We start from the raw sequence: 144,179 nt of genomic DNA on the forward strand, positions 1-144,179 counted from the left end.
TAACACAAGATAACAGCTGCCTGGTAGATGTAAGAACAGCACTTGATAGTAAAATCCAAGTCCCACTGCGACACATTTGGTTACATTGAGTAGGATAAATAACAGCCTGCCAGAAAGCAGTTTCATCATAAAGGTTGGCTCTTTCTGAAAGCACATGGCCAGGCAAAATGACCTGAGATGGCTGCCTACACACCAATAGTACTAATAAAAAAATACATTTGCTGGTTCAGGAATTCAATTTGATATTGTAGAGTGAATTATTTGCAGTGTAATTTAGAAACAAAAACTCCATCATAAAAATAATGACAAAATCCTTTTAAGGACTGGAGTCCAAAACTGCACTGCATACTCCAGGTGTCGCCTTACAAGGGACCTATAAAGAGGCACAATTATGTTTTCATCCCTTGAGTTTATGCCCTTTTATATGCAAGACAGAACTTTATTTGCTTTAGTGGCCACAGAATGACATTACATAGTAGTTACATAGTTCAATTGGGTTGAATAAAGACAAAGTCCATCAAGTTCAACCCCTCCAAATGAAAACCCAGCATCCATACACACACCCCTAAAACCTAAAAAACCCTGAAATTCGACTCTCGAAGTAAAATCTTTCGAATTCGAAAATAGCATTCGAAGGATTTTAGCACAAAGCTTTGATCGAACGATCAAATAAAAATCGTTCGATTGAACGATTCAAACAATTTTAAGCGATCGATCAAACGATTTTTATTCGACCTAAAAAACCTTAGAAAAGTGCTGGGGAAGGTCCCCATAGGATAACATTGCACCTTGGTAGGTTTAAAGTGGCGAAGTATGAAGTCGAAGTATTTTTTAAAGAGACAGTACTTTGATTATCGAATGGTCGAATAGTCTAACCATTTTTACTTTGAAACATTCGAATCATTCGATTCGATCGAATTCGATCAAATTTGACCAATTCGATGGTCGAAGTACCCCAAAAAAATACTTTGAAATTCGAATATTTTTCCATTCGAATTATTCACTCGAGCTTAGTAAATCTGCCCCATAGAAGTCTATGAGTGACAATTTTTTTTTTTCAAAGCAACCCAAATTTTGCAACAAAATATTGACATGTGGCAATTTTTTTCACCCATTAGAGTCTATAGGCGTCATTTCTCTGTAATGTCCTTTAATGAAATTGGAAACTTTTATGAATTGCAAGTGTCTTTTTACCAGAGAAAACAATTTCAAACTTGACAGTCTACCCTCATAATTCAAGTTGGCCATTCCTCTAACCACTTTAGTTGCCTGTCTCTACACTCCCTTCAGCTCATGTATATCCTTCTTAAGGACTAGAGCCCAAAATTGCACTGCATACTCCAGATGAGGCCTTACCAGGGACCAATATTCTCTCGAATTTTCTTCTCAGCTAAACTTGTGTGCACAGTTTTTAAAAACAGTGTCAGTTCAGATTTAATGCAAAATATTGTTTTTTCACACGAAATTCTTCTTACAAATAGTTGTGTGTGCTGGCCTCAAAATTTGTGTGTGTGCTCACCAGTGCACACCTTAGAGGGAACATTGCCAGGGACCTATAAAGTAGCAAAATTATGTTTTTGTCAAGGATTAGGTAGGGGGCGCTGAGGCAGGAGCTGTATGTGCCTAGGGAACACTTAAAAGCAAGGCAGTAACAGGTTGATGAGGGCGATGAATCAGACTGGAACAGGTGCAGAGCAGAACAGAATGGAGAGGGCGAAGATCAGGACTGGACTAGGCAGGATGAAGAGGGCGATGACTCAGGACAGGAACAGACTGGATGGAGCAGGAGTGGAACAGGAACAGACTGGATGGGACAGGACGGTGAAGGCGTAGATCAGATCAAACTGGGGTTAGAGTGCAGAAGGAGACTAGAGCAGAAAGAGTCTAGAGCAGAATAGCAAGAGGAGCAGATAGCAGGAGAGGACTGGAGTGAATAGCAGGAGAGGACTGGAGCAGATAGCAGGAGAGGACTGGAGTGGATAGCAGGAGAGGACTGGCGTGGATAGCAGGAGAGAACTGGAGCAGATAGCAGGAGAGGACTGGCGCGGATAGCAGGAGAGGACTGGAGCAGATAGCAGGAAAGGACTGGAGCGGATAGCAGGAGATGACTGGAAAAGGCAGGGCAAGATGAGGGGGGTACAAGGTACAAGGTACAAGGCAGGGACAGGAAGCAATAATCAGGAACAGGTGAGGCAAGGTCAGTACAAGGTCAAAGCAGGGAAAGGTTTGGAGTGAAAGCAGATCAAGATACAGAATAGCAAGGAAAGCAGGGCAGGGCAAGGTCGAACCAAGGTTAAAGGCAGGACTGGAGCAGAACCTGAAGGGAAAGGCAAGGCAGAATGGGGCAAGGTAAACAAGACAAAGTTCAGGACAAGGTAGGACAAGACAGGGAAGGGTTCAGACAAAATAAGCAAGGCAAGACAGGGAAGGACAAGGCAGATCTAGGCAAGGAAGAATCACAGGAAAAGGGCAAGAGCTGAAACAACCTAGCTAGCGGCGCTGCCACAGTACTAGGAAGGCCAATAATGCTCCGGCAAGGAGTGTTTGGCTGGCCTAAAATAGGGCAGAGTCAGCCCTAATTGGCTGACTGCAACCAATCAGTCTGCTGCTGGATAGGGGCTGCAGAGGCCAGGTAACATATAGTAAGAAACACTACAGGCTGCTCATCTGGCCAAATGGTTAAGGTATTGAGCTAAAAAACCCAAAGGTCCTAGGCTCGAATCTTAACAGAATCTAACAATTTTCATCCCTTGGGTTAATGCCTTTTTTATGCAAGATAGTACTTTATTTGCTTTAGTATCCACAGAATAACACCGCCTGGGATTAGATAACTTGTTATCTACAAAACCCCTAGCAGGGCCAGGCCGGTCAGGCGCCCTAGGCAACCAGCTGGCCACCCCCCCACGCACATGTGCACATGCAAGTGTGCCCAACAGCAACAAAGTGAGGAGACACAGAGGGGATGGAGGGGTGAGTGATGGAGGGGCGGGTGACATGAGGTAGGGGAGAATGATGGAGGGGTGGATGACAGAGGGAAACCTTCATTAGCTGGTTCCTCATGTGTGTAGACAGATTAAAAATAACAATTCAGAATCTCTGTTCAATCCCTTCCTGCTTCATTTTTTTTTACTATTTACATATTTATGTCTGGCTGACATCTTCATTTTTTAATAGCAACAACTTTTCTATAGATACTGCCTTAGTATAGATAGGGCCTTTGTAGCCTTTCCCTAAATCTGAGCCTGTGTTTGTGTCCTTTATTAATTTGTAGGTTTAGGTGATTCTGGTAAGTGTAGGAATTAGTATCCATAGTCTAGCGCAAAACTTGCACATCATTATGATGCACAAGTTAAGGAATAACAGAGGATGCGGGAGGCAATGGCTATGGACAGATCTCAGCTGCGCCCTTGAAGCTGTGCTGTGCACCCCATGCCACATTCCCCCATGCAGAAGTGATCCATGCATAATCACTATGGGACATGCTCTTGCACCCCTTAGTGCTCCTGCATGTCTTCTCAGGGGAATAGCAAAGAACACCTGTATTGTTTTGTCATTGCTTCCAATATTTACATTTCAAATAGCCTCAGTTACAATTAGTGATGGGCCAATCTGAGCCGTTTCACTTTGTCGAAAATTTGTGAAATGGCGAAATGTTGCCGAAATGCATTGACGTCTATGGGCAGCAGGTTTTTATTTTTGAAGCTTGACAATTTTTTCACCCATTGGAGTCTATGGGCTTCATTTTTGTGGCAAAACTTGGTGAAAAATTCCGCTCATCACTTTCTTCCTGATCTATAATGATTTAATATAGTCAGAGGCTCTACAAGCACTGAAAATACATTTCAAGAGGTAGTTCACTCTAACGTGATATAGACAGTTACTCTAAGACAATCTGAAATTAGTCACCTTTTTTTGTATAAAATATGTTTTTTTTTTGTTATACAACCCTCAACATGGGAATAATAACTTAATTATAAACCCCAGTCTCCAGGCAGAATGGATTATGAAGTGGTGAGTGTCTGAAATAAAAAGCAAGAAATAAAATAATAATACAAATGAACACTCACAGCAGGTATGGTTTTTAGTTGCCTGAGCTGTATTTTCAGTTGTGATCTGTAAATATGCAGGAAAGCTAATACAGGTATTGGATCCGTTATCCCAAAATCCATTATCCAGAAAGCTCCAAATTACGGAAAGTTCTTCTCCCATAGATTTTATTTTATTCTAATAATCCAACTTTTTAAAAATGATTTCCCTTTTCTCTGTAATAAAAAAACAGTGCCTTCTACTTGATCCCAACTAATATATAATTAATCCTTATTGGAAGCAAAACCAGCCTATTGGGTTTATTTAATGTTTAAATGATTTTCTAGTAGACTTAAGGTATGAAGATACAAATTATGGAAAGATCTGTTATCTGGAAACCATCAGGCCCCATACTAGTAATTTAAATCAAACAAAAATAATTAAGACCAAGTAAAAATTTGCTACACTAGTTCTACTTATAACATAATAAAAGTAAATCAAAAGGTGAAATTCCTATTTTAACGTATACTGAAATTCGTATATGGATGTGCACTAATGCTTTTTTGTAATCTCACTGCACACAGAGTACATGCTGTATCTGACAACTAAGGATCTAGACACCTGTTGTCCACATCATCACTCGAAGGCTAAACACAATGGGCTACAGTAACTTTGAAAACTTCCATAAGACAACTTTGTTATTTAACAAAGTCAATCAGACAATAGCAAATATGACTTAGTAAGAATGTAACACTAAAATTATGGAAAGAGACACAGAACAGAGGTGCTGGAGATTAAAATTTAGAACTTAATCCAACCTCAAATAATTTAACAGCAAATAATTTACGCATTAGAAGAAGTGGTTTCTGAACCTAAAATAAAAGAGGAGGTTTAGCACAGGGCACGTAGGCAAGATAGAGTATACTCTAAAATGACCTAAGGGAAAAACAAAACGTATTATTTGATTAACTCTTAAATGACAACCTTATTTTTAACTGATTGTTGCCCACAGAGGCCCTTCTGCCTCCAACTGAACCACATTTGTGCCTGTCCTCAAAATATACTGGGTCCTCTGTACAGCACTGTAACTGCAGGTTTACTCAATACAGTTGGTAGCCCGCATCTTTGACTATATCAATTCTGCCCTGATGCCCTGATGCCCTGATGGTGGAAACTGCCTGGTTGTATTTAAGAACAGCAGGATTGAGGCTGTAGAAACATCTTTTGAATTCAACATTGTTTAATATTATTTGAATTATTTGAATTTAATAAAAAATAGAAATAGAAATGCAATCAGAAGGGTCCACAGAGAGCTTTGGCCAAAAAGTCTACATACATAAAGACCCATAGACATGAACTATTGCTAACAACAATTAACTGGCAACTTGAGTGACACTTTTGGAGTGGTCTTACTCACTTGAGAGACCAAACCAGTAATGGCTTACAGACTAGAGTGATACGAAAACAAAGTCAAACACAGCCAATGGTCAGGACAGGTATCTATAGTCAAAGTACAGGCATATTCATTAAAAAAAAAAACACATTTATGAAGATGTCAACATGATACAACAGCTTCCATATAAGAGTAAATATTTATACCAGATGGGGTCTTCCTATTTAAAAGTAGTGAAATATCTATTTTCCTGTAAATAGTATATAACAGGAGATATTCATCCTGCTGCCTCCAGTTTTTAATAGCCGATGAGGCACACTTCCATGTATGGACCAAATGTTATAATCCTTTCTCCTCCAACACATATCAGGGGGCTTCTCTACTGCTATATGCCAACAACTACTGCCAACCCCCTTAGAAGAGGCCAGCAGAGGAGAAAACCTCCTGATATGCATGTACAGATTCTGTGAATACCTCTATACCTGAATACTTACTGTATCTGTGTTCTTTCTGTGCATGGAGGGGGAGAATACATGCTTTGAAAATTGATTCTTTTGTTAAACAACATTCCGACATGTTAAAATGGTAGAGTGTGTTAGGCTTAGAAGTTCCAAGTGAGAACTGGGGTTTAATTTGGAAACATGCTAAAGGCTGCGTCACATGTACCAAGCAAAAGGAGTATATTTATAAAATTCAAATGCACTGGTATCTCACTCCTGTGAGTCTACATACAACATTTCCCAAAGTCTCATGAGTTTGTTGGAGGTGAAGCCTCCTGTACCTTATATCTTCTGGTATTTCTTCCAAATTCATCCCCTTTGGGGTGTAATCCAAAATCTACTATTGCGTTTTATGCATGAGGATATACTGAAGGATATTCTCACTTTTTTTGTTAGGTAGGCCCATTACCAGACTTTGAATACAGGATCACTCTTCTCAATAATACGGTTCCAAAATTCTTAACAATTGGGGAAAAAATAGGAACTTCTTTCACTTATACAGTGATAACATTGGCAGATATTACTATATTGAGGTATTAAGGCCAACAGAACTCATGGTTACAACACTCATGTTGATGTTTATGGTTATTGTATAGGTTTTACATTTTTTTTTAAATCTATCACTCTTGCCTTTACTTTCAATTTGTTTTTAGAAAAGCAACTATATTTCCAGGCAAAGCTTAAAACACAAGACAAACCTGTTATATTGTGAATAATTGAAGGTTACTGAACTGAAGGTTTTGTTAAAAAACAACAAACCTGTACTGTGTTTTATCAGTAGACACAAAAAAAGAGTAGGGGTAATTTGGATGTGGTGGTTCAACCACAAAGGCCTAAAGTCTTGTTAACTATATACACTCAGGAGGGGTCCCCCCCAGAATCTAGTGGCTCCATAGAGTCCCTGGTCCCCTCACCGCCAACCACAAAAAGGGTGATGGGCCAACAGGCCTGGACCACCAGTCAGTCACTGATAGGTACCCTCACACCATCTGGTAGAAGTTTTGCTTGGTGGCGGCATATGAAATGTAGTACTGTGGGTGGGACTTTTCTGTCCAGCTACCCTCAGGCAAGTCAATATTAATGCTAAAGTACCATAACTCACCCCTCTTTCCGCTACCAGGCATGGCATTCTTTAAGGTGTGTGGCCCCCACCACCACATCATGGTCAGAGCCTTAACATATTCCTGGGCATATTATACTTTCTTACATACTGCTGCAGTGTCGGACTGGCCCATCAATATACCAGGAAAACTCCCGGTGGGCCCAGGTGTCAATGGGCCCTCATGCTTCTAAACATTTGGCTTTTTTCATGGCCATTTCCTATTTCTATGAGAGTAAAGAGGCTAAATAGATGGAACAATAGGTTAAAGCATGTAAAGCAAAGAGACTAGTAGAATAGAGCTTGAGTGAGGAGAGGAAGGAAGATAATACTTAGAGTGGGCCCCTGGTCTAAGGGTTTTTGGGTGGGCCCCTGTTCTAAGGTTTTTGATGGGCCCCTGGTGTCCCAGTCTGACTCTGTACTGCTGACAGTATTCTCCTCCTCTAATCAGAGGGTACAGGCCCCTCCCCAGCTTCCCATAAAACAAAGAATAACTTACAAACTCTTCCTCATAACCTAAATTCCACTGCATTCCATTCCTCTGCACCTCACTACATCTCCTCTCTTATCTATCTATATGTTCCTAGCCGACTCCTCCTTTCCTCTCAGATCCACCACTTGGTAGCACCCAACACTACTACTGCTGTTTGCCACCGTAAACCCTTCTGTTTTGCTACTTCTTATATCTGGAATGCTATTCCTGAATTCTCCTGAGAGAATCCTCCCACAGTGTCTTCAAAACTAAACTCAAAAGTTACCTCTTGGAGTACTCGCATAGCATCTGAACTGGGAAATGGCACTTTTATGGCAGTGTCACCCATTTTAAACTACAGCAGAACCGCCCTGAAGATCCCAGTATATGATATGTGCATGAAAAACCCCAGTCCCTAGCTCTCCTTTTTTTAGCAAACCCAATGTTTTCCCAATGTTAAAGAGCAAATATATTGCTTCCAATGAGGCAAGGAAAGCAGCATGAAAAAAACATGCGAGAGAGGATGATGAGGTGATGTAAAACTTTGAGGAGGGTCATGGGGCATGGGGATGGGGGATATCCTAGTGAGTGCTGATATGGAGTACAGGTAAATAATTAAATAAAATATAAATATATTTAATGCTGATGGCTTACTTTATCTCTATCGCCTGCTCTCCTCTACCTTTCTTACAAATCTAACCCAATAAAACAGGTTGTGCCTACATTGACATTTCCCATTTAGTTAATCTTGCTCAAGCTCAATAACTCAGCCAGTAGTTCATCCTACCTCTGCTCCCATACCAAGTTATATTAATTCATGTATCAACACACTAAACCACCAATATTTTCATATAATTATTAGCCTAGAAGATTTCAGTTGCAGCAGTGTTAGAAGAAGCATAAGAAAGAATCTTTCAGACTGTAATGTTTTCAATGCATGAAAGTACTTTATTTTTAGGAGGCAAATGTATAAATCATACAAATCAACAATGAATTTATTTGAAATTATTGTAATTATTTAAATTATTAATTTATTTTTCTATTTGATTAAAATACCTCCTTAAATGTTTAAATGTTTAGACTAAACGTTTCCATCTGGACATTTGGTGCCTGTACACTGGCACTCCTGCACATCAATGTACTTATAATCAAGTAATGTTCCATCAGGGCACAGCAGCTTCACTTTATTTGTTGTAGTCTGAACCTCTTGGCAACAAGAACAAGTATGGGACATAGCCTGTTCTTTAGCAGAGTATCTAGATAGAGGAAATACATTGAAGTTAAATATAAATTACTGTGCATGGTGGGTGGTAACTTACACAGAACTGTTTTCTTTCTAAATTCTAATTTTTTGTTTAGAAAACAGCTCATGAGATATTTGCAAAACCCATATGTATAAAAAAGAGTTCTGAATATAATTACTCTATTTAATATTAATTAGTTAAAATTAAATTAATAGTATTTCTAGAAAGCCTTGGCAACCAACATTTGCCTCAGCATCTTCCCCAATTAAGGGTCTTTTATACCTTTCTATGCTTTCACAAACGCATTGTAGCACCCTGTATAGGCTTTAAGAAAACCCAGGGAGCTGCTTTATGAATAATTATTTTTAAATTCCTTGTGAACATCAATTTTCAAAAATGCCTTGATTTTTTGATTGGATCTGTATCTGGGGAATCAAAACAAATGTATCCAGAAGAGCATGTTTCTTTGAATAGTTACTGGGGATTATTTACTAAAATCCAAATGTATCTTATTATTTAAATAAAAAAACCATGACCAAATCTCTTATTTATTATTGAAAAAAACTTTTAAATTAAATTGGGTAAAAATGGGATTTTTGCTTGAAAAGCCCAAAATTTGAGTTTTGCCCCAAAACGGCCAACCAGATAAATTCATATAATATAGTGAATAATCCCCAAAGTAAATGTAATAATTGGCACCCCGAATCAATCCTCAATTCTAAAGACAGTTTGATGTACTCATTAAAGTTTTTTTTTAGCATCTTTCAGGGATTATTCGCTAACACAGAATTCTGTACATGAACTGAAGTTACAATTATCTCACATTCAGAATTCTAAAAATATATATAGTGAATAAAGTACCCCCTCTTGTAAAATATAAGGATATTATAAGTTACCAAGGATTTTCATGACCATATAAAAACACGAGGCCGAAGGCCGAGTGTTTTTATACAGGTCATGGAACTCCGAGGTAACTTCTAATATCCTCATATTTTACAACTGGAGGTACTTTATTTATTATAATACACAAATTTTAGTGAGTCATGTGACAGAAATGACATCACTACTCACTGTTTATAACTGATGACATCACTACTCACCGTTTATAAGGATATAATTTACACGATATTCATGGCTTTTGTGTATTATATATAGATATATATATATATATAGAGAGAGTTGCATTTTAAGGAGAAAAATATGGTTCACAAAAGACAGATCAGTATAATTATTATGACCAGAAATAACAACTCCTCAAATTAACGTTAAGGACAGTAAGCAAATATAATAAACCTAACCATGTACAGTGACTTGTGAATGTAAAGAACACTTGCTCTTCAGCAAATAGGCTCAAAAATATCAGAAAGTTGGAGAGATGCAGGGCAGTTGAACATGTACAGTATGTATATAATTATCATAATCTTTATTTAATTTATGTAACAATTATTTTTATCTTACATTGAAGATGTTCCACATGATCCTTCACAGCGAGACATTCTGACCCTCGTCACAGATGTGCACCCTTGGTGGGTCAAGTAATCATCATATGCCTGTACCTTGCAGGAGCCAGTCTTTGGGACACCTGTAGTGCAGTTACATCCCAGTTATTTAAAGAAAGACTATTTTATAACATCCAACATCATTTAACATTCAATTTTGAAGTTTTTAATCTCCATGTAATTTAGTAAATGATTTTTAAATATACTTTCTTTTTTATAATTTACATAGTACAGGTATAGGATCCCTTATCCGGAAACCTGATATCCAGAAAGCTCCGAATTACGGAATGGCTGTCTCCCATAGACTCCATTCTATCTACCATATTTTTAAAAATAATTTATTTTTTCTCTGTAATAATAAAACATTAGCTTGTACTTGATCCCAACTAAGTTATAATTAATCCTTATTGGAAGCAAAACCAGCCTATTGGGTTTATTTAATGTTTAAATGAATTTCTAGTAGACTTAAGGCATGACGACCCAAATTACGGAAAGATCCATTATAATTAAACCCCAGGTCCTGAGCATTCTGGATAACAGGTCCCATATCTGTATATTCTTTTTTGTTAATTGACACCTGTTTTTTCTACAATAATTGTACAAATGATCTTGTATAAATGAAAACACACGGAAACATATACAATCATATACAATAAATACACATAACTTACATGTTTTACAGCATCCATTGGGTGAGAGTTGAATGGTTCCCTGTATTGGGGGGATATGTTAGTGTATTATAAAATAATATTTATCACATCCAATACGTTTCACAATAGAATAGTGAATTATAAGGAAGAGAAAACATCAGAAGCACAAACCAAGTAAGGGCCAGACAGAAACAGAGATTGTTAATACTAATTAAGTCTCTATTTACAAATATGTCTCATAATATTACAAGACTATGGTACTTGCCCTGGCTTTTGCTGCTGGGCCTCCTTTAACCAACCATATCAACCATAAAGAATTAATGTACTGGTGATGATGCTAAATGACTTCTCTTGAAATCTTGTTACAACAATCAAATTGCCCTGTTTAACATATTAGGCTGGTTCATTGCCACTAGTCCAAAATTCCCATATACATTTGTTGCCAGGCCATTGTAAAGGTGGCCATAGACGTACAGATAATATTGTACAAAACAGTTTTCGTATGATATTCGGTGCGTATATGGTGGGAAATGAGCTGACCAATATTGGCAGAAGACTTGGATATCAGTCGGTTCGTCGATCTTGCTGGATGGAAAGTTTTGATTGGGTGCCTTTGAAGGGACCCAAACATCGGCCATTGTTAGTGCTGAATCAACAGGTAGAATTCTATTGTTAGAATTCTATTGTTTCTATCTGCATATCTGATGAGTCAGCTCTACATGTGTGTATTGAAATGAATGATCTTTCTTGGAAAGATCTTTTCCAAGAAAGATCGCAATTGTTATGTCTATGGCCACCTTAAGCAGAAAACAACAGGGCAGGTCTGTAGACATCAGGGAGGGGACAAAATTATAAGTAGATCAAATCTTGAGCACTGCCTCGAACTGCAGGTAGCCTTAATACTTCACTGGGGGTCATTTATAAAGTTTGTGCAGCACATATTTATTTGCAAATGGTTGTGTTGTTTTTTTCCGGAACGCTAAAATATTGGTTTTTGCAAATTCCCATTGAGAATAAATTTTCGCAAATGGCTAGGAAATGAGAGAGGCGTTTGCGTGAGTGCGCCCACTGTTCGAGGTTGTTGTGCATGAGAATATCATTGACAGTACTTTAAATTTGCGAAACTGTTTTGCGAATATTTTCTCCACCACCAAAATTGTGGCGTAATTCAAATTCAGAGTGTGCACATAATATTCGCAATTTGAAATTTTGCCATATTTAAAAAGCTCTCATAGACATTCACAGTGTGAAAAAAAAATTCACAATTCTATTTGCACACACTTATTCAGCTTTATAAATATAACCATGTGCAGGGAAAATTTATTCACTGTGCGAACCAAACTGCCCTGCGCAAAGTTTATAAATGAGCCCCACTGTGTTTTCAAGAAATGGATAAACATTATAGTGTGACATAGTTTGCCTATGTTGTTTAGGTTCAGAGACTGCAAGAAAGATGACTACTGGACAGAGAAGCTGTTCAACTGGCACTAAAAGGTTAAGCAGGAATTTTCCATAAAACAAGTTGGTAAGTGTAACTTGCCATACTGGGTAAAGAATATATGTTTAATATAAGGCAGTACTATCAAATATAGGACTGCTGGCTAGTGATGGGCGAATTTGCGAAACGGCGCCGGTGTCTAGTTTTTGATGCCGGCGTCCGTTTTTATGATGCCGGCGAATCTTCACGCCCGTTTCGCGAATTTATTCTCCAGCGACGAATCGCGCAAATTCGCGCCTGTCAAATAAATTCGCCCATCACTACTGCTGGCAGCCCTACACATGATAAGTTGTCTTCTATAACCAACTACCTATATTAATTAGTTATGGTTTTTACAAAATACAATTATTCAAACTGTGGTATGATGTGATTATGTTTTAGGACTAGTGATCTGTTCTGGTTTGCCAAAAATATGCAAAGCACATTTTCCAAATTTCGCCCATCACTCATTATGGCACATGGCAAATATGGATTACTTACAAGCTCGCAATCGTCTTCATTTAATGCGGGGCAAGAGATTTGGGAGACAGTGGTGATGAACTGATCATTGATTAATGAGCATTTATACATCGTGCAGTTATCATTCATGGAGGGCAGAGCATCTCCAGGCTAAATTATAAGACAAAAAAAAAAGTAGGGTCATTTGCAAGTTTTTGTTCTACTGCTACATTTTAACTTGACATTGAAAACAAATAAAAAAAATTAATGCAAACATAAAACCCATCTAAATTAAATAAACGTTAGATCATTTTGCAACCAAAAAGAAAATGCTCTGTTTTATTGTTACTATGTATTGCTTTCTATTTATACTGTCTATTCATATTCCTGAGACTCTTTCAAAATACTGCCTGGTTGATAGGTTAAATTAAACCCTAGCAACCAGATAACTTTTTGTTCAGCTGTTCTAAACAGTTTAGAATATCAGCAGATAAGTAATTTAAAAACTGAATATTACTCTCTACATCATATTAAAAGTTAATTTAAAGGTGAACAACCATTTTAAATGTATGATTAGACTTACATTCATAAGCCGGTAGGAGCCATCATAATTCACCACACAGTTGGTTGGCTGACAGGTACCACAGCAGTCAGAGGGGGAATTTTTCTTTACCTCAAAACCCTGTTAAAGTAAACAGAACCAATTGATAAATGTGCACACTTTGCACATTCCTGTTATAGTGTTATTTTATTTTTGTTTCAGAGAGATTTGTTCCATTATGTCAGTACAGTACATTGGGTGAGGATGTAAAAGAAAGGGATTTCCCATGCCATTATACAAATATTCAAATGCTCATTGCACAATACTTACAGCTGGGCACTGTATGTTGCAGACAATTGGGTTGCAGGCAATTGTAAAATTGTTTCCTTGTTGTTCACAGACACAACTCTCACAGTTCTCTGAGTAAATATGAGATCCAGGCTGTGGGAACACAAAAAAAATATATAATATTTGGTGCACATATAAATTAATATTTTTAGGTCACAGCAGTGCAACATTGGATCTTACAACACCCATCATGGACCACATTACAATATTACAATTTAGCAAATTGGTATATTTGTCCTCAATTATGTGAATAAAATAATAAAAATTTAAATTATATTTTACTGCTTACGTGCCATATAGCATAGAAACTATGCTGCTTATACTCAAGTGCAATGAGCCCTAGCACTAGAGCTTTTACACTGGGCTGTACGTTTTATTGCATTTTGTGTTGTTAGATAACTAACAAATTGAACGGGTGTGTGCTTTTAAACATTGTTGTATATTCATGTATGTCACTTAACAGAGATTCTACTACAGCTACATGAAAGAGGTTATTTATTAAAGTCCAAATGCCAAAAACTTGAAAAATTCAAGATTTTTTAACTATAAAAATTTTTGGTGAAAAGTTTTTCAGAATTTATTACTCCACGATTTAAAAGTCTGAATAAAAAAGTACTCCTGTCGAGTTCATGTAGAAGTCAATGGTGGCAGTCCTGAAGATATCCTGATCTGCGCTGGGTTTTGTTTAATAATCCAAAAAATTTGTGGTTTTCTGACAATAATGAGAAAAAAATCTAAATTTTCTGATGTCAAATTGAAAAATTTGTACGATTCAATTTTTTTTCCAGATTTTATCGAGTTTTTTCCCCACACAGGAAATTTTCGGGAAAATGTATTGACACATAAAGGGGAAAAACCTGTGTGGATTTGGAGTATTTTTACAATAAATTATTTTGGGATTTTGATAAATAATCCCTGAGGTCCTTTGTAGTATTAAGGCTATACAAGGAAATTAATCTTACTCAATGTAGCTTACTCAATGTTTTATTTGTGCAAGGTAGAAAATTGGATTACCAGGGCACAGATAAACCCTCCTACTTAAAGTGATCCTGTTATTGGAAAACATGCTTTTCAAAACGCATCAGATAATAGTGATACTCCAGCAGAATTCTGCACTGAAATCCATTTCTCAAAAGAGCAAACAGATTTTTTTATATTCAATTTTGAAATCTGAAATGGGGCTAGACATTTTGTCAATTTCCCAGCTGCCCCCAGTCATGTGACTTGTGCCTGCACTTTAGGAGAGAAATGCTTTCTGGCAGGTTGCTGTTTTTCCTTCTCAATGTAACTGAATGTGTCTCAGTGGGACATGGGTTTTTACTATCTGGTTAACTTCCCATTGTTCTTTTGTTTGGCTGCTGGGGGGAAAAAAGAATGGGGTGATATCACTCTAACTTGCAGAACAGCAGTAAAGAGTGATTGAAGTTTATCAGAGCACAAGTCACATGACTTGGAGCAGCTGGGAAATTGACAATATGTCTAGCCCCATGTCAGATTTCAAAATTGAATATAAAAAAATCTGTTGCAGCAGAAGCCCTGCTAATTGCATTTATGTTGAACAAGTTGTATACTGCCACTTTAATATCTATAAGGTACATTGGATTCTGTATTGTGAAGGCTGGTTCTGTTATAAGGTGCAAAGACTCTGTTTGAGTGTTGTATTTGGTAGCTTTACTTGTACATACATTTGTACTAAAACTGGTTTGTCAAAAGCTATGATAGATTCTAATAACTTTTTAATTATTTTAATCACAATTTTTAATTACTTCTTAAAAATGCTGCTTACCAAGTATTCATTGTTTCCATGTACACAAACGTCTTTGGGGACTGGAAGAAAGACATGCAAAAATGCATCAGTTGTTTGATTTTACTTTTGTAATTTACATACAGTAGCTCATAATTTGGTGTCTCATTATTACAGTGGAATGAAAGTATGTTGGTTTTTTGCTTTTTATAGGACCAGACAGAAGAAAATGTCTTGTATTGACAAGTCATATATCAAACTCTTACATCAAGTTTCTTGATTTGTAAATTATGACTTTCTTGTATATTAAGGGGATCTTAAAGAGTTTACAACAATTCCTCCACATTCTTATCTCTGTAGTTTTTCTTACCTCTTTACCAGCTTCTGTTCTAGTACCCCCACAAACACATTTTTCTCCACCAATTTTCATTATTATTATTTCTCCTCCATTTTTTCTCAATCACAAATTCTCCACCATTTATTCCCAACATTTCTCCTCATATTCCCACTTTGCTTAACATTTTCTACCCACAGCAGACTCTATTTTCCCTTATACATGTTTCCTACTATTTTACCCAGTTCTCCCCAACCATCTTATTTTTGAACTTCACCCACTTCTCCTCATAATTTCTCTGCTTTCTCATCCACTTCTCTCAAGCAAAGTCCTGAAAATCCTCTGCTAAGGGATTTGCCTTAATTTTAGGACTAGAATGCTACACAGATCAGAATGTGACTGGTTGTTTAGAGTGCAAAACAGATTAAGTTTTGTGTTCTTTTTTCTTTTACTTATTGTATATTTAGTTGACTTAGTCACTTTCAATAACATACAAAACATACTTACCACAAATATAAGAAGCACAACAATGTCCTTCCTTGATGCCTCCCTTAAGTTTAAATCCAGGTCCACATTCAGGGAAGTTATTTTGGCAACGACTTGGGTCACATCCTTCAAAGAAGATTATAAAAATATCAGAACTGAATACTACCTACTTCCTTATCTTCCAATAAACCATCCACCCACCGACAAGATGCATTGTTAGAAATATTAGAATTGAAAGGCAAACTTTTAAATCCAAACCCCCGAGCTAACATTCATGCCCACTGCCCAATCAAACTGCCCAAATTTGCACAGCTTTAAACATCTGAGTGAATGATCTGTGACTTATTTTTCTTGGCCTTAACTGTTTTTTTGTGTTAGATGCCAAAGTTATTTAGTGATTTTTTGTCAGTGCAGATAACAGGATAATTAGTGGATTACATACTTACTGCATACAGTTTCTTCACAACACTTGTTTGTGGCACTGATTTGGGACACTTTGTAGAAGCCTTCACGATTACACTCTTCATTTCTTACATGATGGCATTGTTGTTTTTGGCAGGTTATTCCATGACCACCCTCCAAACACATGCAGGTCTGACAGTTATACTCAAAGGTTTCTCCATACTGCAGAGACAAAACACAGTTTTTAATATTTATAGCCCAGGCTATCAAAAAGGTAAAACTTTTTTTAATTTTCTGAACTCAGGTTGATTAAAATGAGCAAATTAAGTATTAATGTGTATAAGAAAGACCATAAAATACAGTATTTCACAGTTTTTCTGTCATCTGAGCACAATGACCACATGGAATGTTATTCAATTTAACAGCTAAACAGGAAGTCTGGCATCTTTATTTAAAATATGTGCTTTACCTGAACTGACTAATCATAAGCACTAGGTTTAAATTTAAAATGGTGGCTATAAAAACATACTTATTTTCTTATATATGAATCCAAAATACCTTGTGGGGAACATTGTCTGGCCCAACACATCCTGGAAGAAAAAAAGAAACATTTCAAAAGAATTAAGGAATATCCATGTGCACCAGGAGTCATAAAAATGTGTTTTATTTATAATTGGAAAGTGACACATGGCAAATTATCTACATAGAGCTATATGAGCACATACATAGCAAAAAAAAACAAAAAACAGTTTGAAACTTCTCAAAACTGCAGTATAATTAAGTAACATAGTAACATAGCAAGTCAGTTTGAAAAAGACACACGTCCATCACCTTTTAACTCTATTTTAACCTGCCTAACTGCTAGTTGATCCAGAGGAAGGCAAAAACCCCATCTGGTGACCAAAACTGTATGGCATATTTTAGATGGGGCCTTACCAGTGCTCTATACAGTGGAAGAATAACACCCTCCTCCCATGAATCAATTCCCCTTTTAATACAGCTCAAGATCACTATTTGGGACCTATGTTCATCTGTATGGACTACACAATATTGAAGTTCTCTGCCTCTGTATATTTTCTTTTGAAATCAGGTGCTCAGCAGTAAAATATCCCACCGGCCATGGGTTAGGGAATACACATGCAAAGTCCAAAGCACTGCGGCACACTGACAAGATGAATGTGTTTATATTCGTGATGTTTATTGGCTCCAACTTGAATTGGAGTAAGTAAGAATTGCCACCCAGTATGTATTTTACCAGCCTAGCTGATAATATTGCAGCTGAGGCCAGGGCCAGTATTACAAATGTTCCAGCAATATAATTGCCGGTAAATTTGTAGAACCTTCTTGTTCTGCCCCTGTTCCACCCCAATTCTTGCTTATATTTACCTTTTTCCTGCCGATCTACACCTTTGTTCTGCTTAAAAACATCATCTCCCTGCCAACTGATGTAATTGACCTGCCCATTGACATTATTAGTCCACCTTTTTCTCTACCCTGTATGTCATTGACCGGTATTCCACTGAACTAAAGGTGGTTACCCTATAAAAAGCTAATTTAAAGATCGAAGGATTTTGTAGCTCTGTTAGCAATACCAATACAGTCAAATACAGGACCCTGTTGTGGACGGAGCCCACCGATGCTCCTTAAATTGTTTATATGTATGATGCACAAATCGGGGAACAGGGAATGGGCACCTATATGCCTCCTTCCACCCCTTTAAATACAGCTCTGTCTAATAAAAGCAGGGTTTTATTAAATGGGGCATGCCTGCATCTTTTATTTATAGGGCAGGGCACAAAGTATAAAAACCACTGTAGATTATACCTGTTTTTTGGACTTTTCCCACAGAAACTGCACATAATAAATGACCCATACTGTTTACTGTTCATTGAGCCCAGGCTAGCCTGCCTGGATCAGTACATATACTCACCACAGTTGCTTACACAGGCATCGATTCCCATGCTAAATGGCATGCTACCTTTAGCACAGAAGCATCCTTCCACAACACGTTTATCATTTTTCAGTTCTAGAATATCTCTTGGCCTAGAAAAAGAGCAAAAGACCACACATACTCAGAAATGAAGCTGGATATTTTACCTTTAAAGACATTTGGGGAAGTAATTTTAAGTTTTTGCAGCGGTATGCATCATGACAATGAAGGGCACAAAATGGACTCCTCTTGCCCTTGCCCTAGTAATGGCATCATTAATGTAGAGAAGTATAAGTTTGGTATGAGTTTGTGTTAATTATGCCTTACAATAATACAGTTATTCTGTTTAAATCTTTCTGAAATGTGGTCAATATATCTATAAATTGCTCTCTATGAATATACTGTATACGGTATTATGTAATAAGGAAGTTCTATACTAAATTGTATTCATTAGCAATCATCTCTGGGCCTATATATATATATATATATATATATATATATATTCTACATTGCAGAATATAAAATATGACAATGTATTGTTATTTAACTTTCTTTTCAAACTAACAAGTATACTTAAAAACATCAGTATGATATGTTGTACTTTACTTATTTGTAATGGTGAGCTTATCCATATTCTATAATCCAGTGCAGCACATTATTGCAGGTATAAAAAGACAGTCAGTTAATTTAGATTTTTCTCTTCAGGAATGTTGTGTTCTGTGTGTCTGTGTGATGTGTTATTTTTGCTGCTATTGAATAGTTAGGAATATGTAAGAATTATTTGTTGTCTTTCTGAAAAATTCAGGTTTAACTTAACTAAAGCCTAACTAAAGAAGTAGTCTTGAAAAGTTGTACAATATGTTTTGGGCTTCTGTATCAGCCCAAAGCAACCACAATCCTTCAGTGCCTCCAAAGATGCCCCAGTAGCTCCCCATCTTCTTTTTGGCTGATACATGCATACTTATTACTGATCTTAGGGACTAACTCAAAATATACAGTACACAAAGAATATAAATGGCACAATATAAGGCTGATTAGTAGTACAGATAATCACTAAATACAGCACAGAAACCAGTGCAACTAGCATCAGAATGTAATAATCAGCCTACTGTATATTACAGGCTAATCTCATTTTCTGCTTGATAATTAGTGACGACCCCTAAGCTTAGCTTCTCAACAGCTGCCCAGAGCCCACTGAGCATGTGAGACACAGACACAAAGATTTTCTAAGATGGTGACCCCCTGTGACAAGTTTGAAGTCCTGGATCATTGCTGCTATTGAGAAGCTGAGAATTCAGGCTAATGCAATAAATTCAGTATATAAAACATCACATTTTTATTCATATTAATTTTAAGGGTATAGTTCCCCTTTAAGCAGTGTTCTAAGGTTGATAAATACAATGGGGCTCATTAATAAACACTGGGAAATTTTGCACTTGGGCAGTTACCCATAGCAATCAATCCGTGTTTAGCTTTTTTAAGCCAGCTGCAGGTTGAACAATGAAAGCAAACATTTGATTAGTTGCCATGGGTTACTGCCCAGATGCTAAATTGCCCATTATAAATGAGCTCCAATGAGTCTATGCAGTTCTATAAATGTTATATCTAGCTGAACCAGAAGGTACCATTCCATTTACTCCAATGTATGAAGAAATTAGCATTCAGAAAAGTTTTCTCTACACATTTATAGCAGAGATGTATTATAAAGCTGCACTGTCCTCAGAATGCCAAAAAAGTCCACTTTCAAGGAAATATTTATTTCTGTTTTTCTAGATAAAGGGTGACATCTATCTCTCGCCAATTACTAATTTTACAGCTTTTTCTGCAGGGATCTTTCATCCCCTCATTGCCTGCTCTGATGTGAATTAAACCCAAGGCAATGATGGTGCAGGTCATCAAGCATGCATTACATATATATTGTTTGAAATAACTCGTAAACAATCTATTTCTTAAAAGATTGTGTAAATGAATATATTGTCAATCATTTTGCATGAAATAAATTGTTACAGATATGACAGAAAAGGCTATAAATACCTACTTATTTATATATACTTCATTAATAACATTTCAGTAATATACAAATATAGTAACTGAAGTTACTATATCTTCCCAAGAATATATCACACATGAATGGCTACTTACGTATTTTGGCAGGTTATAGGGAGAGCCGGGCCACATGCATTATATACTCTGTTAGAAGGACAAGTAATTGCTAAAACAAGAAAAAGATATGAATTATTTATTGTATTATCAATAATAAATAGCAGCCATATTTATTGATGGGTTTTGACCTAATGAGCAAGAGCTGAATTGGAAACTTACAACACTCTGGGGCCTGGCTCCTCCACTGAATGCAGACACCACTATCACCGCAGATTGAAGCATACTGCTGCAAACTTGTGCATTTATTGTCTGCCTTGGCCACATTGCAACTGTCCAAAAGGCAGGCTTGGTAGAAAGGTTCTGGTGAATGGAACGCATGGCAATTTTGGAAAACCCTTTAAACAAATACCAAAGAAGAATTAGTCCACCTGAAAATGTGAAAGGGTACATACAGTAGCTTCTGAAAGTAGTGTTTCTCAAATTGATTATGCCATCCAAAAATTATGGATGGTGTGTGTATTTAGACATGTCTGCATGTTGTAAATCTTGGCAAGATATTTTTCTGTTGCCTTTAAAGTGGACCTGTCACTGTATAATAAAAGTCCTTTTTAAATTAAACATGAAATCCAATTTCTATTTTTTATTAAAGCATTCATGGCTGTTGTAATCTCATTTAAAAATCTAAGCTGTCAATCAAATATTGTCTGCCTTAGGCATAGAGGCGGGGCAGGCAATTACTTTCACTTTCCATTCAGGACTTCCTAGATGTCACTGCTCTCCACACATTCCCCCGTTCTCTTCACAGTTTAATTGTGTAGCCAGTGCATGGGGATGGACATCAGGTTCCCCATTCTGTTGCACAAACAAGATTCTGAGATGATACAAGGCTTGCCTTAATAACAGTGTCCACAAAATGGCTCCTGCCTGCTTGCTATAATTATGAATTCCCAGACTGATGGAAACAAGATTCAACTAATTTATATTGTCTAATTATAGTTCATTTTGCTTGACTAATGTGATAAAATAGGATTTGGAATAATTTTTGGGTGACAGGTCCCCTTTAACAGCATAGGGTAAAATGCTATATTCTCTTATTATTTTATAACTTTATTATGAATGAATCTCAATTCTTACGGTCCCATGATGAGATCACAGAGAGCAGATTTGCAAGTTGGAGGTATTGTAGGAGGTACTGGAGGGATGCTCTGGCATTGAGGCTTGACTGGGTCATTCACCATAAAAGAATCAGCCATAGCTACCCGGTTAGTTGTGATTGTACCATTAGCCATCATTAAGTCATCAGCTTGGTTGTTGGTGCAAGTACCTAAGATAAAACAATGTAATTATGTTACAGTTTTGTGAACCCAACTATTTTGGAAAATGATAATGTTTATAATCCAAAACAGACACTCTTAATAAACCAGCATTTACAGTGTTGTTATTTCGAACATATACAGTATAACAGAGGCATTGTACCACAGTGAATTCTGCTTATGCAGGTAGACGTGAGTTCATTGAGGCATCTGCCAAGCAACAACTGTTGGACTTGGAGAAAATGGCTGTGTTTTGGCAAGTTGAATTATTTTGAACAAGGTTTATTACAATCCCGATAAAAAGGACATTAATACCAAAAAACGTAAGTGTTTTAAAGGAATGCAAAACTGTTGCCCTGCACTTGTGCCCTAAAACTGGTGTGTTTGTTAGAAACACAATCATAGTATAAACAAACTGCTGTGTAGCCATAGGGGCAGCTATTCAATCACACAATACACAAAGCTTCTCTGTTATCTGCAATATATCTTGTGTCTTTTCTTCTTTTTCCAGCTTGAATGGCTGTCCCCATGGCTATACAGCAGCTTATCTTTCTGAAGCAAACACACCATTTTAATTTTTTGGTGTTAAAAGGTTGATAAATACAATGAGTCTGGGCAGTTCTATAAATGTTATATCTAGCTGTTCCAGAAGGTACCCTACAGCTGCATTCCATTTCACTCCAATGTATGAAGAAATCAACATTCAGAGAAGTTTTTTCCACACATTTACAGCAGATGTGTTTTAAAGCTGCACTGTTCTCGGAGTGCCAAAAAGTCCACTTTTGGGGGAAATATTTATTTCTGTTTTTGTAGATAAATGGGCAACATATATCTCTCGCCAATTACTAATTTTACAGTTCATTTTCTGCAGGGATCTGTCATCCAAAAGTGTTTGCCTGCTTTGATGTAAATTATACCCAAGGCAACAATGAAGCAGGTCATCAATAATGCATTATACATATATATTGTTTGAAAACTTGTAAACAATCTAAAAGCTTGGGTAAATGATTATATTTTCAATCATTTTGCATGAAAAAATGGTTACAGATACAGTATGTATGTATGTATGTATAAATGACAGAAAAGTCTGACTATCTGCTTATTTATATATACTTCATTAATAACATTTCAGTAAATATAGTAACTAAAGGTACAATATCTTCCCCAGAATGATAAATATTTACCTATTCATTCCTATGGGATTTTTAGAAGTGTATTTATTATCAGGTGAAAGGTACAGTATTTATTGACAGACTCATTTATTAGAGGTCTTTGAGACCACCACTAAACTCACTTTCTCTAAAACCATGAATGAGAATTTTTCAGTCAATTAAAAGTGGAAAAAAAATCCAAAAACCTCTAAAAGTCCAAATTGATTTAAAATGGTGCAATAGGATCAGAGTAGCTCCCATTGACTGCAATAGGACTTCAGTAACTTTTACCTGGCAAATTTTTGTATTAGAGTTTTTTGTGGTTTTTACACTTCATACAGTAACTCTTATATTTTAGAGCTTTAAGAAAAATAGGAAAACCACACATTTTTAGAGATTAATGGACAAAAATAGAAATTCAATTGTTAGTAAATTGGCCCCATAGTGTCAAAGCTTCAACTTGATGCTGTTACTTACCACATTGTCCATGTGTGTTCTTATAAAACTTTCCATAGGGCATCTTTACAGTGAAGGTCAAACCATTATACATGACATGGATCTTCAACTCTGGTATTTCAATTACTGCATATACTCCAGATTTATAAATTTTGACTCCATATTTTGTATACGGAATCAATACAAGGTTTCCATTTACACGGGTCTATGATAGAAAATGTGAGTGTGATGAAATCCTGCTATCTCCACAATGTATTTAAATGAACTATTCATTCGGAAGGGGTAGATCAATGCAGTGATGAATGGAAGAATTCAGAAATTTCCTTTTGTTATAAAAAGTAATATATTTTATAAAGTAACCTAGGGATATGGTTTTAAATAAAAGTTATTCAATGGGTGTATAAATGTTTGTCATATGTAATATTCTATGTGTCTAACATTTGTTGTCTATGTGCAACTGAGTAGCTACATTGCCACCAGGTTCCTTTTAAAAATAAAAACAGGGTAAATAGATAGGCTGTGCAAAATTAAAATGTTTTCAATATAGTTAGTGTAGGGACCCATAGGGTTAATGTGCCCCTATGGCTTTAAATCCCTATACTTCCTGATCTCCCTAGTTACTGCAAAATGTCCATGTAGCTAGTTGTAATTTACATACCCCAGTTATTGGCCAAGAGGTGTTGTGATCACTTCCTTCCACACTTTAATATAGTGTATGTAAAGGGGTGGATCTTCCTCTTTGGCTCCTGGATGCTGATCCAGCTGGATGTTTCCAGGGGCCTGTGTACACTAAGGCCCATTAAAGCCATGTGCCCTAGAGGGACCTGAACCTCTAGAGAGAGATAAGTCGGTAGCAGGGATCCCAGAAATGAGGCCAACTAGAAATAGAATACTACCTGTAATAAGATGCTCTAGGAAAGTAAGATAGGTACAGTAGGTTATGTAGCAAGAGCAGCTTGGCTCCAACTAGGAGGGATAGCAAGGGGGTAGCTCTCCCCTCAGGCCTATAGTAAAGGGGCACAGCCTAACTGGGAATTAGGGCTAGTGAGTTCCCTGATCAAATGTGTGAGTATCCAGGTCACGGTGCTGAGATCCTGAGAGTGTATCTATCCAGTTGTGATGCTATCACCTCAGGGAGTTTCACTGTGCAGTCTCTGAGGGACATGTTGTAGCCATGTCATAAATATCTGCTGGGGCCTCTGTGGCTTAAAGCACAGTAGCATGTGGAAGTTGTAGTTGCACTACAACACACCTTTAATACTTCCTTTTTGCAAAGGTCATGTCTTAAGGGTTAGAGTCGAGTATAACCCATGCTCTAGTATACTAGCTGGTGATTAACCCCATTGGCCTGTATAGCCCATAAACGTGTTATATTAGTTAGCTGAAAATGTAATCTATAAAGGCTGGAGTGACTGGATGTCTAACATAAAAGCCAAAACACTACTTATTTTGGTTTCCACTTGGTTGCCAGGCAGTAAGCAATCAGTGACTTGAGGGGGGTATTTTGAATCTGATCTGCATGCTAAGGATCAATTGCAAACTTTAGAGATCTGCAAAGCTATAAGTTCTGTTGTGAGTTTAGCATTTATGCATTACTATTTGTGGCTAACTAACTATATTATAAACATGTCTTTTTTTGCACAGCCTATCTATTTACCCAGTTTTCATTTTTATACTGAACTGTTCCCTTAAGAACAATGTAGTGATTGCTTACCTCTAAGCTTATAGGGGTAACAGTTTTGGGTGAAATTGTTAGCTCCTGAGTTTCATGTCGTACAGTAAGTTTGCGTGGGCAGGTACCACCAGTTTTATCTCCACAATCATAATTGTCAAGGTAAATTCCAAAATTATCGATGGTTTTCACAATTTCTTCCACAAGAACATAGGTGCAGTTTCCTTGATATGTATAATAGGTTCCATCAAAGGTAAGATAATGATCTCCCCAACCACCACACATACCTAGAACAATGACAATAGAACAAGAACAATAATTAGAATTATTTAGGTAATTGGCAACCTGAAAAAATTATCAGAGGTCTAATGTAAGATTTAAGTATATTGTTCTATTCATTTTAGCACTTACTACAAATGTACGCAATTCTACTAGTAGAAGCACAGGAATATAAAAGCACAAAAGGAACATGATATAGCCTTAACAAAACATTAAACATTTAAAATTTTCTCAGCAAACTGAAAATACAACAAGTAAGAATGAATTGCGTACATTTGTAGTGAGTACTAGAATGAATAGAACAATACACTTAGGGGCAGATTTATCAAAGGTCGAAGTTAAAAATCTTCGAACTTCGTATTCAAAAAGACCATCGAATGGAGGTCGAAGTTTTATGGGGTTGAAGTGGCCCGAATTCAGCCTACTTTGAATCGTACGATCGTACTTCGATCGCAGTTTTTTTAACTTCGACCTTTAATCTCCCAAACTCCCCCAATTGCCTCTATACAGATTCGAGGAGGTCCCCCATAGGCTAAACCAGGACTTCGGCAGCTTTTAGGGGGCATATGGTTGAAGTCGAAGTTTTAAAGAGACAATACTTCAAAAAAAATTCAACTTCGAATCGAAGTTGGACCATTCGATGGTCGAAGTACCCAAAAATTACTTCGAAATTCGAAGTTTTTAACTTCACTTCGACCTTTGATAAATCTGCCCCTTAAATCTTCCATCAGAGGTCGCTATTCATATCTATGGGGTTTTAAAAGAGCATGAACTCTTACCTTCAGCTATTGATAACCATACCCACCAAATATACCCCAACATGCTTTACTTGTTGGATACCCCAAAATGTAATGAAAGAGTTTTGGGCTCATTTGCTAACATAGGTGATAACGTGCACAACTACAGTTTTCAATGATAGATAGATAATTGATTTCCAAACTTGGCAGCAGATTAAAGCAAAAAGCTAGATATAAGGGAACAATCCAGATAAAGGATCTCGCTGTGAAAGTACCAAACAAACTCAGAGAGGAAAAGAGTTAGCCTCAAGTCCAAATTGACCCTTTGTGAATGCAACCTAGCCAAGTTAATTTACATTAGTAAATCACCCATATTAAGTGCTATAGGTGCACTACTAATTGCACTATGTAAGATTTTTCAGATGATATTAGGATGATGATTCTGCCCCTCTTTGTTGTTTTACTTATGTGTAGACTTTTATATTGGTTATTGATAATCTTCCTTGTCACTCTTTCACTCATGGAGATGTTAGGACCCAGTAATCTACACTGTATCTGATCAATATAATTAGCCACAATGATTACAGACAGCTACAGTATCTTTTAATACTTAAAAGTGAATGGGTCTCATTTATAAACATTGGGCAAATTTGCCCATGGACAGTTACCTATAGCAACCAATCAGTGATTAGCTTTTTTTTTTTTTTGAAGCCAGCTGCAAGTAGAACAATGAATGCAGCAGTTTGATTGGTTGCCATGGGTTACTGCCCATGGGCAAATTTGCCCAGTGTTGATAAATGACCCCCAATGTCTCATGGAACATTATAACTAGGCTTGGGCAAATTTGACCCGTTTCGCTTCGACAAAAATTCACCGCCAGCGAAATGTCCATTAAAGTCTATGGGTCATTTTTTGACACACAATGCCATATAAGTCTATTTTCATGGCAAAACAAGGTGAAACAATTCGCCCATCCCTAATTATAACAAACGGTCATTTAAATAATCCTTGGGATCTAGTTTTGTGTAATTTAGATATATACTCACAAGGACACTCCCAATGCCAGCAACAAGAGTCTTCATCAGGCACAGCAATTGGCTTCATTTTATTAACACAGGTGATCTCTGGTGGAGGGATGCATGTTTTTTGGACAATCTGCAGTTGACCGTTTGCACTGCATACAGCTTTCGTGCAATTACAAATCTGCCACTCTGTATGAGGCTGTAGATACAGGAAAAGGAAGTACACAAAAAAATTGTATTTAGTAGTAGTATTTATAGATTCCAGTTCAGTATAGTTCCAGTATAGTTCTTCATTTTCATAAATGCTGAATGGCCAATATTATCATTATATTGTCTACTGTTAAATCTACATAGTGAGTATTTCAGGCATAAGGCTACAAAACAAATTTGTTTCTACATACGGTATTTACATAGTAGTGTACAACCACTGTTAATAATTGGCCAAAAGCCTGGGTTTCAGTAAACAGAAAATTATTTATAAGAACACCAAAATACTTTATTCAAATGACTTTCAAATTAAAATATTGTGATTTACTGTGTAGTCCAAAGGTTCAGCCAAATATTTTAATGGGGTGGTCGCCTTTACGTTAACTTTTAGTTTGTTATATAATGGCTAATTCTAAGCAACTTGGTCTTCATTATTTATTTTTTATATTTTTTTATTTTTCTGCTGACTCTTTTCAGCTTTCAAATCGGGGTCACTGACCCTATCTAAAAAAACATGCTATGTAAGGCTACAAATGTATTGTTATTGCTACATTTGATAACTCATCTTTCCATTCAGGCCTCCCCTATTCATATTTCAGTCTCTTTTTCAAATCAATACATGGACCCTAGCAATCAGATTGCTGAATTCGCAAACTGGAGAGCTGCTCAGTCAAAAACTAAATAGCTCAAAAACCACAGATAATAAAAAATGGAAGCCAAAAAAAAAAATCGAATTAAGAGCTATTTTTTGTGTGCTTTGACTAGGGAATACTCCAAATTCGATTTGAATTTGAAAAAACGTTGAAAATTTGAATATCGAAATTTATCATGTACTGTCTCTTTAAAACGTTGACATCCACCATTTGCCATCTAAAATCTGTTAAATTGCTGTTTTAGCCTATGGGAGACCTCCTAGAACCTATTTGGAGTCAGTTGGTGGACTTTGAAAAATCAAAGTTTTTTTAGAAAAAACTTTGAATCGAATTTGATCAAAATATGATGTTACTTTGATTTGTATGATTCAAATTCGAACAAAAATTGCCTATTCACCTGGAAAAAAAAGTACATATTTTTATAAATTTTGGTTGCTCTTTTTTTATTAGAATTTTGAAGTTTTTTTTATTGGAAATTCGACCCTTGATAAATCTGCCCCTAAAAGTCAACTCAAATATAACAACCCCTTCCTGTAGGTACAGTATTTTTTGGTTCTTGTACATACGTAGACAAAAATTGTCATATAATTTTAACTGATCTGCTGTTCCAAATCTGAACCCTAAAGATTCTGCCAAATCTGGATCCTGCTCCTGCAAGAATTACTGGGATCAGAACAAATCCAGGATTTTACATCCAATGTATAGGGGCTGCATATGCAGATTGAGCCCATAAGGCATGGCATGAAGGAAAAAAGAAATACAGAGGGACAGAAAAAGTGCATTATTAACTCACATGTCTTTGCAACTATTAAAATGTCACCATGAAGACTGATAAATTGTTTATGTATGCAGTTATGTGAGATCTAATGATCTGTGGATAGAGCTGAGTAGAATTGAGCTGATTTTAAACTAAAATAAGGAATATATAAAATATATATAAAATAGGGAATGGACACAATTGTAAGAAACCCCAAAACGTTTCTTTGCTGAATTTAGTATTCTAACTAGAGCATATTTAAGTAGAACCAAAACAATGTACCAGGTTTACAGATTCTACCAACATGTGCTGTTATCCATTTGCAGATATTGACTATTTATCTGAAAACTTTAGAAGCATTTCAGTTTCAACAGCAAATTTATTTTGGCTACCATTTCCCAAACTTTCTTAGTTACTAATCAGATCTACTGTACTTCTAATGGAAGAGGTGTGTCAAATTTTGAAGTTATGTGAATTTGTTTTAACTCTAATATATTTGAATGTACTCACAACTTGAGTGGGAGGTTATTTATGAAAAAACTTGAATGTCTAACATTCGATTGAATACGAAAATCAAATCCAATTTGAATTGAATTAGAATAGAGTTTTCCTCGGGAAAAAAAAACTTGAGTGTCAGGAAGGCAATTTATACATTCAAATGGTTAAATGGTACTCTGCCATTGACTTGAAAATAAACAAGGCAGGTTTTAGGTGGCAAATATTCAAATTAGAAGTGTTTCCAGGGTTGAATATCACTTTCAAATTTACATTCCAATTGGTGCTTTTAAATTCAAATTTGTGAGTTTTGACAAAGAACCATTTTAAAATTCAAATTTACCATTCAACCTTAATAAATCTGCCCCTAAGGGGCCTGTTTACTAACATCCAGTTTTCCTTTTTTTATATAAATCACATTTTCCTGTAAAACAAAAAAATTGATATTAATTAAGTGTAAAAACCACAAAAAAAATTTTGGCCGGCAAATTGTCGCCACAGTTTTGCGAATTAATTTGCTTGAGGCTAAATGCGGAAATTCACTGCAAATTAGGGGCATGTTTACTAAGCTCGAGTGAAGGATTAGAAGGAAAAATACTTCAAATTTCGAAGTATTTTTTTGGCTACTTCGACCATCGAATTGGCTACTTCAACTTTGAATCGAACGTTTCGAACTAAAAAACGTTTGACTATTCGATGTACTGTCACTTTAAAAAAAACTTAGACCACCTAAAACCTACCGAGCACCAATGTTAGCCTATGGGGAAGGTCCCCATAGGCTTTCTAGGCAATTTGTGATCGAAGGAAAACCGTTCAATTGATGGATTAAAATCCTTTGAATCGTTCGATATTCGAAGTCGAAGGATTTTACTTTGATGGTTGAAAATCGAGGGTTAATTAACCCTCAATATTCCACCCATAGTAAATGTGCCCATTAGTGTCTGCCAAATTTATTCACCCATCACTAGTTATAAAATTAGATGGTAAGGAAGGAGGAAGAATACCTAAAGCATAAAGGTGGGGCAGGCAAGCTGAGATTTTGAATGCTTTTATTATAGGTATTACTGTTTTAATAAAAAACATAATTTTGGGTTTCATGTTCAAATTTAAAATAACTTTTATTATACAGCTTTTATATGTCTGGGTGACCGGTCTCCCTTAACATTAAATATAGACTGGATATCAGTACACAAATACTGAGAGGAACTCACCACACAAGGAGTAGTTGTTGTTTTAATCGTTGTACTTGTTGGTTTTGTCATTTTTGTAGTTTTTGGTGTAGTTGTACAAGGTATCTCAGTCGCAGGTGTTTCCTCACAACTGCCGTCACATACAACTTTGTAGCATTTTTCAAGAATTGTACTTCTTGTTATTTCCTGACCTATAAGAAGAAGTTCTTCCATTAGCTGACTGCTTACCCTTGTTATTAGTGAATGCAACTGGTTTGCAAACACATGAAAAAATGTAGTGAAAGGTGAAATTTCATCAACCTTTTTTTGAAATGCATTGGAGTTATTGGAAAGGTAAAATTACACTGCAGCTAAGGGTTTTTCAGCTCTGCAATAGTATATACAGTACATCATGTTATATAAGCTCCTTTCAACTATACTACATCTGTTCTTTATAGAAAAAGGACTTTTATATTATAATTTTTTTAGCAGCTTTTTTTTTGGTAAATTAAATTTTGTTTCAAGAATACAAACATAACATATTGAGACGTTCTTATTGTACAGTAGGATATATGAAGCCAAGCATAAATTGTACCAAATATAGATATTAATGGTCAAATTATCACCAGACAGCTTCTTTGACAGACAGAAGGAGGGTGGGAGAAACAATCTAAGTTATTGGTGTGGAAGGCAATGGGTGCATAATAATGACATCACTGATTTTTTTTTTTGGCAAAAACAGTTTGTTCATCCCTTGTCGTAATGGGTAACCATCATTCTGTATTGCTTTTGTATGCAAGTACTGTTCCCCCTTCTCTCCTGCTTCTTCTTTGATAAATAAATCTTACATGCACAAAGGGGGCTTATCTATTTATCATATTGAACTCCATTCACTGCGGAAAGGGGCTGTGTAATGTTGTACTGAATAAAGGGGGAACAAAGGGAATACCCCCTCTTGTAAAATATAAGGACATTATAAGTTACCAAGAAGTTTCATGACCATATAAAAACACGAGGCCGAAGGTCATGGAACTCCGAGGTAACTTCTAATATCGTCATATTTTACAACTGGGGGTACTTTATTTATTATAATACACAAATTTCAGTGAGTCATGTGACAGAAATGACATCAGAACTCACCGTTTATAACTGATGACATCAGAACTCACCGTTTATATGGATATAATTTACAAGATATTCATAGCTTTTGTGTATTATATATATATATAAAGAACACATAAATGTATTGATTGGTTCAAAAAAATGTTGGAACAAACCAAGCCGTGTGCCAGGAAATATACATTTTATATTGGCTGCTTTACCTGGTCTATATACAGTTCCATTATGATAGCAGGAACATTGTGTGCTGCTTGATTTGGTTGGATGGGTTCTTGTAACAGATGCTGTTAGAATAAATTAGACATTATTTACACATTGAACATTGCTAACAGGATAAAATAATGTTAAGTGAAAAAAACCATGCTGCTCATTTTAATATATCTAATTGAGGAGAATATGGATTTTTGTCTAATACAGTACATTTTAATGTACACACTGCATCTTCACTTGCTTTTTATTTTGGTCTTTCTCAAATGTAAATATTAAGGCAATAGATATTTTTTATTTCCTTTTGCCTATTCGCCAGCTCTTCTTGATCAGCTTGCAGTTACGTATTGCTGAACCTGTCTTTCAGGCTGGCTGGCTGACCACAACCTTTCTGTCCATGTTCTATAGTCTTTCTATAATTCCCTAACAAAAAGTCAATGAAGCTATGATTTAGCATTAGCAACCATTTAGAATGGTTTGCCATAACTGTGGGTTTGGCTAGATCAGTGCTGTCCAACTTCTGTGGTACTGAGGGCTGAAATCAGTGTCGGACTGACCCACCTGGATACCAGGAAAACTCCTGGTGGGCCCAGATGTCAGTGGGCCTCTTGCTTCTAACCATTTGGCCTATTTCATGGTCATTCCCTATTTCTTTATGGGAACAAAGAGGCTTAATAATAGAATACTACAGTATAGTATGTAGAGAAAAGAGACTAGGATAATAAAGAGGAGAAGATGTATTATAGAGGAGAAATGTATAATAGATGTATAATAGTTTGACAAGTGGGCCCTCAGCCTAAGGTTTTCTGGTGGGCCCCTGGCATCCCAGTCCAACACTGGATGGAATTATTCCAGCCTATGTGTCGGATGGCTAATAATGGAAGCCAGTGTTGTCCACTCCCCTTTGTTAAACCACATCCACATTAAACCACACCCATGTTATCACAATAAATGTTAAGACGATATTCACATCAATGGTAGTAAAATACCAAAAAAACAATAGTTGGTGCTCACTTATTACAGGGATATTACACATTGAATGAAAAACTTGATTGTCCTTATGATTTCAAACGTATTGTGGCGCTTCTCAACAGGTTGCAGCCCCTGTGTCAGGACACCGCATTCCAAATTTACTAAAGGGCAAAGTTGGTAACGATAGCGAAAATTCGCCAGCGTGACATTATTTTGGCACTTTGCCAATTTACTAATGGGTGCTGGTGTAAATTCGCTAGGGAAGTAGACAGACTCTAGCGGTACTTCACACCCTAACGCCAGGCGAAGTTGCTCTCTGATGAAGGGACATACAGTAACTACGCTAATTCATTAAGTTGCGGATTTAACTGAATGTTACCTCTTGCACCAGACTTTACTTCACCAGCTCAGACCAGACGAAGTGCAATAGAGTAGATAGGAGTTTCTCCAAAAATAGTAGAAAAAAAATGCTGGCGTCTTTTACTTGTATCAGGGTGATAGGCTGAAAAACATTGTAATTTTTTTGGGGGGGTACCCTCCTTCCCCTCTACATTTCCTAACATATGGCACCTAAACTATACTGTGGGCACATGTGTAGGGCAATAAAACAACTCTATTTTATTCTATTTGGGTTTCCCAGGCTTGTGTAGTGTAATGTATTTGCTGCAGCATATACGTCAATTGTACTTTAACTTGAAGCTGTATGCAAATTAGGCATTGCTACCACAACTTCACTTTGCTTGACGAATTAACACTAGTGCAACTTTGCTACCTTTCGCCTCCCTGGATGCAACTTTGGATTTAAGTGAATTTGCGCAGCCCTGGTAAATCTACACACACTTTTATATCCATATGCCTCCTCCTCTTTGGATAGCACAGAAATTCCCAACACGTGAACACTTTTGGGACCTCATAACAAGTATTAGTAACCCCCACCAGATTCACCTACCACAGGCAGAGCAGGCAGAATATGGCACACAGAGGCAGAGCATGGATCACACAGGCAGCATAGGGCAGGCAGAGTATGGCACACACAGCCAGCATAGATCAGGAAGTATATGGCACACACAGGCAGAGTAGGGCAGACAGAGTACAGAACATAAAGACAGCATAGGGCAGGCAGAGTATGGTACACTGGCAGAGTAGGACAAGCAGAATATGGAACACAGGCAAAATTGGACAGGCAGAGTATGGACACACACACAGACAGAGTAGGGCAGGCAGATTATGGTAGAGCAGGGTAGGAGATGGAGAAACCAATGAGGCTACTCTAAAGTAAATAGTACATACTGTACTATGTACAATGACACAATGCCTGTGCTGCTCCTACAGTCTGTCTAAGATATGAACAGATAAAAAATGAGGGCACTGACAGTCATAGGTGTGATCAATGCAGGTATTTATAGGTGTGAACAATCAGGGCTTTTACAGCCTGAATCTGATGAGTGAACAATACAAGAGTCAGTTGATCTCAGTTCTAAAACATTTTCAAGCAAACACAAAGGCAAGCAATCAAAGCAGCCAGACACACAGGTGGGCATGGGCCGCCAGTTGGACAGCACTGGACTAAAGGTGGCCATGCACTATTAGATCCACTAGTTTGGCGAGGTCATCCAAATGAGCAGATCTTAACCCTATATGTCCACAAACCGCCTGGATCACAGAAAAATAAAACTTGTCCAATGAATATCTGGCCGATTTTTGGCCTATCAATTGGGAGGACCCGTCGGGAGCCCCAACACAAGGGCAAATAAATTGCCAAATTGGTTTAAAGGACCAATATCGGCAGCTTTAATCTGGCCATCTTAAGCTTTAAATGTATCCAATTAATGTTGTTTTTTCTAGCATGGACTTCACTGTATGTGTGTAATATATATATACATATATATATATATATACACAACAAGTTCAACATGTGCGTTGCACACTGGCTGAGAAGCAGTGATTAAGCTGTATTGGGTGCGTTATCTCAAAATGTGGTGAGTCACTCCACTAGAAATATACATTGTCCAACAAAATCGCACACCATGATATAAAAGTTTAAAACATGGCGTTTATTTTGTAAGCATATAAACAGCCATGGTAAGCTTAAATATACTCATCCATGTGGAGATCTCATACAATGTTTTGGGTGCTTGCTGCTCCCTTTCTTAAGCTGATCTCCATGCAATGCTGAGACTACAATTCCCAGAAGCTTGCTTAAGCCCTGTGGTGTCCCATGTGGTCGGGATCAAGCCTGGATTTGTGGAAAGGTCATCTAGGCCCAGGCCTAGGGTGGCAGGATTTTAGGAGGGTGGCATTCTGCCCAACCACACCCACATTGGTTCAAAAACACTGGGGATGCGTTGGAGATACAATAATTTTTTAAATTTCCCGTGCAACAATCCCCATTGCTCCAGTCCAGATGATAAAAATTTGCACGAATAAAGGGGAGGGGAAAGGGGCGACAAACGGCAGTGGGCCTAGGGGTGCCCACTATGTAAATCTGGCCCTGGTCTGGATGACGTCACCTTTGTGCGCAGCGTAAATACGCAGTGCTAGTATGGAGGCAACAATGTCACGCTGACATTGTCACCTGTGTACTAGTGCTACTTATTTACACCGCGCTGCTGCGCACAAAGGTTGAATGGAGTTTATATTTATTTTATATTGAAGAGAGTTTATATTTATGAACAGGTGATTTGCAATAACAGATTCTTATAGGATCAATAGAAACAGAAAATTCCTTACATACACTTTTGGGTCTATTAATATTAAATATTAAAAGTATTTGAAATTCTGTTAAAATGATAGGATTACTGTAACAACTAAACAACTTGCTTTTTGACTTAATTTCAATTTCTCCATTGACTACTGCAATCACATAAATGGTTTGAATAATAAGAATTTCTGACATCAATATAAATCAGTGCACTAAAGTATATTAAAGCATTATACATTACCGCTTTAACAATGTATAAAGAGGGCAGAAATGTTAACTTAATTTCCACCTTCAAAAAAATAATTCAGCAATATTTCTGAGTATCACTTTATTTCAAAGTTATGGTGCAGCTTTTTTTAAACTTTAAATAGTGCACCAAAAATAATGACTTTTTAAAATACATATTACCTTTTGCTTTAAATCAATTTTTTATTTAAAATAAAAAATCCAAAGCACATATTACTTAGTGGCTGCACTGTAGGCCAGATGCTACAGAGCAACAATGCTGCCCATTAATACTGTGGCATTAAAAGGGTAGTTTAACTTAAATGAAACTTTCATTGGATTAAAGAAAGCAGTATTCTCAGAAAATTATTTTTTACTTAATTTTGTATTTTACATTTCTTACACCTGGAATTAAAACTGCTATCTGGTTGCTAGGGAGTAAAAATTAAGCTACAAGGTAGCTATGTGTAAGTCTGAATAAAAATGAATAGGAGATGACTAGAAAGCAAAGAAATATAACCAAAAAACAATGAGGACAATACAAATGGACCCACTATTGATTTTCTTTTGCTTGCTTAGGGTAATTAAACCCTAAGACCAGAAAACATTTATTAGTTGCAGACTGCAATTATACGAACAATAATTATTAAAATGAATGCAAAGTAATTTATAAAGACAAGTTAAAAAGTTGAAAAGCGGGGTTTCATCTATTATATGCAAAACCATAATTTAAAAGCAATGTTCTCCTTTAAGGCAAAACAACAGAAGATGGAAAATCAGATATATTTATATTGTAATTCTATAACAATAAAAGATTCTCTCTCTCTCTCTCTCTCTCTCTCTCTCTCTCTCTCTCTCTCTCTCTCTCTCTCTCTCTCTATTACAGGCAGAATATTGTAACACTGAAAAAGACAATAAACCATACTGAGAATCTGTCCCTCTGTGCCCCATAGTTCTCGATGTTAGTTGGCTAAAATTTAAATACTCATGGAAACGAATTAGCTAATGAGAACTGTACAGTCCAAAAACCTAATTATAGTTTATACATTCAGAAATTATTCTTAAACTTTTACTTCATTACTTGTACAATATTAAATATGCTTAGCAGAAATGTAGGTATGTATTGTAATAAATATTCTCTTAAAAATCAGCAACATAACTAGAGGAAGGGGGCTAGTGCGGAACGTGCAGCCAGGCCCAACCGCCCACTCCGTATGCCCGGAACCACCTGTAATCAGAACGGTAACCATGACGCACGAGCTGCCGGGGGGCCCTGAGGGGGGTGCGGGGCCCTGGCCCAATCGCACCCCTGCTCACCCAGTAGTTACGCCACTGTTAAAAATGTAATCAGAACTCTTTTATAATTAAATTGTATTCCTGCTATTCACATCTTAAAAATTTCTGTTGTTTAGTGTTAACTACTTACTTGATGCAATTTCACAAGGTCCTCTAGATGAGGTTGTGCAGCAAAAAAATGTCTTATATCCCCATATAATATTTCTGTATTTGCCACTAACATATTGGTGTACATCAGCTCAAGAAACAATAATCAATTCTGGCTGTATCATTTCGGAAGAATGTTGTAAAAACTAAGCAAAAGTGTGTTTGGTGCCAACGACTTACGTGTTGTAGTTTTTGTTGTTTTCGATGATGTCGATTCACAAGGCCCTTTAGTTGTTGTAGTCTGACAATTGTCAGCACAGTCAATATTCCAGCACAGTCCATCGCTTTCACTGCTTTCACTACTTATTCTTTGACCTGCAAGAAGTTGTTGTCTGTTTAGTCGCTTGTCCTCGTTATTATAAATTCTAGGTAAGGGTGTTATTCTCTATAGCTAAGGCATAGAATTTCTGTTTCCCTGTTTTTACTGGGGAAAGGGAGTGTAATGTTGCACTGTGTTGGGATGCATACATCATTAAAGCCTGCTCAATCTACATATATGGCATTGGAATCATGGCTCTGTGCAGTAACAACAGTCGGGTTCCTCAGACTTCCTGTACTGCCAGTGCCCTGGACCCTTGCTCTGAGTAGAATTATGCAATAGCCAAAGATGTCAAGATGTCCCTCAAACAAACTACAAAATCATTCACAACCACTTTTTGTTCCAAAATATTTAACTCAAGTTTTATCCCATATACACCTCTTATTGATTTCTATTTCTTTAAATGCAATGGAAATCCCAAATAAATGAATTGATGTAAATGTTCTTGACATTCTACCCTGAGTAATATTAAATTGCCATACATTTCCTATTTCTAGGTGTTATAGAGATATTTTTACACTGTCTATAGCAGACCTTCGGCTCAACGGAGAATCAGCCATACAAGCATTAACCGAACATGTGAAGGGCATAAAAAGCCCTCGGACTCTTAAGGTGGCAAACACCTTGAGATCTGCTTCTTTGGTGAGGCCATCAAAGGAGCGGCTTTGTGGTGGCTGATATTGTTGCTGATCCAAACATTCGGCCCACGGTCAAATGACAAGATCTTGACAGGCCCCTGTGCAGGCCCTCAACATAGGACCGCATTACCTAGCCTATGCGGCCTGAGCCCAGATGGGATTTTCAAACTGGTCTGATAGATATCTGGGAGATTTTTGGCCAGGTATCCATTCAATCAGTCGCCGGATAGGACCGGTATAATGTAAGTGAAGGTGCTAACCCCGTCTAAATGGGGCGAATTGGCAGCCAAAATATGCCCGTGCATGGCTAGCTGTAGGGGCCTTTGGAAGAACGTTTAGCCAACAGTCTGCTCACGAAAAGAAAACCTGTCCCAGAAGCCACTTCAGATAGGAAAAGAATAGAGATTGCAGAGGAGCTGAGATGATCCCCATGAGTTACGTTTACACAAAATCATTTCTTTTTTGGGGTTTAAGATCACATGAAAGAACAGGCCGACATTTTAGTATTGACTGCTTTACCTGGTCTGTAATGGTTTCTACCATGACGACAGAGACATTTTGTGGAGTGTGTTGTGGTGGTGTGCGTGGTTGTGGTTCTTGCTGTGAGAATAAATGAGAAATACATTAGACATTTCTAGCAAGAGTTGAAATAATGTTTGGTGCCAAGCAAAACCATGTTACAATATCAATGTCCCACCAATGCTATTCTGCTACGCTATGCAAATTTTGTACTGAAAGGTTGTGCAGCAAAAAAATGCCTTATATCCCCATATGGGCCTTTTCAGAATGTAGAGCGAATAGGAAAGATCCCAAACAATTTCCATTGAAACTGTGGCATTAAAAGGCACCTTTAAATTTACTTTCATTGCATTGAAGAGACCTTATTGTCGGACAATTTGCAATTCATCTTTTTTTTTTTTTTTGAAATTGTAAATTCTACCTTTCTAATGGCTTGAATTTTGACTGTTATCTGGTTGCTAGGACGTAATTAAACTAAAACAAGTCTGCTGTTTGGAAGTCTCGATATGCCGTTCACAACCTATGATAACTTCATTGAAATGTGAATTTCTCCTTTAACACAATACAAACAGGTTGAAAGGAAAACCGCATATCTTTTTTGTTTTTTACATATTTCTGTATTTGCCACTAACATATTGGTGTACATCAGCTCAAGAAACAATAATCAATTCTGGCTGTATCATTTCGGAAGAATGTTGTAAAAACGAAGCAAAAGTGTGTTTGGTGCCAACGACTTACGTGTTGTAGTTTTTGTTGTTTTCGATGATGTCGATTCACAAGGCCCTTTAGTTGTTGTAGTCTGACAATTGTCAGCACAGTCAATATTCCAGCACAGTCCATCGCTTTCACTGCTTTCACTACTTATTCTTTGACCTGCAAGAAGTTGTTGTCTGTTTAGTCGCTTGTCCTCGTTATTATAAATTCTAGGTAAGGGTGTTATTCTCTATAGCTAAGGCATAGAATTTCTGTTTCCCTGTATTTACTGGGGAAAGGGAGTGTAATGTTGCACTGTGTTGGGATGCATACATCATTAAAGCCTGCTCAATCTACATATATGGCATTGGAATCAAGGCTCTGTGCAGTAACAACATGGGAAGGGCATAAAAAGCCCTTGGACTCTTAAGGTGGGCAAACACCTTGAGATCTGCTTCTTTGGTGAGGCCATCAAAGGAGCGGCCTTGTGGTGGCCGATATTGTTGCTGATCCAAACATTCGGCCCACGGTCAAATGACCAGATCGTGACAGGCCCCTGTGCAGGCCCTCAACATAGGACCGCATTACCTAGCCTATGCGGCCTGAGCCCAGATGGGATTTTCAAACTGGTCTGATAGATATCTGGGAGATTTTTGGCCAGGTATCCATTCAATCAGTCGCCGGATAGGACCGGTATAATGTAAGGGAAGGTGCTAACCCCGTCTAAATGGGGCGAATTGGCAGCCAAAATATGCCGTGCATGGCTAGCTGTAGGGGCCTTTGGAAGAACGTTTAGCCAACAGTCTGCTCACGAAAAGAAAACCTGTCCCAGAAGCCACTTCAGATAGGAAAAGAATAGAGATTGCAGAGGAGCTGAGATGATCCCCATGAGTTACGTTTACACAAAATCATTTCTTTTTTGGGGTTTAAGATCACATGAAAGAACAGGCCGACATTTTAGTATTGACTGCTTTACCTGGTCTGTAATGGTTTCTACCATGACGACAGAGACATTTTGTGGAGTGTGTTGTGGTGGTGTGCGTGGTTGTGGTTCTTGCTGTGAGAATAAATGAGAAATACATTAGACATTTCTAGCAAGAGTTGAAATAATGTTTGGTGCCAAGCAAAACCATGTTACAATATCAATGTCCACCAATGCTATTCTGCTACGCTATGCAAATTTTGTACTGAAAGGTTGTGCAGCAAAAAAATGCCTTATATCCCCATATGGGCCTTTTCCAGAATGTAGAGCGAATAGGAAAGATCCCAAACAATTTCCATTGAAACTGTGGCATTAAAAGGCACCTTTAAATTTACTTTCAGTGCATTGAAGAGACCTTATTGTCGGACAATTTGCAATTCATCTTTTTTTTTTTTTTTGAAATTGTAAATTCTACCTTTCTAATGGCTTGAATTTTGACTGTTATCTGGTTGCTAGGACGTAATTAAACTAAAACAAGTCTGCTGTTTGGAAGTCTCGATATGCCGTTCACAACCTATGATAACTTCATTGAAATGTGAATTTCTCCTTTAACACAATACAAACAGGTTGAAAGGAAAACCGCATATCTTTTTTGTTTTTTACATATTTCTGTATTTGCCACTAACATATTGGTGTACATCAGCTCAAGAAACAATAATCAATTCTGGCTGTATCATTTCGGAAGAATGTTGTAAAAACGAAGCAAAAGTGTGTTTGGTGCCAACGACTTACGTGTTGTAGTTTTTGTTGTTTTCGATGATGTCGATTCACAAGGCCCTTTAGTTGTTGTAGTCTGACAATTGTCAGCACAGTCAATATTCCAGCACAGTCCATCGCTTTCACTGCTTTCACTACTTATTCTTTGACCTGCAAGAAGTTGTTGTCTGTTTAGTCGCTTGTCCTCGTTATTATAAATTCTAGGTAAGGGTGTTATTCTCTATAGCTAAGGCATAGAATTTCTGTTTCCCTGTATTTACTGGGGAAAGGGAGTGTAATGTTGCACTGTGTTGGGATGCATACATCATTAAAGCCTGCTCAATCTACATATACGGCATTGGAATCAAGGCTCTGTGCAGTAACAACATGGGAAGGGCATAAAAAGCCCTCGGACTCTTAAGGTGGGCAAACACCTTGAGATCTGCTTCTTTGGTGAGGCCATCAAAGGAGCGGCCTTGTGGTGGCCGATATTGTTGCTGACCCAAACATTCGGCCCACGGTCAAATGACCAGATCGTGACAGGCCCCTGTGCAGGCCCTCAACATAGGACCGCATTACCTAGCCTATGCGGCCTGAGCCCAGATGGGATTTTCAAACTGGTCTGATAGATATCTGGGAGATTTTTGGCCAGGTATCCATTCAATCAGTCGTCGGATAGGACCGGTATAATGTAAGTGAATGTGCCAACCCCGTCTAAATGGGGCGAATTGGCAGCCAAAATATGCCCGTGCATGGCTAGCTGTAGGGGCCTTTGGAAGAACGTTTAGCCAACAGTCTGCTCACGAAAAGAAAACCTGTCCCAGAAGCCGCTTCAGATAGGAAAAGAATAGAAATTGCAGAGGAGCTGAGATGATCCCCATGAGTTACGTTTACACAAAATCATTTCTTTTTTGGGGTTTAAGATCACATGAAAGAACAGCCGACATTTTAGTATTGACTGGTTTACCTGGTCTGTAATGGTTTCTACCATGACGACAGAAACATTTTGTGGAGTGTGTTGTGGTGGTGTGCGTGGTTGTGGTTCTTGCTGTGAGAATAAATGAGAAATACATTAGACATTTCTAGCAAGAGTTGAAATAATGTTTGGTGCCAAGCAAAACCATGTTACAATATCAATGTCCCACCAATGCTATTCTGCTACGCTATGCAAATTTTGTACTGAAAGGTTGTGCAGCAAAAAAATGCCTTATATCCCCATATGGGCCTTTTCAGAATGTAGAGCGAATAGGAAAGATCCCAAACAATTTCCATTGAAACTGTGGCATTAAAAGGCACCTTTAAATTTACTTTCAGTGCATTGAAGAGACCTTATTGTCGGACAATTTGCAATTCATCCTTTTTTTTGAAATTGAAAATTCTACCTTTCTAATGGCTTGAATTTTGACTGTTATCTGGTTGCTAGGACGTAATTAAACTAAAACAAGTCTGCTGTTTGGAAATCTCGATATGCCGTTCACAACCTATGATAACTTCATTGAAATGTGAATTTCTCCTTTAACACAATACAAACAGGTTGAAAGGAAAACCGCATATCTTTTTTGTTTTTTACATATTTCTGTATTTGCCACTAACATATTGGTGTACATCAGCTCAAGAAACAATAATCAATTCTGGCTGTATCATTTCGGAAGAATGTTGTAAAAACGAAGCAAAAGTGTGTTTGGTGCCAACGACTTACGTGTTGTAGTTTTTGTTGTTTTCGATGATGTCGATTCACAAGGCCCTTTAGTTGTTGTAGTCTGACAATTGTCAGCACAGTCAATATTCCAGCACAGTCCATCGCTTTCACTGCTTTCACTACTTATTCTTTGACCTGCAAGAAGTTGTTGTCTGTTTAGTCACTTGTCCTCGTTATTATAAATTCTAGGTAAGGGTGTTATTCTCTATAGCTAAGGCATAGAATTTCTGTTTCCCTGTATTTACTGGGGAAAGGGAGTGTAATGTTGCACTGTGTTGGGATGCATACATCATTAAAGCCTGCTCAATCTACATATACGGCATTGGAATCAAGGCTCTGTGCAGTAACAACATGGGAAGGGCATAAAAAGCCCTCGGACTCTTAAGGTGGGCAAACACCTTGAGATCTGCTTCTTTGGTGAGGCCATCAAAGGAGCGGCCTTGTGGTGGCCGATATTGTTGCTGACCCAAACATTCGGCCCACGGTCAAATGACCAGATCGTGACAGGCCCCTGTGCAGGCCCTCAACATAGGACCGCATTACCTAGCCTATGCGGCCTGAGCCCAGATGGGATTTTCAAACTGGTCTGATAGATATCTGGGAGATTTTTGGCCAGGTATCCATTCAATCAGTCGTCGGATAGGACCGGTATAATGTAAGTGAATGTGCCAACCCCGTCTAAATGGGGCGAATTGGCAGCCAAAATATGCCCGTGCATGGCTAGCTGTAGGGGCCTTTGGAAGAACGTTTAGCCAACAGTCTGCTCACGAAAAGAAAACCTGTCCCAGAAGCCGCTTCAGATAGGAAAAGAATAGAAATTGCAGAGGAGCTGAGATGATCCCCATGAGTTACGTTTACACAAAATCATTTCTTTTTTGGGGTTTAAGATCACATGAAAGAACAGCCGACATTTTAGTATTGACTGGTTTACCTGGTCTGTAATGGTTTCTACCATGACGACAGAAACATTTTGTGGAGTGTGTTGTGGTGGTGTGCGTGGTTGTGGTTCTTGCTGTGAGAATAAATGAGAAATACATTAGACATTTCTAGCAAGAGTTGAAATAATGTTTGGTGCCAAGCAAAACCATGTTACAATATCAATGTCCCACCAATGCTATTCTGCTACGCTATGCAAATTTTGTACTGAAAGGTTGTGCAGCAAAAAAATGCCTTATATCCCCATATGGGCCTTTTCAGAATGTAGAGCGAATAGGAAAGATCCCAAACAATTTCCATTGAAACTGTGGCATTAAAAGGCACCTTTAAATTTACTTTCAGTGCATTGAAGAGACCTTATTGTCGGACAATTTGCAATTCATCCTTTTTTTTGAAATTGAAAATTCTACCTTTCTAATGGCTTGAATTTTGACTGTTATCTGGTTGCTAGGACGTAATTAAACTAAAACAAGTCTGCTGTTTGGAAATCTCGATATGCCGTTCACAACCTATGATAACTTCATTGAAATGTGAATTTCTCCTTTAACACAATACAAACAGGTTGAAAGGAAAACCGCATATCTTTTTTGTTTTTTACATATTTCTGTATTTGCCACTAACATATTGGTGTACATCAGCTCAAGAAACAATAATCAATTCTGGCTGTATCATTTCGGAAGAATGTTGTAAAAACGAAGCAAAAGTGTGTTTGGTGCCAACGACTTACGTGTTGTAGTTTTTGTTGTTTTCGATGATGTCGATTCACAAGGCCCTTTAGTTGTTGTAGTCTGACAATTGTCAGCACAGTCAATATTCCAGCACAGTCCATCGCTTTCACTGCTTTCACTACTTATTCTTTGACCTGCAAGAAGTTGTTGTCTGTTTAGTCGCTTGTCCTCGTTATTATAAATTCTAGGTAAGGGTGTTATTCTCTATAGCTAAGGCATAGAATTTCTGTTTCCCTGTATTTACTGGGGAAAGGGAGTGTAATGTTGCACTGTGTTGGGATGCATACATCATTAAAGCCTGCTCAATCTACATATATGGCATTGGAATCAAGGCTCTGTGCAGTAACAACATGGGAAGGGCATAAAAAGCCCTCGGACTCTTAAGGTGTGCAAACACCTTGAGATCTGCTTCTTTGGTGAGGCCATCAAAGGAGCGGCCTTGTGGTGGCCGATATTGTTGCTGATCCAAACATTCGGCCCACGGTCAAATGACCAGATCGTGACAGGCCCCTGTGCAGGCCCTCAACATAGGACCGCATTACCTAGCCTATGCGGCCTGAGCCCAGATGGGATTTTCAAACTGGTCTGATAGATATCTGGGAGATTTTTGGCCAGGTATCCATTAAATCAGTCGCCGGATAGGACCGGTATAATGTAAGGGAAGGTGCTAACCCCGTCTAAATGGGGCGAATTGGCAGCCAAAATATGCCGTGCATGGCTAGCTGTAGGGGCCTTTGGAAGAACGTTTAGCCAACAGTCTGCTCACGAAAAGAAAACCTGTCCCAGAAGCCACTTCAGATAGGAAAAGAATAGAGATTGCAGAGGAGCTGAGATGATCCCCATGAGTTACGTTTACACAAAATCATTTCTTTTTTGGGGTTTAAGATCACATGAAAGAACAGGCCGACATTTTAGTATTGACTGCTTTACCTGGTCTGTAATGGTTTCTACCATGACGACAGAGACATTTTGTGGAGTGTGTTGTGGTGGTGTGCGTGGTTGTGGTTCTTGCTGTGAGAATAAATGAGAAATACATTAGACATTTCTAGCAAGAGTTGAAATAATGTTTGGTGCCAAGCAAAACCATGTTACAATATCAATGTCTCACCAATGCTATTCTGCTACGCTATGCAAATTTTGTACTGAAAGGTTGTGCAGCAAAAAAATGCCTTATATCCCCATATGGGCCTTTTCAGAATGTAGAGCGAATAGGAAAGATCCCAAACAATTTCCATTGAAACTGTGGCATTAAAAGGCACCTTTAAATTTACTTTCATTGCATTGAAGAGACCTTATTGTCGGACAATTTGCAATTCATCTTTTTTTTTTTTTTTTGAAATTGTAAATTCTACCTTTCTAATGGCTGGAATTTTGACTGTTATCTGGTTGCTAAGACGTAATTAAACTAAAACAAGTCTGCTGTTTGGAAGTCTCGATATGCCGTTCACAACCTATGATAACTTCATTGAAATGTGAATTTCTCCTTTAACACAATACAAACAGGTTGAAAGGAAAACCGCATATCTTTTTTGTTTTTTACATATTTCTGTATTTGCCACTAACATATTGGTGTACATCAGCTCAAGAAACAATAATCAATTCTGGCTGTATCATTTCGGAAGAATGTTGTAAAAACGAAGCAAAAGTGTGTTTGGTGCCAACGACTTACGTGTTGTAGTTTTTGTTGTTTTCGATGATGTCGATTCACAAGGCCCTTTAGTTGTTGTAGTCTGACAATTGTCAGCACAGTCAATATTCCAGCACAGTCCATCGCTTTCACTGCTTTCACTACTTATTCTTTGACCTGCAAGAAGTTGTTGTCTGTTTAGTCGCTTGTCCTCGTTATTATAAATTCTAGGTAAGGGTGTTATTCTCTATAGCTAAGGCATAGAATTTCTGTTTCCCTGTATTTACTGGGGAAAGGGAGTGTAATGTTGCACTGTGTTGGGATGCATACATCATTAAAGCTTGCTCAATCTACATATACGGCATTGGAATCAAGGCTCTGTGCAGTAACAACATGGGAAGGGCATAAAAAGCCCTCAGACTCTTAAGGTGGGCAAACACCTTGAGATCTGCTTCTTTGGTGAGGCCATCAAAGGAGCAGCCTTGTGGTGGCCGATATTGTTGCTGACCCAAACATTCGGCCCATGGTCAAATGACCAGATCGTGACAGGCCCCTGTGCAGGCCCTCAACATAGGACCGCATTACCTAGCCTATGCGGCCTGAGCCCAGATGGGATTTTCAAACTGGTCTGATAGATATCTGGGAGATTTTTGGCCAGGTATCCATTCAATCAGTCGTCGGATAGGACCGGTATAATGTAAGTGAATGTGCCAACCCCGTCTAAATGGGGCGAATTGGCAGCCAAAATATGCCCGTGCATGGCTATCTGTAGGGGCCTTTGGAAGAACGTTTAGCCAACAGTCTGCTCACGAAAAGAAAACCTGTCCCAGAAGCTGCTTCAGATAGGAAAAGAATAGAAATTGCAGAGGAGCTGAGATGATCCCCATGAGTTACGTTTACACAAAATCATTTCTTTTTTGGGGTTTAAGATCACATGAAAGAACAGTCCGACATTTTAGTATTGACTGCTTTACCTGGTCTGTAATGGTTTCTACCATGACGACAGAAACATTTTGTGGAGTGTGTTGTGGTGGTGTGCGTGGTTGTGGTTCTTGCTGTGAGAATAAATGAGAAATACATTAGACATTTCTAGCAAGAGTTGAAATAATGTTTGGTGCCAAGCAAAACCATGTTACAATATCAATGTCCCACCAATGCTATTCTGCTACGCTATGCAAATTTTGTACTGAAAGGTTGTGCAGCAAAAAAATGCCTTATATCCCCATATGGGCCTTTTCAGAATGTAGAGCGAATAGGAAAGATCACAAACAATTTCCATTGAAACTGTGGCATTAAAAGGCACCTTTAAATTTACTTTCAGTGCATTGAAGAGACCTTATTGTCGAACAATTTGCAATTCATCTTTTTTTTTTTTTTGAAATTGTAAATTCTACCTTTCTAATGGCTTGAATTTTGACTGTTATCTGGTTGCTAGGACGTAATTAGACTAAAACAAGTCTGCTGTTTGGAAGTCTCGATATGCCGTTCACAACCTATGATAACTTCATTGAAATGTGAATTTCTCCTTTAACACAATACAAACAGGTTGAAAGGAAAACCGCATATCTTTTTTGTTTTTTACATATTTCTGTATTTGCCACTAACATATTGGTGTACATCAGCTCAAGAAACAATAATCAATTCTGGCTGTATCATTTCGGAAGAATGTTGTAAAAACGAAGCAAAAGTGTGTTTGGTGCCAACGACTTACGTGTTGTAGTTTTTGTTGTTTTCGATGATGTCGATTCACAAGGCCCTTTAGTTGTTGTAGTCTGACAATTGTCAGCACAGTCAATATTCCAGCACAGTCCATCGCTTTCACTGCTTTCACTACTTATTCTTTGACCTGCAAGAAGTTGTTGTCTGTTTAGTCACTTGTCCTCGTTATTATAAATTCTAGGTAAGGGTGTTATTCTCTATAGCTAAGGCATAGAATTTCTGTTTCCCTGTATTTACTGGGGAAAGGGAGTGTAATGTTGCACTGTGTTGGGATGCATACATCATTAAAGCCTGCTCAATCTACATATACGGCATTGGAATCAAGGCTCTGTGCAGTAACAACATGGGAAGGGCATAAAAAGCCCTCGGACTCTTAAGGTGGGCAAACACCTTGAGATCTGCTTCTTTGGTGAGGCCATCAAAGGAGCGGCCTTGTGGTGGCCGATATTGTTGCTGACCCAAACATTCGGCCCACGGTCAAATGACCAGATCGTGACAGGCCCCTGTGCAGGCCCTCAACATAGGACCGCATTACCTAGCCTATGCGGCCTGAGCCCAGATGGGATTTTCAAACTGGTCTGATAGATATCTGGGAGATTTTTGGCCAGGTATCCATTCAATCAGTCGTCGGATAGGACCGGTATAATGTAAGTGAATGTGCCAACCCCGTCTAAATGGGGCGAATTGGCAGCCAAAATATGCCCGTGCATGGCTAGCTGTAGGGGCCTTTGGAAGAACGTTTAGCCAACAGTCTGCTCACGAAAAGAAAACCTGTCCCAGAAGCCGCTTCAGATAGGAAAAGAATAGAAATTGCAGAGGAGCTGAGATGATCCCCATGAGTTACGTTTACACAAAATCATTTCTTTTTTGGGGTTTAAGATCACATGAAAGAACAGCCGACATTTTAGTATTGACTGGTTTACCTGGTCTGTAATGGTTTCTACCATGACGACAGAAACATTTTGTGGAGTGTGTTGTGGTGGTGTGCGTGGTTGTGGTTCTTGCTGTGAGAATAAATGAGAAATACATTAGACATTTCTAGCAAGAGTTGAAATAATGTTTGGTGCCAAGCAAAACCATGTTACAATATCAATGTCCCACCAATGCTATTCTGCTACGCTATGCAAATTTTGTACTGAAAGGTTGTGCAGCAAAAAAATGCCTTATATCCCCATATGGGCCTTTTCAGAATGTAGAGCGAATAGGAAAGATCCCAAACAATTTCCATTGAAACTGTGGCATTAAAAGGCACCTTTAAATTTACTTTCAGTGCATTGAAGAGACCTTATTGTCGGACAATTTGCAATTCATCCTTTTTTTTGAAATTGAAAATTCTACCTTTCTAATGGCTTGAATTTTGACTGTTATCTGGTTGCTAGGACGTAATTAAACTAAAACAAGTCTGCTGTTTGGAAATCTCGATATGCCGTTCACAACCTATGATAACTTCATTGAAATGTGAATTTCTCCTTTAACACAATACAAACAGGTTGAAAGGAAAACCGCATATCTTTTTTGTTTTTTACATATTTCTGTATTTGCCACTAACATATTGGTGTACATCAGCTCAAGAAACAATAATCAATTCTGGCTGTATCATTTCGGAAGAATGTTGTAAAAACGAAGCAAAAGTGTGTTTGGTGCCAACGACTTACGTGTTGTAGTTTTTGTTGTTTTCGATGATGTCGATTCACAAGGCCCTTTAGTTGTTGTAGTCTGACAATTGTCAGCACAGTCAATATTCCAGCACAGTCCATCGCTTTCACTGCTTTCACTACTTATTCTTTGACCTGCAAGAAGTTGTTGTCTGTTTAGTCGCTTGTCCTCGTTATTATAAATTCTAGGTAAGGGTGTTATTCTCTATAGCTAAGGCATAGAATTTCTGTTTCCCTGTATTTACTGGGGAAAGGGAGTGTAATGTTGCACTGTGTTGGGATGCATACATCATTAAAGCCTGCTCAATCTACATATACGGCATTGGAATCAAGGCTCTGTACAGTAACAACATGGGAAGGGCATAAAAAGCCCTCGGACTCTTAAGGTGGGCAAACACCTTGAGATCTGCTTCTTTGGTGAGGCCATCAAAGGAGCGGCCTTGTGGTGGCCGATATTGTTGCTGACCCAAACATTCGGCCCACGGTCAAATGACCAGATCGTGACAGGCCCCTGTGCAGGCCCTCAATATAGGACCGCATTACCTAGCCTATGCGGCCTGAGCCCAGATGGGATTTTCAAACTGGTCTGATAGATATCTGGGAGATTTTTGGCCAGGTATCCATTCAATCAGTCGCCGGATAGGACCGGTATAATGTAAGTGAAGGTGCCAACCCCGTCTAAATGGGGCGAATTGGCAGCCAAAATATGCCCGTGCATGGCTAGCTGTAGGGGCCTTTGGAAGAACGTTTAGCCAACAGTCTGCTCACGAAAAGAAAACCTGTCCCAGAAGCCGCTTCAGATAGGAAAAGAATAGAAATTGCAGAGGAGCTGAGATGATCCCCATGAGTTACGTTTACACAAAATCATTTCTTTTTTGGGGTTTAAGATCACATGAAAGAACAGCCGACATTTTAGTATTGACTGGTTTACCTGGTCTGTAATGGTTTCTACCATGACGACAGAAACATTTTGTGGAGTGTGTTGTGGTGGTGTGCGTGGTTGTGGTTCTTGCTGTGAGAATAAATGAGAAATACATTAGACATTTCTAGCAAGAGTTGAAATAATGTTTGGTGCCAAGCAAAACCATGTTACAATATCAATGTCCCACCAATGCTATTCTGCTACGCTATGCAAATTTTGTACTGAAAGGTTGTGCAGCAAAAAAATGCCTTATATCCCCATATGGGCCTTTTCAGAATGTAGAGCGAATAGGAAAGATCACAAACAATTTCCATTGAAACTGTGGCATTAAAAGGCACCTTTAAATTTACTTTCAGTGCATTGAAGAGACCTTATTGTCGGACAATTTGCAATTCATCCTTTTTTTTTGAAATTGAAAATTCTACCTTTCTAATGGCTTGAATTTTGACTGTTATCTGGTTGCTAGGACGTAATTAAACTAAAACAAGTCTGCTGTTTGGAAATCTCGATATGCCGTTCACAACCTATGATAACTTCATTGAAATGTGAATTTCTCCTTTAACACAATACAAACAGGTTGAAAGGAAAACCGCATATCTTTTTTGTTTTTTACATATTTCTGTATTTGCCACTAACATATTGGTGTACATCAGCTCAAGAAACAATAATCAATTCTGGCTGTATCATTTCGGAAGAATGTTGTAAAAACGAAGCAAAAGTGTGTTTGGTGCCAACGACTTACGTGTTGTAGTTTTTGTTGTTTTCGATGATGTCGATTCACAAGGCCCTTTAGTTGTTGTAGTCTGACAATTGTCAGCACAGTCAATATTCCAGCACAGTCCATCGCTTTCACTGCTTTCACTACTTATTCTTTGACCTGCAAGAAGTTGTTGTCTGTTTAGTCGCTTGTCCTCGTTATTATAAATTCTAGGTAAGGGTGTTATTCTCTATAGCTAAGGCATAGAATTTCTGTTTCCCTGTATTTACTGGGGAAAGGGAGTGTAATGTTGCACTGTGTTGGGATGCATACATCATTAAAGCTTGCTCAATCTACATATATGGCATTGGAATCAAGGCTCTGTGCAGTAACAACATGGGAAGGGCATAAAAAGCCCTCGGACTCTTAAGGTGTGCAAACACCTTGAGATCTGCTTCTTTGGTGAGGCCATCAAAGGAGCGGCCTTGTGGTGGCCGATATTGTTGCTGATCCAAACATTCGGCCCACGGTCAAATGACCAGATCGTGACAGGCCCCTGTGCAGGCCCTCAACATAGGACCGCATTACCTAGCCTATGCGGCCTGAGCCCAGATGGGATTTTCAAACTGGTCTGATAGATATCTGGGAGATTTTTGGCCAGGTATCCATTAAATCAGTCGCCGGATAGGACCGGTATAATGTAAGGGAAGGTGCTAACCCCGTCTAAATGGGGCGAATTGGCAGCCAAAATATGCCGTGCATGGCTAGCTGTAGGGGCCTTTGGAAGAACGTTTAGCCAACAGTCTGCTCACGAAAAGAAAACCTGTCCCAGAAGCCACTTCAGATAGGAAAAGAATAGAGATTGCAGAGGAGCTGAGATGATCCCCATGAGTTACGTTTACACAAAATCATTTCTTTTTTGGGGTTTAAGATCACATGAAAGAACAGGCCGACATTTTAGTATTGACTGCTTTACCTGGTCTGTAATGGTTTCTACCATGACGACAGAGACATTTTGTGGAGTGTGTTGTGGTGGTGTGCGTGGTTGTGGTTCTTGCTGTGAGAATAAATGAGAAATACATTAGACATTTCTAGCAAGAGTTGAAATAATGTTTGGTGCCAAGCAAAACCATGTTACAATATCAATGTCTCACCAATGCTATTCTGCTACGCTATGCAAATTTTGTACTGAAAGGTTGTGCAGCAAAAAAATGCCTTATATCCCCATATGGGCCTTTTCAGAATGTAGAGCGAATAGGAAAGATCCCAAACAATTTCCATTGAAACTGTGGCATTAAAAGGCACCTTTAAATTTACTTTCATTGCATTGAAGAGACCTTATTGTCGGACAATTTGCAATTCATCTTTTTTTTTTTTTTTTGAAATTGTAAATTCTACCTTTCTAATGGCTGGAATTTTGACTGTTATCTGGTTGCTAAGACGTAATTAAACTAAAACAAGTCTGCTGTTTGGAAGTCTCGATATGCCGTTCACAACCTATGATAACTTCATTGAAATGTGAATTTCTCCTTTAACACAATACAAACAGGTTGAAAGGAAAACCGCATATCTTTTTTGTTTTTTACATATTTCTGTATTTGCCACTAACATATTGGTGTACATCAGCTCAAGAAACAATAATCAATTCTGGCTGTATCATTTCGGAAGAATGTTGTAAAAACGAAGCAAAAGTGTGTTTGGTGCCAACGACTTACGTGTTGTAGTTTTTGTTGTTTTCGATGATGTCGATTCACAAGGCCCTTTAGTTGTTGTAGTCTGACAATTGTCAGCACAGTCAATATTCCAGCACAGTCCATCGCTTTCACTGCTTTCACTACTTATTCTTTGACCTGCAAGAAGTTGTTGTCTGTTTAGTCGCTTGTCCTCGTTATTATAAATTCTAGGTAAGGGTGTTATTCTCTATAGCTAAGGCATAGAATTTCTGTTTCCCTGTATTTACTGGGGAAAGGGAGTGTAATGTTGCACTGTGTTGGGATGCATACATCATTAAAGCTTGCTCAATCTACATATACGGCATTGGAATCAAGGCTCTGTGCAGTAACAACATGGGAAGGGCATAAAAAGCCCTCAGACTCTTAAGGTGGGCAAACACCTTGAGATCTGCTTCTTTGGTGAGGCCATCAAAGGAGCAGCCTTGTGGTGGCCGATATTGTTGCTGACCCAAACATTCGGCCCATGGTCAAATGACCAGATCGTGACAGGCCCCTGTGCAGGCCCTCAACATAGGACCGCATTACCTAGCCTATGCGGCCTGAGCCCAGATGGGATTTTCAAACTGGTCTGATAGATATCTGGGAGATTTTTGGCCAGGTATCCATTCAATCAGTCGTCGGATAGGACCGGTATAATGTAAGTGAATGTGCCAACCCCGTCTAAATGGGGCGAATTGGCAGCCAAAATATGCCCGTGCATGGCTAGCTGTAGGGGCCTTTGGAAGAACGTTTAGCCAACAGTCTGCTCACGAAAAGAAAACCTGTCCCAGAAGCCGCTTCAGATAGGAAAAGAATAGAAATTGCAGAGGAGCTGAGATGATCCCCATGAGTTACGTTTACACAAAATCATTTCTTTTTTGGGGTTTAAGATCACATGAAAGAACAGCCGACATTTTAGTATTGACTGCTTTACCTGGTCTGTAATGGTTTCTACCATGACGACAGAAACATTTTGTGGAGTGTGTTGTGGTGGTGTGCGTGGTTGTGGTTCTTGCTGTGAGAATAAATGAGAAATACATTAGACATTTCTAGCAAGAGTTGAAATAATGTTTGGTGCCAAGCAAAACCATGTTACAATATCAATGTCCCACCAATGCTATTCTGCTACGCTATGCAAATTTTGTACTGAAAGGTTGTGCAGCAAAAAAATGCCTTATATCCCCATATGGGCCTTTTCAGAATGTAGAGCGAATAGGAAAGATCCCAAACAATTTCCATTGAAACTGTGGCATTAAAAGGCACCTTTAAATTTACTTTCAGTGCATTGAAGAGACCTTATTGTCGGACAATTTGCAATTCATCCTTTTTTTTTTTGAAATTGTAAATTCTACCTTTCTAATGGCTTGAATTTTGACTGTTATCTGGTTGCTAGGACGTAATTAAACTAAAACAAGTCTGCTGTTTGGAAATCTCGATATGCCGTTCACAACCTATGATAACTTCATTGAAATGTGAATTTCTCCTTTAACACAATACAAACAGGTTGAAAGGAAAACCGCATATCTTTTTTGTTTTTTACATATTTCTGTATTTGCCACTAACATATTGGTGTACATCAGCTCAAGAAACAATAATCAATTCTGGCTGTATCATTTCGGAAGAATGTTGTAAAAACGAAGCAAAAGTGTGTTTGGTGCCAACGACTTACGTGTTGTAGTTTTTGTTGTTTTCGATGATGTCGATTCACAAGGCCCTTTAGTTGTTGTAGTCTGACAATTGTCAGCACAGTCAATATTCCAGCACAGTCCATCGCTTTCACTGCTTTCACTACTTATTCTTTGACCTGCAAGAAGTTGTTGTCTGTTTAGTCACTTGTCCTCGTTATTATAAATTCTAGGTAAGGGTGTTATTCTCTATAGCTAAGGCATAGAATTTCTGTTTCCCTGTATTTACTGGGGAAAGGGAGTGTAATGTTGCACTGTGTTGGGATGCATACATCATTAAAGCCTGCTCAATCTACATATACGGCATTGGAATCAAGGCTCTGTGCAGTAACAACATGGGAAGGGCATAAAAAGCCCTCGGACTCTTAAGGTGGGCAAACACCTTGAGATCTGCTTCTTTGGTGAGGCCATCAAAGGAGCGGCCTTGTGGTGGCCGATATTGTTGCTGACCCAAACATTCGGCCCACGGTCAAATGACCAGATCGTGACAGGCCCCTGTGCAGGCCCTCAACATAGGACCGCATTACCTAGCCTATGCGGCCTGAGCCCAGATGGGATTTTCAAACTGGTCTGATAGATATCTGGGAGATTTTTGGCCAGGTATCCATTCAATCAGTCGTCGGATAGGACCGGTATAATGTAAGTGAATGTGCCAACCCCGTCTAAATGGGGCGAATTGGCAGCCAAAATATGCCCGTGCATGGCTAGCTGTAGGGGCCTTTGGAAGAACGTTTAGCCAACAGTCTGCTCACGAAAAGAAAACCTGTCCCAGAAGCCGCTTCAGATAGGAAAAGAATAGAAATTGCAGAGGAGCTGAGATGATCCCCATGAGTTACGTTTACACAAAATCATTTCTTTTTTGGGGTTTAAGATCACATGAAAGAACAGGCCGACATTTTAGTATTGACTGCTTTACCTGGTCTGTAATGGTTTCTACCATGACGACAGAAACATTTTGTGGAGTGTGTTGTGGTGGTGTGCGTGGTTGTGGTTCTTGCTGTGAGAATAAATGAGAAATACATTAGACATTTCTAGCAAGAGTTGAAATAATGTTTGGTGCCAAGCAAAACCATGTTACAATATCAATGTCCCACCAATGCTATTCCGCTACGCTATGCAAATTTTGTACTGAAAGGTTGTGCAGCAAAAAAATGCCTTATATCCCCATATGGGCCTTTTCAGAATGTAGAGCGAATAGGAAAGATCCCAAACAATTTCCATTGAAACTGTGGCATTAAAAGGCACCTTTAAATTTACTTTCAGTGCATTGAAGAGACCTTATTGTCGGACAATTTGCAATTCATCTTTTTTTTTTGAAATTGAAAATTCTACCTTTCTAATGGCTTGAATTTTGACTGTTATCTGGTTGCTAGGACGTAATTAAACTAAAACAAGTCTGCTGTTTGGAAGTCTCGATCTGCCGTTCACAACCTATGATAACTTCATTGAAATGTGAATTTCTCCTTTAACACAATACAAACAGGTTGAAAGGAAAACTACATATCTTTTTTGTTTTTTCATATTTATGTATTTGCCACTAACATATTGGTGTACATCAGCTCAAGAAACAATAATCAATTCTGGCTGTATCATTTCGGAAGAATGTTGTAAAAACAAAGTAAAAATGTGTTTGGTGCCAACGACTTACGTGTTGTAGTTTTTGTTGTTTTCGATGATGTCGATTCACAAGGCCCTTTAGTTGTTGTAGTCTGACAATTGTCAGCACAGTCAATATTCCAGCACAGTCCATCGCTTTCACTGCTTTCACTACTTATTCTTTGACCTGTAAGTAGTTGTTGTCTGTTTAGTTGCTTATCCTTGTTAATGTAAATTCTAGGTAAGTGTGTTATTCTCTATAGCTAATGCATAAAATTTCTGTTTCCCTGTATTTAATGGGGAAAGCGAGTGTAATGTTGCAAATGTTAGGATGCATACATCATTAAAGCCTGCTCAATCTACATATATGGCATTGGAATCATGGCTCTGTGCAGTAACAACAGTCAGGTTCCTCAGACTTCCTGTACTGCCAGTGCCCTGGACCCTTGCTCTGAGTAGAATTATGCAATAGCCATAGATGTCAAGATGTCCCTCAAACAAACAACAAAATCGTTCACAACTTCTTATTGTTCCAAAATATTCAACTCAAATTTCATCCCATATTCACCTCTTATTGATTTCTATTTCTTTAAATGCAATTGAAATCCCAAACAAATGAATTGATGTAAATGTTCTTCCTTCCTCATCTACATACTGTATATCGCATTGGAATGATTTGCTATGTAAGTAAAAAAGCCAGGATCTTCAGCCTTCCTGTACTGCCTGTGCCCTAGCATATGTGGACTGAGCCCAGGTGGGATTTTCAAACTGGTCTGATAGATATCTGGAAGAATTTTGTCCAGGTATCCATTTGATTGGCCAGCAGATAAGCCACATATAATGTAAGTTAAGCTTTAGTTTATACAAAATATTTTTCTTTTTTTTTGAGGGTTTAAGATCAGTTGAAAGAATAGGCTAACATTTTAGTATTGACTGCTTTACCTGGTCTGTACCGGTTTCTACCACGATGACAGAAACATGTTGTTGAGTGTGTTGTTTTATGTGTGGTTTTTGCTGTAAGAATAAAATAGAATTATATTAGACATTGCTAGCAATGCAGACAACACCACATTCTTCATCTTTAAATCAATTTATGTGTGGTGAGTATGCAGTTTCCCCCTTTCAAATACAGTTCATCTCCCTGCACTCACTGTCTTTAATGGAAGGTTTTTTGTGTTTTTTTCCCTTTGTCATTTTCTCTAGAGATTGTTGAGAGATTTTAGAAATACAATATAAATATGTTAATAATGGCATTCTGCTACACTACCTTTACTTTTTACAGAAAAGTGGTGTAGAATTAAGAAATAATAAATGTATCTTGAAGGGAGACTAATCCCAACAGTAATCTGTTCATCTCTGCCTTCTTTTTCTAAACAGGTGGTTGCAAAATATGTAATTACATATGCAAATCAATTAACCAATGAGAATTAGAATAACCAAAAATATCAGAATAAGAATACAACCTGGAACTACAGTGATTAGCATGCCTTAACATTGATGTAATATTCTGCTATGGTTTATAGTACAGCAAGAAATAAGCAAAGTACCGTTGAGAAGTACAGTACCGTATTTGATTAATTGCCCCTTAATGGTGATCTTAAGCCAAAAATGTATTTTTTGTAATCTTACTAAAATCACTTTGAAGTTAGATTTCCCTCAGTTTCAAGTTTGTGGGATTTGATTAGTAACACCTCAACAGACAGTATAGATACAATTCCACCGACGTCAGTGAAGCTTGCTGTTGTGAATAGCTACTGTTTAAGTGCGTGCTCTCTGTAGGGCCTTCTTACTGTATGGTTATGTAAGGTGATAGTTAAACTCCTCCCCCCCAGCCGTTCTCCTAACTGTGGTCAGAGAGTGAGTGTTTTCTATGTAGAAGTCACTGGATGTGAGCAAATTGCAGGGTTTTTTATATTATAGAGTAACAAATTACAATACTGTGAAGGATTTAAAGTCTTAAAATGACTCTCTTGCTTATAGAATAAGATCTAGTTGTGTCAAAGAAGGACAGTACGATGATGAATCAATTAGCTGGGTAACAGTTAGAATCAGCGCCGGGCCAGCCCAGTCAGGTTCCCTAGGCAGCCTGGCCAGTCATAGTGCCCAACAGGTGCACTCGCATGTGTAAAAAACCTGCATGCATGCAAAAAAGGATGCACTGAGAAAGGGATGAGCATGCATGCATGAAAAAGACCACACATGCCAGCCAGAGCAGCAAGCAGGGACCAGACTAAGGTGTAAGAGAGGCAGAGAAAGTGCATGCCTGGAACCCCCCACCTTTGAGCACTAGGCACATGCGTACTCTGCTACCCCTAGTTCTGACCCTGATTAGAATGCCTGTTGCGGGGCAAAGGAAATGGGAGGTTGATATAGCATATGTGCAACCCAACATATTTGCCAATATGGTTTGGAGCTCTTCTCTCAAATAGACAGTAGAGATAAGGCCAAGTGCAGAGCTAGGCCTTAACAGATTGTGTTTATAGGGGATTTAATTTTTAGAAAAGTGGATATGGTAATCATCCTGATAGCTACAACATGAATAGTTTACTGTCTTCCTGGTGCCAGGGTTTGTCTGGTAGTTCATTGGGTAGATAGAGTATTGGGTGGGGCTAGGCATGACTCAACTGTCTTGATACATATTGGTAGAACCTTAAAGAGTAAGGAAAAGTCTTCCACTGTCATTTTTTGGAAATGTTATTTGTGACTTTTGGAAAAGCTTATGGAGCTAATTGTGGCTTTTTTTCCGTCGGGGTACAATATATATAGTTATGTTAGATTGTGCCTCAATAGAAGGGGTCTGCTGTGCTAGGGGTAAGAATGGTTAAGAGGCTGGAAGAGTTTTTAAATGAGGCAAGGAGGGTGAGTGAGCTAGTAACCTAAGTCTCCAATGCATAATGTAAATATCACATCAAAAAGTAGTAACATTTGCTATCAGGGTTGGATGTCTTACAGGGGCCCACCAGGGCTGCAAATGTCCCTGGTGGCCCCCTGACCCCCAATTCTCTTGTCCATTGTGCATGCAACTACGGACAAGTCCAGATGTGTGTGCATGTGCAAACATGGCAAACATGGCACAATGCTTGCGCAAACACTTTGCACAGGTTTGTTTCTTTATGGACCACCGGGTTTTTTCCTGGTGTCCCACTGGCCCAATACAACACTGTTTGCTATCTGCTGGCTAATGCATTAAGAGAGCTGGAGATGAATCATTTTGCTAAACCATTATGATATAGTTGGTATTATTTAGAACTTGTGGGATGAAATATGTGACTGGGCTGTGAATTTAAATGGTTACTGTTGTATCACAGTAATGCAGGCAGGCTGTTATAAGTTCACCATTTTTTTTTTCGCACACACAGAGACTAGCTTCCCATGTCTTTAAAATGGAATGTCTTTAAAATCCTGCTCAGCAAGGAACTATGTCAAAATGCAAAACTTTAATGGTTAGATAGAAGTGTTGGTGTTGAGGATGGTGAGAAAAAATGTGCTTTTAAGGCATTTAAGTTAGCTAAGACTGCTGAAACATTTATCAGGTACAATGATGCAAATAAAGCATGAGAAAAAGCCACTACACAAGCTAAAACTGAGGTGGAAATGGATATTCCAACAAGGAGTATAATAAATACAAAAATTAAAGAAAGAAAAGGAAGAAAAAAGCAAAAAGGTGTGGGAATCTAAGTATTATTTTTCATTAGTTTGCACAACTGAGGGACCTGCAAATAAAGGCTTCCTTTTTAATACAAGACCAAAAAAAGGGAAAAAAATTGAAGGCACACCACCTCAAAAAGTAAAAACCACTGTTTATTGGAACATTAAAACACAGATGGCTGCTGTGTAATGGACTCCTAACACATTTCAGGAACACCCTTTAATCATAGTCTGTGATCTCTAAAAATTAAAATCTCTAAAAAATTCTAGTTTTCCCCTTTGAAAACTCGACCAGAACAAAGTTTTCCCTTTTGAAAACTCAACCAGAACAAGTTGAGGTTTAATTAATAGGCCTAAATGTTTACACCTACTCATTTTTGGGTTAAAGATGCAGAAGGATGTGGTAATGCAGCAGAGTGTGCTTTGAACAGGCAAACATATTCTTCTCGATGGGGTGTTATTGCTCTGTAGAAGCACTATGATTTATATGTCTTTATTGTTAATACTATGGGGCACATTTACTATTGGTCGAATATCGAGGGTTAATTAACCCTCCATATTCGACTATCGAAGTTAAATCCTAAGACTTCGAATATCGAAGTCAAAGGATTTACCGCTATTCGTTTGATAGAACGATCGAAGGAATAATCGTTTCAAAGGATTTTAATCCATCGATCAAACTATTTTCCACTGATCAAAAAAACCTAGGAAAGCCGATGGGGACCTTCCCCATAGGCTAACATTGCACCTCGGTAGGTTTTAGGTGGCGAAGTAGGGGGTCGAAGTTTCGACTATTGAATGGTCGAATAGTCAAATGATTTTTAGTTCGAATCGCTCGATTCGAAGTCGTAGGTCGAAGTAGCCAATTCGATGGTCGAAGTAGCCACTGCAATTCTTCAAAAATATATTTTAATGTTAAACTAAAATACTTTCCCCCAAGACAATATCAATCCATTATGGCTGAACACGTTTACAACCGATTACTTATACTTTTATACCTCACAATACAATTTCTCCTGGTCCTACTATATTGCTGTGCTGTTTCACATGCATTTTGTAACCTTAACTCAGGGAAACATTATATTTATAGAATTCTAAGAATACAATGGGGATTTTACAAAATTCCCTAAAATGAGCACTGACTTAAAAAAAAAAAAAACCTTTCCCACTACTTTTACTGGGCTTGAGATCCCTCTAGTTGTGCCTGATAAAATATCAAGTTTGTTCCAACTTGCACATATTATTGTTTGTCAACTCACGACTATATCTCAGTAACATGCACTCTTGCACATTGTAAACCCAGAGATTTCTTATATCTTGATAAAATATATTTTATAAATACATTTTATACCTATATTATAAATATTTTATAAATAATTTTTCATTTAAAAAAATTATGCTGCCCTGCACCTGAGGGGGTCCAAGGGGGGCCCTGCAACATTTGTGCATAATTGCTCTCTGTTGCAACAGAAAAGCCAAATTTCCAGTTTATAAAACAGAAATGTGGCTCTGTTGAGGACCTGCTGTTTACACCCCTGCATAACTTGTATAAATTCACCCCCCATCAAGTTTGCTAGGCCTGGATGTGTTTGGGTTTCGTGGTATACACAGCCAACCCTCTCATTTTCCTTACCTGAGGATTAACAAGTGTTTAAAAAAAGTACCCAAAGCAGTTGTTAGGGTTTTTTTGCCACAATCAGTCTGGCTGTGCTTACAATCAATGAGAGTAATATAATTATTATATCATGTTGTAATTAAAAAAAAATCATTTTGGTCTATAAGTCGGGAGTTTGTTAAAACTCCCAAATAGTCACCCAGAGCAGTTCCCCAGTACAGCCACTAAATCATTTGCTTTTGATTGGTCTATTACAGCAATGTCAGATCAGTTAATTTGTGCAAATTGGTATCTATTGGAAATTTCCGCTTTACATATACTGATTGCATTCAACTAATCAAGTCTCTTTATTTTCACTAGAAATCTTACCAGTAGTTGTGGTCGGGATGGAACAAAGGGTGGTGGTTTGAATTATTCTTCCATTGGTACATTTCCTCGTAGCACAGAGCTCTTTTGAAGTGTGTGTAGAAATAGTTGTATTTGGTGGATATGTTATTGTTGATGTGCCAGTAGTTATGCTGCAGCAATCTAACAAAAAGTTAAAAAATACAGAAATTATTGGCAAGCATGGACTATAAAACATATCCTTTAGAAAAAATATGGCATGCACTTATATTTTCTGCCCTCCATCTAAGAAGCACCTTTGATGTAGAAAGTCCATGGCAAATTAACTTCCCAACTTATCCTAAAATCTGCTGCTATATGATCTGAAAAAATTGGTATATGAAAGATGCCAGAAAACTAGATAACATATTTGCGAATACTCAATGAAAATTGAGAAAAAAATATGATAATAAATATGGTCAATGACATCATATTATGATTTTCTTACATGATCTCCCTGTAATATTGGATACAGTGCCATTTTCCCTAGGGCTGTGCATTTAAACCATGGTCATTTTACTTTAACAAATACAGATGTGACAGAATTTACAAAGAATCCCAAAAATATTTCATAAGTTTCAGTACCTGAGTTTTTAGAACAATACTCTTCTCCATGCTCATTACAAATGCTGAAAGAAAATATGAAATCTATAAATAATGTCCCTTTCCTATAACTGGAACTGAAAAAAAAGATTAATATTGTCAACAATGCAATGCAGCTATCATTGATTTTTCTATCTAGTAATAATTCACACCATAATATTTATTGTAATAAAATAGCACACATTTTAATACATAATAGAAAAGCATGATCGATCACTGACTGTGATTGCAGGTTCTGCCTGGGATATATGCACAGTATTTTTGTTTTTCCCTCAATCTTTATTTTCTCCTCCAAATGCATCTTGTCGGACATATGGAGCACTGTGAATTTTATGGTATGGCTCACAAGTGTTTCAAGCAAAGTCAATGATACTTTGGTTACTGCAGACAACTGTCTCCATGAAACGTGGCTGTTATGACTACATAGACTGGCATGACGGAATAAATCATTTGTTTAAAAGAAGAGGTTTAAAAATACAGGCACTTAAAGGAACAATAACACTGGTAAAACTGATTGCTTCAGAAACACTACTATAGTTCATATGAACAAGCTGCTGTATAGCAATGGCGAGAATTTAAAAAAAGGCTTTATGGCACAGGTTAAATAGTGGATAACAAATAACATTATGTTCTACAGAGCTTAAAGTAATACTGTCATGGGAAAAAAATTTTTTTTCAAAATGAATCAGTTAATAGTGCTGCTCCAGCAGAATTCTGCACTGAAATCCATTTCTCAAAATAGCAAATAGATTTTTTTTTATATTCAATTTTGAAATCTGACATGGGGCTAGACATTTTGTCAATTTCCCAGCTGCCCCTGGTCATGTGACAGTATCCCTTTAACTGCTATCTGCTATGTAAACCGAACAGTTTTACCAGTGCAGGGCAACACTGCATTATATTTTTATTACCATAAAACTATTTTATTTTTTGATGTTACTGTTCCTTTAAAGGAATAGGAACATCAAAAAATGTAATTTTTTTAAAGTAATAAAAATATAATGCAGTGTTGCCCTGCACTGGTAAAATTGGTGTGTTTGCTTCAGAAACACTACTATTGTTTATATAAATAAGCTGCTGTGTAGCAATGGGGGCAGCCATTCAAAGGAGAAAAGGCTCAGGTTACACAGCAGATAAACTCTGTAGAACATAATATTATCTGTAATCCACTATTTATCCTGTGCCATATACTGTAGTCTTTTTTTAATTTCTGTAATTGCAACACATCAGCTTGTTTATATGAACTATAGTAGTGTTTCTGAAGCAAACAGATCAGTTTTACCAGTGCAGGGTAACACTACATGATATTTCCATTACTTTAAAACACTTTCATTTTTTGGTGTTACCGTTCCTTTAAGAGTTTGCACATAGACTGTACAGAGACAAAACACAGACTGAAACCTATTTTGTTCAAATTACCCTTTCACTAGTAACAGTGATCTGAATCTACCACTTTATACTGATAACAATCTTGTGTAAACAAATTTCAACCAAAAGGATTGTAATTTAATATGTTGCAAAAGCCATTAAAATATTGGAAAAAAAAGTGTTTCCTCTACCAGTGGCACTTGGCAAATAAGGTTAGACTCATATGCATAATGAGCAAGTCTAATAAATTTGTGTGGTGTAAAAGCAGTGAATGCATTCCTGATTTTATGCCCCCAATCTCCCACCCAGTCTGGGTGACAGTGTTCTCGGTGGGTGTTTTTTGGAAATAATAGTATTTCCCCAAGTAGTATTATGGGCTCTATTAGCAATCACCTTCTGTGAGGGGAAAAAATATTTTATAATAGGTGACCTTTAGCAACCAAAATAAAGCAAAAAAAAAAAAAAAATGTAGTAGATAAATTGCATTTACAAAGACATTCCTTCTTTATACTGCAAAAATAAAAACTGATCATTAAAACTGATCACTTAGAAGTTGGTATTAAACACATCAAATGGTTTGTTACATATCAAGCAGTTGTATTTATAAGAATACCATTTTTTTTAACAACTTGACAATGTGCCAAGTTTTTCAAACTTACCATATTTTACAGGGGTCCGCGTTGTCTATGCGCTCACCAGAGCTGTAGGTAACATTGTTGATAATGCAGGGACAATGTTTGGTACATCTTTTATTTATCTCATCATAGTAAGGACGTTCAAATGGACAAGCTGGGTAACAGCCTTAAAATAACAAATAGATCAACTGTAGGTATTTCAATTTAACACGTATTTAAAACAGCAAAATAAATGTAGAGACCCTGAGGGTTTAGCGTTTACTCAGGCAGTTTCCTCTATATAGTTGGACACCTAAGTGGTCATTTGATCTACCCAGGCAGCTATGTCTCCCTTCCTGGGTTCACTGCAATTTGATCTTGCTGACCAGTAGATGGCAGTATTTAACAATATTATTGATATATCCCCATGTGCTCACGGTGTTTACTGGGACCTCAACTCTCTGGGAGGTTGTTACAGGCTCAGGGCTACAGTTAGGAAAAAGTTTAGATAGGGTTAGCTAGTGATAGTTAGTTTTGTTATAGTTGTTCTAGGAGCAAGAGAAAGACTCAGGGACAATAGTTAGCAGCTTCTGCTCCAGCAAGAAGGAATAGTGAGGTTAGTACCCCGTGGTGTGTGAACCACTAGTGCAGGGATTACAGTGAGTTGAGGACAAGGTAGGATGACAAGATACAAGACCCCAGACTGAGGATCCCAAAGCCCCTCTCCCTCAGGGAGGAGTTGCCTCAGGAGTGTGGCAACTTATACCTTGTTTACTTTACCTCTGGGAGGGATCTGTCACTATTGGATTTGAATTTACCCCAAATAAATGATTACTGACTGCATTTATGTTGTTGTTCACTGTTATTAAACAAGTTATTGCTGCAAAGAAATCCCTGTGACTGGAATCCATTCTACCCAGAGGAGCACACAAGGTATCAGGAGTTGGCCTGGTACAAGTGGGTCTAAGGCACACTACAAGCAGCATAGCCTACAAATTCCCACTGCTAAAGCACACTCAAGGGTGCCCTACATAAAAAAGATTTCAAAGGCATTCTGTAAAATCCACAAATTAAAACATGTGTCCTATGTTTCATTAGCATTCTAGTACAATAGCATGCAAACAAAACGCGTTCCTCTTCCAATGCACATATCCATTACCATCAATACTGTATTGATGGTAACCAATTTCTGCTCCTATAATTTCATTCATTCTAGATAAAATATATGAAAGTAAATTGCAATTTTGAGAATTGAGGAGTGTGCTGTCCCAGTAGTTAAAGTTGTTATGTTAAAATGTATATGTATAATGCTTATATGTATACCCATTATTATGCTGTCACCTAGTGACCAAAGCTATACGGCAGGCTGTGTATTTACTTACTTTACCAAGCTTAGATCCTACAAGTCATAAGATGTGGATTACAATAATACTGTTAATTATAAATATAATACGTTCTGTGACAAACTATTTTATTATTGAATGCACTCTGTATTGTTAAGAAAAAAAACTGTGCTCTATCTAGATTTACTATTTTAATCTCAAATGACTGATACAGATGACAGTAAGAAGCAGAACAGAGTTTGAAAAGAATGAGTTTCTGCAATGTTGTGCATGGATAAAGAGCTTACCTTCCAGGTGCGTGACAGTTGGTGAGCGGCAGAACTTGGTGACGTGATGGTTGTGGTTATTGTCTGGACCACAGGCAAAGTAGTGCCACATACATTCACTCTCATCAGTGTTATAGTAGTCACAGAATATTGCTAGAGTTGTAAAACAAAGACTAGAATTCATGCTGATATGTGTTAATTTTCTATCAAGCTTTAGTGGGATTCATTATCCAGAAATACATGTTTAAATAAAGTTCAATGTTTAATACAAAGAATAAAGTTTTGATTACTTTAGTACTGTATTTTAAAGACATGGTGCTCCTCATTATGGAAAGACCCCTTAGTTGAAAATCTGAGGTTCCAAGCATTATTGCTGCTACTACTAATGCTATCAATATTTCTACTACTAATATTAAAAAGAAATTATATATATATATATATATATATATATATATATATATATATATATATATATATATATATATATATATATATATATATATATATATATATATATATATATATATAGTATGGCTGAGCATGGAAACACATTAGACACATTTGTATTTTAGGAAAGCAGCAATTTTCAAAGTCATATATTATTCCCACATTTCTTAGGCCTAGGTCTTATAAGGTCTTATATACTCACGACAAATTTCTGGTGTTCTCCAGTGAACACAGACATCTGCTTTAGCGCAGAGTTGAGCATAGGCAGCTACAGCAGTGCAGAAGCACTCACAGTCCCCACCGGTGTCACAAGAACAGACATCATTTACACAAGCATCATAGAAGGGTTTTGGATCCACCTATCAAAGAACAACATACAGTATCTCAGTGCATTATTTTTGTAAAGTTCATATAACTTTCCATGACACTATTGGTCCACCAATATACCGTTATGCTAAAACATCCAGCATTCTCCAGCATATTATCAAGGGTTACAAATTGATGGGTGTTGTAGGCTACAACAACAGAGATAAATTCTTAAAGCAACACTGTGAAATAAACTTTTTCCATGTAGCTGGTCTTAAGACAATTTATGATTTATTCCTAGAACCGTGCACCATGTAATGAAGCAAGTTGTTTATTTTTGAACTTGAAAATTATTCTTTTTGCAACATGAGACCTTTAAAAGAAAATATTTCCCACTTGAATGTAATTTTAGTTAAACAGTATGCAAGTTATAACATAAGCATTACTCATTCTAAATAAGTGCAGAAGATACCTAAAATATATATGAATGTTCTACCTATTAAGATAACCAAATAGTAATGGGCATGGCAATTTTATGAGCTTTGAATTTATATTTTTTAAATATTTCTATGATGGTTAGCCTTCATTCAGGTCATGATTTACTGTATCCTATAGTGATAATTTACTTCAATTAAACTAGGCAAAAGTGGAGTGGTGGAAAAGGTTACACATTACTTGGCAAGTTCAGTCATTTTAGACGTATCAATGGCAGGAATATAGAATTATATGTTTAGGTCCTCTGCAATAAAATTACATGTAGTCCTTTCACAGCTGTCTCAGTGATGTGTGTGTGCTAAATAAACTAAATGGCTTACACAAACATACTCCTGATTTCTAAATTCACCTATGCTGGTTTAAAATAGATTATTTTATGGAAAATATACAGTGCAGCTAAAATACTAATGCTGTGTTAAAGCCAAACTCTTTTTTTATTTAGTGCTAATATTATAACTCCTGTTAAGTAAAAAAAAAGTCACTAATGCAACTCTGCAAATACTTAAAAAGAGTGTACCTTGCTGTGGCAGCTTTGAAAAACATTGTTGGTGATAATGTCACACTTCTTTTCAGCCCAAGATCTGCGGTGGGGAGCTGCCAGGCATGGCTGGGGAAGGCTGTCTGCATCAGGGCACTCATTACTACGCTTCCAGCTGTTTCCAAATGGCATTACATTGCTGGCTTGTATCAATTGACTGGTCAGGAAGTCATTGTTGGCATTATCATCATAATTTCCACACAGGCCACAAACTTTACCCTAAAAAAATTATCAGCATGAAAGACCTTATACATAAAAAATTAGATATGATAACTAGATTGAGTGCTTTCTCCCAAATTATTGTCTTAAATGGGTATGTTTAAAGCCAAAACAAACTTTAAAATGGTCATGATCAGGAAGAAATCTAGAATTGTTTTATTGCAATGATATACCATCAGAGATATGACTACAGATTATTCACTAACTATACCTCTCAAATATGTTTCAGTAGGAGAGTCATACTTTACAGAGGCTGAAAAGGCACAGCTTACCCAAAAGTGGTTGGGACATTGGGCACATTTAAAAAAGTGTCTTGACAATAATAGATCTTAGGCATAGCATAAAATATATATTTTTTTAAGGTATGCACTACTTCATTTAATTTTTCAATTGTTTGTATTGACATTTATGAACATGAACCACCGCAATAACACTGTACAATATAAACAAACATAGTCTTATCATATGCACTACTACATTTCTTATTGTAACCCTGTGTGTAAGAAGTGTTACAAAACCTCTTTTCAAAAATGTTGTGCTTTAGGCTCTGTATTTGATTTAAGTGTTTGCAACAGTATTCGCTAATATATTTTATTATCACTTTATGTGTATAATGCCAACATATTTCAAAACACCTTACACTAGAAGGGTGTATAATCACACATACAAATTTAATACAAATTTGTGAAAACCAGAAGTTTTGATACTATACGATACTATACAGGGTTGAACTGGGATGGTGGGACACCGGGAAAAAATCCTGTGGGCCCTGGTTCTTTTGGGACTCCGCTGGCCCAGACCCGCTCCCGGGACTCCTTATGCTCATCTCCCTCCCTGAACCCAGTTGGAATGTACTTGCAAAGGCACGTGCATGTGGGGGGAGGGGCTATGGGAGAGAAGACCGCAGCTGGGGGGCCCAGGCAATGGTGCGGGGCCGCAGCTGCAAGCCCCAGTGGGCCCTGGGCCCCTCCTGTCTGACGCTGATACTATACCATAGCAAGAGAAAATAGACCAGTGATAACAGATAAAATAAGGATGCTGTTTTTATAGTGTCAATTGCAATTTTGAAGTGCAATTTGACAGTGTGGGGAATTAAAAAAAAAAAAGTTGTGCTAGGAATGATATGCATGTGATGATTAAGGAAGAGTCTCTACAGGCACATATTTAAGAACCATGATAACAATAACAATCTTTACTCCAAATTAATTTGTCTTCTGGTTTTCAGGGTCAGTCTTATCTGCAACTTACTGCATTTTCGGATCCACAATCCTCCTGTAAATCCAGCAATGGATAATTATTATTAGTGGATAATATATCTTACATTACCTTGTAAGAAGATGGAAGCCTAATCAATAAGGAGGTTTTCTTGTCCCAGATGAGGGAAAGATCGCTGCTTGTATGAATTATTAGGTAAAGACCCACTTCACGGACTCTGTATTTCACTTCAGTTTCAGATTCTCCAAACTTTTTCTCCATGTGACTGTTCGTCAACTTCAGTTCTGTATTCTGAATGGTTAAAAAAAAAACAGTATTCAACATTGCATGTTAAATGTAGGGCCTCAAAATACTCAAAAATAATCTGAAAAAAAGTTGATACATGATCTTACTAACCCTCATGTTAGCTATTATTGAGATTTGTGTTGTATTTCACTAACATATTGATGACTATAGGGGAGTTATTTATTTAAGTCAGAATGCCAAACATTCAAAACACTAATTTTTTTTGTGAAAAAAAAACTCAATTTTTTAGGGATTTATTATACCCCAGGATGGAAAAAGTTTGAATCTGAAAATCCAGCATCTCAGACCTGCCGCCATTGTATATAAGTCAATGGGAGAAGTCTCGAAGATATCCTGATCTGCACTGGGTTTCATGAAATAATCTGAAGATTTTGTGGTTTTCGAGCAAAAATACCAAAAATCATATTTTTTTTAGTGGAAAATCCAAAAAATTCATACAATTCAAATTTTAGTGAGATTTTCATTATTTTTTAGATTTTTTTTCCTGCATTGGAATTTTTTGGGAAAATCTATTGGTCGGAGTATATTTCAGAAAATAATGAGATGCATTCAGATTTTGATAAATAACACCCTATTTGTTTTAATGCAGTACATGCGTTGGTATATAAGGAACACTGTTTAGTTTTACCAAATATAAGAAGGGATGTGTGTCATCTTTTTTTCTGATGTTAAATGGATATATAGAGGGGGATCTAATCTGATCCTTTAAATGTAATTTCAGTCAATTTTCCAAACTAATTAATATTTTATACAGGAGAAATGTTCCAGAACAGTACAACAGAGCAATACTTACCCCTAAATATATCTTGATAGATTTTGAACAGGTTACTCCAGTGGTGCCACATGGGATATTTTCTGTGATTATTCTGAAAGTACCATTTGATGCACTGTCACCACAATAGTCCTGTAATGTAAATAAATGTCATTAAAAATTTTTATTATAATCAATAAGAGTAATATAAATCAGTAAGACTAATATTATAATAAAAAGGAAGCATTATTTAGCATAACAAATGTAGGGAAGTGTTATTTGCCCTTTCCCTAATTGCATAACCCTGTGACTTTATATCTGGATCCACCAAAAGCATGGCTGCTGCTTGCACTGCAGTGAGACAGTTTTCAGCCACAGCCTGGCCAATCAGCAAGAAGGATTTGCTTCTGACCTTGTGACCTCTCTGAATGAAGTTTGGAGCCAAAATGAAAGTGAGGCTTAGGTTAACCAGGAAGAAGAGAAGAAGAAAGCATGGTCTCTGCACAAAACTACTGAGAGCCAGCCTGAGATTTCTCCTCTCTGCTGTGAGTGTTCCTGCTGATTTATCTGAGTAGGAAGCTAGGGATTTCACCTATAGAATATTTACCCAAATAGGGAATCCCATAGTCAGAGCACAGGGAGTTAGTTAACCCTTTCCAGACAGCCATCATAGTGAGTGGAACTAGTGCAGCTGCCTGAGCTATTGCTAGGGAAATAATCCCTGTAGGATAGATAGGACTTCAGACCTGTAGTGAGTTGCCAGCGTGTTCACCGGATCTGGACTGTGGATTTCCCACCAGCCTCCGTGACACATGCAGTGGATCTCCTCAGGAATACAGGAAGCCTTCCCCTACTCCAGCATTTCAAGCTCAGTGTGGATTAAAGCTGCCAGACTGCTCCCCTGTATCTGCTCTGCCTCACAGGATCTATTTCTTCTTTCTTCATCACTGGGAGTTGGTAAGACCTTCACTTTACACACCCCGGGGTGCATCAATCTAGTGTTACAGCACATAACTCTCCTATTACTACTTTGGTATATACCCTCAGACCTCTAGTGTGCACACTCACCATTCATAAAGTGACAGTGGACATTTTCATACCAAGGGTGATACTTATATTGTCTAATATTCATTGTATTATTGTTATTTCCCTGTTCTTATTGCATTACTTATATTGCATTTCTAATATTACATATTACTGCATATCTGCCTATTGTGTGGTTTATTGTCTGCTACAATTGGTACCAAAATCACTGCTATTGCAGTTCCCAGGGAGTTGTATGCCACCAATATCTGGTTTTAGCCCTGGGTGGAGGCACTTAACTTATCCAAACCCCGCAAATCTCCCACTTAGCGGAGGCTTGGGATCTATACTGTTAGCACCACAGTGTGGCCCTGGATATTCCTGCCAAGAAAGGGTTACACAAAGTTTTCACTTTACTAATGTTGTAAAACAAAATCATGCTAATTATCTGTAGTCCTTTCAGAAACAACAGTGAACCAGTTGCACAGTCCACATTTTTAATTAAAAAAACATTTAAGTATTCTCTACCTGCATTTAAACAAGGAAGCCATAATAGGGTCAAATATATATATTTGCAACATTTAAAGGAGCCTTAATCCTCTATCTTCTCTATATTTAATAACATATTTTAAGCTTTTACTCCTTGCATTTAAACTAGAACACAAGTAGATCCTGTCATACCAGGGGTTTATTATGGGTCAAATGTACTTCTGACAATTATAGAGAGACTACTCCTTTATAATTGCTATATCTAGTCAGTTAGAATGTACACAACAGCTGCGAGTTCCTGGCTTGCCACTGTGTAGAAAATATCATGTTTCCATAGATTCACAGCAGTGCACTGTTATGCATCCTTCCAATGTTCTCTGTCCACTATGTACTTTTGGTGGTTGTATATTTTACACACTATTGTAAGATTGTCAGTACATACAGTAGAAGGAGTAATTTTTGACCTTTCCATGAATTCCTCCTTTGTACTTTTGAATTTTTATTTTAGCTTTTTCACCCAAGGATTCAGTACACACCCTGTGGTTATGGAATGACAAAATTATTTGGAATGATATCTAAGCTATGCTTGAAACCTATAATTGTTGCAAAACATATTAGTTAGGATATAGTATTCCTGAAAACATATAATTGCTTACCTGAGCAACAACAAATTCACAACTTCCATCAAAGTCATAGAATTTCTTGTCAAAGGTGATATAATGACCGCTCCCATAGATGGCACATGATCCATAACAAGGTGTTTGTATGCATGACCAAAGCCCACTCTCGCATGTGCTGCAGAAAGAACATTATGTTACAAACGAATTCATTATCTATTATAATATGTAATTATTTAAAACTGTAAACTTGAAAATAATCTCACCAGGATTTGCATTCCTCAATAAGTCTAGATCCATGATGAAACACTTGACTGTTATATGAGCAAGGGCAGGCGCTCTCATGAACACACCCTCCATTCCCATCATCAAGCAGCCCATCTGGGCACACACATCCAGAGATGCAGCCTGCACCAACCTATCCAAATAAGAAAAAAATAAGATACATATAACAAGTCCCGATTCCCATCAGGAACTCTAGAATACCCAGTGATGGAGGAAGCTACCTGTGGGAGTTTAAGTGCAGAGGCTAGTGTGTTCATCAGCTTGGCCCAGAATGTCTGGACAGTAGAGCGATCTCATATAATATAGTAAAAGTTAGCTGAGTACATGTTGTTTGTTGCCCCATCACAATCATCATAGTTAAATGCAGGGATTACAGTTTGACACACATTTTGTATTGTGCAAAAGGCAGCAGGAAGTGACAAAAATAGGTTCCAACATGATCTGGAAACAGTAATGTAACTAGAGAGGGGCGGACACTGGTGCGGGACGCGCAGCCGGGGCCCCATCCGTACGTAATTTTTGGCCCGCATTTCAGTGGCGCGCGAGGTGCCTGGGGGGCCCTGGGGGGGTGCGGTCCCTGGCCTGCTCACACCCCCTGCTCCTCCAGTAGTTCTGCCACTGTCTTGAAACCAGTTTTGGGTCATTTGAAGCAAGGATATTAGCTAAATTTAGAGTAGTTAGGGTGAGTGGAAGTGTACCAAATTGCCCCCTGAATAAGAGATTATTATTATTATTATTATTATTATTATTATTATTGATTAGCTATCTGTTAGTACAGAACATTGAAAGTATCACTGGGGGAGTGATGTTACCACCTGGGGGAGGGGAGATCTCTGCTCAGGAAAAATGGCAGGAAGTACTGTAGATGTCTATGGGAAAGACTTGGGAAACTGAGGTATGGAATAAGAGTGTGAGTGAGGCTGAAACTTTGCTGTAAAGAGCAGGACCTGTGCTGCCGGTGGAACAGGTTGTTCTGACTAATGAACAATAAGGGGCATATTTATCAAGGGTCGAAATTCGAAGTTAAAAAAACTTCGAACTTTGAATTCAAAAAGACCAACCGTATAGAGTTCGAAGGTCTTTGGGGGTCGAAGTGGTCCATATTCGGCCTACTTTGAATCGTACGATTGAAGGAATAGCGCCTTCGATCTACTTCGATTTGAAGTTTTTCCCCCAAAACTCAAACTCCATCAATTGTCTCCATATAGGTTCTAGGAGGCCCACCATAGGCTAAAATAGCACTTCGGCAGCTTTTAGGTGGCGAATGGTCGAAGTCGAAGTTTTAAAAAGACAGCACATGATCAATTCGATATTCGAATTTCAATTTTTTTTTTCAACTTCGAATCAAAGTTGGACTATTCCCTAGTTGAAGGACACAAAAAATAGCTTGAAATTCGAAGTTTTTAACTTTGAAAATTCAGCTCGACCTTTGATAAATCTGCCCATGTAACTGTAAGTTTCTGTTACTTTGTTAAACGGTGTTATGACTTACTGCTTTATTGAAAGCTCAATTGTGAATTAAACAGACTGATTTATATTAAAATTACCTGGATATCATTGCTTTCCTGTGTTGAGAAGTTATTGCTAAGATTACCATTGCACCGAATTCCCACAGTATATATATACTGTATCAACTACTTACATAACTCATGTTGTTCCTAGCTGCTCTTGTTACACCATCCAAAAGTGCATTACTCTCTTACCTGTCCCACCCAATGTGTTGTATGATAAATATAGCAGTTTATTCTGTTTTTGGGGTGTTTCTGTCTGCTTGCACATCTACTATATATAAATCTACCCAATCTTTAAATTTTTTAAATGCTATATTAAGAAAAATATTTGTAGTAAAAAAGTAACTATGTAAAGTGACATATGCTGAGCAAATATAAACTATGTCTTAATCTGCATTTGTGCACATAATACTTGCAATAATTTTATATTTGGGAAGTTTACGAACACTTGCTAATATTCAAATTTAAATAAAATGAAAAATATATTACAGGTCCGATATTTAGGGTCCGACAGCTCCTATGGCGTGAAATGTGAGATCTCTTTTCCCTTTTACAGTCAAGAAAAACCTTTCCATTGGAACAAGCTGCAAAAAAGACTTTGAGTTAGACTTGGTGTCCTACATGATATGAGAAACTTTATAGAAGATGAAAAATGGATCAGTTCATCTGTGCAATATTAAAATAATAAGTTCTTTCAACATTATAGCAAATTCCAAATAAAGTTAATGTTTGCTACTTAAAGGACCAGTAACATAAAAAAAAAAAAATGAATTGACTATAACGAAAAAAACCACCAAGACATATTTAACTTTAAAATAGCAAAGTCTTTATTAAGAAATAACCGATAACCGATACTGTGCTTGCGGTCCTTTTCAGAAAAAGCAACAGGGTGACGATCTATTTCTATTTCGCCTCCATGCCTTCTATAGGAGATAACCAGGGAGGAGAAATCGAGCCCCGCACGATGGATCATCGCCCTGCTGCCTTTTCGGAAGAGGAGTAAAAGCGGAGTATTGGTAAGTTATTTCGATTTTAAAGTTAAATATGTATTGGTGTTCTTTTTTTTTTGTTATATACAAACACATTTTTTTACAAAATCTTTTGATGTTGCTGGTCCTTTAACAAAAAAAAAAACCAAGATGAAAATGTTACAAAAGATGTAATATGCATGGTCTATGGCATTGAAACAACTACTGTACCAAGCTTCATATACTGTACCATATGTCTTTAAAGTGGGCTGAGAAAATGGTAACAACTACAGACAAGTGAAACAAAAAAAGAATTGTATAATCTCTTACTTACTGTCATTGGTAAAAGTATTGCAGTTAAGTTTTCCTTCATGGCAATGACTGGTGACAAAAAAACAGTATTTAGGAGATTACATAACAGGAAAAAAAAACTATGTACAGAAAATCAGTGCACAAACTGAATTTTTGTTTTTTGCGTTACTATTTGAATGCAAAGCTTTACTGCTTTACTTTTTCCTCTTTGTGTCCCAATGGATCCACTTTTTACTGCAGTAACACATTCACTTCTTGTAACTACCATGTGGAGAAAGGGCTGTGTTTGGGCCTGAACAGAAGGTGCTGTGACATCTATTTATATATCAGCAGGTTGAAGTGAACACCTCTACATGGGCACCCTATTGATTTTCTTCTGACCAATTGCAAATTTTGTTTACGTGGATGACAAACTGGGGTTATGATCCCCTAGTTTGGTAACTTTGCCAGATCTGGGGTGAGTGCCTATTTGTGCCCTAAGGACCTCTGCAACTATACAAGGGTGAGTATTGCACCGACGTTTCTGTAATTGGTAACCTATTCTGTCATCTGTAATCTTTTGGAGAAAGGATAAAGCAACAAGGCGATTGGTGATGTTGGGAGTTGTAGACTATTAACAGACTAGGGTTGACAATTTTATTGCTGTTCTTTTTATCCTCCTCTTGAGAGCTGTAACTGGTGAAACAAGAGTTAGCCTTCTTGATTCTATTCACTCCAATATTTTAGAAACATTACTCACAAGTTTTATTAATATTCCCCAGTGCAGAAGAACCCAAGGTGCCAACATCACTAGCAATTATACATAGAGTTTGATATGGTAAAAAAGGACATTTCCTGACCTTGTTCTCCAAGCAAAATGAACACTTACAGACCCCCCTCCATAACTTTTATGAGCTTGAGCATGTGACTTGCAGCAATCCCCCACTCGACACAAACCACTCGAGTAACCTTCCTAACATTCTTTCTCACAAGTGCAAAATCAATTCCCTCTGTGATTGTTTTATTTTGACAATGCTATGCACTACGAAAATAGGACATGACATCAGGATGAATGGTTGTCCCACTAGTTAAGGTAATGTAAATGTCAAGATGAATTATTCAGTTTTTTACAACCCAAAAAATAAAGTGTTCTGAGAAACACACAGGCTCTCCCCGCACCGACCCTCATGAAAAAAAGTGCAGCTTAATACACTCTGTCCAGCTATCAGTATCAGTATATATCTATACTTACCATCTCTCACCAGTTTTGAAGAAAACCTCATTTGGCCTAAGATACATTCCTTGGTAGTAGCAAGAACACTGTGATATGGGAACACAGACATCTTTTTCATTGACATACATTCCATCTGGGCACCCACATCCATCAATTGGCGTGAATTCACTGTCACATTCTTTTTCTCCCCGTGACAAAGAGCGGCAAGTAGACTGGCAAGTAGTGATGTTATACAAGTATATCTGTGAGGATGGGCAGCTGGGGATCTCTTTATCTAAAAAGAATATTACAACATGTTTAAAAAAATACTAAATACCTAAATACAAATAGGCAAAAGATGTGTATATCTTATATTTATAAAATAACTGTGTGGGTTCATGTTCTAGACCAGTGCTGTCTAACTTCTGTGGTACCGAAGGCCAGGATTTTTCTATCTTAAGTGGTGTAGGTCTGATATTGGAAGCCAGTGTTGACCACACCCTGTTTTAAATCACACCCACTTTAAGCCACACCCATGTTACCACAAGAAAGTTTTAGACTACGTGTACATTAACGGTAGTAGCATACCAAAAAAAAAACATGGTTGGTGCTCACTGAAGTGATGTCACTCATCATTCATATGTGACAAAGTCATGTTAAAACATACCCTTCATATCCATATCCTTCATATCCATATCCTTCATATCCATATGCCTCCTCCTCCTCTATGGATAACACAGCAACCCCCCAGCACATGATTAAAATCCTTAGGGGCCCCTAACAGTCCCACGGGCAGAGTAGGGCAGGTTGATTAGTGCACACACAGGGCAGGCAGAATACGACACACACAGGCAGACTAGAGCACACACAGGTAGTGTAGGGCAGGCAGAGTATGACACACAGGGAGCATAAGGCAGGGAGAGTTTGGCACACACACTGATCATGGAGAAGGCAGAATATCAGGACCTATCAGGACCACTCTAAGATTAACAGGTCATACTGTGCTGCATACAGTGACACAGTCCCTCCAGCAGTATGAGATGTGAACAGGTGAACAATGTGGGCAATTTCAGTCTGTGTGTTAAGTGTGAACAGTACAGGGCTTTAGGGGTGTAACCAGTATTGGTGTTACATGCGTGAACAATTCAGGGGGCATCAAAGGTGTGAACAATGCAGGTGCTTACAGTCTTAGTACTGATATTTTTTAAAGCTAACATAAGGTAAACAGCAGGCAGACTTTCGTGTGGGGGCCACACAAAGGGGGGAAGCAGGCCATCAGTTGGACAGCACTTTACTAGACCATTTCATAGCACTTATGACCAGTATAATACTGTATATACCAAAGTAAAAACTGCAGTTTTAAGGACTTAAATGCTGCAACAAAAGGGCCAATATAATTGTTTTTTTCCTCATATATCAATTTATTTAGCAAACTCTAATAATATTTTTCCAAATAGTAATATATTATACGTTTAACTCCACAGCTTTAATCTAGCCTAAGCATCTATTGTCACAAGTTACTTTTCACCTTTCAATGGGTTTAACAGGTGACCATGGTGCAGAGCAAAATATCATAGTGGTGTTGTTAGCAGAATGGGATCATTAACAGTTTTTTTACATACTGGAATATTCTCATAATCTGTATAAAAAGATAAGTCTATGGCAGCAAATGTTCTAAGCACAGAGCCAACTGGTTCCTGTCTGCTGTCAAATTGTATAGGGGTTATTTACATGTAGTCAACAAAGTGCAATTTTGAGCACAATTGCCATGTTTTTCCCCCACAATGCAAGATTTTTTCCAATAATTCCAGTGTCGTTATGGTTGCAAGGAGGCATTGCTCCTGACGCAATTTCATCAGATTTGGCAAAATTAATGCAGATGTGAAAACTGGACACAATTGTCTGCATCTGCACACAATTCTTTAGGTGCAAGTGTGCTTCACCTATTGATGTTATGTTTGAAGAAAACCCTGGAGCTACCACCTGGTCAGGAGGGAGCAATAGCTGCAGCAGTGTTAGGCTGGGGGTTTAGAGCTCTAAGGGCTCACCACCCTCACCATCTTTGCCCCATTGCATACTTTCTATCTCCTTTTGGGCCTCACAGATTTCTGCCAATGGGGCTGGTAAACCAGGTGGAAATTGTGTGTATAATATCCCCAGAACTCATAGCAGGATGTAAACAGTGGCAAGCTCATTTATAAATACCCCCATAACTCATATCAGGATGAACAGACTGACAATTTTATGTATAATACCCACAGAACCCATAGCAGGATAACACAGTGGCAATTTCATGTAAAATTAGTAGTGTGAACCCAGTGTTAATTGTATGTATAATACAGCCCCCCCCCCCCCCCCCCCCCCGGGACAGAAACTTACTGGGAAAGCAGCTGCAGATCAGTAAGGAGTTGAGGTGACAAAGTGAAAACATACCTGCATGTACCAACACTGCAGATTTGTACTGTGGTAGGAGAATCAGCCAGAACTGGCTCTGGTTGAACAGATGGGTGCCTCTGTGAACATCTTTTAACATGAGCAAAGCAAGGGGGACTGTGGATTCTGGGTGTGGAATTGCGTTTGTGGAAGTAAATGACCCCTTGTGTTTTCATACAGCAAAACAATACCGTTTTGGGTACTGACCCATAGGTCCCATTTATTTTCACTAGAACCATTCACTGCATCTGGAAGGGGAGCTACTAAAACTGTATTTAACAGCTAAATAATTAATATGAAATGCAATTTGCTATACACATGATAAGAACATTTGTGCCCCTGTATTTAAGTGTGCCTGAATTCTTGTCCATTGCAGTGAAGTGGAATCGTCTTTACTCAATCACAGTGCCCTGCTACTTCATCTGTAAATGTAACATAAGAGAGTGAAACTTGTCTTACCGCAAATTCCTTTTTTCCAGTCCCACAAGACAATTCCTTTTGCAGCACAGGCTCTGGCATATGAGGACAGCGATGCACACATGCAGGTTTCACTATGACTACAGCTACAGGTATCATACTCACACCTCTGTTGGAAAAAAATATCTTTGATGTGAAAAACAGCTTTTACAGAAATATCTTTTTATAGTTACAGTTTTAGAATTGAATGGATTAAAAACATGTATGACAAAGTGATCACAATAAAGATAGAGGATTTTGTAAAAGTGGATAAGAAGGCTGGAGCCATGAGGGCAGGTGAGGGTTCTTACAGTACATATGAGCATTTTTCCTGTGTGCTGGTGTGCTGAAGTTGGGGGTGGCTGGGGTTATTTTCATAGTGTGGTTATTTGAGTACTTTCTGGAAATGGCACATTTTCTCCATGGCCAACAGTAACAAAAATAAATATCAATAGTCATTAAATAAAATTGATTACGTTTGCAAAGATAAAATTACCATAAGGGACTGACAACATTTAAACTTATGAAGAATTACCTTATAATATTCCTCTGGGTCTACTGCAAAATGGCATTTCCAAAAAGGAGACTCTGACTTTTTTAACATAGAACACCATTTTTCAGCATAGATTTCTGCAGGAGACAAATGTAAAACAAAAGGTGTGATGGTTTTTGAATTGAAGATTTAAAAGAACTGGTATGAGCCATACTGTATACAGCCTTTGTAAGTGCTATTGATATGATCTGAAAAGGTGCTTACTAGTCTCAATGCTGAAGCTGCAAGGATCTATTAACATTTCTGATGAGTCTTGGCAGGTAGACTGTATTTTCCAGGTGTTGGCGAAGGCTGATGCTATTGATTCTTCTATACCTGCAGATGTTTTGAAGTCATCTCCTTCTATGTAATTAAAGTTGCCACAAAGACCTACGAAGAAGAAAACATATTTACATGTATTTGTTTACTGTGAATCCTTAAAACAGGACAATAGCAGAAAAAACATATGGAACAGGGGAATGGACAATTGCCCAGCTGGCCAGAAGAATTGTAACTACATGTCCCAGATGCCTTCATCTTATCTTCATAACTCCTTAGTGTTTTGAACTCATGCAACATATAAAACATTTTTTGGGGTAAACATTTGTATAGTACAAATATTCTGGATGATATGTCAATATAAACGATACTCGCAGAAAAACTGGTAACCCATGTTGTATCCAATGTATCTTAAAAAGGATGAAATAGAAAGTAGTTTCTGTATAACATCCTGATATCTTTTTGTAGAAAGGTGTATGTCTGGTCACTTGGTGTTTACTGGCAGAAAATTAAATACCATTAGATAGAAGATACAAATAATTTAGTACAGTATTTTCACTGTTCATAATTACTTTTGAGACAAAAGGGTTAAGATTGGTGGATGAAGCAACATCTGTACAACAATAAAGAACAAAGAAGGAAATGTGTTAGAAGAGGCTGTGTATAAGAATGGAATGATAGGAGAAGTGTCTTTGCTCAAGAAGGAATGATGTGAAAAAAACTGTGTGTGATAGGGAAGGAGATTGCAAGTGGGGTGATTGGAAAAAAGGTTGCATACAAGATGGAAAAAAGGATATATGCAAAAGGTGTTGCTGTAAAAACAGGATGTGTGCAAACATGTATAACTGACAAAAAACTGCAACAGGAAAGGAGAATGTGTGCAAGAACATGAGGCAAGAGGAGTACAAGGGGGTGATATCAAAAGAAGTCAGGGGAAGGAGGATGTGCACATGATTGGGAAAAAAACATGTGTAAAAGAGTGTTATGGGAAAATAATCTATGTGCAAGAGTGATTAAAGGCAAAAGAGGCTGTGTCAAAGAGAGTATGATGGATAAAGATGTGTGAAATTGTGGTAAAAGCTGTATGCAAGACGGTATGATGAGAATGTGGTTATGTGTAGCCTTAAACCATTATGCAGTGAGCTATACATACAACAGTGTGCTACAGTTTATTGTCACATTTTAAAATGGGTTCTGGAGATTGTAATTAATGAACGGTGGACTACTGATGTCTTTTTTTTTCAGTCTAAATTACTGTATTTAAATATTCCTATAACTACAGTATGTGACCCTTTCTCAAGGCAAGCACATGTAAAATTTAAAAAGTAAATAAGTTCTGGAAAAGTCTTTTAATACTGGAATTCATTAAAAAAACATTCTTGGGTGGAGAGGGCTAGTTTGGTGAAATGACAAGATTTCTGACTGTACACCTTGACTCTATGTTAGTTAAATATCATTCATTTATGTTCTCAAAATATAACCTTACCTTCAAATGTATTCTTATCAGAATTATCCATGCTAATATACAGTTGCATTAGTGGAAGGAGGTAGATTTGCATTTGGAGACCGAATTTTGTCTTGACAAAGATGTTTGATTCCGTGGGCTGTATAACTGAAAAACTTCCTAAAAAGAGATCATTTAAAGTCTGTTTATACTAGTCTTGTTCATTTAAGTGCATACAACTTTTTTCCTCCTAAAATAATAATGCTTAACAGAGACTTTGTAAACATTGAGGATATAAAAAAATGGTAGGTCCAACTCCTCTTAAAATCATATCAAACAATATGTCTCTTCCACAGTAAGTCATAGGGGTTTATTTATTAAGGTGGAGCAGTGCTGAAAACATGAAATGTGCGCTGCTGTTACATCAATATTATACAATTAAGTGGATATCACAAAAATGCATTCTATGCTTTATATTTTAGTAAAATATCGCAGAAGTGCTATATAAGATTCAAAACTGTTTCTCTTTTTTTTTTTTAGCTCTTGCAATGCAGGAAAATGGACCTGCACCACAAACAAAAAATAACTAAATGCACACCAAACGAAGCATGGCTTAAATGATAAATCACTGCTGGCATCATTTCTTTTTTTTTCAACATTACATTTTTATTGCAGTTTTATAATGCAACAAAATTATCACATAGCAGTAAAGAAATTCAAAAATAAAATATATGAAAGAAATCAGGCACAGTATCAGTAATAATCAAAATAACCAATAAAACAATAGCAATGCACTGCTGGCATGCCAATGGGGTGCAATTGCTCAATTCAATTTGAGGGGTTCATGGTTACAAATATGGAGTTAGAATCCAAAATAGTAGTGCATTGAGTAGCTTGTGTTGGAGTTTAGTGAAACCCTCACATTTACCATTTAGTAAAGCTTGTACTGGGAATATTGAAAACATTGCATTATATACTCTGATCCAGAGAATTTAGCTATTCGCTCTGCTGTTAAGTAGCATAACTTTATATGAGGCTTCTAGCAAAATAGTGTTAATGGAGCTAAATTGAATAATCTGCCAAATCTCAAACCATTGATCAGGTTCCAGAGCTTGGTTAATGTCTCAGACCTTAACATAAGCATGTTCTCTTAGGTTGTCTATATTACACAATGCAAGGTAAATTCTAGAGACCATATGGTGTCGGTAGGAGGGATGAATGCATCAGTTCTCTAAAAAAGAAATATAGCTTTCTGCCTGCATTCCAGAAGGTTTTTAAGGAGGCTATAGAATACAGGATTTGGTTTGCTCTAAATTACTCTGTGGGGGGAGCTGGTGTTGCGCTTGAGTAAGTGGGCATCTGGAGTTTTGTTACCCTGGTGAGGTCATTATCATACCATCGTTGGAATGAGGCTACAGATCGACCTGGGATAAACAAGGGATTCTGAAGGGCAGCTGAAATGCAGGGGGACATACATTTTGCAGAATACTTAGGGGCCGATTCACTAAATTCGAGTGAAGGATTCGAAGTAAAAAAACTTCGAATTTCGAAGTATTTTTTGGGCTACTTCGACCATCGAATGGGCTACTTCGACCTTCGACTACGACTACGAATCGAAGGATTCGAACTAAAAATCGTTCGACAATTCGATAGTCGAAGTACTGTCTCTTTAAAAAAAACTTTGACCCCCTACTTCGGCAGATAAAAGCTACCGAAGTCAATGTTAGCCTATGGGGAAGGTCCCCATACGCTTGCCTAAGTTTTTTTGATCGAAGGATATTCCTTCGATCGTTGGATTTAAATCCTTCGAATCGTTCGATTCGAAGGATTTAATCGTTCGATCGAAGGAATAATCCTTCGATCGTACGATCGTAGCATTTGCGCTAAATCCTTCGACTTCGATATTCGAAGTCGAAGGATTTCAATTCCTAGTCGAATATCGAGGGTTAATTAACCCTCGATATTCAACCCATAGTGAATCAGCCCCTTAATCTTGTCACATATTGCCAGGGTGGTGTTTAGACAAGAACTGACCTGAACTATTTATCTATTTAAAGGGGACCAGACCATAGCCTCTGCACTGCATAGGGTATTAAAGTAATTTTCCAAATCGACCCATTGCAGGCCGGAAGGTCCTTGGTGTAAAATTGCTATAGCAATAAATTGGCATGTGTAATACTAATAATAAAGGAAGTTGGGGAGCCACAGTCCCCCTTTGGTTCCTGGTTGCATATAGTGTTTCCCTGTTCACTCGAGGGGTTTATTTGCCCATATCAGTTTCTATATGTTTGCCTGGAATCACTTTAGATCTTGGGTACCAAATTTGTCCAAAATGTTATCGAGATCAGGGAGAGATCTCAAAGGTTGTGAGATCAGCGAACATTGAAATTTTATGGTGTGTCTCTTTTATTGTGATTCTTTTTATATTTGCCTCAGCGCGAATTAGTGCTGCTAGTGGTTCATTTGCTAAGTCGAAAAGGATTGGTGAGAAGGGGCATACCTGACAGGTGCCCCTCTGCAGATTGAAGGGTGCTGAATGGAATCCCATTGTGGCAATGTACTGTAAGTGCTGGGAGAGTAGTATAGAACCTTAATCCACACTTGAAAGTTAGGACTGAATCCCCACTTTCCAAAGATGTTATACAGATAAGGCCAAGTAATAACATCAAAAGCATTGCATACGGTACCTTCTTTTCTATATATGGTTGATTTAAGCCTTTTCAAGAATGCTAAAACTTCTTTAATATCTTATTTGTACAATACAATGGATCTTACCTGTTACTTGAGGAAGGCTTATTTTGAGATCATTTAATAAAACAGATCCATCAGCTCTGATCGACAAGACCTGCATAATTTAAGAAATGCTATCAGCAAACTATATTATGTAAATAATGGTATAATATTTTATGAAAATTCTTCCATAAACATACATTTTTATTGTCATCTGTGTAGAACTGGATGGTTTTTAGACAAGTCTCCCGTGAATAAGCATTGCATGGAGTCAGCTCGGCTGCAATAGTGTGTGCCTCACCGTTCTTTAAATCGATCTAGAGGTCAGAATAATTATTAAAAGCAGAAGCCATAACATACAGTATATGATCATTTTAATTCATAACATACTACAAATTTGAATTATGCTCAACAATGCATTTTACAGAAATTATAAAAAAAATCCAAAAATAAAGTTCAAAAGAAATCATTAAACTAAGCATGTAGCTAAAAACTGTAGATACAATACAGTGCAATACAAATATAACCTGTTCTTAAAAAGATAACCTGCTCTTAAGCACACAATATGGATTTATGCTTCAACATTCTGCAAAGTAAGGTGCAAATTAAAATTTAGCCTCTTTCTTTCCATTAATCCCCATTAGTATTACTTCATGAATATTACATTATGACAGGGTACTCCAATACAGATTTAATAGTGGTCCGTTGTAAAAGATTCCTATGAATTGAAAAATATTAATGTATAGTGTCTTACCTTAGATAGCAAATAATAACAGTTGCCATGGAACTTGTACGGCTTCCCATCGAATGTTTTAAAATGAGCTCCTCCTTCAATGGAACAAACTTTGGGGCATATTCCATGTGTACAGGTCCATTTTCCTGCATTACAAGTGCTAAAAAAGGGAGAAAGGGTTTTGAATCTTATAAAGCACCTCTTTAATATTATACTAAAATGAATAGCATAGAATGCAGTGGGCTACACAGCATAAAAATATAATAATATAACTGTTACAATACAAAGAGCTTTTGATAGGAAAGAAGTGATGTGGACAAAAGTGTGCCAATCATGCACCCCATGTGGCATTGAATTTCTCAGGACAGTTTCTCACCACAAGTTTGCGTTTCTGAATCAGCACAGCATTTATTTCCACTGCATTAATATGGCCTTATTAGCATGTATACCATTTGGGGATAGCAGAACCTGGGGTATGTATTAAGTTGTAGCTTGTCTGTAAAGCCTAGCAAACAAAGACTAGTGGCCATTTGAATATTATGGAAGGCAAGTTTTCCTCTTCCTAACCTAGTACTTTGCCTCAGCACCTCTGAATTACTGGTCTTTTCCTTAATATTAAAAAAAATTCACTGGTACTGAGCTGATGTATTGTCATTTAGCTTTGCCAAATGATATAGAACGGCAAGGTATGCTATATTTAAAAATTTGATATCAATATATCTGTCTCTTACTAACTTGAGAACCAGACTGAGAGCATCCCTCACATTTCATGTAGCCTGGATTTTGCAAATGGGTACTGGCCTATTTGCAATAATATTGTGTAATAGCAGGATCAATGTTTGCCTACATACTGCCTTTGCAAGTATCCCTCCACATTTCAGGTACATATTTCAGCTGCAAGTAGCAAAAGAACCTTTTAATGGGAGATGACGTCTGTTTACCCCAACTTGAACTGACAACCTTTTCAATGGTAATATTCTCCTTTGCTTTTTTCCTCATTTTACATTATTGGTAAAAAAAAATTTTTTTTTCCTGAACTTTAATCTCCAGTAGTGATGGGCAAATTTGTCCAATTTCGCCTCACTACAATTTCCTGTGAAATTCGCAAAATGGCGAAAAATTCGCAAAACGCCATATGCATCTTGTTTTTTGATACCGCCGGTATGGACGCCCGGCAGCGAAACGCAGGAATTCGCCCATCACTAATCTCCAGCCCAGACCTGGGAATTTCAAATATTTCTGATATTTCCACTAGATCACCGATAATTGGATTAGAAAACATATTAATACTATAATACTATGACAAAAAAACTTTAATTACAGCATCTAGAGTATATTTATCTCTTAGATTTAGATGGACAATTCTTGAAGCGTTATTTTTAGGCATTATTTTTTTGAAGTAAACAGTTAGGGGTTGATTTATATTTATCAGTGAAAAAAAATGATGAGCAGGATGCTGTTTTATTAGAATGGAGAAACCACGCAAGAGTTTAGGAACCCTTTTGTGGATTTAGTAGCCAAATACTCAAAGCCTGAAGGCTCGAGCATTCATAAATTGGCATCTGTCAATTGAGTCAATATGACAACTTCAGCATTTGATTAGGGCCCATAACATAAGAAGCTACATATATTGAGAATAGATAGTGGTATGGGTCAGTCTCTGCCTTTAGATAGATATATTGTAAATAGAATGTAAAACGTTATTAAATATCTTGCTTAGCAGTAGGGTTACAGGTGATCTACTGTACTATATACATAATATTTACAAATTAAATGGGTTTATATGTATACATATTAAGATACTTGTAAAGTTTCTTGATGTGACCAATGCAGTGACCTTACCATTCTTCGCAATCATTTAAAATCTTTGATCCTGGAGTATAGAGTTGATCTTGATATTTGCATTGGCATTTACTGCCTGAAATGCAGCCTGTGTTGTTGTAGTCATCCCACACTGTGCCTAAAGAAAACCAAATGAATTAGCTGCCATTTACTTTGGAATAAATTATTTACACACCCATTGTGTGCTTTTGTTGGTTATTTCTCTGATAGGTATTTCACTGACAATAATTTAAATAAATGGCAATAAATAAAGTTTGATTGACTTGATAAAAAAAATGTGTACAGTTTTCTAAGCAAATATCAAACTGAAAAAAGTTGTATACTATTACTTATCTAATTAAATTACTAATGTAAATTGATTGTTGACTTTACTTACTATCAGACAATAGACATGGCAGGTCACTAAATTATACTGCATGCCAGCTTTTTGAACATTGCAAAATCTGTTTGTCTCACAGTAGACACACCTGCTTGTGCCTTTTACACAGTAAAAAAACTGTTTTTGCAGAGCTTAAAGATTTAAGTTTATAGAATTCCACAAGACTTACCATCAGGACAGAAACAGCCATCTACATCATGTTCCTCACATAGGCTTTTAACTTCACGATGAGAACACGAACTTATGCATGGGGAACCACTTTCCTTGTATATCATGTTCCCAGAGCACTGCTTAGCTATGAATAAAAATGTGTCATTAAAAATATATAGCATATATTTTCCCTTATATAAAAAAATATTAATAATGATAAGTAAGAACTTGGATATAAGGTGTAATGTCATCATACTGTATATAAAAGTTACATTGTAAAATTATGAGGCATATGAAAATATGCTTACGACAGAGTTCATTAGTTCTCCAGTTCTTTGGACCGCCTCCTGCATGAGTGCATTGCCTTGAATACTCTGTCAATGTTCTGCATAGACATGAGACATTGCCACTGCTACAGGAGCAGACATCAAGCATGCAGGCCATAATGTAATCTGATACATCGAGAAGTTCATGGCATGATGAAAAAGCCCTTTGGCTGAGGTAACTCTTGCAGACAGAATACTGGAAAGTGAAACATAAAATCAATATTATCTTTGAATATAGTCTATGTTCTACATTCTTGAGTACTGATTTTCAGATATACTAATGGTTTATGCTATTGTAACATTCATTTGACATAATAATGCATCACTGAAATCTCTAAAGGAACATATTTCTACATTATTTCACATATAAAACCATTGTTTAAATGTTATGTATTACCATAAAGATATTATTGCAACAAGAACTGAAAACGGTTTTGTTATTATTAATAATGATGATGCTAATATGAATTAAAAGATGACCACTTAAGTGTTTCTGTAAGTGAACTGAAATCAGAGCTGACAGAACTGAAATAAGAGCTGACCTCTTCATTCATTGAGGTCTGACATAGTGCTAATGTGGGGCTGCTATTCAAAAGAGATCCTGTTCTCAGTCTCAAAATTCTATTTCTATTGTGCAAGAACCCGCTGATTTTCCTTTACTAGCAACAACCAAGCAGAAGTTCAATATTATTACGGAAACTGCTCTGAGCCTATCAAACCTAACTGCTGATTGGTTTCTTGATTTGGTAAGTGCTTCATGTTCTAAAACTGAACTTTAAATGAAATGAAATTTGAAGCACTGTAAGAACAAACATTCTCTCTCTCTCTCTCTCTCTCTCTCTCTCTCTCTCTCTCTCTATATTTCAAATACATTTAGAACATGTTGTTTATAATGGCTAAATACATGTACAGTATACTTACATATTGTCCACAACTGGAAACATTCATTTGCTGGCTCTCATCTACATTTGTGCAGGTCATAGTTGGATCATTGATGGTTTGCATATTTCCAAACTGGATTGGGTTGAGTGGCATATCTAAAAGTGAATATATCTATAAATCACTGATCATTCAAAGCTTCCCAAAAATAGTCTGAAATTGTTTAGTAAAGTAAACTTTCCATGACCTTATCTTGAAAGCAAACTTACCATTTATGTAGAATTCATTAGTGACTGGCATGCCATTGTAATCCCCACAGAGGCCACAAAGCTTGTTTTGATACCTGGAATCCACCTCTAACTGTAAAATTATGAAAATGAAATACTTTTGAACTTTTTCAACTACTCATTGCTTAATTTATAAAAGACTGGGCTTAAAAGGATTCTGTCATGATTTTATGGTGTAGTATTTATTTCTAAATCACACTGTTTACACTGCAAATAATTTACTTTTCCATATAAAATGTAATTCCTGAACCAACCAGTGAATTTTTTTCAGTTGTTATATTGGTGTGTAGGCAGCCATCTCAGGTCATTTTGCCTGGTCATATGCTTTCAGAAGAAGCCAGGGCTGCACTATGGAACTGCTTTCTGACAGGCTATTGTTTCTTCTACTCAATGTAACTGAAGGTGTATCAGTGGGGCCTGGATTTTTACTATTGTGTGCTGTTCTTATATATATACCAGGGAGCTGTTATCTTGTGTTAGGGAGCTTCTATCTGATTACCTATCCCATTGTTTTGATGGGGGGGGGGGGAGGGAGGGGAGCAATATCATTACAACTTGCAGTGTAGCAATAAAGATTGACTGAAGTTTATCGGAACACAAGTCACATGACAGGGGACACCTGGGAAACTGACAATATATCTAGCCCCATGTCAGATTTCAAAATGAAATATAAAAAATCAGTTTGCACTTTTAAAAAATGAATTTCAGTGCAGAAGTCTGCTGGATTAGCACTATTAACTGGTGTGTTTTGAAAAAAACATCTTTCCACATGTCAATATCCCTATCATTGTTTCTTAAGACCTGAAAATATAAATTAATACACAAGCAGAACTGGAAAGGAGAGAAAATACATTTTTCTGAAGGTTCAGAAGTCTAAAATTTTTTCACCTTGAAAAGAAGAGACTTTACCCATGATTCGTTACCTTAACTTAATGCGACTGTAATTAACCCAATTGCGATTGTGGGAAAGGTCATGGTTGTGATTAGACCACAATTTTTTTTCACCAATTGTGCTTTTAAGCATGATTTGTGATAAATGCTTCCTGAATTCACCTTTACCATGAAAAGTGGATGCAACCAGTACATATTGGCAATGCCACTCTATGTTATTTCAAATACTAACTTTCATGTAGTGGTGCAGATTTATTGAGTCAAATTGAAAATTCTAATTTTCTATTTTTTATGGTCAAAACTCTAAAATTCGAATTGTAAATAATCCAAACTAGATTTCAATTTGAATTCGAATTTCAAGATTAATCAAACCTTGGCCTTTAAAAATTCAAGTTCTACTATTCTCCACATAAAACCTGCCATGTTCATGTACTGTATAAGTCAATGGGACATACTCACCATAACTGAATCTTCTTGATTCCATGTGAGGGTCAGACCAATCTTTGTATTCACCTTTGTGTAGCCATCCTTCTTGTTTATGAAAACTCCATAGTTGAAGTAAGGGGTCTCAAAGCTAAGAAATAATAGAAATCAATTCACTAAAAACATCTTTAAAAGCAACATTTAAGTATTTTATTGAAAACAAAGGAATTACAATACCATAAAAAATAACCAATGAACATAATTTCTCTTTGTATAATAACAGCAAAACACTGACATAGTGCTGGTAGTCATCATTCTCATTGTTCATGTCTTTTGCATTTATAATTTATAAAGTTTTTTGGTCAGTAGAATTCTCACTGGTTTTCTTTAATGTGTAATTACAGTTTTAATTTTCAACTTCTATAGAAAACTAGGGGGCAAACTAGTGCCATGGTTGTTTTTAGAACTCCTCTAATATAAAATATATGTAAACACCAGCAGATGGATTTGGACATATCAGATCCCCTTTAAAAGCATGTATTGAAAAAAAATCGATGTAAAATGTCAGTGTTAAAAATATATATAAAGCTGTTGCTCTATTTTAATATCAAGAATGAACTCAGTCAAACATCAAAATTAGATATTCATTAAAAAAAGATAAGAACAGATTCAATCTAAATTATAGTGGCAAAGTGTGCAGTATAGGATGCCAATGCATTAAAATAATCATATGGAAATAAGAAAAACAGAAAGACAACTATACAAATATGCAACTTACATTGCTCCATTCACCTTCTCAGCATCTCTCTTCAGTTCAATGGTAACATCCTTGATTTGAATAAGGATTTGATGAATTAGTGGACTGCCATTCTCAAATGAGCGCTCGATATGGACCGAAAACTCATGGTAGGAGGTATCACAGTGTGAAGCCAAATTATAGTTGCAGGTACCAGGAAACTGATAGATAACTCCATCAAATGTCTTGTAATGGAAGTTCCCCCATGAACTGCAGATAGACTTGGTGTGGTCAATGGGTCTACCTACAGAATTAGAGATCACAAATGACCTTAAGGCTGTATGCTTTTGATTCCAGTAGTTTGAAATTTTATGACAATGGGCTCTTTAAACCTGCTGAATATGTAAATGCATGTAATAAAAGTTATTAGCTCTATTACAAAATAAACACATTAATTACCAAATGCTGGATGTATATATTTGATAAAAGATTAAAAGTAATTTAAAGCAATTTTAAAGTAATTAAAAGTAATGGTAAAACAAATTGAATCTTACCTGGAATAATGTCATAGGCACTTGACAAGGAAAGTGTCAAGGCCATCCATATCCAGATGCCAGAAACCGGATGCTCCATTTTCTGCTACTTGGCCAAGCAATGACAATCTGCTTCTCTCCTTTCTTGCCTTTTATACAGCTCACCAGGATCTTTTCTGATCTCTTCATTGACAGATCATGGAAATATATACGTTATTTGCAAAAGGGACACTAAAGGTCAAAAAAAAGTTTTCCATTTATTCATATACTTAGATGGAACAAATAAGAAGGGACTTTATTCTTACCCTCTTCTGTAACATTTGCAATCAGCATCGAACGGGGGGCCCAGGGCCAACCAGGCCTCCAGCCCTCCCCCACTCCATTCCCCAGACCCCCCAGCCACAAACCTCCAACCCCCGCTCCTCTTATTTTTTTCTGTCACAACCAGTGTCGGGGAGGGAGGTAAGGTGAAGGGAGTGCAGGGTGCGGGTCTGGGTCCGGTCCCACCCAGTGTTTTCCTGGCGTCCCGGCGGCCCAGTCCAACCCTGTTTGCATTTAGCTTTGGAGATACCCAGATACAGCTGCCAGCCATGCTCCTTCAGATAAAAGCTATATAGGGACATATTAGTACTTTGGTCAAAGACCACTATGGTATATGTTAATATTGCCTAGAATAGCATTGTCTGTGCATTTAAATCTATGCAGAGGCTAACTGCATTTTTAAAATATGTTTCATTATAGAAATTATTAAGATACTGAAAGTATAAACTGTTAGTGATTCAGTTTATAAAAAAAACATGAAATAGTATATATCCTGGCCCATCCATCTAAGTAATCCTTATTGGAAGCAACACCAGCCTATTGGGTTTATTTAATGTTTAAATGCTTTTCTAGTAGACTTAAGGTATGTTGATCCAAATTACGGAAAGACCTGTTATCCAGAAACACTCTGCATTCTGGATAACAGGTCCCATACCTGTACTTGCATTTACAATCTGGATTCTTGTGAAATAAGTCCCCTTAATCAAAGGCCTATGATTAAGGGGTGTTCCCTTTGGCGTCCTATGCACTCCAGCTCCTTAATTTTTTAATGTCTAATAAATAGTAAAATTCCATTCCATTCCATTTTTCTTCCGAATATTTTGTATGCTGCAGCGGAGGATGGTGTTTGGGTGAGTCTGTACCCTATTAATGTGAACAATGATGTACTATAAACCCTAAATAGTCATTGAACTGAATTCAAGTACAATAAAGCAAATCAGTTATCAGTAAATAACATATTAGTCATTACTTTTTTATGTGACTTCAATGTGGCAGTGATTATGGAAAGTCCATGCTTTGTATAATTTCGGAATTGAATGATGGGTAAATATCAATGATTGACTTTTCAACAAGAAAAGACGTAAGAAAATGAAATGCTTTCACAAAGAAGATTTTTTTTTTTTCCGTTTGGATTATTAACCACTAAGGCCCTAAGAAACTTTCCAATATTTTACTGTAAACTGCTAGGATTTTTAACATATTTGTAATAGTTATTATCATATAATAAAATGTATTTTATTTGCAGGTGCATATCTCATATTGGCACTGGTGCATTGCCTTCTAGTAATAGTCTACATTGTTTTAGACACAAAGGTACTGTACATTTGAAACATGTTCTCGCTGTCACAACTCCAATCTGTTCTAAATGCGGCTGCTAGACTGATTTATCTATCTCACTGCTCAACATCAGCTGCTCCCATATTCATGTCCCTTCACTGGCTCCCAATGTCCTCTAGAATCAAATTCAAATTACTAACACTCACATTCACTCACATTCCCTACTTTTCATATCTGATCTCCTAATACACTTATTTACGCAACCTTCGCTCTGCTTCTGATCTTTGCCTCGCATCTCCTCTTATCTCTTCTGCCCATTCTCATCTACAAGACTTCTCTCTGGCTATTGCTTTTCTCTGGAACTCTCTGCCTTGAGCTGTCAGACTTTCTCCTTCTTTCCAAACTTTCAAGTGCTCCTTAAAGACGCACCTGTTTAAAGAAGATTATTAAATGCACCATAATTAATCAATCATTGCTGTATCAAAAATCACGAATTGTTTCTAAAATCCTAATGTCTCAATTGTACCCTAACCTTAAGTTTGTAAACTCTAATTTGTCAGGCCCTCTAATCCTACTGTACTCCCTTGTTTGTTATTCCCTGTTAGTTATAACTAAGGTAAAGCACTGCGTATCTTGTTGGCGCTATATAAATAAATGATGATGATGTCTCCATCTTTTTTTTTTTTTTTTTACTGCTTATAACTTTTTTTACTGCTTATAGCTTTTTTTACTGCTTATTAACTAACAAGAGATAGTGGATGGTAGTGCCTTACAGATGATGGAGCATGCTGTCATGTACCTTTATGTAGCTTATATACCCCTCAATAAAATGAAGAATCCTTATTATAACATATGTTATAAAAACATAGGCTTAGTAAGAAAGATAAAAACTAATACTAGCTGATTATAGCAATAATCTGATAACAAAAGGTTTGTCATATCACATCACATAATATCCCTCCATCACAGAATAATAAAAATATTGTTGTCATAGTACAATTGTGTTCATTTACCAATGCCCCAGAAGCAAGAACTACAGCGTAAGATTCCTAAAATCATGGCATTACTACTCCTGTACCCAACACTTACATCTGGGGCATTACTGTGCTCCTCTAGACCTTGCTTCTTTGCACTGTTCTTCAACCAGTTCTCCCTGGTAGGTAGAGGCCAGGCCTCTTATCTTCTTCTATCTTGACCTTCATGAGTATAGAACTGAGAAATCCACCCATACCAAATATGTATAGCTTTATAGTAATTTCTGACTTGTATCGATGAAAACCCCCCAGCAAGACACTACCAAATGTTCAAAACACTGAGAATATTTACTAGAATTTGGAATATTTACTGTATATAGTTTACTACAGGAAACCAAATTAAACAAAATAATTTCACTAGAAATAACATTCACAAACAGGACAAACAGGTCAAAATATGGGAATACATGGTGTAAATTGTGGCAAAACCACCAACTGAAATCCATCACCAAACTAACAAACCTGCTAAAGTTTTTTTTCAATTACATTTCTGCAAATTTCTTCAAATTTTGCACTACAGCATCAATTTGTCAGATATGCATTTGTTAAAAAAAAAACATAAGGATCATTTTCAAATGCAGTCTATTGTGATATTTTCTGATGCAATTTACCATATTTATTACATCCAGGGTTGCCCAAAGTCAAAAACAACTCTTATGCACAATTCATCAGGAGAGTGAGGATGAACACAATGGCACTTAGCACAACATGCAAGGAGCATGTTAGGATTAGGATGCAAATACCTTTACTAAATTGAATCACTTTGTGCAATGTTGGCATCCATTTTAGTGTGACCACACTTGCAACAGTCTATAAATGCCAAGTCTGATGGGTGGCCGGAAAAAAAGGTGTATTTTATATTATGACTGAATACTTGAAGCAAGGTTGTTCTTGCATGATATTGTCTGTCTAAAGTAGCACCACATTCAGCAATGGTCAAATAGCACCAAAAAAGTAAAGTAGCTGACACTGCTTGAAGGACCCATGTAGAATAGACTTTAAAACTTGTGTATAAAGATGAAACATAATTGCTTAACCTTGGAGGGCTCCCAAACCCACCTATTTTTCTAATCATAACAAGCAAATGTAATTATATATTGACAGTGGAGCAAGATCTCAAGTTCTGAACAAAGCATAAGGTATGTTTCATAACTTGGTATAGTGTACAGTTAGTAACAGGGCAATATTCGTCTAAGCTATGCGCTGTAAATGTGCACTGCAGACAAGCTACAACTCTAATACACACACATTTTGGCTGCACATCAAATCAATCATTCAATCAAGTCGAAACATTCACTGAAATGCCTCTGCTTTTGAATGCCAGCACAATACTGTCATGTGGTTATATCACATGGTATGCTTGCTCCATGGACACCTTAATCTCAGTAGAACCTACTGTACAGCAATGTAAGACCCATGATGTTCTTAGATTTGCTGACTGTTTGTTGTTAAGATACACAAGTCCACTTTATATTGCTAGAAATCATATACACAAAAAAATATTCCCTGTATTACTGGCCTTATTTTAGGAAATTGTGTCTAAAGCCATCTATAGCCCTCTATTGATGTTCTGTTCAGAGGTCACATGAGCAAATTTCACCTCAGTGTTGCATCATATAACTGGTTAAAGTATGTTATATTTACTAGGTTTTTGGACTGTATTGAACTGTGCTGCTGAACATCCTCCAAACCTTCCAGCATTGAGACCTCTATCCCACTGATGTAATTTGATGTAATGTTTACATAATACGAAACTCATTGCTGGACTATCTGGGGACTGGATATACAAAGCCATTTAATGCATTGTATTGCTTGCATGTAGTACCATGTTAAATCCACCAAGAGAAAGAAGCCCTAAGGTTGGAATGCAGCTTTAAATGCTTTCCTTAACTTAGATTCATTTACAGAAAGATTTCACCTCATTTCTTAATTTCATTCAGCTTGATGTTAAAATTTGGCTCAGTACTTTTTCTAATGAGGTAGTGCGTTGTTCCTTTGGATATATTGCTTTTAATTGTATCTCTATTTGTCTTGCAAGAGTAACTAAAAAGTTTATAGTTCTTGCACTATAACTCAATAGTCTATGGTAAAATATGCTGTATCACTAATAGATTTGTGTAAGTTTATGGTCAAAGTACACCACCAAGGTGATATTTTAAGTATATTAAGGGGCAGATTTTTTTTTAAAAAATCTTAACTTTTTTCCAGATTTCTTATACCCTGGCCATGAAAATAGCTCAAACCTGAAAATACACAATCTAAAACCTGGTCATGTAGGAGTTAATGGCAGAGGTCCCTTGAACCATTTGAATATGTTAATAGTTGTTACCCCTGAACTCACTGATTTGAGTTTTTTCTTAAATTAGAAACCTTTCGAGTAGTGAGTTAATTCGAGGAATAAACAACTCCAAAATTTGACCTTTGATAAATAACCCCTTAATATGTGAAAATAATTTAAAGAGAACACAGAAAAGTAAGGAGCCAATAAGCAATAAGTTACATTAATGGACACCGCAGGTTTGAAAAAGCATTAACTTATATAACAAGAACACTGAAGCCAGAGGGACACTTATGTGTAAAAGTATCCACCCTATACTTCAAAGCAAACCAGTTCCGTGTCAAATCCCAACAATGTATCCAGTATTTAAAACGTAACATTTAATCTACTGATTAAAAAGTTGCAAAGCGCTCAAAACCACACACCCACTGCTGTTGAAAAATCACAGCAGTGCTGGACAACTGTCCATAAAAAAACACTTAGTTAAAAACTGCAAATGGTGGACCAATGAGGTAAGTATATGCTTGAATGCCAAACCTAGTTAAGGCGAAATGTGCATAAATCTAAAGGGTAGCATCACCCGCTCCCACCCTTCCGTTTTCTGCCCCAATGTGCTGACACTACCTAGCTACGTAGGGACAGGGTGGAAGCTAGACTTCTCACCGTCCACCAATGCCGCCCAATGCGTTTCGCCGATTAACTCGGCTTCTTCAGGGGCATTAGTGGGATTTGACACTGAACTGGTTTGCTTTGAAGTATAGGGTGGATACTTTTACACATAAGTGTCCCTCTGGCTTCAGTGTTTTTGTTAAATAATTTAAAGAGATCACATAAAATATACTTTTTATATTATGGTAGGCTGTCAAAGATACATTTGCCTGTCTAAATTTTCTGTAAATGTATGTACGGAAATGAAGCATAAAAGTTGTATGTATGTCTAATCTGTGTGTGTGTGAGAGAGTCTGCAAATGTGTGAGTGACTACATGTCTCATGTTTGTTCTTTGATATATACATCCTCTGTGGGGTACACTTCTCCCACCCTACATTTGACTCCAAGGCAATGATCCTCAACCAATGGCTCAGGAGCATCATGTTGCTCACCAACTCCTTTAATGTTGCTCCCAGTGGCCTCAAAGTAGGTGCCTATTTTTTAATTACTGCCTTAAAAGCATGTTTTGGTTGCACAAAAACCAAGTTTACTGCCAAACAAAGCCTCCTGTAGGCTGCCAGTCCACCAACTGGCAAATCACAGCACCTATTTTGCACCACAATTTTCATGCTTGTGTTGCTCCCCAAATCTTTATACATCTGAATGAGGCTCATGGCTTTAAAGGTTTGAGACCCCCACCGTAAGCCATATGTTTCATGCAATGTTGTCACATTTAAGTGACACTGGGGTATGTGAACAGATGTGTTGAATGGCCAAGTCAAGAGTACATAAATTAAACATTTGTTAACCCTGATATGTTTGGTGCATAACCAATTTTCAATACTCATATCTTACATCTACATTATTATATCTTAAATGTAATGATTGGGAGCAAGATCAAGACTATACATTATTATTTTAATATGCAAAACATTTTAATTTTTAAATATATAAATGTATCCTTCATACTTATGCCCTGGTGCTTCACCATGCCTCTTGGTGTGGTTAGTAACTTCACAATGTTACCACCAGAGTCAATGTCATTGTTCTCATGCCAGGAAGTGAGTACATGCAGATATTGTTCCTTGTTGTACCTTGTTGTTGGACTTAACCTTCCTGTGTTTACCTGAGTTGACCACCCTGCATGTGCCTAACTTGCCTGTGCCTGTTTACCTGTACCTATCCTTCCTGCAATTAGGTTCCTGCTGCCTCTATGTCCAAACATCCAGTTTTTTGGCTAGTAACACTGCATGTTTTGTTGCAGTCAGGCAGAAACAGCCAAAAACGGAAATGCTGAAATGCAGAAAAATAATAAAGCTAGAATAAATCCAAAAAAGTAAAAAGGTGAGATTCTGCTTTAAAGCAAATTAAACATTTTGAATACAGATTTAAAATAATGTTTTTTTTGTAATCTCGCTGTACATAATGTACATAATGTTCCTGATTACGAACAATCTAGTCATCTGGTTGTCTACATAATCACCTCACAGCTAAACACTGTTTGTTCACATCATCAATTCAAGAAAATACAACGTTCAACATTGAAATCAAACACTTTAGAAATCAACTTATGCATTAAAAAAAGAGGTTTGCAAACCTGAAATAATATAGCAGGAGTCAAAGGACTGGGCACGTAGGCAAAGTGACCTATTTAGTTAACTCTAAAAGGATTAGCAAAGCCCTCCACCTGGGCATGCCCAATGTATCAATATTGTAAATGCAGAAGTGTGCACTTGACAACTTACATCTTTGGCCATAAACAGTAAGAACTGGTTTCTGGTTCCAGGAAAATTGTCACTGACCAGAAGCATGCACAATGGAAGCAAGGACCACTGTGCATACTTCTAGTTAACAATCACTGTCCTGGAGCGTGAATTAAAATCTGATGTCCAAAGATTGCAACCCCCAACACCACTGCATAATTCTGCAGTTACAAAACTGGTACTGGAGTGTTAAAAACTGCACAGGAAGGGGTAATCTTGTTTAAACTAGACTTTGCACATATTATATATATTTAGTGATTTTGAAGAAAAAGAAAAGGAAGCACACTTACAACAATCGTGGTGCAACAGAAGAACCTCCAAAGTTATTTGATTTCAAATTAAAGGCCAATATTATTTTGACAAATGCCAGTCTATGGGTTGTTTCCTTTTTTGTTTGTATTTTGCACTCATCCCCACATTTTTAGAATGGCCAGTTCAGTGGAAGCTGGTTCTAAATGAATAATTCACTACCTGCCAGTTCAAATGTTTGTAGTTCAAAATGTTATACAGTAATTTAGGATTTTGCAGGGGCGCTGCTGCCATGAGGCAAGTTGACAAAAGTTTTCCTGAATGATCATGAGTGTATTGAATCCTATTGCTTTATTATGTGTTGAGGAGCACAATGTGTCTTTACATAGCTGTCTCTCTAATTTGCCCACAGCAGAAGTTGCAGGTCCCAGTAGATCTGCAGCTGTGGGAGTAGACAACAGGAATGAGTGTAACATTTTATTTTGTCCCCCTTAACTAGATAATTCTGCAGGTTGAAGCAGCTTAAACATGCAAGCTGGTTAAGGTATATTCAAATTCTGGTAAAATCTATGCTACTTTCACACCTGCTAGAGCAAATTTACACTCAGGTACAAGTGTTCCAGAATCCTGTCACAAAGATATAATTACATGCAAAGGTACTTCACTAGGTCTTTATCACTGTGTGTAAAGGAAAAAATGGATTATGTGGATTTGCTGTCTCTCTATATATATATATATTGTAAAGTTCAGGGGGAGAGGGATCGCCCATGCACTACGGCCAGGGCCGCCATTAGAAATCACGGGGCCCCGTACAACAAAATTTTTGGGGCCCCCTGGGCCCCGCCCACACTGACGACCAAGCTCCACCCCATATCCCGCCCACTCCACATCGCAGTTAAAAGACCACACAGACATCAGCGCTAAAAAAGTAACCCCCCCCCCACACAAGTTGTAAAAAGCTATTGATGGTCAGGGCCCCCTTATAAAAAATTGGGGCCCCAAAAAAAAAAAAAATTTAAAAAAAAACTAAAAAATAAACAAACATTGGTGGCAGGGGCCCCCTTATAAGTTAAAAACAAATTGGGGCCCCAAAAAAAATGTAAAAAAAAATAATTTTTTTTGAAAAAAAAAAAAAAACATTGGCGGCAGGGGCCCCCTTATAAGTTAAAAACAAATTGTGGCCCCAAAAAAAATTGGAAAAAAAAAATTTTTTTTTTGGATAAAAAAAAAACTGGTGGTAGGGGCCCCCTTACAAGTTAAAAACAAATTGGGGCCCCAAAAAAAAATTTGAAAAAAAAAAAAAATTTTTTGAAAAAAAAAAAAACATTGGCGGCAGGGGCCCCTTATAAGTTAAAAACAAATTGGGGCCCCAAAAAAAAAATTTGAAAAAAAAATTATTTTTTTTTGAAAAAAAAACTGGTGGCAGGGGCCCCCTTACAAGTTAAAAAAATTTGGGGCCACCAAAAAGAAAATTAATTTTTAAAAAAAAAAAAAAAAAAACAATGGTGGCAAGGGGCCCCTTACGAGTTAAAAAAAAAATTGGGGCCCGAAAAAAAAAGTTTTAAAAAAAAGATTGGTGGCAGGGGCCTATAGAATATTAAAATAATACATTGGTGGCCAGGGGATTAAAAAAAAAAAAAAACCACAAACTGGTGTTCAGTAGAATTGAACTCATGGCTTCAGTACTTCAACTTCGCCTCCTTTCGTGACTTCGGGTCTTTTCACCGCTTCAGGACTTCAATTTCGGCTGTTTTCGTGACTTCGGGTCTTTGCGCTGCTTCAGGACTTCGGCTTCGGCTATTTTCGTGACTTCGGGTCTTTTCGGCGCTTCGTGACTTCGGGACTTCGGCTTTTTCCGTGACTTCGGGTCTTTTCGGCGCATCGGCTTCGGCTTTTCGGCACTTCCGCATTGGCAACGCAAGAGGCAAGACGTACGGCTCGGGCGCTCGTAAGGGGGGCCCGGATCTTCAAAAAATGCAGCGCTGGCGGGCCCCCCTTCATGCCCGGGCCCGGTACGCTTGTCCCCCCTGTCCCCCCCTGATGGCGGCCCTGACTACGGCCACAACACAATAATAGTATAAATGTCCTTTTATTTCGTAGTAAAACTTATAAAGCATTTAGCTCTTCATTTCTTCTTCACAGGTTGCATTTAGCAACCTGTGGCCAGACAATTTTTATCTATGGGCCAATACTTGCCTCCTTTTAAATGTATTGCAATTGACTTTCAACCTGAATTTCAATATCTAGATGGGGTAACACGGAGTTGGCATTATTACAGAGAGAAACATGTTTGATATAAATTATTTACTTGTATATAACCTGTAATTGTATTTGTTTCCTCTGTTTACTCTTGGATTTCTGTTTACTGTTTACTCCCTCAGTTTTCTGCACCAGCCTGATACTTGGTCCTCCTGCAAGTGGTTTTCAGCAAAAGTAAGTATCTTTGGGCTCATTGGATAATTGTTGACCTATTGAGTGCAGACAGTTAACATGGCCTTTTGAATGCATTCAGAGGTGTATGACGGTACCAAGTCCTTGACTGTGGTCCTTGGGAGCATGGGAGCTGGTTCTGGTTGGGGACACAACTGAACTCACACACGCATGTGCAGTATCTGTTGCAATGCAGTATAGTGATGGGCATTGCCCTGTTCTGCACACTAGTCTTTCAGGGACTTGTACAAAATACACTAAGGCCAGACTGGGGACAGGCGTGCTTCTATGGCCATATGGCAGTAATTGCTGCAGAGCTGGATTAAGACTAAATTGGGCCCTAAGCAGGGTAGTGGTTTTGGGGTGCTGCACTGTTATAACTTCTTTGCAGCATTGGGGGCAGCATCCACCTCAGAAAATTTGGGAGAAGGCTGAAAATGAAGGTGCACATAGCACGCTGTGGCACATTTTCACACATGCCCCCTTTGGGAGATACACCACATGGAAAATAGATTGCTAAGCATCTATTCCTATGCCACAAACATCATCATTCTCAAGCAAAAGCCACAGATGCATGTTCGATTCTTTTTATTTTTTAGTAACCTTTTTGTAACTTTTTGTAATGTTTTATTTTTTCTTTAGAAAAGCAGAGAGTAATAGCATATTTTGTACAGTCTTTTCATATGAATCTCAATGGATAACATGAAAGCTTGGTTACAAACATACATATATTGCTTATTGCCATGTCTAAAGGTATACATGGTAGACTGTATGTAGGGCAATTCGTAAATAAACATTCCGAACGGAAGGGTAAAGAAAGAAAAAAATAAAAAAAAGAGAAAGAGAACAAGAAAAGAAAGGAAACACAAGGCATTGAATAAAACAATGACTGCTTAACCATTAGTGTTTGACACTTGTGGTTGGGCTGAGTTTGAGAGTAATTCTCATGGGGACCACACTTTAAGGTACAAAGGAATTTTGTTTTGTTTTAGTGCCAGATTAAATTCATATTGCTTTATGCTATTAAACCTTTGTTTCACTTCTGGCAAGTAGGGAATAGTGGGGGTCTTCCATTTAGCCGCAATAGAGATGCGAGCAGCCGTGAACCCCTGGTAGGTCAATTTTTGTGCGTGCTTTGGAAGCTGTTTATATGGTTTCCCCAAAAGTAAGTAACTTATATTTTCATTCCAGAATGTTTGTATTTGGGAACAAAACCAAAATATATATGGTCAATTTCCCTGGTGTCCACATCCTCTCCAACAGTGGGGAGGAGTTTCTGGGAATAATCTGTAAAGTGTGACTGGTGTATGGTACCAAAACAAGTATTTTAAAAATGTTTTCCTGTTGCCGGACACAGATAATCACTCATTTAGTAATGTTCCATATAGCGTCCTATTCTTTTGCATCGATTGTCCTCCGTATATAATCATCCCATTTTTACATATATTTTTTTTATATCTTGTTTCTAAGAATGGGTTGACTAGTAGCTTGTAGATGGTGGAAATTAAACCTTTCTGAGGGAGACCATGGACTGCCATGCACTCAAAAGACTTGAGTGAGTCATCTCTATTATTGCCAGTATAGGAGTGTAGTAGTTCCTTATTTGAAGATATTCATACCATAGTAGAGAAAGACCTGGGGCCTTATCATTTAGGATTTCTCTTATTGGAAAAGTACCCTTGGCCTGTATGGTCATGTCTGTTATAGTGAAAAAAGGAGTACCTTTCCAACATTGCATATATTGTAATGGAAGTGCTGGCTGAAATTAAGGGTTGCCCAAATGGGAGTGTAACAGGGATGGATTTGATGCTAGTTGACGTTTAAACCTTAGTTTCAACCAAAGTTTTATTGTGTGCTCTGTTGTCTTAAGCATCTGTATTTTAGGTTTGCCTTTTCCCAAGACTGACCAAATTCACGTGTTAGGATGATATGGCCGAAAGTGATATGTCTCAATGTCTGCCCATATGATATCGGTAGACCAGCGCGACCATGCCAATAACTGACGGATCTGGGCTGCTTCATAGTAATATTGAAGATGTGGTACACCAATGCCACCAAACTGAATTGGGGCTGAAAGAGATAAAGATACTTTGGGAGGATGGACATTTTTAGAGAAGTTATTCTACCCAGTCAGGATATAGGGTATTCTGTCAATTTCTGGAGTTTGAGCTTTGTCTGTTGTATCAGGGGGGTTGCATTTAATAAGGTCTTAATATCTAGGTGTGATACACACTCCTAGGTAGGTGATATAATTTTTCTTCCAGTTATACTTAAAGGTGGCCTGTAGGGCTTCTGGGGCTGGGGAAGGAATATATAAAGGGAGTGCCTCAGTCTTGGTTACATAAATTTTGTATCCAGAAAGAGTGCTATATGTGTCCAAAAGCTTATGCAGGGAAGGAAGAGACACTTGGCACTCCAGATGAAGGTCTCAGTGTGAGACTGAAAAGTTGAGTAACCTGAATGCATTATATCAATATGAAAAATAGTGATTGGAGATTTCTGACTGAAAACTATCAGCAATACAGTAACAAACTTACAAAGCACTGCACTGGAAAACGTCTTTCAACTCCAAACCACCAAATTGCTGTCCTATTGTGCATTTTTATAGATATTGCTGAATAGTTTTGAAAAATTGCCTTGACTAAAATTTACAGGATTTGTTCACCCACGTATAATTACCAACCATAGATCAACAAACTGCATTTTATGCATAAATGGCACTTAAATAATATATATATATATATATATATATATATATATATATATACTTTAAGTGCCATTTATGTATAAAATGCAGTTTGTTGATCTATGTCAGGGGTCTGTTGCACCGTTTGCTTACAATGTGCATGACCTTGCCAAAGCTTGTGCCATGTAGGCATGTGCCATGTTGACATGGTCAGTGATATCACTATGCTCCACCAGTGTCAAAGTCATGCCAGGAATTGAGTGGGAATCTAAGGGTTTGTTTATAGGTCCACATTGTCTGTTCCTGCATGTACAGTCCTTGAAACTTTGTATATTGACTTTTACCCTGTTATTATGACTCTCTTAGAATGCTTCCTGCTCTGAACTTTCCCTAGACACTGATCTCAAGCTTGTTTAATACATGTATAATAACTTTCCCTAGACTCTGATCTCAAGCTTGTTTAATACGTGTACATGTATGGGGTTAGAGCAGTGGAACACTTTTTAATAAAAGATACAGATTTAAATTAAGAAAGCAAAGATTTTATTATCAGTGGAATAGACTTTATTTTGAACCACAACTTTTTTTAAAAACGAATATTACCTCCAAGTGTGTAGTACTGCGATGGGGATACGGTTTGCACCAAGTTATGCCAATCTGTTTATGGGCTATTGGGAAAAGTGTCTTCCGGGGTGGGGAAGCAAAGGGGTGACTTTTGAAGCTGCTTGCTCTTCCCCACTTGCTCAGATGCCCCTAGGCAATGAGTGGAGTGGGGGGGGAGTGGACCCTTGGGCGCGATCAACCAGGGGCCCCATAGGCACAGAAGGTACAGCAGATTCCTCAAGGGCGAAGTTACTAACGCTAGCCCTCAGATTGATAGTGATTCTTTTTATGGGTTAGGTGCTAACTTGCTAACAGACAAACACCTCAATATATCTCCCAGAAAAAAGTGCAGAACTCTGGAAGTAAGAGGAGAACAAGACGATACCTAGCCTATTTTTTTACAGACATCAGTTGGGTTGGCGTAACCCATAATTGGGCAAATAAGCTGCTGACTCAGACTGAAGGAGTTAAATAATCAGCTGAAATCAAGCCACCTTATTCTGACAATCTTTTTTTTAACGAGAAGCCTAATGTGATCTTAGAAATGGCACTATTATCATCTCCTCCACAATTGAGGTGTGGCTTTACAATAAGATTATTTTGCTAAACTTTATCGATTGCTATCTGATAAGGAGACCTGTGTTTTATTATTACATATTAAATAACATTCTAATAGTGCCCTGCATAGATGAACTCAATGAGTAAGTTCACTGCTTTTTGCATGAGTTATCAGTGAAAAGAAAATGGAATATCTGACTAAAGTTCCATTACAACTGCCTTTCTTTTATCACTTGCCAAAAATACATAGAAAGCTGTCCAGTCTTCAAGAAAAACCTATCAACTCCAGTATTAATTCGGTAACTTTGATTATGTCAGTGTATGTACATACTTTTCTTCAATCTTTTGTTCTCAGTTTTCCTTTTCACCATTAGTGCGATTGAGCATCTGTTCCTCATGTTAGAGGCAATCACTGTATGTTCTTTTAGAGGGGATAACATTCATATTATCCATCCATTATTCTGTTGTTGATAACACGTACAGTACTACAACCAATTGTTCAGCACAACCATGGGCAGCCTATTAACTCCAAGCTTTGTAACCTTTATACGTAAGTACCAGTATATTAATGATCCCTGAGGTAATATAGCTTTGGAAAGTTGTTACATAGAAGATGTGCTTCTCTCAGTTATCTTGTTTAAAGCATATATTAACAGTAATGTATTTTGATCTCAGATTCACAGTCATACAGTTTGCAGAGTCTTCCTTCATCTACAGATTTTTTGCCAATATGAACACTATTAAAATCAATGTTGTAGGGATTCTGTCATGATTTTTATGGTGTAGTTTTTATTCCTAAATTACACTGTTTATACTGCAGATAATGCACTCTATCATAAATGTCATTCATAATTCAACAAGTGTATTTTTTTTTAAGTTGTAATATTGGTGTATAGGCAGCCATCTCAGGTTGCTTTTGCTGGTCATGTGCTTTCAGAAAGAGCCAGAATTGCTTTCTTACAGGCTGTGTTTTCTCCTACTCAATGTTACTGAATGGGGTTGAAGTGGAACATGGGTTTTTACTATTGAGTGCTGTTCTTTTCTTTTTTGTTTGAAAAATGTCTTTCAGTGCAGTAGTCTGCTGGAGCAGCACTATTAACTGATGCATTTAAAAATGACAGTGACAGTATCCCTTTGATATCAGTTTACATCCATGTCATATAAATGCCCATCACTGTGTAAAGAATAGTCCAATATTTGATAGTAAAAAATACCTGCACTTATGGCAAACTCACTGGATTCCTGTCTAGGTTTGCTCTTCTGCCAATAACAGCCACTTTGGTTTTGGATCTGGCTCTCAGCTATTCCGTTGCTTCCAGGACTTACCACATGAGAATCCAGTACTCCCACAAGGGCAGGCGAGGGAGCCAAACTTTGTAAGGAGAAGGAGCCAGTAAAGACTGAGCCGGATGTGATCAGACAAGCTGGGTCAGAACCAGAAAACAGCAGCAGAATAGTGAGAGCAATCGCAGGAAACAGAGCACCTAGGACCAAGCAAGCTTGACCTACCTAACGGGCTGTGCGGAGCAGGGGCTTACATAACTGGAATAATGGCTAATACTGAGAACATGTAGCCATATTAGCAAAATTAGCAACAGCTGAATTAACCATGCCAAGGAATGCAAGGATACCAATAACAGTAAAGCAGGACGTTAGCTATTCGCTCATATAGCATAACAGTATAAGACCCTGCTAACAGACAAGCACCTCAATATATCTTCCAGAAAAAAGTGCAAAACTCTAAAAATTGAAGTAAGAGGAGAACAAGACGATACCTAGCCTATTTTTTTACAGACATCAGTTGGGTTGGCGTAACCCATAATTGGGCAAATAAGCTGCTGACTCGAACTGAAGGAGTTAAATAATCAGCTGAAATCAAGCCACCTTAAGTCTGACAATCTTTTTTTTAACGAGAAGTCTAATGTGATCTTAGAAATGGCACTATTATCATCTCCTCCACAATTGAGGTGTGGCTTTACAATAAGATTATTTTGCTAAACTTTATTGATTGCTATCTGATAAGGAGACCTGTGTTTTATTATTACATATTAAATAACATTCTAATAGTGCCCTGCATAGATGAACTCAATGAGTAAGTGCTTTTTGCATGAGTTATCAGTGAAAAGAGAATGGAATATCTGACTAAAGTTCCATTACAGGTGCCTTTCTTTTATCACCTGCCAAAAATACATAGAAAGCTGTCCAGTCTTCAAGAAAAACCTATCAACTCCAGTATTAATTCAGTAACTTTGATTATGTCAGTATATGTACATACTTTTCTTCAATCTTTTGTTCTCAGTTTTCCTTTTCACCATTAGTGCGATTGAGCATCTGTTCCTCATGTTAGAGGCAATCACTGTATGTTCTTTTAGAGGGATAACATTCATATTATCCATCCATTATTCTGTTGTTGATAACACGTACAGTACTACAACCAATTGTTCAGCACAACCATGGGCAGCCTATTAACTCCAAGCTTTGTAACCTTTATACGTAAGTACCAGTATATTAATGATCCCTGAGGTAATATAGCTTTTGAAAGTTGTTACATAGAAGATGTGCTTCTCTCAGTTATCTTGTTTAAAGCATATATTAACAGTAATGTATTTTGATCTCAGATTCACAGTCATACAGTTTGCAGAGTCTTCCTTCATCTACAGATTTTTTGCCCATATGAACACTATTAAAATCAATGTTATAGGGATTCTGTCATGATTTTTATGGTGTTTTTATTCCTAAATTCCACTGTTTATACTGCAGATAATGCACTCTATCATAAATGTCATTCCTGATTAAACAAGTGTATTTTTTTAAGTTGTAATATTGGTGTATAGGCAGCCATCTCAGGTTGCTTTTGCTGGTCATGTGCTTTCAGAAAGAGCCAGAATTGCTTTCTTACAGGCTGTGTTTTCTCCTACTCAATGTTACTGAATGGGGTTGCAGTGGGACATGGGTTTTTACTATTGAGTGCTGTTCTTTTCTTTGTTTGAAAAATGGATTTCATTGCAGTAGTCTGCTGGAGCAGCACTATTAACTGATGCATTTAAAAATGACAGTGACAGTATCCCTTTGATACCAGTTTGCATCCATGTCATATAAATGCCCATCACTGTGTAAAGAATAGTCCAATAATTGATAGTAAAAAATAACTGCACTTATGGCAAACCCACTGGATTCCTGTCTAGGTTTGCTCTTCCGCCTTTAAAGGAGAAGGAAAGCTATAGAGGCATTTTATTGCCAATAGATTAGCTGCAATAGTGCAAGCTAGAATGCTATATTTATTTTGTAGAATGTTTTACCATATCTGAGTAAAAAGCTCTAGAAACTCTCTGTTTGTTTAGGAAAGAAGCTGCAGTATTAATGTGGTGTGACATCACTTCCTGGCTGAGTCTCTCCCTGCTCTGGGCTCAGATTACAGTAGAAAAGGGAGGGGGGGGAAGAGGAGCAAACTGAGCATGCTCTTGCCCAGGGCAATGAGGTTTAAGATGAAGGCAGGAAGTCTGATACAGAAGCCCATGTGTACACAATAGAAGGAAAGAAATGCTGTGTTTCTTTTGACAGGGGACTCAGACCGGCACTACTTTGGGGGGTTTACAGGTATAGTTAGATGGACCTTTCTGATAAGGCTTACTTAGTTTCAACCTTTCCTTCTCCTATAACAGCCACCGTTCATTTTGGATCTGGCCTTCAGCTATTCCGGTGCTTCCAGGACTTACCGCATGAGAATCCATTACTCCCACAAGGGCAGGAGAGGAAGCCAAACTTTACTGCAAAGAAGGAGCCAGTAAAGACTGAGCTGGGTGTAATCAGACAGGCTGGGTCAGAACCAGATAACAGCAGCAGAATAAGAGCAATCGCAGGAAACAGAGCACCTAGGACCAAACATGCTTCACCTATAACGGGCTGTGATTTTATCTACAACTATTTTTAAGACACTCGTGAATGTGATCTCAAGTATATGAATTATGGTGGCATTAGGTAATGGTAGCTAGTGATGTTGAAAAGGAATTTAGAATATTTTATTTTAAAATAGAAGCAATTGTGGAAAAGGAATCTGCCATCGGTTTACACCAAAAATACACATCTGAACAATAAGATTGTGACATTCCATAGTGAAGGGTTAACATGCCTACGTGCCGACCCTTGTAGGCCTCTGTACTTGTTTTTCTGTACGACCCTGTTCTATCTCTTCTTAGACAACCTTGCATAAGTATCATCATGTACTATAAACAATATTATCAGCTTGCCTCAGACAAAATATCTTAGCTAACGCGAATGCACATATTTGTCTCTTTTTTCTATCTTGTCCATCCTGAAGGATATACCTATTACAGACATATACTATGCTAATAACTATGCTGATACGTCACTTTATTGGGACATCTTTACTTATAACCTGTATAAGCCTATGTTTGACCTTCAATAAACGGAACTTGTTATTCTGATCCACTCGTTGGTGTTTCTTTGTGCAAGTTCCCCGGATCCGGAATACGAGGCATTGTTGGACAGCTAGAATCCAAAGTTCCAGTGGCAGTCGGTTCGTTTGTCCCCTTCAGTCTGGTGTCAGAAGCGGGAAACGGCAAGCGGCAAGGACAGGTAAGAAAACATCTGTCTTATAGACGATATTTTTCTTGCCATCCGTATATGCTTAATGCTGTATTGTTCGTTTTCGTTGTTCGTTTGTCCCCTTCACATAGTATCAGAGAATTATTACAACAGAAAAACCATATACATGGGAGTTTATAAAGGGGTGGTTCACCTTCGAGTTAAGGTTTTGTATGTTATCGAATGTCCAGTTTTAAGCGACTTTTCAATTCGTCTTCATTGTTTATTTTTTATAGCAGTTTCCAGCCTGTCACTTGGGCCTTTTGATAAATAAGCAATGCAATTCCAGCATTCCTAGAACTAGATCCCAACCTGGACCCATTACAGGGGTGGGGGTGATGTATAAAATCTGTATAGGCAGATTAAGTTGCTGTTTCAAGACTTCCATGATTAAGTATAACAGTAAGTGGCCTTGAGTTCAGCAATACAATGCAATATCCTGAGAGCAGTTTCTTATAAGCTTGTATTTGGGTATTGTGACCATAAAAAGACTATATAAACTCTGTCATTTCATTGTTTAGGGTTCCTACTCTTGGTGAGTTCAGAATCCATGTAGCTTGTGACAAACTTTTATTATCTTTTATCTCAAGGATTTTCCAGTAACTAAATTTCCCTTATAGGGGGTTGTACTGTGGGGTGGCCAGGCTCTGCTAAATCATGTAATAGAATGACCTGTGTGACTCCTTTAAAAAGCATTAGCAATAGGTACTTTCACCTTGCAGAGACACATATCACATAAGTACAAGCAGCACCTGAGTAATTGGTATTTGTTCTTAACTGCAGGGGAAGAAACTGCAGATTCAAACTGGAAATAGCTGACTGATGGTAAGAATGTATGTGTCTATATTTTCTTTAACGATACCGTATATACTCGAGTATAAGCCGACCCGAGTATAAGCCGAGGTACCTAATTTTACCTACGAAAACTGGGAAAACTTATTGACTCTAGTATAAGCCTAGACACAACTACAGCCCTGTCTCCCAGCAGCGCACATTCTGCCAAAGCGACCCCCCCAGCAATCAACCGGACTTCTTTGCAAAGTTGATGGTGACAGAGAATTGCCAAACTGATTACTGTGTGCATTGTCCCACTGTCCCACTACCATGTGCAGAGGGTGCTGTTTGATATTGCCATCACTGTTAATCTTTCGTATAACCAACAGAGGGCAATGTGTGATATTGCAGTCACTGTTATTCTTTCATATAACCAACAGAGGGTGCTGTGTGATATTGCAGTCACTGTTATTCTTCCATATAACCAACAGATGGCGCTGTGTGATATTGCAGTCACTGTTATTCTTTCATATAACCAACAGAGGGTGCTGTGTGATATTGCAGTCACTGTTATTCTTTCATATAACCAACAGAGGGCGCACTGATATTCTTTCATATAAATAAATATAAGTTGCTGTTACCTCTAACCGCATGCAGTTTCAATTAAGGTCGAATTCCAAGTGATGCACCTCCGCCGTGTGTGCTACTGAAGTATACAAACGATTAGAATTCACAAGGATCGACTCAAACGCAGCTTTACTGCTCAAACTTTAGTGTTTTATTGTTTTAACACATTCTTTCATATAACCAACAGAGGGTGCTGTGTGATATTGCAGTCACTGTTATTCTTTAATATAACCAACAGAGGGCGCACTGTTATTCTTTCATACAACCAACAGATGGCGCTGTGTGATATTGCAGTCGCTGTTAATCTTTCATATAACCAACAGAGGGCACTGTGTGATATTGCAGTCACTGTTATTCTTCCATATAACCAACAGATGGCGCTGTGTGATATTGCAGTCACTGTTATTCTTTCATATAACCAACAGAGGGCGCACTGTTATTCTTTCATATAACCAACAGAGGGCATTGTGGGATATTGCAGTCTCTCCCCAAGTGTACTGTTGGTATAGGAATGATTAAAAGTGACTGCAATCTCAGCTACTCGGGTCCCGCTGACCTGAGTATAAGCCGAGGTAGACTTTTTCAGCACATTTTGGTTGCTGAAAAACTCGGCTTATACTCGGGTATATACGGTATGTGTCATTATTTGGTTTGTTACCTAAGACAAACATTCTAATCCAAACAAAGCTGAAGTGAGCTACTTGTATTCACTTGTTCCATGCAGGTGTGCTTGTTACGTGTCCTTACTTTTTCCAGTATTCAGGGAAACCTGTATGTAATGTGTGTAAATCGTGCTTTGTAAGCATTTGTATGTCCCTCCAATTCTTATGTTTAACACTTCAAGTACCACAGAACATTGGTACTATTGTTAACATTGGTACATTCTGTAGCACTTCCAGGTGAAGGATAAATAAATATACAATATATATATCCTATCAATCCGGGATTGAGAAACATGACCATCTCTCCCTGACATTGGAGAAGGCATCTGTGTCTGGGTGCTGTTCTCTCAAGACATCAACCAAGCAGAAATGGGCAATTATTTATCACAAAACTGACTCTGATGAGTCCCTTTTCTGGGATACATTGTGATCTTGAGCATCGAGGGGGTAATTTCAATCACCCCCTGTAATCAAGTGATAGAGTTAGCACTCAGCACCTCTGGTTAGAAGGATTCTGAAAACAGGGTGACCATCCCACATGACATCCATGTAAGGTGATTAAAAGAGACCCTGCCTTTCCACTCCAGATGCCAGGTCACTTCAAGCTCTGGATTGGTATGGGTCTCTTGAAGGAAACTCATAGGGGCAAATTCACTAAGAATCGAAGTTGCACCAGGCACAACTTTGCCGCTCTTCTCCGCACTTCGCCAGGCGAATTTTCGTCAGCGCTACGCAAATTCACTAAAATGCGAAGTTGCGCACAGGGGTAGCGAAAGGTTGCGGAGTTGCGCTAGCGCTGTTTCGCTATATAAAGCGAAGTTGCGCTAGCAAAGGCTAATTTGCATACGGCGCGAAATTCAAATTTCAATGGAGGAACACGTATCTGCACTACAAATGCCTAGAAAACCTTCAAATCAGCCAATAAAAATTTTATTTTGCCCTACACATGTGCCCACTGTCTAGGTAAGTTGCCATGAGTCAGGAAATGTAGGGGGGAGGAAGGGGAGCCCCAAAAAATTTTCGAACTTTTTCAGCCTATCACCCGTCATGTAGAAAACACGCCAGCGTTTTTTGGGACTTAGAAAAAATTTTGACTTTTTTTGAAACAATCCCTATCTACTCTATTGCACTTCGCCAGGTCTGAGGTGGCGAAGGAAGTCTAGCGTAAAAGGTAGCGTTCGCCGCACTGCGCAAGTTAGTGAATTTGCGTAGTTTCGTCGCTAGCGAAGATTCGCCTGGCGTAAGGTTGCGAAGTAACACTAGCGAAACTACGCCAGCGTTCGTTAGTGAATTTGCGCAGTAGCGAAAATGGCCAACGCTAGCCAATTAACGCTAGCATTCGGCGCTTCGCGCTTTAGTGAATTTGCCCCATAGAGTCTCCTCCTATGTACGGAATGTGAAGAAAGGAGACTACACAAAACATTTGGAAAGTTTCCTGACAGCCATTTGTATTAAGAGTGTTTATACTCAGAGCTCTTACTATGTGTTTGGTAGTGCTTTAGCCCTCACAGAGGTCTGGTGAGACAAAGACATTTTGAGGAACTTAATGCCATCACATATAAGATCAGTGCATATTCCATGACGATCATGACTCTTACTATTTCTTATTTTCTGACCTGCAAGATAAAGTTCTCTGTTTAGCGGTGGGTCCTTTTTAATGTATGGCTATTCTATAAAAGTACTGTATATATATATATATATATATATATATATATATATATATATATATATATATATATATATATATATATATATATATATATATAGTGAAGTTTGGGGGGATCACAGCGGGATTGTTAGCATAAATGCAGGCCACTCCAAGGTGAAAAGAAAAACAGTCCGTTTATTTTGAACACAAAGAGCTTCCAGCAGCAGTCAAAATGTAACAGAAAGAAAACAGCTTTATTCAGCAACATAAAGTCCAGCAATAAACAAAATAGCTTACTTCAGAGTTTTTAAGTTTTCAGTACCCCAAGGTACTATCCAGGCTTGGTTTGTGGGGAAAACACCAGGAAAATATCCACCTGGCTATCAGGCCCCACAGGTCTCTGAAAATACAGCCATTCCAACCCAACAGCCCAGCCCTCCTGTGCAGCTCCTTCTCTCACACACTGCACACCTGCAACTGACTCCCTTAAACACTGTCCAGCCCACCTTCTGGCTGTTTAACCCTCTGGTGTTTCTTAAAGGGAACATTCTTAAATGGATGGCTCAGAACCTAAAAACCGGGGATACATATCTGCCATCCACTATAAATCCTTTCCGGCTTGTACATATATATATATATAAATATATACGCACACCATCCATCAGTCAGACCTTTATCAAGACCCTTGATAAAGGTCTTATAGACAGACCGAAACGTTGGCTGGTTCTATTTTAATGTAACCAATAAATATGAAGTTTTATTTTTAAAAATCCTGGTGTGCACCTGTCTTTTTGGATAATGGATAATACAGCTCTTGTAAGGTAGCAGTATAGGCAGTATGAACAATGCAGTCCAGTTACAACTGCACAAATTCCGAGTACGGGCTAGAGAACAATTATCAACGTTTTCCAGATTAAAAGTTCGTTCACAGGACTTCACTACACTGTGGTTGCGATATTTAAACCAGTCAGATTTCTGGCCTGATAGGCAATCAGATAGGGTCAAACACAGACAGATAAGCAGCCGTTCTAAAGGGGCCAGATCGTCAGCCAAAATCTGCCGTGTTTGGCCAGCTTGAGGGACACGGACAGCCTGGGCCTTCAGAAAGCTGTTGAGCTGAAAGGCTGCTCAGTAGAAGAAAAGACTTTTAGAAACTGCTTCACAGAAGACAAGATTGTACATTGCAGAAGAGCTCAGAGGATCACTGTGAGTAAGTTTACGCTAAGCCTTTCTTGGGTTGAGATCCATTTAAGGAACAAGCAGACATTCTATTATTGACTGTCTTACCATTCTGGTACTGTTTTCCATCGTAATAACAGACTGCTTCATCCTCTAGCAGCACTGACAGTAGTCTTTTTCAAGGTGCAGTAAGTCCTCAGCGCACCATATAAATACTCCCATGTGCATTCCCCTCCAGGGGTGGCCATTCAACGACCATGTAGTTTCCCATAGAATACTCACTGGAGCCATCTTGGTTTAGGCAATATCACAGATCTCATAGTTTCCTGTAGAGAAGTCATTAGCAGCATCTTGGTTAATTAATTGATAATATAATATCACAGATCACATAATTACCCATAGAAGGGCAATTAGCACTATCTTTGTAAAGGACAATAAGGCCAAATGCCCTTTGCAACCAAAATCAAATGAGATGGATGCGGGAATTGATCAATTGCAGATCGCCACATCATAGCTCCACTTGCATTCCTGCAAATGCACTAAGTTGGTAACTTGGTGCTTTTCAGGCATTGGCCTTGATTCGAACCAATAAGCTAAATGTGCGATAATGGAAGTTGTGTTTACCTGTGAAATATAAAGCATTAATCTACCTGATTCAATTCATCGGAATATTTAATTTAGTGAATTTAGCAAAACCTTCAATTCAGTCAATGTGAAAAACATTCAATCCCAATGTGATTCTATAATACACCCTCAAAGTCAAAATATAGCAGCACTTCCATCTTGTAAAGATAAAACCACCTTTATTATTCCATACCACAAATTGAGCATCATTTCGGACTATCCAGGTCCTTTCTCAAGCTGACAAAGTATCAATTGCAGATAATTACAACTTCCTTAAATACCCATATAACACATTGCCTCCTAGTGGTACAAATATAGAACTATATATATTAAAAATACTAAGTACAGGGATCCATCAGCAATCATAGCAACATCATAGCAACAACCAATGTAACATACATTCAAATATCAACATTTTATTAACATTTTTTTATGCATATAGTGTTACATTTTGCAAGATTTATGTATACATTTACATAATTTTGATATACAAGCCTATTTGTTTTTACTGTTCTTGTTGCACATGTAGACTCATTGTTGGCCGCTACAGGATAAAATACAAAAGTAACAATTAAAATTATAAAAACAGCTGAGCCATATATACATCATAATTAGATACACTGAGTACATTCATATTCTTTATTGAGACCTCCAGGCAGTACCCAGTTTTTCACATTTAAGTAACTTTTTTATTCTGTCTCCACCCCTCATAGGTCTGGGAATCTGTTGGAGTACCTGAAAACACAACTAAGCAATAGTATGACCTGCATCATTAAAAGGGCTTGCAATTGGACTTTGTTTAACATTTCTCCGGATGTCAGATTTATGCTCATCTATTCTAACTTTCAACTGTCTAGTTGTCTGACCTATATATAAAAGCCCACATGATCACTTTATAGAATAAACTACAAAGGATGACACATAAGTGTGGTATCCCTTTATTCTTCGGATATCTCCTGGTAACAAATTTCATCTCCATCTCATCCAGTCTTTGAGACAAAATTGTCTTCTCTGATACTATTCTGTTTACCCTAGAAAACTGTGATTTTTTAATATGTACTGGATGAAAAGTAGAGTGTAACAACAGGGTATTTTTATCAGTGGGTTTGAAATATAAATCTGTCTCCAATCTACCATCAGATTTATCATCAAGAAAATTGATCCACAGCAAATCATATTGCATGGTAAATTTTAAAGCAGGTAAGTACTTATTTAACTCACTCAGGAAAGCAACCAAGTTCGAATGTGGTCCCTCCCACAGCATGAGAATATCATCTATGTAGATGTAACCCAATGACTACAGTACTGTATGAAGTTATTTGTGTACACAAATTTTTCTTTAAAAGAATTTACAAAAATATTTGCATATGTAGGGGCCACATTTGACCCCATCACGCTTCCACAGCGCTGATCATAAAATGTATATTGAAATAAGAATAAAAAATGTCAAGAATAATTTTTAATAAACCAATAATTAAAGGTTTATGGGCACCATCCCACAAAGGATCCCCATTCAGGGAATGGTCTACTGCCTCAATTCCACCTATAATACACACTCATATTTGATCCTAGCATGATCCCAGCATCCCCCATTTCCCACCTATATAAAAGGTGGGAAGATAAGTTCCTCATTCATTCACTGTGGGGATGCGTAGGGTTAAGATCCAATGGGACCTTATCTGCTTCAGAATTTTTATTGCAAGACATAGATTACTCCCTGCATTTGACATGTAATCACTGATTAAATTTTAAAGATCTGATTGGTACTTTGATTTGCAAAATGTTTTGCATGCAATCATATGGCTACAAGCTTCGCAGTTGCCATAGGGCTGGGTACCACCAGGGCCGCCATCAGGGGGGGACAGGGGGGACAAGCGTACCGGGCCCGGGCATGAAGGGGGGCCCGGCAGCGCTGTTTTTTTTGAAGATCTGGGCCCCCCTTACGAGCGCCCGAGCCGTACGTCCTCCCTCTGCGTTGCCGAATGCGGAAGTGCCGAAAAGTCGAAGCCGATGCGCCGAAAAGACCCGAAGTCACGGAAAAAGCCGAAGTCCCGAAGCGCTGAAAAGACCCGAAGTCACGAAGCGCCGAAAAGACCCGAAGTCACGAAAACAGCCGAAGTCCTGAAGCGGGCCCCAATTTGTTTTTAACTTATAAGGGGGCCCCTGTCACCAATGTTTTTTTTAAAAAAATATTTTTTTGGGGGGGGCCCCAATTTTTTATAAGGGGGCCCTGACCATCAATAGCTTTTTATAACTTGTGTGGGGGGGTTACTTTTTTAGCGCTGATGTCTGTGTGGTCTTTTAACTGGGATGTGTAGTGGGCGGCATATGGGGTGGAGCTTGGTCATCAGTGTGGGCGGGGCCCCAAAAATTTTGTTGTACAGGGCCCCGTGATTTCTCATTGCGGCCCTGGGTACCACCAATATCAATTCTTTGCATAGATATTCAGTTTGTAGGTTTGGCTCTGAAAAAACTTAGCGGACCAATTGATCAACATTTTTCAATGTTGGGCTGTCATAGACGGATGTTTGCCCACCACATTTCGAACCTCCTTGTCGATCAATAGTATTAGCCACCACTTGTCAAATAACTCACGGATTGTGGACCAGTGACTGTTGAAGGTTGTAATATTCCTAACTGGGGGCATATAATATTGTGGACTAGAGATGTCGCGAACTGTTCGCCGGCGAACTTGTTCGCGCGAACACCGGGTGTTCGCGCTCGCCGGAAGTTCGCGAACGTCGCGCGACGTTCGCCATTTTGGGTTCGCCATTGTTGGCGCTTTTTTTTGCCCTCTCACCCCAGACCAGCAGGTACATGGCAGCCAATCAGGAAGCTCTCCCCTGGACCACTCCCCTTCCCTATAAAAACCGAAGCCCTGCAGCGTTTTTTCACTCTGCCTGTGTGTGCTGAAGAGATAGTGTAGGGAGAGAGCTGCTGCCTGTTAGTGATTTCAGGGACAGTTGAAAGTTTGCTGGCTAGTAATCGTTTTGATACTGCTCTGTTATTGGAGGGACAGAAGTCTGCAGGGGTTTGAGGGACATTTAAGCTTAGGTAGCTTTGCTGGCTAGTAATCTACCTTCTACTGCAGTGCTCTGTATGTAGCTGCAGTGGGCAGCTGTCCTGCTTCTGATCTCATCTGCTGACTGCTGCAATAACAGTAGTCCTTGTAAGGACTGCTTTTATTTATTTTTTTGTTGTTTTACTACTACTACTACTACTACTACTATAAGAGCCCAGTGCTATTAGTCTAGCAGTGTTGGGGAGTGGGACTGGTGTGCTAATCTGCTGCTCCTAGTAGTTCAGCAGCACCAACTTTAATTTTTTTTTTTTAATATTCATTTTTTTTTTATTTTACTTTTTTTTATTTTACTACCGCTGTAGTAGTGTATAAGTTGACCTTTTAGGCATTATTTGCCCTGTAGGCATTATTTGCACACTGTTTTCTTCAACCCGCCATCGAGCTGTGTGACCTTGTTCACATTCTGTCTAAATATCCATAATATTACCGTCTCCAGAAAAAACACCGGAGTCACTTTTTTCAAGCAGCCATAATATATTTTACGTAATCCGTATCCACCGCTGTAGTAGTGTATACGTTGGCCTTGTAGGCATTATTTGCACACTGTTTTCTTCAACCCGCCATCGAGCTGTGTGACCTTGTTCCCATTCTGTCTAAATATCCATAATATTACCGTCTCCAGAAAAAACACCGGAGTCACTTTTTTCAAGCAGCATTCATATATTTTACGTAATCCGTATCCACCGCTGTAGTAGTGTATACGTTGGCCTTGTAGGCATTATTTGCCCAGTTTTTTTGGCCGCAGCCACTGAAGCACAGAGGCCAGAAAAAATATGCCATATAAATGCTGAAAATAGTCATTTTTTGCCATACGTTGACTCAACGTATATGGCAAAAAATGACTATTTTCAGCATTTATATGGCATATTTTTTCTGGCAACTGTGCTTCAGTGGCTGCGACCAAAAAAATGCATATTTTCTGCATTTATATGGCATAATTTTTCTGGCCTCTGTGCTTCAGTGGCTGCAACCAAAAAAATTTATATTTTCAGCATTTATATGGCATAATTTTTCTGTCAACTGTGCTTCAGTGGCTGCGACCAAAAAAATGCATGTTTTCTGCATTTATATGGCATAATTTTTCTGGCCTCTGTGCTTCAGTGGCTGCAACCAAAAAAGTTTATATTTTCAGCATTTATATGGCATAATTTTTCTGTCAACTGTGCTTCAGTGGCTGCGACCAAAAAAATGCATATTTTCTGCATTTATATGGCATAATTTTTCTGGCCTCTGTGCTTCAGTGGCTGCAACCAAAAAATTTATATTTTCAGCATTTATATGGCATAATTTTTCTGGCAACTGTGCTTCAGTGGCTGCGTCCAAAAAAACTGGGCAAACAATGTCTACAAGGTCAACGTATGGCGAAAAATGACTATTTTCAGCATTTATATGGCATATTTTTTCTGGCAACTGTGCTTCAGTGGCTGCGTCCAAAAAAACTGGGCAAACAATGCCTACAAGGTCAACGTATGGCAGTTGTTTAAAGAGAACAGTAGATTACTAGCCAGCAAAGCTACCTAAGCTAAAATGTCCCTCAAATCCCTGCAGACTTCTGTCCCTCCAATACAGAGCAGTATCAAGCAGATTACTAGCCAGCAAACTTACTATCATCTGTCCCTGAAATCACTAACAGCTCTCCCCCTACACTATCTCTTCCAAGCACACACAGGCAGATTTTTCAGATACATTTTTGCCCTTGATCCCCCTCTGGCATGCCACTGTCCAGGTCGTTGCACCCTTTAAACAACTTTAAAATCATTTTTCTGGCCAGAAATGTCTTTTCTAGATGTTAAAGTTCGCCTTCCCATTGAAGTCTATGGGGTTCGCGAACCGTTCGCGAACCGCTCGCGTTTTTGCGCAAGTTCGCGAATATGTTCGCGAACTTTTTTTCCGACGTTCGCTACATCCCTATTGTGGACCTCTTATCTCCCTTTGCCCATTTGTCCCAGCTAACATGAACACCTTAAAAGCACTAATTTTTTAAATTAACCTCTGTACACTACCTAGATAGATAATGCAGTACAGTACAGTATTTTAGCCTATATGTACAAAACCATTAACCCAGTACGGGTCTACCACAGTTGAACCAACCAGTCTATTTGAACACGTCTGGTTTCTAGGTGAGAAATTGCTACTTTTTATATTTATCCACAGGCCCAGATAAGCTCAAAAGCTGTTTAACATTTTTATTAGTGAACTTCTATGAGAGCCTTTTGGAAAGATTATCATCACTAAAAATAATTAGAATCCTGTCCTGATAACAGTAATTTGAGATCCAATTGTACAGCTCATTCCATGGCATCATGTCTTGTACCATCTGCTTCAAGTAGCCTCAGTCAAAGACCCTGTTACACTTTCATTAAAGACTAACACTTTTAACCTTTTTTACAGGGTCTCAGAAGACACAAGGGGGCTTTCTTTAAATGTATGCCCATTGAGCATGTACTAGCTCTCTTGTGAGATAGAGATGCAAATATGGTATTATTAAAGTATGAATCTTACTAGATACATGAGCTTGCCTGTGTGGCCCCTAAAAGGACTGAATGGGAAGTTAGTATTGAAATGCATTCTTACATAAGAGGGTGACATTATCTCAGAAATCATACTTTTACTCCAAATTCATACAATTACATGGTAGAAAATATATATATGATTCACTGGGCCTCATTTATAAACACTGGGCAAATTTGCACATGGTCAGTAACCCATAGCAACCAATCAGTGATTAACTTTTTTCAGCCAGCTGTAGGTTGAACACTGAAAGCAATCATTTGATTGGTTGCCATAGGTTACTGCCCAGGTGCAAATTTGCCCAGTGTTTATAAATTAACCCCACTGTGTCAGGTTGGTCAGCATGAATATATTGCAATATACAGTATTAACACATTGTTGTTTGTGGTTAGAGCTATCTATTTCAATCAGTGCAAGTGGACTTTGTGGATTTCAGTTTAGGGTTTTCCCTCTTATAATTGCTTGCTCACCCTATAGACCAAAAGGCCCTTGCTATGTTTGTTTCTCTTTGTCATTCTGTGTGTATCACTTGTGGGTACACACTACTGCTCAGTTTGTTTTTGATGATTTCATTTAATTTAGTGTTTTATTTATAATCCCTCCCTTCCCCCAAATGTCCAAACCCTCTTTTTTTTCTTTTTTAGATGTGCTGGGGACACCCTATCCCCCCTTATTGTTTAATCCTGAGATGAGCTTAGGTCCAGACACCTACACTTCAGCAGTGTGGGCATTTTTACATGCCAGACCAAGGACTAGTCAGTAACACTGTTAAACTTTGCCAACACAAAGATCATAGGGGGTAGCCAGGGTCACATATGGGATCTTCATCTTTAAGTTCCCATATAAAATGTCATCACAGGATGATGTGGTAGCAGCACCAAGTAGCAGGGCACAGGGCAGGTGTGCTTTGTGTCCACCACCTCCGCTTATTCCTCATAGAAGAGCTGCTAGCTCCCCAACCCCTTGAGCAAGGGAAGACAATTCAGAGACTCACAGTAGGAGGCAGCCACTGTGTATCTCTGTCTTTTCTGCAGCCCCCGAGGACCAGATAATAGCTTTCACTGCCCCTAGGGGATCCCCAGCTACCATTATTTTGCCAGGAAGGCATTATTTGCCCTCTACCAGCATGTTGTGGACAAAATATCAAGGTCACTGGATAGTGCTGTCAGCAGCAGGGTGCACTGTACCACAGACACATGGACCAACAGGTATGGACAGGGGTGGTACATATAATATACTGCACCCTAGGTCACTCTGATAAGTACTGGAGATGGTGCAAGCACAGACACTCCTATCAGGCTATAGGTACCTCCCAGTGGGGTAAGGGGGGAACCCTACACAGCCACTTCCTCTATCTACTCTACTGCCACATGACCAGGGCAAGATATTGACAAGCCACCTCTGAAGTGTCCCCACAGTTAGGCCTCAGTTTATCATAGCCAGTGTCAGGCTGTGCTGCAACTCCTATGCCTGGCGGAGAGGAAGAGTCATACTGCACCTGATCTCCTGACAGGCTTTTCAGGCTCAGGTCCAATGGTGGTTCATTCCCTGCCAGCTCCAAGCAGGAAATGTTGTGTGCAACAATGGGCACAATCTGCTGGCCACCATACATCTGCTACCCCATCAGCTAACCTGTGACCTGTCAATTTGCTGGAATTCCTGCTGTACTTCAGGTAGAAACATCATCTGCTGCAGTGACAGCAGATAAGGCAGCTCTGTTGAATAGTAAAAAGAAAAAGAGAAAGAACTTGAAATTGCACCTCCCCATCATATGATCCGATCACTTAACAAGCTTAAAGCGTAACTTTTACTTGATAAGTTAAAATCAAAATAATGAGCCCAGGAAAGCATTAAAATGAGGTGAGGAGCAGGGAGACAAATGGACTGAAAATAGGTTGTCGGTATACAAAGGCTGCAGAGGGGAGTTGAAAATGTAGACACCCTCACATATTATTGACAGGCACATCCCTAGTAATATGAATGCCTAAATAGGTCCTAATAGGGATCGTGTGTCTTAGCTCTGCTTATGTAACCTCTGTAGTTCTCACAGTGTAAGATAGATGGCACTGTGGCATAGTATAAAGGTCCTGGAAACTATGCGGACTGGGTCCATTACTTTAGCCCAACCAAGCAGGCTGGAAGGGAATGGGTAGTGGATCCTAGGAACAGTGGCCCTAGAAAAGTGATAACATACTCTTTTATAGATCACTCTAGGAGTGATAGATAGGGTATGTAGTTGAGCAGCTAAAGGCTCAGACGAGGATATTAGAGGGATTAAGATCCCTGGGAATTAATAACCCAGAGTAAGGACCAAGTGTTGAGACTAGGGATGATAGGACAGTTACAGTTACACCACACCCTGCCTCCACCCTGCTGTGAGGGCTTACCCCTGAGTAAAGAGGGTCTCATTTGTGGTTCCACACCACATGGATAGTAGCTACAATTGACCACAGTTGTGTTAATTTACTATAGCGCTACACTATTTACTATTCACAATTCAAACCCTGCACACCATCTACTGTTTCTCCAAATTGATGGAAGGTGCTCCCTAATTTATAATTTATTATAGCTCTGCTGAATACTTGCCTCCTTTGAGCAGGCCACGTGCGCTGTTAGCAGTGACAAGGTGTGTGTGAGTGATGTCGTGACCCTGGGTTTCCTCCTCAAGTGCATGCTAAATGGTCTGCTAAAGGAAAGTGATGTGAGAGAGGTAGGACGGGTAGAAGTTGCTAGGATGCAGGATGTGAAGGAGAGTCTGCTCAATGGAGAGGATGAAAGAGAGGAGGACTGGGTGCCTGCCACCCACACACCCCAGCTATTGTCCATAGCTGGGAGGGCACAGAGCAGTAGGAGGAGGGAGATGGCCTGCTGAATCAAGAGAGCAGTCAAAAAGAGGTTGGTCAGGGGAACCACTTTTACATGGCTACCTATATGCAGAGATGCCTCAAGAGTGATCCCAGGATCTGTTCTATCAAAAACCTGGAAAATTACTTGGTGGCCAATATGCTTGACTCACGTTATAAGGAAAAGCAGGGGGAGTTCATGATACCAAGCCAGAGAGAGAGGAGACATGTCAGTTGAACAGAGTTCTGTGCTGTAAACTGGTTACCACTTCCAGCCTGTCACGTCCCTATCCACTACTCCACATATCCAACAGAGACAGGGGCCTAGCAGGTAGCAGCAGCAGTGTGGGTAGAGGTGGTGATCTGAAGGATGTGTGGAGAAGTTTCTTTGAGCCTTGACAGGCAACAGCAGGCCAGGGCAACAGCCAAATAACAATGAGTGCTCAGATCATGTCTCTAAGCTGTTGTCATCTTGGCCTAGTTCTAAGCTGTTGTTGTGTCAGGTCTAGTGATACTACTAATATAGTCCTGCTGCCTCTTGGCATTCTGTAGAGACATTCATAAACATTGCAGTCTCTTCAATGATTGCTGCTGCTGAATTAAATTTGAATTGAAGGCTTGTGTATGCTGATTCAAAAAAGGTATTATGTTTTTGACACCTACTTAATTTAATAGAAGACGTACCTGAATTGATGCACCAACGTATATAAGAAATAAAATGCATGTGTGTGTCACATTTTACACTCATGTGAAGCTGATGACAATTTTCAATGCACAAGAAATATTAATCCTCTATAGAAATATAAATATAATTATTTAATATTCGATGCTAACTAGAAGGATTTATTTCCTATATTTCTTTCTCTTTCTCATTCTTCATACTTTTCTATGTTCCTTTCCCAGCTTTTACTTTTTTCAGGGTTCAACATTCTGATTGGGATCGCACTGATCATTTAAATTACAATGTAATACCCAAAAGCATGTTACACAGATATATGTATTGAATGTAAGCCCTCTTTCATTTTAAATTATATTGTAAAATCTCAATACTCAAACTTAAAAAATGTGTAACATGACACATGCATTAAATAAGTGTGTCTCCAGTATAAATAGCCAAAGTCAAGCCTTTAGACCATAAAATGTGGAAAACATTTTTTAGTGAGAACTAAGATAGCAGGGCCTGGTTAGTGTGATCACTGTGTTTGGTCATTGTGTGTGAAAATAATTTTGATGGTAATTTCAATTCGCACTTGGAGAACACTGTTATTCTTCTATTCTTCTATTCTAATATTTGTTTTTTGTGCTAACTTGTGAAACTTATTACATTCCCCCACTAGTGTCTTGGCAGAGACAATTATCACTATTGCCTATTTTGTAGCTGGCAAATATTAGCTCTGTTTGTCATTGCTTTAATGTACTCCATTATTCAAAGTTAATATCGCACATTTCTCTCACAACCATTGTGGCAGTGGATGTGATCTATTTAGACTTTGCTAAAGCATTAGATACAGTGCCACACAGAAAATTAAGAAATGTTGACCTGGAACATAGTATTTGTACCTGGATAGAGAACTGGATAAAAGATAGACTACAAAGAGTGGTGGTAAATGGAACATTTTCTAATTGGACCAGTGTTGTTAGTGGAGTACCGCAGGGCTCTGTACTAGGTCCCTTGCTTTTCAACTTGTTTATTGATGACCTGGAGGAGGGCATTGAAATTACTGTTTCTATTTTTGCTGAAAACTGGAAAACTGTGCAGAACTATAGTTTCTATGCAGGATTCTGCCACTTTGCAGAGTGAGTTAACTAAATTGGAAACTGGGCAGCAAACTGGAAAATGAGATTCAATGTTGATAAATGCAAGGTTATGCACTTTGGCAAAAATAATATAAAAGCAAGTTATACACTAAATGGCAGTGTGTTGAGTTTCCATTAATTCAGAAGGATCTAGGGTTTTTTGTAGATAACAAGTTGGGCAGTGTCATTCTGTGGCCACTAAAGCAAATAAAGTTCTGTCTTGCATAAAAAAGGGCATTAGCTCAAGGTATGAAAACATAGTTTTGCCTCTTTAAATGTACCTGGAAAGGCCTCATCTGGAGTATTCAGTGCAGTTTTGGACTCCAGTCCTTAAGAGGAATATAAATGAGCTGGAGAGAGTGCAGAGACTAAGTGCAACTAAATTGGTTAGAGGAATGAAAGACTAACATTATGATGGCAGACTGTCAAGGTTGGGGTAGATTTCTCTGGAAAAAAGACACTTGCGAGGGGACATGATTACACTTTACATTAGAGGACATTATATACAAATAGCAGGGGACCTTTTTACCCATATAGAGGATCACCGCACCAGAGGCCACCCCTTCAAACTAGACTAAAAGAACTTTAATTTAAAGGTGGTTCTTCACAGTGAGGGCAGCAAGGTTGTCAAATGCACTGCCGGGTATTGTTATGATGGCTGATTCAGTTAATGCTCTTAAAGGGGTTGTTCACCTTCAATGTACAAATCTTATGAAACCACTAACAATGCTCTCAATGTGTTAGAAAAACCATTTTCCATAACAAAAAGTAAAAATGCCAATGTAAAAGCTAATTTTTATACCTATTAACTCAGCCCTTCTCCTGTCTCTCAGACCAGTTTTCTGAAGTGATGGGAGTGGCCTATTTTGAACCTGACACACCAAGAACTTCCTATATGATGACATCATCATGCCCAGGCTTTGCCCTTACTTGTTTCCTATTGGATGTTGATACTGCCCTCCTCCTAGTAATTTATTGGGTGCTTGTGAACTGTAACCAGTCACATAATTTAAATGGTCATTGGTTGATTACTCAAATGTAATGGCAGAGGTTAACAGACGCAGCATATAAACAAACCTGCCTTGTAACAAACAATCACACAGCCATGCAGACAAATACTGCAGAAAAGGAAGGAGCAACATTGTTCTCCCAATTCTGGCACTCTCCTTCTGCCCAGACTAAAACTGAATGGAGTGCCAAAGGGGGGCAACCTTTTCTGGGAATAAATACTGACGTTTCTATATTTTTATCTTTTAATACCTTTGGCATTAAGCATAATGTCAGTTATTTACAAAATTGCAACAAAACCAGCACTGACTTGCTTAGAAACGTATGTAACTTACACATTTAGCAGGGACAGTAGGGCTGCCACCTCACCCTTTTAAAACCAAACACATATGAAATCCACAGGCTGCATGGCTAATTATCAACTCATTTAGATGCTGCAGACTGAACTGATTTCTGTGCAGCCACGTATCATGCATCTAAATGAGTTGATAATTAGCCATGCAGCCTGTGGATTTCATATGTGTTTGGTTTTAAAAGGGTGAGGTGGCAGCCCTAAGTGACAGGCAGAGCAGTGTTGAGGGCAGGTAGGTTTTTTGAACAATTTGTGCGCTCTCCCAGGGGGGCGGTAATTTACCTTTTCCACTTCTGGAACAAGATTTAGAGCTCTAAATACCAAAAAATTAAAAAGTTATATTTTTCATGAAATATTTCACTTCATGCACAAAAATTCAACTCATTTGGAAAGCCTCAAGCTCATACAAATAGTCCTGGAAGTCACGTCAGCTGCTGAATAATGATTTTTTATGAGGTACATACACAAAATAATACATGGACCCCCCCCCCCAAAATAACATATTTCTGGAAAGTACAAGTGTCATCTCCCATAGTATCCATTATAATCCAATAATTCAAATTTATAAAAATGATTTCCTTTTTCTCTGTAATAATAAAACAGTTGCTTGTACTTGATCCCAACTAAGATATAATTAATCCTTATTGGAAGCAAAACCAGCCTATTGGGTTTATTTAATGTTTACATGATTTTCTAGTAGACTTAAGGTATGAAGATCCAAATTATGGAAAGATCCATTATCCGTAAAACTCCAGGTCCCAAGCACCTCGATCCCCCCATCTGCACAGGTGAAGTCTCTGCAGCACACAGCCCACACTCCCCCTCCCTCTCACAAACTTGTAACAGTTTCTCTTCAGTACCTGAATGCTGCTCAAATTCCCCAGCACAGCCCAGCACAGGAAGCAGTGGCAGATTGACAGCAGACATAGCCAATAGGAGTTAAGTTAGCTGCCAGTACAATGTGTGATGTCATATAAGGAAGAGGAAGTGAACACTGTAGTGTTTTTGGGGGTCAGTGACCCCCTCCCAGCACAGGGTCTGTGTGGAACTGAAGGATTAGTACAGGGACACTTCTGAGGTGAATATCTCTTGAACTGTACTTTTTCTGTTAACTATTTCTATGGAAAAGTTTGTTCTATTCATGTGAACTGTTAGATTTGTCAATTTGTTACAAAGGTGAACAACCCCTTTAAGAATGGCTTAAATTCTTTCTTAGACAGACATAATATTCAAGGCTATTATGATACTAAAATCTATAATTAGTATAGATATGGGTATATATAGTTGATGTGATGGTATGAAGGGGTCAGTGTCAGTGTGTGTATGTATGGATGCTGGGTTTCATTGGGGGTGAACTTGATGACTTTTGATCTTTTTTTCAACCCAATTTAACTATGTAACTATGTATAACAACATAATGTACCTGTATTGTCACCATTCAATAAATCTTGCTGAAACTTAACTCATGCAGTACTTCTCCCTGCCTCTATTCACATACCAGTTATGTTAATTAATGTGTGATCACACTAAACCACCAATATTCTGATATAATTATTGACATAAAATATATAACTTTTACCATTATTACAAGAATGAATCGTTCAGACTGTAGGTTGCAATGCTCAGAAAGTACTTTATTTTTAGGAGGCAAAGGTATAAATCAATACAAATTAACAATGAATTTATTTAAAGGTAAAGTGATGATTAAATAATTATTTAATTAATTTTTATTATTTAATTAAAATACCTCCTTAAAGATTTAAATGTTTAGACTAAACATTTCCACTTGGACATTTGGTGCCCGTACACTTGCACTCCTGCACATCAATGTACTTATAATCAAGTGATGTTCCATCGGGGCACTGCAGCTTGACTTCATTTGTTGTGGTCTTAGCCTCTTGGCAACAAGAACATTTGTGGGACATAGTGTGTGCTTCAGCAGAGTACCTAGACAGAGGAAATGCATTGACATTAAATTTAAGTTTCTGTGGGGTTCTTATACAGAAGTCCCAATAGTTCACTTTTCGTCTGGAAAACAGCTCATGAGATAATTGCAAAACCCATCTGTATAAACAAATATCTTCTGCATCTACATAATTAAACTTAGGCAACAACAGAGACTTAGAGAGTATGGTAATAAATGTTCTGCAGTTTGCTACATGTCTAGTAAGTAGGGATGAGTGAAATATTTCACAATGTTTCCCCACAAAAAAGCTTATAGATATGAAAAAATGTTGCTCAGTTTTAAAATTGCTGTACAGTGGCAAAGTCAGATTCACTCATCACTACTATTAATTCTTAACAAATCAGCAGGTAGAATATTCTGGTCAGCTATTTGAAAATAAACATCTGATTGACTGCGAGATCTTGGGAAATGTACCCCCTTAGGGCTCTATGTGGACAATTGCATATTTCTAGACATTTGCCTCAATATCTTTCCTAATTAAATCTATTTAAATCTATTTTATCCCTTCACATTTTCCAGTGGATTTGTGATTTACATTTAAAAAACATATTATGCTTGCATAAACATATTGCATTCTTCTACAGGCTGAGTGAGCATTGGAAAAATAAGCAAACTGCTAAAGAACATTTTGAAAATTAAGGTTTACTGGATTTATAACATTTATAGATTTTTCCAGAATCATGCCGCATATACAGATATTCAGATTATTGTATCAACATCAATTTACAAATTCAAAAATACCTTCGTTTTTTAAATTAAATCTTTGGCTATATCTGGGGAATCAATGCCAAATTAAACAGATGTATACAGCAAGTTTCAGAATAATGAATATTAATAATAGATTATTAATAATAGACTAGTAAAAATAATGATTGGGAACAGAATCTTCAATTATAAAGGCAGTCTATTTATTCTTTGAAGTCAGCCCATTTTTTTAGAATATGAAGGGGGTTATTCATTAACCCAGACATTCATATATGAACTGATAGCCGCAATGATTCCACACCTCTATTCTGAAGCTGACTTGTACAAAAATGCTAAGAATTTAAAAAAAAAAAAAGATAATTTGAAAAGTTGCTTTAAATACAATTAAAAATGGTTTACAAAAGATAGATTAGGGCATAAATATTTAGATTAGAAATAAACTCTTTGAAATTAAAGATAAGTACAGTAAGTACAAAAAATCAATCTAACCTCGTGTTCAGTGAATTTTTTGAATGTAAGGATCATGGAGAGGACAGATGCACATAATTGGCACCATATATGTATATAATCATATTCTATATTTACTTTATGTAACAACTTACATGGAAAATGTTCCACAGGATCCTTCACAGCGAGACATTCTAACCCTCGACACAGATGTGCACCCTCGGTAGGTCAAGTAATCATCAAATGCCTGTACTTTGCAAGTGCCATCCTTTTTGATACCTGTAGGGTAGTTATATTGCAAACATTTAAAGAAGAACAAACGACAACATGATTTAAAATTATAAATAAATGTAACCTTCATGTTTATACATTTTGAAGTAATAAGTTCTTAATCTATGTGTCATTCAGGAAGTGATTTTAAAAATATTTTTCCTCTTTTATTCCATAATGTTTTGTTAATTGTCTTATATTTTATTTATCTTTTCTTTGCAATTTAAAGGTTTTCCTTATTTCTCCTAAACAAAATGTGTTGTATTCAAGTATTATCATATAAAGTAACTCTACTGTCCATTCAGTCTGATAGGGCTTCATGGCTGACATAATCTCTTTGCAATATAGTTCATACATTCCAATTGATATTTTATGAGCTTCTAAAGAAGTTGAAGTTAGTCTTTCATGTAAAAAATGCATTAATGTTGCTAATAGCTAAAAAGGATGACAAAACTTCAAAACTGCCTCATCTGTGCAGGTCAAAATGGAACATGATACATTGAAACTTCCACACAGTGGTATAAATTCAATGTATTGACTTGTATGCCAGTGAGGTTAGTGCTATTTGCCTATCCTCATTTGAGGCATAAGTCTGATTATGGTCTTGAGTAATACTTGTTTGATTTATTTGAATTATTATAAGGGAAATGTTTTTCAAGATCACATTAAAAAAACACAATTGTGAAATACTGAATGCTATCAAACTCATAAAAAAAAAATCAGTTTTTTTATGCAAATGCTTTCATATTTAAGAAACTACAGTACTTGCATTGTTTAATTATGATAGTGGAAAACATTCACAACTTTTAAAGAAATTCAGCAGCTCTTAGCTATCTTTCAAAAGATAACATAATCATTCACTCTCATGGTGGCAAACTGAGGCTGAGGTTTCAAACACATGAAAATATATAGAATCTACTATAATTTATGTAGACTTAATTTGTTTATCGACACCTGCTTTTTAATAATTGTATAATGGATATTATATAAATGAAACAGCATGGAAATATGTAAAATCCTGTTTTCTAAATGTATAAAATACTTACATGTTTTACAGCATCCACTAGGTGACAGTTGAATGCTTCCCTGATATTGGGGGGGGGGAAATGTTAGTGACTTTTAAAAATAAAATTCATTACATGCAGTTTCACAAAAGCTTAACAGTAAATGATCAACACAAGATTTAGGGGCCCATTCACCAAGCTCGAGTGAAGGAATAGAGGAAAAATAGTTTTCGAATGGTTTTTTGGCTACTTCGACTATCGAATTGGCTACTTCGACCTTCGACTACAACCTTAGACTTCGAATCGAACGATTCAAACTAAAAATCATTCGAATATTCGACCATTCGATAATCGAAGTACTGTCTCTTTAAGAAAAAACTTCCACCCCCTAGTTCGCCACCTAAAAGCTACCGAACTCAATGTTAGCCTATGGGGAAGGTCCCCATAGGCTTGGCTAACTTTTTTTGGTCGAAGGATAATCCTTCGATCGTTGGATTGAACTATTTGCGCAAAATCCTTCGACTTCAATATTCGAAGTCGAAGGATTTTCATTCCCCAGTCGAATATCGAGGGTTAATTAACCTTCGATATTCGTCCCTTGATGAATTTGCCCCTAAAAATTGGCCCCTATAGTGACATATGAACATTGTATAAGATAGCCTTGTCTGTTTATAGCGCATTGAATCACTTTATTGTATAAAACAGGTATGCTACCAGCCACATGGAGTAATTTAAACTGAGTGCAGAGTTTGTGCTCTCACTATAGTGGATGTGAACCCCTACTCAGTTTGCTTAGCATTTACTAGTCTGGAGTAGATGTGTTTTTTTTCTATTATATGTAATAATATATGCAATATAACAACACCAGAAACAAGATGTAAACTTTAGTGCTTTTCATAACTATTAAGGCTTCATCTAAACTATTGTGATTTTATTAAAAGTCATCAATTGTAGTGCAAAGTGTGTCATCATTATAGGAAACTGCAGTTCTAGTCAATTACTCATTGCCATTATATGTACCATTTCTGCTTATTTCTTCCACTCTCCCTGGATATGTGTATTCTACGGCTGGTTTTAGGTTGGAGAGAGAGGAGCAAAATGTAATATCACAATCCAAAGACATTGGTTTATAGTACAGTAAACCATAGTTCTGTAGTACTTTTGTTGTCAGCAATATTTGTCATCTTTAACTACATTCAGAATAACATGGAGAGAGAAAAGCACTTTGCTACAATGGCCCATGATTTTCTTGTGGCCTGACAGAAAGGATTACAACAGATAGAAGCAAAAGCCCAAAGTTTGAGAGCAACTTATAGTTTCATAGGAAGCAGACAGACAAGACTGTAATTGGCATATATGTGTCATAGTGGATAGGGTATATATAAATATCATGGATCTGACTTGCACTAGTAAAATGTTCTATTTTTCCTGATTCAAACAAGATAAGTCTTTACATTGATCACCACACCCAGGCTAAAAGAGCAGCCATGTATGGGCATATAATAGTAAAGACTAGATGAGACTGTAGTCATATGATTAAAGTATTATTAAAAATAAACATGTCTAGTTATTTCACATGCTGAATCATGTTATTAGTATAATACTAGAGTAATGAATCAAAAGATTTTATTAATGTTATTTGAACCCTAAGTATTCATTGAGCTGAATTCAAGTACAAAAAAGCAAATCAGTTAGGTCATTACTTCTCTCATGCGACTCTAACGCTAAAGTGATTATGGAAATTCCTATGCTTGGTGGGATTTCAGAATATCAACGATTGACTTTACAAGAATAAAAAAATACGTAAGAAAATGAGTTGCTTCCATAAAGAAGAATATTTTTTGTTAATTAACCACTAAGGCTAACCATTAGCACTCTTTTACCCAAAAGTTGCATCAGGGGCATTACTGTGCTCTGGACATTGCTTCCCAGCACTCTGCTTCCACCAGTGCTCCCTAACATACATGTCTGGATAATGAGCAACATAGGGGGCAGGTAGAGACCAGGATTGTGGGACACCCATGTGAATAATGTACTGAGAAACATAGGCAGCTCTATTCTAATTAAAGAAGACATATAGGATAAAATAAAGCCTCTTAGAATTAGTCTCTAATTTTGTAGGCAATAATGAATATTATGTGGCATTGTTTTTACTTTTGGGTGCAAATCAATATTGTCTTTAAAAATTAACCATTTACTGGAGCTCCATGTAGCTGTTCACTGGACCCTATCCCTGTTTCAGATAAGGGGTAGGTCTGTTCTAAAGGTCCCTGCCAGAAGCACAGTAGGATGGGGGATAGTCAATCATACCACTGCAGTCATAGAAGCATAGAGATGTATGAGTTCCCTCTCAGGTCAGCCTCGCTGCTAATTGGTTCCTATCCAACAGTATGCAGTGCAGTGTGCTGAATGTTGCCGGCTCCCTTGCACAGCGAGACAATTCAGCAGGCAGGAAGTGGAACTGATAGGTGAGATTAGAAGGGTTTTTGCAGAAATGTTCAATCCCTGCCAGAAGCACAGTAGGATGGGGGATAGTCAATCATACCACTGCAGTCATAGAAGCATAGAGATGTATGAGTTCCCTCTCAGGTCAGCCTCGCTGCTAATTGGTTCCTATCCAACAGTATGCAGTGCAGTGTGCTGAATGTTGCCGGCTCCCTTGCACAGCAAGACAATTCAGCAGGCAGGAAGTGGAACTGATAGGTGAGATAAGAAGGGTTTTTGCAGAAATGTTCAATAAAGCAACCAGAAAAACAACTTTTTAAAGCATATTCCTATAGCTAAAAGAGTTTAATGCACTGGTGCATTCTTGTTTTTTACATGATATGTCTCCTTTAAGACACTAAAGTACAGAGTAGTATGACAGTTTTTGGAATACTCCCAGGCAGGACTTTTAAATCAAATAAAGGATTTTTAAATGTAGAAAAGGTAAAAAGACTTCAACTCTGAACTGCCCTAGCTAGCTGCTCTTTTGATACTGCTCTCTGCTCGGAGTACTGGAATTTTCATCCAGAGTTCAGTGCAGAGGGAAGCAGGCAGGGGGCATAAATAACCCTTTTGATGGTCTATAGAATTTATCTGTTTGTCGGTCAGATACTCAAAATCCACTTCACCATATTGCTAGTCAATCCATAGGTCATATAAACAAAAACCTTCATGGTGTTACTCTGACTTATTTTAGGAAAGTATGCACACAGCCAATCACTAGCATTCTATTGATGTTCTATTTAAAGGCCACATGAACAAAGTGTTGTATCGTATAGCTGGTTTCACTAGGTAATATTTACTGGCCCTTTAGATTATATTGAACTGCATTAGTGATCTTTCACAATCATGCAAAGAAACATTTTTTATGTTGCTTGTCTACCCAAGGGTCAAATTTACAATGAATGTATTTCAGGACATTCATTATGTAAAATCTGTAAAGTCAAGTTTACTGTTCTGTAATGCCTAAAGGTAATATGGACATTGCTGATTTCATGCATTGTAATAGTAGTCTTTCTGAGTAACTATGCATAAAGCCCATATTACCATATGACTGGTCTCTCTGGGAATAATTTACAATAATATGGTACTGTCCTGTCCTTACAATCGGAAGTCAATTCAGATGCACAGAAAGTGATCTAGGTTGTACTTTATTTATACTTTACTAATTTGTAAAAGGTATTTTTAGCAAAATACACATTTGAATTCACTTTGAATCTTCACTGAAAAACAAGGATTAATTTTCAATACAGAACTTCCTCCAGTCAGAAGCTATGGAAAAGAGGAGCTTTTTTAGGAGCTCATCGCAATATTTTTACAGCTTCTACTAAATCCCATACTACTGGTGGAAATAGTGTTTTGCAATACTTACATTTTGAAATGTTTTTAAGGTTTACCTACTATTTATTTATACATACTTTAACTCTGGCTGATTGGCATTGCTGGTCTATCTGAGTACTGTATATATATATATATATATATATATATATATATATATATATATATATATATATATATATATATATATATATATATATATATATATATATATATATATATATATATATAAAGCCTGTTTAATGCACTAACTTTATTTTGGGGACTCTAAATGCCAGATACTTAGGTAATCTTATGCACAATGGGCATCAATGGGCATCAAACTGTTCAGTGGACCCCTAGCATTCATATTGAGGGTGTTTTTTTCTTGGTACCTAATGCTATGTTGAGTTGGAAGTTTTTTTAGATACTTTATCAAAACTGCCAATTTTGGAAAAGCATTGCAGCTCAGAAGTTAGGAGTAGAAAGGCATGGTTGCTCATTTTACTTTCAACCGAAAGTGTAATTTTTAAAAAATAAAAGGTTTTGGGGACTCAACATATTTGTTTGTGTTTTTACCGCATGACAAATGCAGCAAAGTGATGATTATCCAGCAGCTGAAGAGAGTTCCGGGAAATTCATTTTGGGGTCTCTAATCGCAGGATACTTGGTAATCCTAAACACAATAGACATAAGTGTTCAGTGGACCTCTGCCATTTATATTTAGGATATTTTTTCTTTGTACCGAATGCTATGTGGGAGCTACAAACTGGGCCGGATTTCTAAAATGTGCGCCCCTAGGCCGCACACCTCCCCGCCCAGTCCGGATTGGGCTCACCCCCCACCTGCTCATCCTCCCGCCGCCGACCCGTTCGTCCGCCCACTGCCAGCCAGCTCACCCCGACCCGCTCACCTGCTTTGGAATTTTTCAAATAGCCGACACTGGGAGGGCGAGTTGACATGCGGTGGCAGGTGGGTTCAGTACAGGTGGGGACAGGTTCTGTTGCGGCCAGCGGACGGCATGCCGCCCCCAGCATTTTGCCGCCCTAGGCCCGGGCCTATGCGGCCTGCCCACAAATCCGGGCCTGGCTACAAACTTGCAAAGTGAAGGTGATTTTTCTGAATTTTCATAAATTTTTATAGAAACTACTAAGTTTGGTAAAGCTTTGATGTTTGGTACTTTGGAGTAGAAAGACATGGGTATTCATTATAAATTTGACAGAATGAGTACTTTTTGAAAAATATATTGTTCCCTGGGGTAACCATGCTTTGAAAATTCGATAATTTACTGCTGGGAGTTTTTGATTTATAGAAGTCAGAAATCTCTGTTTGAGACACTTGATGCTTTCCAAATCAGTTTTTGTATTTAGAGTAGTGATGAGCCAAAAAATTTGCGTTTGTGTTTCACCGCCAGTAAATAAATTTGAGAAACTGCGGCGAAAATTTGCTAGTGAAAAATCAGCCATGACAAAAAAAAATGTTCACACATCAGAATAGAGCTCTAAATCTTGTTCCAAAAGTGGAAATCTATAGTTTTCCTATGTAAACTAACCCCCCCCCTGGAAATGCCCCTAAAATGAGCACAACATGTTCAAAAAACATCTGGCAAATGAAATACAAAATTCTGTTGGCACTTAAAGGTTTAAAGTAAATTAAAAGGTGTAAATACGGATCTGCAATAATGTTTTTTGTGTGATCTCATCACACATCAGAATAGAGCTCTAAATCTTGTTCCAAAAGTGGAAATCTGTAGTTTTCCTAGGTAAATACGGATCTGCAATAATGTTTTTTGTGTGATCTTACATACTAAATCTGATTACGTGGGATCCAGCCATCTGTTTGTCTATATCATCACACCATGGCAAAACATTGTTTGTTCACATCATCACTCCAAGGCTAAACACAATGCTCAACAGTGACATCAAAAACATTACAAAATCAAACAATTTATGCATTAAAGCAAGAGTTTTGTCAACATAAAATAATATAGCAAGAGCTTGGGGATTGGGTACATAAGCAACATACAGCAGACTCAGCAAAAATTACCTATTTAATAGGTTCCATAAGGAGAACAAAGCCCTCACCCCTCAGTTTTAACTGATTACCCACACAAACACACAGAGACCCCCTGCCTGATTCCTGGTCTCCTAGTTACAGGACAGTGGTCATTGAATATTGATACAGTGGAAGCCAGGAATACTGAGAATACCCTTGTTTGGCATTTGATGTGTCCAAAGATGGCAGCCTTTCAACCCTGCTCCAAAACTATGCAGTTTGCATGGGAAAGGGGATGCTATGTGGGAGGTAGTCAGTTAAAAACAGTATGGGAAGGGGTGATTTTCCTCTATATTATATAAGTTTAGTCATGTCAAGGAGCACAACATGAAGTTAGATTTGTTGTCTGTACAAGGCATCAACCACTTTAATGAATCATGATTTATGTAGATAAAATGTACAGATAAGACAAAGTAAAAAGTAACACTTTCATGAATTCCCACTTCTCTGTGCCTTGTGCCAACTCTGTGTCTGCATGTCTTACCCTATCCATATAAACAAATTTGAATACATTCCATCCCTTTACAGTGACACCCCAAGCATGTAATGGCAAAGGTTCTAAAGGTAAAGGGTTGGCTATTGAAATATAACAACATATGATGATCCCTTCAATCCTTATAAACCCTTACGAATTTGCTAATAACTTTCATTAACCTTCCAATTTGACTTGTTCTCTATCTCTGGCTCCCTTAATGAATCTTGAACAGAAGAATGAAGATACAGGCATGGTATCACTGTCTGTCTCTATATACTGTATTTCATTGCATTAACTAGACTAGCAAACAGGCCCGGACTGGCAATCTGTGGGTTCTGGCAAATGCCAGAGGGGCTGCTATAAGGTCCCATTGAAAGTCAGTATTTAGTGGGCTGATGGGGCTCTTTGGGCATCTATCGGGGCTGAGTGGGCCTCTGTGTACCTGAAATGCCAGGGCCTAATTTAATTCTCAGTCCGGACCTGCTAGCAAACTCTGCACTTTTGTTAACATTACCCCCTTTGACTTCAGAACTTTCTTAAATCAGTTATGTAGCCAGAAGAATGTTGTACTTCATTTGCAGTTACTGCCAGATCATTTTTGAACATGTTGTGCTCTTTATAATTTAGGAGCATTACCTGGGGTGGACTTTTAGTTTTCCTAGAAAAACTATATATCATAATATATATTTTTTATAGGGGAAAATGTAAAGGAAAATTTCTGCAGTTGCATATCACAATATATATGCATTGAAACACCTTAAAAATGAAAATATTATATTTCTCATAATACAGAGACATGTATATTAACATACAAATGATATGGAAAGCACCATGATTCCCAAATGCTCCAATACCAAATGTATTGTTTTATGGAGACTTGTATAGTTAAAATTACCAGCAAAACATCAGATCTCCAAAGTATAGCTACAGAAATTGAAAGCTGCATACTATTGATTTCAAGGCCAGAAATTAACCCTTGGAAACCATAGCATTTTTGAAAAAAAAAAACAATTCTGATGAATTTATTATGGAAAATATAGCTCTCTAATCAATACTACCAAATTGCAATACTTTCCAATAGGTAGTATATTTTTATTAACATTTCTTACAGTTTTGCAAAATTACTTCAAAGCTTGAAATTTACACAATTTTATCTCCCATATACAGTATTATTAGTAACCACAAAACAAAGTTGGTGCCATGTAGGAAACCCAAAATTACAGTGCATATGATGTATGATGGAAGTCATTTCAGCTACTGCAAAATCAACACACTGTAATAAAATACAAAGGTGATTACACAGTGTTGTTAGAAACAAGGTTACTTATAGTGCCAATTAAGATTTTTTTTAGAATAAAAAACACATGGTACAGGAAAAAGGCTACACAATTGTAGTACCCTATATGCAAGTACAGTATGGAGTTTTTTTTCTAAACGCTGAATGCAAAAATTACAAAAAAATTGTGAGATTTTTTTCATAAAAAAAAAAAAAAATCACACATTTTTTGGAATTTATTAAACCCAGAGGATGGAAAAGTCAGAATCTGAAAATCTGACTTCTCAGACCTGTTGCATATAAGTCAATGGGAGAAGTCCCAATTATTTTTTGATGTGCTCTGAGTTTTCGTGCAATACCCCAAAGTATAATATGTATGTGTAAATCTATGTAAGGGTAGGGTGGGCAAGGAAGGGAGGACAACAGGAGTGATTTCCACATATTTGCTGCTTTCCTGGATAACTGGGGTGATGGTGCCACAGGGGTCACAAGATCTCTCACTCTTCTTGATGGCCTTGGGTCAGGAAAGCCAGCTTTAATGCTGGACAGGCTTTAAAGGGGTTGTAAAGAAAAGATAAAGAAAAAATAACCCCACATGCTGCTTTCCTCTTTTCCTTCCCTTTGCCTTCATTGACAAAATATTATTGAAAGTGTGCACAACTAAAAATTCAACTATAGGTTAAAAAACATTTTCACTTTCAGCAGGGCAAGTACTTTGAACATGAATATTTTTCAGGCAACCCCCTTAACCCCCCCCCCAGACATATTTGACTCTTGTTATTCATTTTAGAATGTTTTGATTTTCAAATATGTTTATAATGCTAAACAATCATGCATCAATATACTCTTAAATGTAATAAAACCATGTGTTGATTTGGTCTTCCAGATTTTACAACCTACTATCATGCTAGAGTGTGTAAAATAAATTGCAAGAAGGGCATGCTCCCCTAGTCTAATCCCTTTAAAATATATTAATTATTAGAGAATAAAATGCACTTCCAAAGTTTGTAGGCATCGATAGTATGTCAATAAATAGTAGAAAGATTCAAATCCCTGTTAGTGTGTGTTTCTGAGAATCAGAGATTAGATAAACTATGTTCATTCCAAAGCCTGGGTAGACATACAACAAGCATAGACTTATCAGCCATTAAAATTTCTATCTTGGCTATCCCCAAAGAACAAACAAACCTACCAACAAACCATCCATCATTAACTCGAGTTTTACAGGTATGGGACTCTTTGATGATCATCTCTAGGAATCACCATTATTACATTAATCTAATAGAATAATGGTCAATAAAAAGCCCTAATAAATTAGCACTAGAAAGTTTGGATAAAAGCTGAATGAAAGTAAAATAGCTATAAAAATAAAAAGAGCAGGAAAGTAATTTAAGAGTAGTTTGGCAGGGCAGGCCCTAAGGCAAATATTTACTAGGAGGCAGATTTATGGTCGCTGTGAAAGATGATCAAGAAAGGGTCAGTCAAATGATTTAACATAGTGTCCTGAGCATGTATTTCACCATATTTGCATGTGTCCTTCATCTCTGCAATCCACTGACTATGGGTGGGTGAATATTTAGAGTTCCATTTATGGATGATTTTGGTAGCATTTAAGTGTATAATATGACTTTTTTGTAAGTGGAAGGAGTGATGGTTTTATGATAGAGAAGTAAGAATGCTGGATCTTTAGCAATATTCAGTTTCAAACTATCTGTGTATGCATTGTACATGAATTGGCTTTCAGAAGCTTCACAATCCCAGAATATGTTTAGCATTGTTCCTTGGAGTCTTTAATGGCTGAGTAGTCTTTGCTTTTGCTATGGCTACCCAAGCATTGGAATGAACATGGTTCAGTCTATGATTCCATACATTTCACATGGCTTTTTCAAAATTGTATAATTAAGAATGATAACCTACTCTCCTCTTGGTGCCCAACATCAGCCTTAGAGCTAAACTACAGAGGAGATTTTGTAGCAGGATTGTACTGGGCTTGCAGGACATGGGGGAAAAATGGTGGTGTCTACATTAGACACTACTCCCTGACCTCCCCCACTCTGATCTTGGCTGCATGAAAAAAAGGTGCTCTACAGGGGTGTGTGTCTGGGGAAGAGGGCCATTGGGGTGGCATGGGGTGCAAACCCCTAATGTGTGAACCCCAGTGGGCTCAGAACTCATCTGATGCCATTTTGCAGGATGATCGACAGATCACATTGACAGTCAAATGTAGTCACATGGGTCAAAATTTAATGGGGCTTTTTCTTCTCATTGAAATACATTGGGACACATTTACTAAAGAGCAAATTGTGTTATTCTGAATTTTCGCTGTTGTCGCTACATGCAGCATTATGGGTAATGCATATTGGCATTCAAACTATAGACAATTTCTGATGTGATATCCAAGAATGAGAACATGAAGGGAAAAGGATACCATAAAGTTTAACACTGCTGTTTCAGTTGCACAAACCCCCTATGTTGCTATTGTTTTTGAGAATATGTATAAATACATGCACACACACATTATACAGGTAAATTATTTATTTGGAATGGGGGAAAGGGGGATCTTTCTGTAATTTGGATCACTGTACTTTTAATGCACTCATTGTTCCAATGGATGACTACTTCGTTTGAATGTAGATAAATGCCTGGATGTCAGTAAAAAATATACATAACAACCCAACCCACACTGTGACCTTTCTCAATGAACCAGACCAGTCTGTTCCCTTGAGAAGGGTCACAGCATGTGACCGAAAATTTGGGTCTTTTGACCAAATAAATTTAGCTTTTAATATATATTAAAATAGCATAATTACTGGGAAAATCATAGAAGGTATATCCTTTTCAGAATTCTCTATGAAGTAGCACAGAGGGTTGTAAAGATGAGTCTGCTCAGGTTGAGGTTGGATTAGCAAGTGGATCTGCTCTGTAAAATAGAGAAAAGACTGCAGGAAGCAGTCAGTTGTTTGGAAACAGATCTGTTTTGTTAGACAAATAGATGCCTCTTAGTTTTATATTCCAAATTACTTCTTTTTTCTCTGTAATAATAATAAAACAGTACATTGTTCTTCATTCTAACTAAGATATAATGAATCATTATTGGACGCAAAACCAGACATTTGGGTTTATTTAATGTTTACATGATTTTCTAGTAGACGTAAAGTACAGTATGAAGATCCAAATTATGGAAAGATCTCTTATCTGGAAAACCCCAGGTCCCAGGCATTCTGGATAACAGGTCCTATACCTGTACCAAGTTAGCCATACAGTAGTTCAGAGAATCAAAAAAAGAAACTTTTTTTGTGGCAAGCTGAAACTTAGCCATGGGCGAATCTGACCCATGTCACTGAAAATTTGCAGAAACATTTGCCAAATGCATTCAAGTAAGTGGGAATTTTTTCTGTTACTTTATCTTAGCGTTTATGGGTATTTTATGGGAATTGCCACACATTGGGCTGCCAGTTGGACAACTCCGTATTAAAGAAAAAAGCCTGACTTGCATTAATTGCCAACTGCAATTTCCTTTATCATTACACTGGCTTGCAGTTCTAGGTGCTGGGCAGCAAGTAGTTACGTAACTAAGTGTCAAAAGGCAGTTTGCACTTAAGGAAATCTAAACAGAGCAAAATGCACATGATCCAAGTGTACTTTTACTGCAAATATATATTAACTAATTGAATACACTGACAGGATTAAATTGAGGAAAATTCTGTTTGAATAATTATTACAGTTCTGAACAGTGGAAGCTCTTTTTCGCTCATTTCGGTGAGAACCCCCAACACTTCAGTCACATGCTGTGACCTTTCTCAATGAAACAGACCAGTCTGTTGTAGTCTGTTCCCCTGACAAAGATCACAGCATGCAACCAAAACTTTAGGTATTTTGACCAAAAATTTTTAGCTTATAATATATATGTAGCATAATTACTGGAAAAATCATAGAAGGTATATCCTTTTCAGAATTCTCTATAAAGTAGCACAGAGGGTTGTTAAGATGAGTAGTAAAGATAAAGTAGTGTTGTACAGATATGGGATCTGTTATCCAGAAACACATTATCAAGAAAGTTCCGAATTACATGAAAGACCATCTCCCATAGAGTCCATTATAATAAAATAATGCAAATGTTTTAAATGTATGTACTTTTTCTCTGTAATAATAAAACAGTACCTATACTTGATTCAAGCTAAGATATAATTAATCCTTATTGGAAGTAAAACCCGCCTCATAAAAATGCATTAAACACCTTGGGGTCCCCTAACAAGTATATCCAAATATTAACAAAGCACCCAGGATAAACCCCCACCTGGCTCTTCTCCCATAGATAGAGCAGAGCATGGCACACACAGACAGGCAGATTCAGGCAGGCAGAATGTGGCACACACAGGCAGAATATTAGGGAAGGCAGAATATTGCACACAAAGGCAGCGCAGGAAAAAGGGACATCTATTAGGACCATGCAAGTAACTGATCATGACTACTCTAAGATGGTTAAAGCTTACAAAAAAGGTAAGCAGTCAGAGCAGCCAGACTTTAATGGACAGCCACACAGGGGGGAGGGGGTAATTTATCAACACTGGGCAAATTTGCCCATGGGCAGTAACCCATAGCACCCAATCAAATTGCATTATTCATTGTTCTGCTTGCAGCTGGCTTTAAAAAGCTATTCACTGATTGGTTGCTATGGGTAAATACTCATGGGCAAATTTGCCAAGTTTTAATAAACGAGCCCTAGAGAGTTGCCACACATGGCGTTGCCAATTGGACAGCTCTGCATTAAACAAAAAAGCTTCAGTTGCATTAATTGCCTACTGCAATTTAATTTATCAATAAACTGGCATGCAGTGCTAGGTGATGGGCAGCAAGTAGCTACGTAACTATGTGCAAATGGCAGTTTTCACTTAAGGAAATTTAAACAGAGCAAAATACTCATGCTTCAAGTGTACTTTTA

At 37.8% G+C, this 144,179-nt stretch overlaps 2 protein-coding genes and 4 long non-coding RNA genes across 6 annotated transcripts; all 6 read right to left on the bottom strand.

The window, feature by feature from the left end:
• Nucleotides 1–8,571: 8,571 nt before the first annotated feature.
• Nucleotides 8,572–37,567, bottom strand: LOC121402878 (intestinal mucin-like protein). Its single transcript, XM_041589603.1, has 19 exons — nucleotides 37,466–37,567; nucleotides 31,941–32,021; nucleotides 30,661–30,888; nucleotides 27,362–27,536; nucleotides 25,342–25,586; nucleotides 23,649–23,832; nucleotides 21,842–22,031; nucleotides 20,927–21,102; nucleotides 20,747–20,816; nucleotides 18,605–18,717; nucleotides 17,233–17,264; nucleotides 16,719–16,896; nucleotides 16,294–16,398; nucleotides 15,495–15,535; nucleotides 13,691–13,801; nucleotides 13,403–13,501; nucleotides 12,858–12,990; nucleotides 10,193–10,316; nucleotides 8,572–8,746 (listed from the first exon to the last, which is right to left on the bottom strand). Exons 1-19 carry the CDS (start codon nucleotides 37,565–37,567, stop codon nucleotides 8,572–8,574), a joined length of 2,562 nt encoding a protein of 853 aa, XP_041445537.1.
• Nucleotides 37,568–41,186: 3,619 nt separating this feature from the next.
• Nucleotides 41,187–45,097, bottom strand: LOC121402961. Its single transcript, XR_005966901.1, has 3 exons — nucleotides 43,763–45,097; nucleotides 42,100–42,966; nucleotides 41,187–41,303 (listed from the first exon to the last, which is right to left on the bottom strand). It is a non-coding gene; the product is annotated as an uncharacterized LOC121402961 (long non-coding RNA).
• Nucleotides 45,098–46,182: 1,085 nt separating this feature from the next.
• LOC121402964 lies at nucleotides 46,183–47,449 on the bottom strand. Its single transcript, XR_005966904.1, has 2 exons — nucleotides 47,097–47,449; nucleotides 46,183–46,299 (listed from the first exon to the last, which is right to left on the bottom strand). It is a non-coding gene; the product is annotated as an uncharacterized LOC121402964 (long non-coding RNA).
• Nucleotides 47,450–47,851: 402 nt separating this feature from the next.
• Nucleotides 47,852–50,777, bottom strand: LOC121402962. The gene is made up of 3 exons (XR_005966902.1): nucleotides 50,428–50,777; nucleotides 48,765–49,631; nucleotides 47,852–47,968 (listed from the first exon to the last, which is right to left on the bottom strand). It is a non-coding gene; the product is annotated as an uncharacterized LOC121402962 (long non-coding RNA).
• A 2,071-nt stretch (nucleotides 50,778–52,848) lies between these two features.
• Nucleotides 52,849–54,126, bottom strand: LOC121402963. Its single transcript, XR_005966903.1, has 2 exons — nucleotides 53,762–54,126; nucleotides 52,849–52,965 (listed from the first exon to the last, which is right to left on the bottom strand). It is a non-coding gene; the product is annotated as an uncharacterized LOC121402963 (long non-coding RNA).
• A 1,817-nt stretch (nucleotides 54,127–55,943) lies between these two features.
• LOC108704980 (mucin-2) lies at nucleotides 55,944–91,836 on the bottom strand. Its single transcript, XM_041589604.1, has 30 exons — nucleotides 91,698–91,836; nucleotides 91,186–91,447; nucleotides 90,444–90,558; nucleotides 89,076–89,166; nucleotides 88,849–88,964; nucleotides 87,910–88,123; nucleotides 87,621–87,746; nucleotides 87,073–87,190; nucleotides 85,252–85,390; nucleotides 84,698–84,814; nucleotides 84,543–84,612; nucleotides 81,810–81,947; nucleotides 80,270–80,434; nucleotides 80,048–80,142; nucleotides 79,516–79,642; nucleotides 76,673–76,918; nucleotides 75,454–75,500; nucleotides 72,622–72,773; nucleotides 72,395–72,533; nucleotides 70,269–70,379; nucleotides 69,281–69,460; nucleotides 67,715–67,954; nucleotides 66,599–66,755; nucleotides 65,971–66,102; nucleotides 64,386–64,527; nucleotides 62,341–62,435; nucleotides 61,741–61,899; nucleotides 57,051–57,122; nucleotides 56,161–56,295; nucleotides 55,944–55,975 (listed from the first exon to the last, which is right to left on the bottom strand). The coding sequence occupies exons 1-30, from the start codon at nucleotides 91,774–91,776 to the stop codon at nucleotides 55,944–55,946; spliced, it is 4,011 nt and encodes a 1,336-aa protein (XP_041445538.1). The 5' UTR covers nucleotides 91,777–91,836.
• Between the last annotated feature and the right edge of the window lie 52,343 nt (nucleotides 91,837–144,179).

This window comes from Xenopus laevis, chromosome 4L (genome assembly GCF_017654675.1).
Source record: "Xenopus laevis strain J_2021 chromosome 4L, Xenopus_laevis_v10.1, whole genome shotgun sequence".
NCBI lineage: Eukaryota > Metazoa > Chordata > Amphibia > Anura > Pipidae > Xenopus > Xenopus laevis.

What these genes read in the sequence shown, in the direction of transcription:
- LOC121402878 (XM_041589603.1), bottom strand. Translation starts at nt 37,567, where the DNA reads ATGGACTGTGCTGGAATATTGACTGTGCTGACAATTGTCAGACTACAA. An exon ending in GAACACACATGGACAATGTG is followed by an intron (nt 22,032 to 23,648) that starts GTAAGTAACAGC and finishes GTTTTATCTTAG; the next exon opens with GTACTTGCACCAACAACCAA. An exon ending in AGACGATTGCGAGCTTGTAA is followed by an intron (nt 10,317 to 12,857) that starts GTAATCCATATT and finishes ACTGCACTACAG; the next exon opens with GTGTCCCAAAGACTGGCTCC.
- LOC108704980 (XM_041589604.1), bottom strand. Translation starts at nt 91,776, where the DNA reads ATGGAGCATCCGGTTTCTGGCATCTGGATATGGATGGCCTTGACACTT. An exon ending in CAATACTTTTACCAATGACA is followed by an intron (nt 72,774 to 75,453) that starts GTAAGTAAGAGA and finishes TTATTTGGATAG; the next exon opens with GTTGGTGCAGGCTGCATCTC. An exon ending in CTATCAAGATATATTTAGGG is followed by an intron (nt 69,461 to 70,268) that starts GTAAGTATTGCT and finishes TTAACCATTCAG; the next exon opens with AATACAGAACTGAAGTTGAC.